The 128292-nt window shown below is 39.1% G+C and overlaps 4 protein-coding genes, 7 non-coding genes and 1 pseudogene across 11 annotated transcripts; 6 read left to right on the forward strand and 6 right to left on the reverse strand.

Moving 5' to 3' along the window:
• Positions 1 to 215, forward strand: part of LOC145139948 (inositol-tetrakisphosphate 1-kinase 1 pseudogene) — a 570-nt pseudogene extending 355 nt beyond the window's left edge.
• A 40640-nt stretch (positions 216 to 40855) lies between these two features.
• On the forward strand, positions 40856 to 42623 carry WIH2 (proline-rich family protein). Its single transcript, XM_079074398.1, has 3 exons — positions 40856 to 41000; positions 41121 to 41298; positions 42379 to 42623. The coding sequence occupies exons 1-3, from the start codon at positions 40949 to 40951 to the stop codon at positions 42422 to 42424; spliced, it is 276 nt and encodes a 91-aa protein (XP_078930524.1). The 5' UTR covers positions 40856 to 40948; the 3' UTR covers positions 42425 to 42623.
• A 5992-nt stretch (positions 42624 to 48615) lies between these two features.
• Positions 48616 to 48705, reverse strand: LOC145141499 (small nucleolar RNA snoR114). The gene has a single exon (XR_013722707.1). It is a non-coding gene; the product is annotated as a small nucleolar RNA snoR114 (small nucleolar RNA).
• Positions 48706 to 48711: 6 nt separating this feature from the next.
• TRNAG-GCC (transfer RNA glycine (anticodon GCC)) lies at positions 48712 to 48782 on the reverse strand. Its single transcript has one exon. It is a non-coding gene; the product is annotated as a tRNA-Gly (tRNA).
• A 3562-nt stretch (positions 48783 to 52344) lies between these two features.
• TRNAG-GCC (transfer RNA glycine (anticodon GCC)) lies at positions 52345 to 52415 on the reverse strand. The gene has a single exon. It is a non-coding gene; the product is annotated as a tRNA-Gly (tRNA).
• An 861-nt stretch (positions 52416 to 53276) lies between these two features.
• TRNAG-GCC (transfer RNA glycine (anticodon GCC)) lies at positions 53277 to 53347 on the reverse strand. The gene has a single exon. It is a non-coding gene; the product is annotated as a tRNA-Gly (tRNA).
• An 8909-nt stretch (positions 53348 to 62256) lies between these two features.
• On the reverse strand, positions 62257 to 63255 carry LOC145139949 (uncharacterized). The gene has a single exon (XM_079073597.1). The coding sequence runs from the start codon at positions 63253 to 63255 to the stop codon at positions 62257 to 62259; it is 999 nt and encodes a 332-aa protein (XP_078929723.1).
• Positions 63256 to 83320: 20065 nt separating this feature from the next.
• EMB2758 (Tetratricopeptide repeat (TPR)-like superfamily protein) lies at positions 83321 to 86636 on the forward strand. The gene is made up of 3 exons (XM_079072436.1): positions 83321 to 83465; positions 83809 to 83919; positions 84034 to 86636. The coding sequence occupies exons 2-3, from the start codon at positions 83894 to 83896 to the stop codon at positions 86462 to 86464; spliced, it is 2457 nt and encodes an 818-aa protein (XP_078928562.1). The 5' UTR covers positions 83321 to 83465; positions 83809 to 83893; the 3' UTR covers positions 86465 to 86636.
• A 383-nt stretch (positions 86637 to 87019) lies between these two features.
• TRNAG-GCC (transfer RNA glycine (anticodon GCC)) lies at positions 87020 to 87090 on the forward strand. Its single transcript has one exon. It is a non-coding gene; the product is annotated as a tRNA-Gly (tRNA).
• Positions 87091 to 88616: 1526 nt separating this feature from the next.
• On the forward strand, positions 88617 to 88687 carry TRNAG-GCC (transfer RNA glycine (anticodon GCC)). The gene has a single exon. It is a non-coding gene; the product is annotated as a tRNA-Gly (tRNA).
• Positions 88688 to 88694: 7 nt separating this feature from the next.
• On the forward strand, positions 88695 to 88786 carry LOC145141498 (small nucleolar RNA snoR114). The gene has a single exon (XR_013722706.1). It is a non-coding gene; the product is annotated as a small nucleolar RNA snoR114 (small nucleolar RNA).
• A 15384-nt stretch (positions 88787 to 104170) lies between these two features.
• LOC145139951 (uncharacterized) lies at positions 104171 to 104956 on the reverse strand. The gene has a single exon (XM_079073598.1). It carries the CDS (start codon positions 104954 to 104956, stop codon positions 104171 to 104173), a length of 786 nt encoding a protein of 261 aa, XP_078929724.1.
• Between the last annotated feature and the right edge of the window lie 23336 nt (positions 104957 to 128292).

The raw sequence follows: 128292 nt of genomic DNA on the forward strand, positions 1-128292 counted from the left end.
AGCGGTTACACAACCGGATTTCGATCCTCGAAGTGGTTTCAAAAATTGAGACAGTTGAGGTGAAAGACGGTGAGTCAACTTCCTTTGGGACACCAAAGCAGACAGTGATATACGATTCGGAGAAGCTGAAAGACATGGCGTGTTGGGGCGACGGATTGAAGTTTTCGGTGACTGCAAAACCCTTGGTTACCGGACAGAAGTATGAAATCGCATAAAATATCTTTGGTTTTCAGTAAGGAGTGTTTGGATAAGCTGAAACCCCCTATTGTATTGCAGGAGTTTGTGAACCACGACGGTGTGATCTTCAAAGTGTATGTGGTCGTAGAGTATGTCCAATGCATGAAGCGGAAGTCCTTGGCAGACATTACTGAAGAAAACTTGAGGGAGTTTACATGCTTTTTCATTTTATTGAACTGATAGCAATTATGAAGCGGTAACTCATTTTTTATTTTTGATTTTCGATTTTTGATATCATATGTTTTTCCGATATTCTTTTTCCAAAGTTATTACTGGTTTTTCTAGAAATTCATCTGGTTTTTATGTTCTTATTGAACAATTCTGGAATTAGGTTGGGCTATGGATATTTGGAGGAATGTTGATATTCTCTATTCTTTCTTTCTAGAAAAAACCCATCGCTAGTAAGAAACCTGTTCCAGTTCGTCGACCCATTACTAGGTCTGTAACAGTAACAAACCTTATTTCTTGATTTTATGGATACATTGTGAACGAAAATACTCATTCTTCCTAGTTTTGACTACACTTTGAGCGACTTTGAGCCCTATTTGATTTGTTTTATCTTGATAGAATTCTTCTTTTGGATTCATATTTCACTGTTGTTGTCTTGCATGGATCCACCATTGCTCAATGGCGTAAAGCTGGCTACCAAAATGAACCTGAACACAAGGTACTATTTTCCTTTTTTCTTTTTTCTTTTTTTTAAAAAGGGTATATGAAACATCCGAAAAATATGGACCAAAAATTTCGTTTTAAAACTTATAACAAAACCATAAATCATCCATCACCATAAAGAAAATCAAGAATCATGTATCTCAAAACATCATGTCAAATACTGTATCAAAATCATGTGAGAAAAATATCAAAGTCTAAACAATACAAGGCTAAAACCGTGGTGTGTGCCATGTGATCATCCCAAGCCCTTCCCCTTGCTAGTGGAAGTACCTAAAACCAAAACTGGAAATTGTAAGCACAAAGCCTAGTGAGTCTCCCCAACTACCATATACCATACACATAACATATAAGCATATCTTGGGCCCCGCCCCTACTACATCGATTCAAGCTCGGCATCAGCTTTCCCGGCATCGAACCCTATTCGGCATCGGTCCTCGCCCGACATCGAGCAAATCTCGGAATACATAAGTGCATAACAATATTACGCAAAAACCTAAGCACATTATCACTTAAACATTCATTGGGCCCCGCACAGCATCGGACCGTAATCCGGCAACATAACATTCCTTGGGACCGCCCCGGCATCGGACCGAAGTCCGGAAACATAAAATACAAACACATGCAAGAATCACAAATAAATCAAGCATACAAGCATTCCTTGGGACCGCCCCGGCATCGGATCGAAATCCGGAAAAGCATATAAACCTACATCGGGCCCCGCCCGGCATCAGACCATAGTCTGGAACTACTACTATCTAAACGGGCCGGCCTTGGTGCCTTAGACCCGTTCCTACTGGAGGAAACTCACCTTGAATGCCAGCTGTGAAATCTCGTGTGACGAATCCCTGACGGTTGCTCCAATGACTCCCCGGCTATCAATTTCACAATAACACTTAATCAAAATCTGCTAATCCTTCTTAGGGTAAAATGACCATTTTACCCATGGTCAAAGTCAACGTCCTGGTCAAAGTCAAAGTCAAGGTCAACTCCCAGTCAACCCAACTCGTCGAGTTATCTCCCAACTAGGAGAGTTCATGAACTACTCAGACTCGTGGTCAACCGAGTCAACTCGTCAAGTCCCTTCCCAGACTCGTCGAGTTCTTCCTGACATACTATCGGGTGTTGGATCCTGAAAGTGAACCTCTAGCAATCCTAAGTACTCATTTCGAAGTGTGTACGTTCCGAAGTGGGAGAGTGGTCCGCAATCTGTCCGGACCAGGTAAGAAGATGTGAAGACTGAAGGCATTCCGGAATGAATCTCATTTCCGGAATGGATGATGATCCGGAGTGACGTTGTTTTGTCTTTTGTGCATTTATTATATTTGTCTTTGTATTGATGTAACGTTTCATAGGACTTAGTCCGTAGTTGTATTTGGACAATCAGAATGTCAGAATCATTTCTTTTGTCCAGTCCTATGTAAGCACTTTAGTTAATTCGTTGTAACCTTCACTCCTATTTATAGGAGCATTCAACACAAGTCAACAACGGATCTTTCACTCACTTTTGGCATTTTCCCTCAGTTTATTCAAAACATTCTTCTTGTTCTTCATTTATTAGCTTTAACTTGATCATTTACTCTCATTCTTCATTTAATGACTTGATCATTTGTTGAATATATTATCTAAGACTTGACTGGTCTTTCCAGGCTTGACTTGAACACTTATTAGCAATCAGACATTGATCTTAAGCATTCACTCAAGGTTTGAGTTTTCAAACCTTGTCCATGCGCAACAATCTTGTTCTCATAATTGGTATCAGATCTTGAGTGGTTGTCCTTTGAATCCATAAGATCAGATTATAATTGGTTTGAAATCACCTTGGTGTTTCAACCATTTCTGTGATAAGGATAAAAGTTCTTCTATATACCACTTTAGCTTGAAGATATCTTAACTTCAATGGCTGCTTCTAATCCTCAGCAAATGATTTCAACACAAATCGCAAATAGTGTGGGTGGCCCTACTCGTGCCCCATTACTAGTTGTGGAAGAATATGATCACTAGAAAGTTAGAATGGAAAGATTTTTACTGGCCAAAGAAAAGGTGAAGAAATCTAGAGATCCGTTAAAGAAGGTCCTCATGTTACTGTAAGAACAGTTGTAAGAGATGCAGCTGCTCGGCTCATGCAAGAAGATGAAGCTCGCCCAGCTCCTTTAACTGCAGATGATATCGAGAAGCTGCATGTTGATCAAGTTGCTTTCTCAGAAATGGTGTTTGGTGTTCCTCCTTCACTCTTTGAGCACATCAAACTATGCAAATCAGCCAAAGAGATTTGGGACACTCTTCAAGACCTGATTGAAGGTTCGGAAAATATAAAAGACAAGCGCCTCGCCTCAGTTGTAAACGACTTTGACACCTTCACCACCACTCCAGGTGAATCAGTGGCCTCAGCCTCCAACCGATACCTAATCGTTGTCAACAACATGACTGCTCATGGGATTTTCCGAACTCCTTTGGAGTACAATCTCAAATTCATAAACAGTCTTGGCAAAGGATGGGGAAATGTAAAATCTTGTCTTCAAAGCAATGGCTCCTTGAAAAAGTTGAAGCTCTATCAACTTTTTGATGAACTTCAAGGACATGAGTCCAATGTTCCTCAAACCATAAGGGAACTTTCCGGAGGACCTCTTGCCCTTATCAGTTCTTTTGAATCAACCATTCCGAACTCATCTGCTTCGGATCCCTTCAAACCCGTTGTTCCATTGGTTCAAACATCCGCACCTACCTTACTCACACAAATCTATCATGTTGATGATTCCGAAGCCATGGATTCAGAACTCCGTTTCCAACAGGAGTTCGCTCTACTCTCAATGAAGTACAAACATCCTTTCAATTCTTCTTACAAACCATACCAAAACCGATTCCATGCTCCTCACCAGAACAATCCTCAACCATACTCAGCTCCGGAATCTAAACCAACTTCGGAAAATCCTCCTGCATACAAACCGAACCTCTCTAAACCAAACTCTACTTCGGAACCTCCTCAGAGTTCCAAATCGGACAAACCAAAAATTGTGTGTCATAAGTGTGGACATGCAAACCATTTTGCTAAAGATTGCCTGGCTGATGCTCCACAAAAACCAAAAGTCAAGGATTCTGCCTACTACATCCGAAGAGAACAAGAGATGGCTGAAAGTGAAAAAGCCTTTGTTACAACGGTTTCAAGAGATGTTGAAGGATATTGGTCATCCGGGGATGATGATGATATGGTAACTGGAAGGAACATGTGTCTGATGGTAAGACAAATGATTGAATGTGATGAAGGGTATTGGTCTTCTGGTTCAGATGATGAAGATGAGGTTGTTGAACCTCACTATTGCTACATGGCAACCAATGATCCACCCGGTCGAAGCATGGTTCAGCAGGTAAAATCTATGATCTCTGATAATAATTTTGATTTGTCTCTTTGTGAACTTTATCTGACCCAAATCCAAACAGATACGAACACCATTTATAAAGCCTATGAGTCTGCCATAGAAGCTCGTGAGAAGAAGGATTGTGAACTAAGTCGTCTTAGGTTACATTTTGAGGATAAGAAATTGAAAATCGAGTCTTTAGAGCATGAGCTTGTAATGTCAAACGATGAATGTATCATTTTGAAAGATAAATGTGAAATCACCTATTCTGAACGAAATGTTGTAATTGCTGATAACAAATGTCTCAATGCAAAGATAGATGCTTTGCATAACTCTGTAGACATGCTTGAAGTGGACATCCGGATGACTAATAATTTTCGTCATCCATGGTCTAAACCACCTGGTCTCGGAAGCGAGTTTCTGAAACTAATTATTAGTCCCTTGAAGGAATTGCAAAATTTGACATTCATGGGAGAGGTTCCGAACATTAAACTTTCGGACACCCCTGTTTCTTCCTTGTCACCACTTCCGGAGACTACTGACCATTTTGAGTCCCTAATTCCTGAGTTCAAACCAATAGTTGTCAAGTATCCTGATTCCACGTCTCTTCCGCCTCTGCTAAACCTGGACCTAAATCGGACCACGGAATATCATTATAGTCTTCCAAATTGCGTAGATTATGTTCCTAGAAGTAATCATACAAACAACTGTGTAATTGAAGAAATTCCTTCCCTGACAACTGAAACTGATACCTCTGAGTTTGTATGGGCATCCTTAGATGATAAAGTTGAAGTCTCAAGCTATGTGTCCTCTGATTCCTACGAATCTGATTCCTTAGTAGTCTCAAAAGCTAAATTGGTTCCCATTACTCCTGAATTTAGGAATCCATCCGAAGGACAAACCTCAAAATCCTCGTCTCATCCTAAGAGAAAACCCAATGTTGTATAGGAAGGATATTGTAGATCCCAAAGTAGAAGCTCGAAATGCACATAAAAAGGAAGTTAAGACTAGACAAAATTCCAGGTTTATTGCAAACTCCAAACCAAGGTTATCTCAGAATTCTTATTCATCAACCCTTAGTCAAAACTCCTTTGTTCCCACTAAGATCCTCAAAAGACCTTCTGAATCTCCTAGTCGTGTAGAACATAAGAAAATAGACAGTTCTACTCAGCCTAAGTCTCGTGTCAATGCTACAACAGTCCAAAACACTTCTCATCGGACTGTTTCATCTGTTTTCATTGCAATATGATGGCATAATTTTTAAACCCAAACTTTCAAAAACCAATGTGTCATCAAACAAATCCATAAATGCAAGGAAAACAACTATTTCAAAATCTTCAAAGAAAAATCTTGTGTGGAAAGTCAAAACTCCTGTTAATGAAACACAAATTCCGGTGGTGACAAATGTTACCAACACTCCGGATGTCAAAGGTCCGAAGAAGCTAGTTCGAAACCTTCAAGTCATTGAATATGACTACTGGATAGATGAAAAGACATTAGCCTTCTGTCTGTTTCCAAAAATTCAAAGAATACCATCCAGAAACACAAAGTTGTTCCTAAGTCACAATCAAAGTCCAAAGCGCGTGCGTACGTCCCAAAGTCTAATTCGGAGCCTAAAAACTCCATTACTCACTAATTCTGCAGGCACTTTGTGCTTCGGAGCAAGAAACAATATGGTTACGTGACGGGGCAGAAAGATCTTCTGCGAGATCTAAAGCTTTCTCCAAATGCTGGTTACGTGACGTATGGCAACAACTCCAACTCTCAGATTCGTGGTTATGGGACTCTCACCAATGGAAACTTCTCTATTTCACATGTGGCGTATGTAGTTGATTTAAAACATAAGTTGATAAGTGTTGCTCAGCTCACGCATTCAAATCGACGTGTGGAATTTTGCAAAAAGTACAGCTATGTAATGACTGAAGACCGGAAAGAGTATTTAATCAAGTCGCTTTGCAACAAGAACATGTACCCGCTCGACATCAACATGATTATTGGCAAACCGCAACTCTGCCTTCTCTCCAAAGTTGTTCCTGACGTCATTTGGTTATGGCACCGAAGGTTCGCTCATCTAAACTTTCGGTACATGAATGATCTTGTATCCGGCGAAATGGTGAGAGGTTTACCTCTTCTCAAATTCTAAAATGATCATTTGTGTGCTGCTTGTGAGTGTGGTAAGCAATCGAAGAAAGGTCATCCTGTTATCATCGAAAAGTCCATTTCGGAACCATTGGAGCTTCTAAACATTGATCTTTGTGGACCATCCACTGTAGAAAGTCTTCATCATAAGAAATACATTCTTGTGATTGTTGATGATTTTACAAGGTTCACTTAGGTCTTCTTCCTAAGGCTGAAATCCGAAACAGCCTCAGAGTTCATCAACTTTATCAAAGGAATAGAAGTTCTTATCAAACTCCCAGTCAGGAGAATCCGAAGTGATAATAGATCGGAATTCGTTAATTCCACCATTGAGAAATTTCTCATAGAAAAAGGAATCGACCACAACTTCTCAGCTCCCTATACTCCACAACAAAATGGTGTAGTCGAAAGACGCAATAGAACTCTCGTTGAATCTGCTCGATCCATGCTGAACTTCGCAAATCTACCACTCTATCTTTGGGCTGAAGCTGTATCCACTGCCTGCTTCACTCAAAATCGGAGTATCATCAATCAACGCCTCAACATGACACCGTACGAAGCAATGAATGGTCGGAAGCCAACAATCTCGTTCTTGCATGTCTTTGGATGCAGATGCTTCATCAAGAACAACCATGATCAGCTTACCAAGTTCCAACCTAAAGCTGATAAAGCCATCTTCCTTGGGTACTCTTCAAAATCGAAAGCTTACAGAGTTCTTAACCGGAGAACTCGTGTTCTGGAAGAAAGTTTTGACGTTACTTTCGATGACAACTTCGTTCGGAATTCTGGCCCAACTCACATTACAACTCACATTATGGAGTCTGATGCTCCTCCGCCGGGATGTTTGAACCCCCAAACAATTCTTGAAGTTGATTTTGAAACTCTCTTTGGTCCTTCCGAAACAGCTCTTGATTCGAAATCTCGATCAAGACCAAATCTCATTCCAATCCTTACTTCGGAAGCTCAAGTCTCATAAAATGTCTCCGGTCCAATCCCAAGCCTCCATCCATTTGATTCCGAACCGTTTCAACCTTCTCAGGTTGAGGGGGAGAATGATGCTTATCCCTCTCTTGAATCAAATGTGGATGGCTTCTAAGATGCAGCTGCTGATTTCGATGACTCCAATCCTCTCAACATTGATGAAAATGAAAACTTCTTTGAGTTCCCTTCTGATGATGATGTCAACCTCTCTGGTTCAGAAGTTTAGGGGGAGCATCATCCCAATATTCAAATCATTCAGGGGGAGAAAATCAATTCCACTGTTGATATCGGATCGACGGTTGCACAAGAACTCCCACGATTACATGTTTGGACAAAGGATCATCCTTCGAACCAAGTAATCAGAAACCCCAATGCTGGTGTACAGACTCGTTCTGCTACAAACATCCAAAATGAATGCCATTTTTCATCATTTATATCCATGGTTGAACCCAAATCCATCAAGGAAGCATTGGAGCATGCTGACTGGATTACAGCCATGCAAAAAGAACTGGCAGAATTTGACCGAAATGAAGTTTGGACTCTCGTGCCTCCACCTCAGAATCATCCCATTGTCAGTACGAGATGGGTATTTCGCAAAAAACTATATGACTCAGGAGTGATCATTAGAAATAAAGCAAGGCTGCTGGCAAAAGGATTTACATAGATCGAAGGGCTCGACTACGATGAGACCTTTGCTCCTGTTGCACGTCTTGAAGCCATCAGAATCTTTCTTGCTTATGATGCTCATAAAGGCTTCAAAGTTTACCAAATGGATGTAAAGAGTGCCTTTCTTAACGGTGAACTTGACACTAAAGTATACCTTCAACAGCCCCCCGGCTTTATTTATCTCTCCTTTCTGAATTACTGTTATATACTCCGGAAGGTTGTCTACGGACTCAAGCAAGCTCCTCGGGCATGGTACGAGACCCTCACTGATTTTCTCAAACGCTCCGGTTTTCAAAGAAGAATTCTAGATCCTACTTTATTCCGAAGATCAAATGGAAAACATCTCATGCTGGTACAAATTTATGTGGACGACATCATTTTTGGATCTACCGATTCATCTATGGTTGCTGACTTTGCTAAACTGATGATCAATCGATTCCAAATGAGCATGAATCGGGAGTTAAGCTTCTTTCTTTTCCTTCAAGTCAAACAGACTAACAGAGGAATCTTCATTCACCAAGAGAAGTACATTTCGGAACTCCTCAAGAAATACTCAATGGACACCTGTGCCTCTGCCAAGGTACCAATGGGCTTCATACATAAGATCTTTGCCGACCCTTCAGGTGTTCCTGTTGATGAAAAGAAGTACCACAGAATGATTGGATCTCTACTCTATCTCACAGCAAGTCGTCTGGATATCATGTTTTCTACATGCCTATGTTCCAGATTTCAAGTCAACCCAAAGATGTCTCATCTTTAGGCTGTGAAACAGATTTTCTGATACCTCAAAGGTACAAAGAGTCTCGGAATCTGGTATCCAGCAAATGAGAGCTTCCTTCTTCAAGCATATTCAGATTTGAACTACGGTGGTCTTCAGCTTGATAGAAAAATCACTTCAGGTGGCTGTCAATTCTTAGGTGGTCGGTTGGTCAGTTGGTCATCCAAGAAATAAAACTGCATTGCACTCTCTATAGCCGAAGCAGAATACATTGTTGCTGCCAGCTGTACATCTCAGGTTCTGTGGATGAAATCTCAACTCTTGGATTATGGTTACCACTTTCAGCGTATTCCTATCTATTGTGATTCTCAAAGTGCCATTGCGATTTCCCACAATCCAATTCAGCAGTCAATGACCAAGCACATTGATATAAGGTACCATTTCATAAAATATCATGTACTCATAGGTAACATTGAACTGATTTTTATTCCATTTGACGATGAGATTGCTGATTTCTTTACCAAGGCATTAGACGAAACCAAATTCAATGCTTTTCTGAACAAGATGGGTATGATGATACCAGATCCTCGGTTCTTTCTTGAGACTTGTTCTCTTTGATAGACGTATTTGAAAGAAATCTAGTTCCGATCTCAAAAAAAAATTCATCTCGGAATACATAGGATCATTTTACTTGTCTTTATTTCTGACCTTCACTTGAGTTTTTAAGCTGTGCAGTTCATCCTGATTGTTTGCTATTTAAAGTCCACATTGTCATAGTGCTCGAATTCTCATCTCGGAATATACTTCATAATTGCATCCCGGAATTCCACTTCGGAAAGGTATCACATTCTGCAATCTGGAATTTCAAAATTCACACACTCCGGAAAGTATCTCATTCCGGAATGTCTTGCAAATCTTGCTCCGGAATTTTTTCTAAAAACTCACTCCGGAAGGCTTTCACAATCATGTTCCGGAAACTTTTTCAAATTCACTCCGGAATTTCTCGAAAAACACCATTCCGGAATTTCTGCTCCGGAATTATCAACCTTGTCAAAATCAAACTGAATTTCTGTTCCGAAATCACACACCTTTTCCGAAATAACTCTAAATTTTTGACTCCATAATCAAAACTCTCTCCGGATTATTTTCGCATTCCAGACCTCTTTTCAAAACAAGTATATTCCGGAACACAACTCTTTACCCTCCGGATCATACTTTGTCCGAAACAGCTCATCCGGAACTCCAAAGGATAATAAGGTGAAACGTTTTTCTCAACGGTTACTCTCTAGGAAGATCCTTATCCTATCTTCCTCGATTTTCGTGACATGATTGCACGCCCCCATAAAAGTAGCCATCGAATCGCCGGTTGGGTTTTCCATTCTTAGCCACAAACAACCTCACCTTTCACCTCCCAGGTCAACTCAGCCCCCTAAAACCTCTCTATCATTTAATGCGACCCGTTTCTCCTTCGGATCTTCATCATTACAGTCACTGACCCGACCCACTACCTTACCTATAAATACCTTTCAAAACCCCCTTTTACCACTTTACGCGCCCAATACCTTCAAACCCTTGATTTCTCTCTGTGTTCTTGGTGTTCCTCGAGCATTCATCCTCCTGCAACAATGACGTCTCCACAGAAACCCATTCAAACTGCCTCAACCCCAAAGAAGTCTATTGCAAGAAAGAAATCATCCAAAGGTTCCAAGGGTTCATCATCATCTGCCGATCCAGAACCTTTTCTGAGAGACACCACTCAACTCTTTTCCCTAAATCCACTGGATTATGATGAATCAATCAGGGTAATGATCGAGTTTATTGCAAATCACCCTATCTCCATTCCCCTCACCAAAATCCCTGAACCACCACTACCACTTCACCATCTTCATCGTGCTTTTACCAGTGATGGTGCTCTAGAAACTACAATCATCGGTGACAGAACAGTTCTCATCTACAAATCGACCTTCCTTAAGGCGATTGGTGTAAAAGCAAACCCAAGAGGTTTTAAAGTCGAAGAACCAACAACTGAAGAGTTTCAGACGTTTTTGAATTACATCAGGTACACTCAAGATTACAAGGCTAAGGATTTCAAGAAATCTGCTGTCTCCGGACTCTGGACCGTGCTAATGCACCTCATCATCAGAGGGCTGTCCGAAAAGCATGGAGGAACTGATACTGGCTCAACGTCGTCTTCAACATCTACTCCGGACGCGACAATGCCGTGGATCTTCCGGAAGTCTTATGGCAAGATTTTTGCAATTTTGCAATCAAGAGGAAGGACAACGAGATTTCGAGCCCTAGGTTCTGGGCACTGACGCTTCAACAAATCTTCAAGGAACTTTCCGAACCACTTCCGGTTACCACAATTCCTCTGGAGGTATGTGTCTCATTCAAAGTTGTTAAGGCTTATAGGATTCCGGACCAATCCTCTTTTGGTCTGGTCAGACGACTTCCGGACCACATGTTGGCCCTTTTTCCTTCTGATTCCACTTTTCTTAAACAACAATTAGAGACTTTGGTTGTGTTCGACCCAACACAACCTGCCCCAGTCTTAGTTGAGCCCATTTCAGAAGAGGCCAATCCTACTACGTCCGGACCTAAGGTTAAGAAACCAGCCAAGCGAAAGGCTTCTCCCACCAAGTCAAAGCCTACAAAGAGAACCAAAGTCAGCTCTTCCTCTCCAAAGGAAGATGCTCATGACATCCAGGCTGACTCTGGCCGTCCGAACACCCCTCCTGCCCACCCATATGAGGTACTCCTCGATGTTTCAAAATCACATACACACACTCACGGTGAGTCTCCACATAATCCACCCTCACCTTCCCAAAAAGGTGATGCCGGTGTTGACCATTGTTCCTTGCAGCCCCTGGAACACACCCACGAGTCACTTTTGATATCCCTTTCGATTCTCACACAAGCACACACTCCGGAACCCCTGTTCCGGACCCTAAGGTTTCCAGAGCTGGAGCAGTCTCTCCAACTCCGGAAGCCTCAACTGGTCTGATACCCGGAAGGCGTACAGGACGACCAGGTGATAATGATCCCCAACGGGAAGATTTTGTTAACAGGGGCGCATCTAAACGTCCGGATCTCACCAGAGCTCAATTGGAGTCAACTCTTATCTCCATGAGGAACAGGGCCATCCAAAGCAATATGCCTTATGTTCCTCCCACTGACGCCGATGCTGTCAACGAACTTACTTCCGAACTACCGCCCATTACCACTCATCAAAACATCTTCCAAACTGATCCCGATGAAGAAGTCTCCAAAGAAGTCATGTTGGATGATGAAGCAAAAACTGTTCCGCACACAAATCTCATGACTTCACTCCATTTTCAATCAAAGGCATCCGTATCCAAGTCTGTCTATGACTTCGAATCCTCCTCCTCAACCACTCCGTATGGAGGTTCAAACTCCAAATTGCAAGAAGATGATGTTGCAACCAAGTTGGGTCCTTCCACCAATCCTTCTTCACGCCAAGCTCCTCCGTAACACTCAGATTCTGATTCGGAATCATCAGCTGGTGACTATATTTACCCCTTCGCTCTCCTCGAGATTCAGACCAATGTCTCGGACACTATGAAGAAAGTGTCATCTATTGAAACTTCCGTTACAGAGCTCAACACGAAAATGGATCAAAAACTCTCCGGACTTGACTCCAAACTTGATGCCATTCTTCAGTCAATATCCCAGCAGTCTGGACCATCTATTGTTGAAAGAGAAGCCCAACTGGATCAGTTAATCTCCCTCCGGATCAAGCACACAATGGAGGAAGTTGACACCAAATATGACATTTTGGTTAATCACTACCTCAACACCATTACCTCCATGCTCAAGGTTCATGATGATTTAGTGTCTGCTACCAACGACCTGATTAAGCAGACCCACATTCGTCATGAAAAACAAATCCAGTGAATGGAGAAGGAGATCAAAAAGAAGGATGAAATGAACATGATCATTCAGCAAGTCCTCATCAAGATTCTTCGCTCCACTTGGAATATCATTGATGTTCTGAATCGGAAGTTTGATGAAATGTTAGCCATTCTAAGGCATCTGTTTGATCACCTGGTTGCACAAGCTCCTACGTCCGAAGCCTACGATACCCTCACTTTTCCACTCAACACAGGCCTTCATAAGGTCTTCACAAAATTTGATGATCTCCAAAACACTTTGGTACTTGCACCGGTTCCAAAGACCACCGATGCAAGAGGGGGAGAAGGCCCAACTAAACCTTGGAAACCCGCCCCGGAATTTATGCTCAGAGATGAAGACCTAGATTCCGAAGAAGAAGCTCAAGTCGTCTCTGGTATGCTAGGGAACTCCGGAAAAGAAGAAGGAAGTGAAGATGAAGACGAATATATTCCGGATAAAGCTCCTAAGGGAGTTCTTAGTCTTCAAGCTCCCAAGTTGACCATTCCGAAGGAAATGACAGAAGAACAAAAGAGAATATGTTCTGCTGTTTCTTGGCCATCCTCTCTTCCTGATGCTCTCCGAATGGATATTCAAATGGCTAAGGCAAAATCCTTTCTAACCGCTCAAGCCTTCTGAGCCACTCCTTCCATGAAGCCTCCCATTCCGGACCCAAAATTTGCTCCAATCGACCAGGGCTCTCCTCTCCGGATCCCTGATGAAATTCCGGAAGAACCTCTTCCAAATCCCACTCTGGAATTTACGATTGATGAAAACATGAAGCTTGTTATATCTGCACTTCAGAAAGACAAAGGGAAGAAACCTATGACTGCCGAACAACAAGCCTTTCACTCCATACCTCCTCTCAAGTGAAAACATGGATGGTCTCAAGAGGAAATCAACCAGGCACTAGAGGACAACATCCGGATCGAAGCTCTAAAGGATAATCCTGATCCGATGCGTGGCATCTCTCCTCTTTGCCGTGAAGGCATTCTTCAGGCTCAAGAAATCATTATGTGCCTCTACTACGACGTTCCCACCAATGACTCCGAACAGCTGGATCTTCCTCTCTCTCCCTACAGCAAATTCTACACCAAATATGCTCCTCTTCACCCAACAGACAATCCGGAAGTGATTATCCAGACTGAGCGAGAAAGGCTTAAAACTTTCTACTCTAAGCACGCTCAACCTCTCAATGAAGTATGGACAAGGAAGAGGATTACCAAAGTTCAGGGTTTTGGAAGAAAAATTTTGGTGAAATTTGAAGTCAGTTGTCCTCTATTCTGTTTTCACCTCCTCCAGAACAAGCCAACACCGCGGACTCTTACTGATGTTGATTTTCCTTCTATGAATCCTAATGACATCCTCACCTTAGCTGCTTACTTCAGAGAAAATCAGAAGGATGACATCAGTATGGGAGCTTACCATGAAACTCTGAGCTTTCTGAAAGATTATGTTGCTGAGTTTTGCCGATGTGATTATGAGCTTGCACACCTATACGGAACGGAACAATTCATTCCCAAAATCGACTTTGTTCTTCCGGAAGCCGAAATTCTTGCAGATGGTCCTATTGAAGAACCGGTTCTAGGGTTTGTCTACACAACCAGAAAGACAAACAAGAAGGACTTCTTTCGAGTACTTGACAAACATCTCGTTCCGACCAAAGCTCTGAAGAAGGTCATATCCCGAGCGTCCAAGTCTGATGCTCCGGAACAGGTCAAGGCAAAGTTTGTAAGTCAATTAGCTTGGTACATTGCAGTCCGAGAGTGGTTGTTCAGAGCCTACACCTTCATCAACGAAGAAATGAACTAAGTTTGCTGGATTTCTAACTTCACTTAGGGGGAGATTGTTGGAACCTAAAAGTGAACCTCTAGCAATCCTAAGTACTCATTCCGAAGTGGGAGAGTGGTCCGGAATCTGTCCGGAACAGGTAAGAAGATGTGAAGACTGAAGGCATTCCGAAATGAATCTTATTTCCGGAATGGATGCTGATCCGGAGTGACGTTGTTTTGTCTTTTGTGCATTTATTATATTTATCTTTGTATTGATGTAACGTTTCATAGGACTTAGTCTGTAGTTGTATTTGGACAATCAGAATGTCAGAATCATTTCTTTTGTCCAGTCCTATGTAATCACTTTAGTTAGTTCGTTGTAACCTTCACTCCTATTTATAGGATCATTCAATACAAGTCAACAACGGATCTTTCACTCATTTTTGGCATTTTCTCTCATTTTATTCAAAACATTCTTCTTGTTCTTCATTTATTAGCTTTACCTTGATCATTTACTCTCATTCTTCATTTAATGACTTGATCATTTGTTGAATATATTATCTAAGACTTGACTGGTCTTTCCAGGCTTGACTTGAACACTTATTAGCAAGCAGACATTGACCTTAAGCATTCACTCAAGGTTTGAGTTTTTAAACCTTGTCCCTGCACATCAATCGTGTTCTCACATCGGGACAACCCGGATTCAACACGTCGAGTCCCTTATTGGACTCACCGAGTTCCCCTGTCAGTTTGGGCTATCTTCAGGGATTAAGCCCCTACACTTCAGATCCAAGCTTCATACTTCACACTAACCCTAAAAATGTCCTTTTAAGGGTAAATTTTCTGACTTTACCCGTTAATACCCCTTCTTAAAGGGTTTAGCTCAAACCCTAGTTCCTTGGGAGCTAGAACTTGGTCCTTAGCCACCCATTCACCAAACCAAGGCTTACAACTTCAGATCTACTCTCTTAACACTACTTGAACACGTAAATTTTCACCCTTTTTCCACATGCATGGCCTTTTCGGGCATAAAAGGCCATAATATCATCTAAAGGCTTGCATGTGGCTCCAAAGGCATAAAGTTTGCACCTTTATGCCATAACAACCCTTAATGGTTCCAGATCTGAAAGTAACATCGACTTGGAACGTCCAAGTCTCATAAATAAAGCTTGTTGGACAAAAAATCCATAAAAGTGACCATAAGGAGATCTAAGAAACTACAAGACAAGTTTTAGGCTTGATTACCAGAAAATGATGAGGATGGGACGAAATCTTTGGATCTACTATCTTCTCCTTGAACCTTCTAGCTCCTTCTTCTTCTTCTAGCTTCAAGAGCACACAAAATCACTCAAAAAATGCTCACACACTCACAAAATGCTCTAGGGTTTCGTGGATTAGGGTTTGGGACTTGGAGGTTGGAAATGAGGCTAAGGGGTGGGGATTAAGATGCTTAAATAGGGTGCAAAACCCCGAAATTAGGGTTTCATTCTGGCCGATCTACTCGCCGAGTTGAGGGCTCTCGACTCGTCGAGTAGACAGCTTAAACCCCGCGCATAATCTGAACTCTACTCGACGAGTTAGGGCCACCAACTCGTCGAGTCCTTCTCATAAAATGAATAAATAAATATTTAATGCATACCAGGGATCTGGGCGTTACAATTCTCCTCCACTTGTCTTAGACTTCGTCCTCGAAGTCTGTTGCATATGAAAACAACTCTGGGTAGTGCTCCCTCATCTCCTCCTCGGGCTCCCAAGTCCACTCTGAACCCTTGCGGTGCTGCCACTGCACCTTCACTAGCTGAACAACCTTGTTCCTCAATGTTTTTGTCTTGCGATCCAGGATCGCCACCCGTCTCTCAATGTAGTTCAGGCTGTTGTCAACCTGAATGTCCTCTAAGGGCACAATCGCTGAATCATCCACTAAACACTTCCGTAATTGGTAAACATGGAAAGTGATGTGGATCTGACTGAGCTCTGCCGGTAGATCCAACCGATAAGCCACCCTGCCCACCCGGGCTATAACCCTGAAGGTACCAATGTACCTGGGGCCCAACTTGCCCAGTTCCCGGAACCGAGTGACACCCTTCAAAGGTGAAACCTTCAGGAGGACCATGTCACCCACCTGAAACTCTAAATCTGAATGCCTCTTGTCGGCGTAGCTCTTCTGCCGACTCTGAGCAGTCTCGAGCCTGGTCCGGACCTGCTGGATCCGCTCTATAGTCTTGATTACTACCTCAGTACTCCCCATGACTCTCTGACCGACCTCACCCCAATATATTAGGGTCCTACACTTCCTCCCGTATAGCATCTCGAAGGGAGGTCGGTCTATGATGGCGTGGTAACTGTTGTTATATGAAAATTCCGTTATCGGAAGATACGTATCCCAACTGCCACCAAAATCCAAAACACATGCGTGTAGCATGTCCTCGAGAGTCTGTATCGTCCTCTCGCTCTGTCCGTCTATCTGAGGGTGGAAAGCGGTGCTTAAGTGGAGACGAGTACCCATCTCCTCATGAAACCGCTTCCAAAATCTGGAAGTGAAACGGACATCTCGGTCTGACACCACCGAGACAGGCACTCCATGTCGTGCCACTATCTCACGCATGTATATCTCGGACAGTTTCTCGGCCGATATGCTCTCCTGGATAGGGATAAAATGAGCGCTCTTGGTTAACCTATCCACGATGACCCATATCGAATCTACTCCACATGCGGTCCTGGGAAGCTTGGTAATGAAATCCATGGTGATATCCTCCCATTTCCACACGGGAATGTCCAACGGCTGTTTCTTGCCGTGGGGACGCTGATGTTCGGCCTTGACCTTCCTGCAGGTCAAACACCGCTCTACGTACCAAGCAACGTCCCGCTTCATGCAGGGCCACCAGTAATCAGGACGAAGATCCCGGTACATTTTTGTCGCCCCAGGATGGATAGAGAACCTCGACTTATGCGCCTCATCCATCAGAACCTGCCATACTCCGCCCCAGTACGGAACCCAGACCTTCCCATGCAGGGTCAACAACCCTCGGTTATCATAATCAAACGAAGCCACCCGGTCTACAATCCTCTCACACTTCTGGTGCTCTTCTTTCAGGCCCTCAACCTGCGCCTCTCTAATCTGCTCCAACACTGGAGTGATCACTGTCATCCTCAAACATATATCTCTAATCGGAGTCGCCACCTCCTTGCGGCTCAGGGCATCGGCCACCATATTGGCCTTGCCCGGGTGGTAAAGGATCTCACAGTCATAATCCTTCACCACATCTAACCACCGACGCTTCCTCATGTTCAGATTCAGCTGATCCATGAGGTACCTCAAACTCTTGTGGTCCGTGTAAATGGTACAACGGACCCCATAGAGGTAATGCCACTAAATCTTGAGGGAGAACACTACAACCCCCAACTCTAAATCATGTGTCAGATAGTTAGCCTCGTGAGGCTACTGCTGCCTTGACGCGTAGGCTATCAAATGACCCATCTGCATCAAAACCGCACCCATGCCCGTCATTGACGCGTCATAATAAACTACGAAGTCATCAACTCGCAAGGGTAGAGTCAAAATCGGTGCCTCGCATAACCGCTATCTGAGAGTCTCGAAGGCTGCCTGCTGCTCAGGCCCCCAGCGAAATGTCACCGACTTCTTGGTCAGCCGGGTCAAAGGAACAGCAATCTTGGAGAAATCCTGGATGAATCTCCTATAATAACCCGCTAGACCAAGAAAACTTCGAATCTCAGTTGGAGATCTCGGAACCTCCCACTCCATCATGGTCTCTATCTTGGCCGGATCGACCAGAATACCCTTCTGGTTGACGAGATGCCTAAGGAACTGCACCTCGTGCAACCTGAATTCACACTTGGAGAACTTCACGAAAAGTCTCTCCCTCCCCAGTGTCTCCAGCACATCCCTCAGGTGCTCCTCATGCTACCCTTGAGTCTTGGAGTAGACCAAGATATCATCAATGAAAACGATCACAGACCGATCCAGCATCGGTCTGCACACTCGGTTCATGAGGTCCATGAACGCGGCTGGAGCGTTGGTGAGCCCAAACGGCATCACCACGAACTCACAGTGCCCATAGCGAGTCCTAAAAGCTGTCTTCTGGACATCCTCATCCCTGACTCGCATCTGGTGATAACCCGATCGCAGATCAATCTTGGAGAACCAAGATGCACCATGTAGCTGGTCAAACAAATCATCAATCCTCGGGAGGGAGCAACGGTTCTTCACCGTTACCTTATTCAGCTCCCGGTAGTCTATGTACATCCGATGCGAACCATCCTTTTTCTTCACAAAAAGGATCGGTGCTCCCATGGTGAACTACTCGGTCTGATAAATCCCTTGTCTAGCAGCTCTTGCAGCTGCGTAGACAACTCCTGCATCTCGAGAGGAGCCAACTGATATGGTGCCCTGGCTATCGGAGCCGCAACGGGGACTAAGTCGATCCTGAACTCAACCTGCCTCTCCGGAGGTATCCCAGGAAAATCCTCCAGGAATACATCTGAGTACTCTCGCACTACCGGTATATCCTCCACTGTTGCCTTACCCTTATCCCGGGTATCCATCACATAAGCGACATAACCTGCACAACCCTGCTGAAGGTAACGCCTCGCCCTCGCTGCTGAACATAAAACCACTCCGCGATGTGGCCTCTCGCCCTGAATCACTAACCCTCCCCTACTGGGAGTCCGAACCCTCACTAGCTGTTGCTCGCAATCGATCACTGCCCCATTAGAGCTCAGCCAATCCATACCCACTATAATCTTATTCCCTCGCAGGAGAATAGGGACCAGGTCTACTGAAAACTGCTCATCGAAAAACTGTAGTGTACAACCTCTGTGAACCCTCGCAACCCTAACAGTCTTATCATCTGCTATCTCCACATCAAGTGGGCAATCCAGCTCCCCCGGAGCTCCTACGAATCGCTTGCTGAGCGCGAGCGACACAAAAGATCGGGTTGCACTCGAAGCAAACAGTACCAAGGCTGATATACCGTTCACTAAGAACGATCCTATAACAAATACATAAACATAAATAATAATCATAACAAGATAGAAAGACAATGAGAGAATACATACCCGTCACAACATCGGGAGCCGCACGTTCCTCCTCAGCAGTAAGCTGAAAAGCCCTGCTCCTCCCCGTCGGTGCCTCTGCCCGGTCCTGATGGCCATTTGCAATCCTCAATGTCGCAGGAGCGGGTGCCGCCACTTGTCGTGCTGCTGCCAGACTCAGACACTGGGCCTCCTATTGGCCCCTCTGATTGCACTGGAAGCAAATCAGATCTGAAACTGATATGGTGGTGGTGGTAGCTGTACAATCCCTACTCATATGACCAGTTCATCCGCACTTGAAGTAGCCCAAACTCCCCGTCCTGCACGCCCCCTCGTGCATCTTGCCGCACTTGCCACACCGGCTGCGGCCCTGCTGGCTCCTCGATCTGTGATCTGATACCTTGGGCTTCTTGTCCGAACTGCCTGTCTGAACCCCATCTGGTTTCCTATTCCTCTCCATCTCCAAATCCAACTCCCTCTCTCGAGCCCTAGCAATCATGTCCTCCAGCGTCTTGCAGCTGGAGTGGCTCACAAACTGGCGGATATCACTCCGCAACATCTCATGATATCGGGCCTTCTTCATCTCCTCGTCTGCCACATACTGTGGAACAAGAAGGGCCATCTCCCTAAACTTGGCGGTGATCTCCGCCACAGTCTCTGTCGTCTACTCAAGATCCCGGAACTCCCTCGCTAGCTGTTGCACCTCAATCTGAACCTGGCCGAGAAATCACTCCAGGTCATAGCATCTAGAAATGTATCATTCCCAATGGCTCGTCCGACCTCCTCCCACCAATCGCGTGCCCGGTCCTTCAGAAGACAGGATGCAAGTCGGACCTTGTCCCCCTCAGGACATCTGCTCGTATGGAATGCGTTGGCGACATCAGCCAACCATCTGCTGCTAGCAATGGAGTCCTGAGCCCCATGATATTCGTGAGCTCCACAAGCCCTGAACTCCCGGAATATCTGTGTGTGCGACCCCATCATGGCCGCCAACTCGGTGCGGAAAGCGCTCAGCTTCTCATCCAGAAGCTCCAGAATACCCTCCTTGACCGAACCAAAGATCACGGGAGTCTGCTCTAAAATGTTGCGCATGTTCTCAGAAGAAATAAACTCCCTCGTCTTCTCATCCATCTGCTCGGTTCCAAAGCCTGAGCCTGATCCCTCACCAGTGCCTGAAGTGCCAATCGGCCTAGTGCGTAGCGTCACCATACTGAAAATACACCATAATAAACATCATTATACTCATCATATCTCGAGGGATCTAACATACTACAAGTTTCCAGGATTCATCTCAGCCTTCCTTGATTCAAGTACGGATCCTCTGCTTTCAGTAGTACGGGCCAATACTACCATCCACATTTATCCGTACTTTCCTCAAGAAATGCCTCGACTCCACCAAGTCCCTTCTACTTCTACTGCTGATCTCATGCTAAACTCATCATAGGCTTGCCCTAGGGTAATCACCAACCCACTCTCCGATGTCAGCTGCATAAGAAGTCCCTGTTATCTCCCCCTAACTAGCTCGTGAATACTATTACATATCACTAAGACTAGAAAATTCTTCGAATGAGAGATCCTACCCTACAACGGTTGGACTCAAACAAGAGCGACGCAATAGAGCTAGACCTAACCTTCTGAAATTATTTAGCCCTCGCAATATGTAACTAAACATATTCATTTACTAGTTAGTAAAAGATAACTAGAACTCCTAAAAGCACAAAACAAGCAGCATTCACATTCAGGCCATCACTGTCTAATCTGTACTAGCATGCGGTTCATAAAGCTGAGATACATATAACAGGCACATAAGGCATCCTTCCTAGATCCTTATTCCTAATCTAGCATGCAATTCTCATAAATTTGATTCACATATAATAGGCACATATGGCATCCTTCCTAGATCCTTAGTCCTAATCTAGCATGCAATTCTTATAAAGTTGATTCACATATAATAGGAATATAAGGCATCCTTCCTAGATCCTTAGTCCTAATATAGCATGCAGTTCTCATAAACATATCATAACATAAACATGTATGGGTAATTTGGGAGTACTTACTTGAGCTCGGCTGATTGCATGCACCACACCCTTTTTCTATTTTCAAAGTTATTTTCTCTTTTAAAAAAATTCTTTCGTAAAAATGATTTTCTTTTGAAAATTTTCATACCATGTCCTTAGTTTGAGTTCAGACACACCCGAGAGTGTGCCCGAATCCCTCAAACCAAGGCTTTGATACCAACTTGAAACATCCCAAAAATATGGACCAAAAATTTCGTTTTAAAACTTATAACAAAACCATAAAACATCCATCACCATAAAGAAAATCAAGAATCATGTATCTCAAACATCATGTCAAATACTATATCAAAATCATGTGAGAAAAATATCAGAGTCTAAACAATCCCAGGCTAAAACTGTGGTGTGTGCCATGCGATCATCCCGAGTCCTTCCCCTTGCTAGTGGAAGTATCTGAAACCAAAACTGAAAACTGTAAACACGAAGCCTAGTGAGTCTCCCCAACTACCACATACTATACACATAACATATAAGCATATCTTGGGCCCCACCCCTGCTACATCGAGTCAAGCTCGGCATCGACTTTCCCGGCATCGGGTTGCGCCCGACATCGAACCCTATTCGGCATCGGGCCCCGCCCAGCATCGAGCCTCGCCCGGTATCGAGCAAATCTCATAATACATAAGAGCATAACAATATTACGCAAAAACCCAAGCATATAACATTATCACTTAAACATTCCTCGGGCCTCGCCCGACATCGGACCGTAATCCGGCAACATACTAACATTCATCGGGACCACCCCGGCATCGGACCGAAGTCCGGAAACATACAATACAAACACATGCAAGAATCACAAAGACATTAAGCATACAAGCATTCCTCGGGACCGCCCCGGCATCGGATCGAAATCCAGAAAAGCATATAAACCTACATCGGGCCCCGCCCGACATCAGACCATAGTCCGGAACTACTACTATCTAAACGGGCCGGCCTTGGTGCCTTAGACCCGTTCCTACTGGAGGAAACTCACCTCGAATGCTAGTTGTGAAATCTCGTGTGAGGAATCCTTGACGGTTGCTCCAATGACTCCCCGACTATCAATTTCACAATAACACTTAATCAGAATCTGCTAATCCTTCTTAGGGTAAAATGACCATTTTACCCCTGGTCAAAGTCAAAGTCAAGGTCAACTCCTAGGCAACCCAACACTTAATCAAAATCTGCTAATCCTTCTTAGGGTAAAATGACCATTTTACCCATGGTCAAAGTCAACGTCCTGGTCAAAGTCAAAGTCAAGGTCAACTCCCAGTCAACCCAACTCGTCGAGTTATCTCCCAACTAGGAGAGTTCATGAACTACTCAGACTCGTGGTCAACCGAGTCAACTCGCCAGGTCCCTTCCCAGACTCGTCGAGTTCTTCCTGACATACTATCGGGACAACCCGGGTTCAACTCGTCGAGTCCCTTATTGGACTCGCCGAGTTCCCCTGTCTGTTTGGGCTATCTTAAGGGATTAAGCCCCTACCATTCAGATCCAAGCTTCATACTTCACAATAACCCTGAAAATGTCCTTTTAAGGGTAAAGTTTCTGACTTTACCCCTTAATACCCATTCTTAAAGGGTTTAGCTCAAACCCTAGTTCCTTGGGACCTAGAACTTGGTCCTTAGCCACCCATTCACCAAACTAAGGCTTACAACTTCAGATCTACTCTCCTAACACTACTTGAACACGTAAAGTTTCAACCTTATTCCACATGCATGGCCTTTTGGGGCATAAAAGGCCATAATATCATCCTAAAGGCTTGCATGGGGCTCCAAAGGCATAAAGTTTGCACCTTTATGCCATATCAGCCTTTAATGGTTCCAGATCTAAAAGTAACATCGACTTGGGACGTCCAAGTCTCATAAATAAAGCTTCTTGGACAAAAACTCCATAAAAGTGACCATAAGGAGATCTAAGAAACTACAAGACAAGTTTTAGGCTTGATTACCAGAAAATGATGAGGATGGGACGAAATCTCTGGATCTACTATCTTTTCCTTGAACCTTCTAGCTCCTTCTTCTTCTTCCTGATTCAAGACCTCACAAAATCACTCACAAAATGCTCACACACTCACAAAATGCTCTAGGGTTTCGTGGATTAGGGTTTGGGACTTGGAGGCTGGAAATGAGGCTAAGGGGTGGGGATTAAGATGCTTAAATAGGGTGCAAAACCATGAAATTAGGGTTTCATTCTGGCCGATCTACTCGCCGAGTTGAGGGCTCTCGACTGGTCGAGTAGACAGCTTAAATCCCACACATAATCTGACCTCTACTCGACGAGTTAGGGCCACCAACTCGTCGAGTCTTTCTCATAAAATGAATAAATAAATATTTAATGCATACCAGGGATCTGGGCGTTACAGTATACAAGTTATTTTTGTATAATTGTAATTGTAGGTTTTTGCTCAGTTGTTGCAAGCTCCACTTGATGATGTTGATGCTATTGTAAAGGAAAGATTTCCAGTACCCCGTTTAGTCATTTGTGATCAACATGGATCTCAGGTCATAATCTCTCAACTAATTTATTATTATTAAATTTTTAAAAGTTGTTTTTATATAATTGGGAATTAATTTTATACAAGCTCGTTTCTTTGTGGTTAAAATGAGCTTGAATGGATAGATGCACTAGAATAACTAAAAACAATTCCATTAACGGAAACTCTGAAAAAACTGGAATTAATCTATGTCGATCTAGAGGATGATTACAGGTTAATGATCATAACAGGCTATCGGAAGAAATTTCGGTGAAGTCACTCTGGCTCATTGGCCTAATGAATCAGGATTAATAACTGTTGAGGAAGCTTCTTTTGAGGTTTTTAAGTATCTTGAAAAGATTTGGGGGACACTATCTTCCTCAGGTAATAAGTCATGCTTCATTAAGTCCATTAAGTAAAAAAGAAACAATAACTTTATTGTATTTTCTTGAATGTTGTCAAATTTATCAGAATTGAAGCGAGTGGCATTCATTCCAGCTGCTAATGGGACCCGTTTAGTGACTTCAAGTTCTCTTTTTTCCCGTTTGACAATAAACCTTTCACCATTTGCATTTGAACTTCCTTCACATTACCTCCCATTCGTGAAGATTCTAAAAGAACTTGGACTTCAAGACACGTTATCAATCTCTTGTGCAATGGATCTTCTTTCAGATCTTAAAAAATGTTGTAGATATCAATGTCTAAATCCAAATGAACTCGGTGTAGTGATGGAAATACTGCATTTCCTCTGTAATGAAACCATAGAGCTCCAAAAATCAGATAGATCTAAATGGGAATCAGAGTTGATTGTCCCTGATGATGGCTGCAGACTTGTTCATGCAAATTCATGCGTTTACATCGATCCATACGGGTCCCGGTATGTGAAGTATATCGATTCTTCAAGGCTTAGATTCGTTCACCATGATGTTTCAGGAAATATGTGTTTAACATTCAGCATTCGAAAGCTTTCATATGTTGTTGTTGAGGTACTAAAGTACTAAAACTCTAAAACCAATCAAACTTTATCTTTTTTCTCTATTTTTTTTTTGTTTCTATATAAGTATGGTTTATTTATTTTCCAGGAGCTTGATCAAGTTGAAAACTTGCATACCCTTGAAGAAATCGGGTCCATTTCATTGGCATCCATCAGGATAAAGCTGTTAAGCACATCATTTCAGGTTGCCATATTAAGTGTTCTCAACAGTACAGCTTCCACTTACAAAACTCCAGATTTGCAGACTTTACATCAATCACTCGAATCCATTGCTAAAAAACTACAATTCGTTCAATCCATCTACATACGTTTTTGGCTCCTTACAAAATCCCAAGACATCACACGTTCATCAAAAGATTCCATAAAACCATAATGGGAATCCGGATTCGGATCTAGATCCAGTCATCGATCACTTTACTATGTTGACCGGTCAAACACCCGGTTACTAATCAAGGAACCACCAAGTTACATTCCAGTCCTTGACCTTGTTTCGATTGTCGTGAGCCATGTTTTAAGGTCTCCCGGTGCTGCTGCCGATCACTTCCTTGTTTCTCTCTCCAGAAGGTTTCGAAACCGCACTTGTGAACATCCTTAAACTTTCGTCCGATGTAAGGGTGACAGGTTGCGTTGGTGGGTTTCTTGGGCGGGAGATACTTCCACAAGATTCAATGCAAGTGCAGCCGCACCCATTAAGACCTTTTTACAAAGGGGAGATAGTGGCGTGGAGGAGTCAAAATTGAGAAAAGTTGAAGTATGGGAAGATTTCAGAAGATGTAAGGCCTTCAGCAGGACAAGCACTTTATATATTCAATCTTGAAATGTCTCCAGGGAAATTGGAAGTTGTTCTTTCTTCACATGTCTTCTCTTTCATAAGTTTATCAATCAGGAACAATAATAATAATATGATCCCTGAAGACAATAGTAACAATGTGGTTGATACTACGCATGTTGAGAAACCAGAGAGTTCTAGTTCGAGGAATCAGGTTTGTGAAATTAGTTTGTTACCCAAGTTATAACTAAAAACAATTCCATTAACGTATTACTGTCGACATATATGAATTACATGTGATTCACATGTAAATCACATATGAATTACATGTGATTCACATGTAAATCATAAGTGAATCACATATGAATTACATGTGATTCACATGTAATCACATATAAATTACGTGTGATTCACATGTAAATCACAAGTGAATCACATATGAATTACACGTGATTCACATGTAAATCACATATAAATTACACGTTACTCGCATATAAATCACAAGTGAATCACATATGAATTACACGTGATTCACATGTAAATCACAAGTGAATCATATATAAATCACAAGTGAATATCACATTATATAATCACGCATGAATCACATCTGAATTACATGTAATTCACATATAAATCACAAGTGAATATCACATATGAATCTTATATGATATGTACATATGCATTTTGTGAGTGTTCTTTCATTAATTAATTTTTTTTTAATTTTCTTGTAGGTTTGGAAGAATTTTTGGAAAATATTGAAGACATGAAAAATAATAAATTGTAGAAAATATGATAATCTTGACACGAAGAAATGAAACACTTTTATAGCATTTTTGTTTTTTATATTTTACCTTGTATCGAATAAAATATTTGTACTATTTCTGTTGATAGACTAGTAAATAAAAATGTGTTTTTTATGATTTACTTATGAATATTATAGTATAAGAAAAATGCATATATTCACCTGAAATATTGACTTTTTTGATTAAAAATTATAGTTTTTTTTTAAATATTCTAGTTTTTTAAATTTGTACTGATTTTCTAAAAATTTACTAATTTGAAAAAAAAACCGATTTAAAAAAAATTGTTTTTAAAAAAAAAAATCAGGTTTTCCAAAAAAATAAAAAATCTGCATTTTTTTAATTTAGAAATTATTGTTTTTATAAAAGAAATTCGAATTTGATTTATTATTTTAAGTTTTAGATCTTTTTATTAATATTTCAAATAACACAAAAAATTAAACATTAAATGAAATTGATAAGATGACGATCATGCCCTTAATGAGTTAATTTTGATCTAGCTCTCCACCTTTAGTTCTCGGGAAATTATGAGTTCTCAACGGGTCTCACTCATATATATATATATATATATATATATATATATATATATATATATATATATATATATATATATATATATATATATACAAACAAATTTGTAAAAATGATCATTGTAGTATGTCAAAAATTACCACATTGGTCCAAAAAAGTTTTGAACAAGCACTATCGGTCCAAAACTTTGATTTTGTTGTGAGTTTGGTCCAATTTATTTTGAATTTTTTAAAATGACGATTTTTCCTTTTGTATTTTTATTTCTTTTATTTCTTTTATTTAACTTAATATTTTTCTAAATTAAAAAAAAAAAAAAAGAATCAACCCCACCTCTATCTATTTCTAACCCACCCACCCCCATTCCCACTCTTAAAAACTTCATATATATATATATATATATATATATATATATATATCTGTGTGTGTGTGTCGGACCACCATTAGCAGTCGGACCACCGTTGTCGTTGGACCACCAACATCATAGACAACCACCATCGTCAGACTACCACCATCGCCAGACAACCACCCTTTGTCGGTTTACCACCGAAGACATCCCTACCCAACCACCACCCACTGCTAGGATCTGTTCGTCAACAGTGGAGCCAACCCTTCGGAACCCGTTGGACCTTCGTCCTTCTCGTTGGAGCTCTTCATCCTCGTCGAAACTCCACCTTTCGCATCACATACCTAAAATCCATATCGATGAAGATGAGAGCACATCGTAGAGGTGGGTTTGTTGGGTTTGCAGATTTGAGAGAGATGGAGAGAAAGGTTTGCAAATCTGAGAGAGATAGAGAGATAGATAGAGAGAGAGAGAAGGGGGTGATCTGAGAACACAGTGCTTTTTCACCGGAGCTAAGGTTTCTGGCGTTGGCTTCCTATGTTGGAGGTGGAGATCTGGTAAGAAAGGATTTACGACGAATCTTCACGGCATCGACAAAGTTAACGATTTCAGATCCGGCGACGACAATAACATTCTAGATCTTTGAAAACCCTAGTAGCGACATATGGTTTTTTGTAACACTGCAAAAATCACAAGAAATTTAAAATTTTCAAAACCAACCATGAATCAATATTGTTTACAAAAAGTCTCATTGTTTCAAAAGCATTATTTCAAATCAGAGTTTTCCAAAGACTCGGAGACATAAAACAGGAAGTTGTGTACAATCACGCGTTTGCCTTCCCACGATCCTCTAAAGTACCTGGAACGATAAACTAAAATTGTAAGTCAAAGCTTAGTGAGTTCCCCCAAAGTACCAGCACACCATACAACAAACAAGCATACAATATGAGCAGCCAGCCTGTCTGGACCGCCTCGCAGGGCCTACATCCTATCTGGACCGCTCTACGAGCCTTCGGCACGACTGGACTGCCTCGTAGGGCCTACAGCCTATCCGGACCGCTCCACAGGCCACCGGCCTGACTGGACCGCCTCGTAGGACCAACAGCCTATTCGGTCGTCCTCAGGTGTCTTGGCCTATGGCACAAAGCAGGACTACCTCAACCCAACACAACATGTCGACATATGCAACAAATAAACATAAACACAGATCCAACAAATACAGATAATCACACAGATCTACTGAACAGCTACAACTATCATATCATTATCCTGAGCAGGATAAATAATCTAGTGGGCTAGCATTGGTGCCTTCGACCCATGGGTACAGTAAAGAAAACTCACCTCTCAGTCTGAATGCAAGCTGAGTAAATCTTAGTCCCGAAAATCGACTCAACGATCACCTAACCAAAACCAAGGACCTGATCTCAATTAATCATCTCAAAATACCTAAAATACCCCTAGGTCAACTTGGTCAAAACTCTAGTCAAAGGTCAAGGTCAACGAGTCAACTCGGTCCACTCAGCTGAGTACGTGGGGCGTACTCAGCTCCTACGCTAGGCGTACTCTGGATTTGACCGGAGTTGAACGTTTGACCCCATACGCGCGGCGTATGCTGGGTTACGCACGACGTACACACATATTACTTTTTCCTCAATAAGAGCTTAATGCATTAAGCTCTCACGTCCCAATTTCAAATCTAAGGCCAAAATACCACTAAGAGTCATAAAGTTTCCAACTTTATGACGAGTTGGCCTTTAGCATGGATGATTTATTTCCATAATTACCTTCTAGATTATGGGCGTTACACATAACCTCTCTCGGTACTTCATCTGTTAAACTCAAAAGTATGGTATTGTGTGCCATTGTTATAATATCCACCTTATTTTCAGCTGCCATATCTTTAGGCAGGTTCGCTTCTCCTTTTAATGTAACTACACAACCTTGTTGAACCAAGAGTGCCTTCATATTCACCTTCCACAAAGTGAAGTCATTTTAACCATTGAATTTATCCAAATCAAACTTATGGGTTGACATCTTCAATCAACAAAACATAAAACTGCAACTTTGATACCACTTGTTAGGAAGTAAAACCGATAAAACACGAAACCACAAGCACACAAAGAAACAATATTTACATGGTTCAGTCAAGGTGACCTATGTCTATGGGCAAAATGAGAGAATTCTTTATTCACGAGTTCTTAAACAGAGGTCATAAGTACAATTTCATAGAGATACACCCACTCACTAGAATTCAAGATACAAACAAATGACTAGCAAGCAGTAACGACCCAAAAATCAAGGGTAAAAATTTCATTATTAGTATAGCCAAAATATTGATACCATTTATTTCAAACATTTCAAAACATCATTAAGTAAAACATTTATAAGAGTTCATCCCAAAATCATTCATTGCAGAAATCATAGGTGTGTGCACTGCGATCAAAATGGGCCCTTCTTTTCCAAATCGATGATACCTAAAACCAAAACTGTAAACCGTAAGCACAGAGCTTAGTGAGTTCCCCAGATAATACCCCACACAATCCACATAACCACATAATCCATACTAGCTATAACAGCTGCATAAACCATATCAATCACATAAGCCATATCAGTCACATAACCATATCATATAAACATATAAGGATGTCGTGGGCTCCCCCTAGGGTCTTACTCCTTGATGCCATGGGCTCCCCATATGGTCTTACACCTAAGTGTCATAGGCTCTCCCATGGTCTTTAATAGGAAAGCCATGGGCTCCCCACATGGTCTTACATCCAAGTCTCATGGGCTCCCCCCATGGTCTTGACCTGAAAAGCCATGGGCTCCCCCACATGGTCTTACATCCAAGTGCCATGGGCTCCCCCTATGGTCTTTAATATGAAATCCATGGGCTCTCCACATGGTCTTATATCCAAGTGCCATGGGATCCCCCCATGGTCTTCCATGCAAGTATCACAAAGACAAGTAGCATACCACATACCACATAGTCAAATAGCATACCACATAATCACTAGCATACCGCATATACATGCATACAGACATATCAGTAGTGAATCTACAATAAACACTACAGCTAACTGAATGGGAAGGCCTTGGTGCCTTAGACCCATCAGTATGGTGAGGAGACTCACCTCACACTGCTGAAGTCCCGCGGATAAATCCCTGACTGTTGGTGACTGATCCTCGTACTGTCAATCATCAAGACAAAACCCAATTAACCATTTGGGTTTCAATACATAACCATAAATCCACACTTGGGGTAAATGGACCATTTTACCCCTAACCCAGCTTGGTTCAAAACCAAGGCCCAAACTCACACTCTGAAGGCCCAAAGGCCCAATAATCAACCAAGGCCCAACATATGGCCCAATTTTTTAAATTGGGCCCAAACCTCTACATGGGTTTATCTTAAGGCCCAACCATTTATTATAGTCCAAACACTTCGCATTCTGATGGCCCAATAGCTCATAATCATCAAGGCCTAATTATGGCCCACTTATGACCCAATTTTCCAAATTGGGCCCAAGCTTTTCCAATGGGCCTTATCCTAAATCCCAATAATTTCTTAGTCCATAAACATGTTCCCCATTGGCCTACGAAGGCCCACAGCAACTCAGTCCAAGAAATGGCCCAATCATGAACCCAAACCCAATTAGGGTTTTTCACATAAAATGACGATTAGGGTTAAGTGTTTCTTACTTAACCCATTAAGGACTTAATCCATTAAGTTTATCAATCTACTAGGCCATTCATACGATTTAGTCGGACATATATAAAAATTCCAATCTAACAGTCCAAATGCAGGTCCTGGCTATTCCAAATCTCACATTTCCAAAATTAGGGTTTTCCAAACCCTAATTGGGGTTTCCAACCCAATAGCATTCAATTTTGTCGATTTGTGAAGTTTTGGGTCAAATTAGGGCTACATTAGGTCCATTAGGGTTAGACAAGTTGGGCACCACCCACTACCACCTCGGGTAGTGGTGGTCAACGGCGGCTCACGACGGCGGCCACCACCTTGTGGTGGTGGTGGTGGTTATGATTCTAAATAAAAGCACATCAAAACATCTCAAAAGCAGTCCAATCATACACAAGAGCACACAGCCAGCCACAGTGGCGGCTGGTGGCGGCAGCATGGCGGCGTGAGGTGGCAGTCACCACCTCATGGTGGTGGTGACGGGTCTTTTGGCCAAAATTCATAAATACAACATCATACTCACAAAACCCATGAAATACACTCACACACACAAAAAACGCACACAGCCACCTCCCCCACGGTGGGTACCGGCGACAAAATATGTGACAGAAACGGTAGCCACCATGGCTGGCGGCCATGGTGGTTCTTCTTGGTTACCGGCCAACAAACACACGTACATACAGCTTGCAAACGGAAACACCATCGCGAACAAGATATGTAACAGAAAACACGCACCCACCTCCTCCACTCCGGGGTAACAGACGCAACCGGAGCACAACAACAGGTGGCCGCTTGGAGTTATGGTGGCGACGGAACATGGGCAGGGGCATAGCAACCGAGGAACGGAGAAGATACTATGATTGTGAACGAAAACAGCGGCGTAAAGGACATCTGCTTGCGGTTCTCTCTGTCGTCGGTGATGGGGAAATGATGGCTCGATGATGAAACACCAGGACAGAAAGGGCGTCGGCTGAAGACGACGGTCGTTCGGAGCTTGACTGACCGGAATAACAAGAGGGAGTTGGAGCTGACAGCGGCAGCTAGAGGTAGGGGAAGGAAGGTGGCGGCTGAATGAAAAAATAGGGTTAGGGTTTTGGGAGTGATAAGGTGGTGATGGGTATAAGTCCCGTCCATTTTAATACTTAGTTCATAATTACACTTCCAGCCCCTCCCTCCAAATACTTTTCAACTTAAATCCATTATTTACCAAATAACCCTCATCTTTAATAATTCATTACAATTCAAGTCCAATAATTACCAAACGTACCCTGACTTCTGAAACCCTTTTCAAATTAAATCCAGAACTTACACTTTTAACCCCTAAAATCCAAAATTATATCATTTGGCTCCCCGAAACCAACACCCTGCTATTTATTATTTGATTTTGGCTACAATAATATAAAATAATAATAATAATTACTTCTCTGGGTTTCGGGTTTATTATTTATTTAATTGATTTTATTTAATTTCAAACGGAGTGTTACAACTCTCCCCCACTTAAAATTAGATTCTGTCCTCGAAATCATTCCTTATTACTCCGGACACGCCAGATAACTTGAGCAACACGGCTGCAACCACAAATATTCCTTAGCCTTTCCAAGGCAACCAGAAACAACCCTCGCATGGTTCTAAAATCCGAAGATGAACGAATTCCTTGCATCATGATCGCTTCTACTCCTTCTGAAATCTGTATTCTCGAGATGGTTTGTCTCCCTGACAGATGCCCATATTGAATCAAAGCTGAATCCATCCCATAAATTTCCCAATTGACTACTCAGCTTCTGGTATTAGGGATTTCCTGTTAGAAACAGAAACACTGACCAACTATCTCTGCAGATCACTACACTTGACAGTAGGCTCAGATAATCCTTCGAGTAGAAGATCCATCCCTACAACAGTTAGACTCAGACTATTCTGAGATTATTCAACCCAACTGCGAACAACTTAGCGTATACCTCGAATACGAGCACTCCACGCACGGTTCCCAAGTCACCGAACCCACTTCGACTCATATTGCTACCACTTGCTTCTTTTCGAAAGCAGCCGAGACCTCTCTGATCTCACCTTATATGTCAACTACTCGAACATCAATTAATAACCGATTGCTGGGCCAAAAACACACGCAACAGTCCCATGCGACCTCCGAAGGATACATCATCTAACAATAGTTGTCCTATCTATATCGCCACTCATGACTCCTTCAATCCATTTGATCCATCCGATCATGATAGGCTGACAACTTGTTGCCACTGAATCCGACGCAAAAAGGTGAATGCTACCAGAATAACTGTAGTCTTACATCATACTCGGTCTCCTTCGACCTACCGTTTCCTGATTCAATTATGTTGTGACCTACTCACAACCTTGCGATCTGGCCCACCCTGGCCTAAGTCATCTGAACAAATCCGTGAATGCCACGGCTACCCTGTAGTCTTTCTGCACTTCCCACACTATTTGGTCGCTTGTGAATGCTACGGCTCCCCCGTAGTCATACAACACTTTCTACACTATCTGACTACTAGTGAATGCTACGGCTCCCCCGTATTCTTACAACACTTTCACCCTATTGACTACTAGTGAATGTTACGGCTCCCCCGTAGTCTTACAACACTTTCACCCTACTGACCATTAGTGAATGTTACGGCTCCCCCGTAGTCTTACAACACTTTCACCCTACTGACCATTAGTGAATGGTACGGCTCCCCCGTAGTCTTACAACACTTTCATCCTAATTGACCATTAGTGAATGCTATAGCTCCCCCGTAGTCTTACAACACTTTCATCCTAACACAATCGCATCCCAATGCCTTACCCCTAATCTATCAATTCGAAACGCATACAGAGTCGAGCACGCACTCGACCGAACACCCGAGCTGAACTCAATTCATGACTGGAGTCCCAAACCGCTTCCCCAAATTCTGCTATCAAGCCCCAAGAAGAGGCGATTCACATGTTGGGGAGTTTTACCGAACTCCAAACTCACACAACCCTCAAACCAAATAGCCACTTGGGCCGCCATTTTCCTTGATGGGGATGAGAAACTCATCCCGGTCTCATACCTGCCCCTGTCCTGAATGCCTGTGTGATTCTCCCCCACTTAGATTCGACTAAGTCTTCGCAATACATGAGATTTAAGGATTCTCAATCCTTCTTACTCTTTAATAACCAAACTGCTAACAACCTGCTGCTTACCCGTGCTAGTGTTCTTTTACTGGCCCAAACCCCAAAAGACCACACAACTCCTAAAGATTAGACGAACACTTCCTGAATCCTAGCGAAACTAATAATCTCAGACGCCTTGAAATGATGCCACACATATATCTTGAATTCCAAATAACTGTTGCCCAGACCAAAGCCTCCACAGTAGACCACTTCCCCTGGAACTTCCAAAAGCCGACCCAAGCACAATGGCTGAGTCACCAATCCTGACTGTAGACCTTCCACATCATGTCCCTGAACCGATCTCGACCATAGACACGGATAACATTGAACGCTCCAAACCATCAAAGAGGGAACGACCTTTCGCTAACCACCCCGTAAATCACGGTATGCAAATTTCATATGACCTCACTTGAAGATATAACCCAAACACAAACAGGGAAGCAAACTCAGAGCTACACTTATCCAAACCCTTGGAACGAAAAATTTCATCATGCAGTTTCCCATAATTAATGCACTGAATCCGGCCCTGTTGGCCTCTCAAAAGTTCACCCGAACTCTTGGATCTCTTCCCGAGACCCTTCAATATATGCACCTGATCTGGTCCCCTCTTCCCGATGTGCTCCAAATCAGTCTCCCGCTCTCGGCTCTAGAAATCATATCATTCAGGGTCTCGCACCCTGACACACTCACCAGCTCAATTGTCCACGGCTAAACTGCAGTAGCTGAAGCAACCTCTTCCCTAAACCGGGCTACAAACTACTCCCAAGACATAGTTTCCAATCTTGAAAGTGCAATAAATCGCACAATCAATCCCTGCCGCCTAATACAAGAGATCCAAGGCGAACTCTAAACCCTGGCAGTCCTTCCACTAACAGGCTCACCACCGGAGCCAGGACCAAACCCTGGTCCTTCCTCATGTGTGCTCATCCTCATCTGGCAAAGCAGCCATCCTCACTATCGGAGCATAACCAAGAACTCTCCTTCCCATAAGCTTCTTAGATTCTCCAAGACTCTCACCGATTCGAGTATGGATCCTGTCATTTCAGTAGTACGGGCCCATCCTACCTTCCACACCTATCCATACTTTCCTCAGCAATCCTCCCGAATCCTCTAAGTCACCTAGTCCACTGGTGCACCAAATATCCGCTAAAAAACACAATACCCACCAAGGCAACTCCTAGGTTCCCAACCTCACCGAACCGCCCCACTAACTCACTGGAGCATATCCTAGGCTTTCCTAGGTTCCCAACCTCGCCTTGCCATCAGCTACTGAAGAATTCCCCATGATGCCAGCCATCCACCTCCTGAATATCGTCATATTCACTTAGTAGCTGACTCCCATCATTCAAGAGTTCCATAAAGCACAAAGCAAGCAACATTCGTGCAGTAGCACTCCGATCCAAAGAACTATCATAGAACATTCACCCCACATACCACAACTCATGCTATCGACATCCATCCATCCTCATTGTCAGCTGCCTTATGCATGAAAATTATACACAAAACAGGATTTAATAGACTGTCGAATAATAGACTCTACCCTAGGATGACAACCAGACAAGGAACGGGAAATAAGGCCAAATCAATTATTATAAGGCTATAAGATCCTAACCATATATAATTTTAAAAGCATACACTTAGCAGTTACTAATACCAATAGCCATTTTCATTCTAGCATGACATACAGTATCTCCAAGGCTACTGTCATCACATGTTAGGCCAATCTATCGCTGACTACTCAGCACTAGCATGCAAGTCTACTAGCTCATACAACATATAAAGGCATCTTTCCTAGCCCTAACTAGCATGCGATTCTCAGATTTATAAATCAAGTCATAACAATTAACATATATGGGTATTCTGGGGAAACTTACATGAGCTCGGCCGATTGCATGCACCACACCCTTTCTTGTCTTAAAAAACTTTTTGCTTGAAAACATTTTTTTCTTTTTGAAAACTTTACAGATCCTCAGTTTGAGTTCAGACACACCCGAAAGTATGTCCGAATCCCTCAAACCAAGGCTCTGATACCAACTTGTAACGACCCAAAAATCAAGGGTAAAAATTTCATTTTTAATATAGCCAAAACATTGATACCATTTATTTCAAACATTTCAAAACATCATTAAGTAAAACATTTATCAGAGTTCATCCCAAAATCATTCATTGCGGAAATCATAGGTGTGTGCACTGCGATCAATCCGAGCCCTTCTTTTCCAAATCGATGATACCTGAAACCAAAACTGTAAACCGTAAGCAAAAGCGTAGTGAGTTCCCCAGAGCATACCCCATACAATCCACATAACCACATAATCCATACTAGCTATAACAGCTGCATAAACCATATCAATCACATAAGCCATATCAGTCACATAACCATATCATATAAACATATAAGGATGTCATGGGCTCCTCCTAGGGTCTTAGTCTATGATGCCATGGGCTCCCCACATGGTCTTACACCTAAGTGTCATAGGCTCTCCCATGGTCTTTAATAGGAAAGCCATGGGCTCCCCACATGGTCTTACATCCAAGTCTCATGGGCTCCCCCACATGGTCTTACATCCAAGTGCCATGGGATTACCCATGGTCTTTAATAAGAAAGCCATGGGCTCTCCACATGGTCTTACATCCAAGTGTCATGGGCTCCCCCATGGTCTTCCATGCAAGTATCACAAAGACAACTAGCATACCACATAACACATAGTCAAATAGCATACCACATAATCATTAGCATACCACATATACATTCATACAGACATATCAGCAGTGAATCTACAATAAACACTACAACTAACTGAATGGGCCGGCCTTGGTGCCTTAGACCCATTGGTATGGTGAGGAGACTCACCTCACACTGCTGAAGTCCCGCGGATAAATCCCTGACTGCTGGCTGGCCGATCCTCGTAATGTCAATCATCAAGACAAACCCCAATTAACCATTTGGGTTTCAATACATAACCATAAATCCACACTTAGGGTAAATGGACCATTTTACCCCTAACCCAACTTGGTTAAAAACCAAGGCCCAAACTCACACTTTGAAGGCCAAATAATCAACCAAGGCCCAACATATGGCCCAATTTTCCAAATTGGGCCCAAACCTCTACATGGGCTTATCTTAAGGCCCAACCATTTATTCTAGTCCAAACACTTTGCATTCTGATGGCCCAATAGCTCATAATCATCAAGGCCCAATTATGGCCCACTTATGGCCCAATTTTCTAAATTGGGCCCAAGCCTTTCCAATGGGCCTTATCCTAAAGCTCAATAATTTCTTAGTCCATAAACAGGTTCCCCATTGGCCCACGAAGGCTCACAACAACTCAGTCCAAGAAATGGCCCAATCATGAACCCAAACCCAATTAGGGTTTTTCACATAAAATGACGATTAGGGTTTAGTGTTTCTTACTTAACCCATTAAGGACTTAATCCATTAAGTCTATCAATCTACTAGGCCATTCATACGATTTAGTCGGACATAATTAAAAATTCCAATCTAACAGTCCAAATGCGGGTCCCGACAATTCCAAATCTCACATTTCCAAAATTAGGGTTTTCCAAACCCTAATTAGGGTTTCCAACCCAATAGCATTCCAATTAGTCCATTTGTGAAGTTTTGGTCAAATTAGGGCTTCATTGGGTCCATTAGGGTTAGACAAGTTGGGCACCACCCACTACCACCTCGGGTAGTCGTTGTCAACGGCGGCTCACGGCGGCGACCACCACATAAAAGCACATCAAAACATCTCAAAAGCATTCCAATCATACACAAGAGCACACGACCACCCACAGTGGCGGTTGGTGGTGGCAGCATGGCGGCGTAAGGTGGCAGCCACCACCTCACGGTGGTGGTGACGGGTCTTCCGGCCAAAATTCTTACATACAACATCATACTCACAAAACCTATACAATACACTCACACACACACACAAAACACGCACACAGCCACCTCCCCCACGGTGGGTGCCGACGGCAAAAGACGTGACAGAAACGGCAGCCACCATGGCTGGCGGCCATGGTGGTTCTTCTTGGTTACCAACCAACAAACACACGCACATACAGCTTGCAAACGGAAACACCATCGCGAACACGATATGTAACAGAAAACACGCACCACCTCCTCCACTCCGGGGTGACATACGCGACCGGAGGACAGCAACAGGTGGCCGCTTGGAGCTATGGTGGCGATGGAAAATGGGCAGGGGCGTAGCAACCGAGGAACGGAGAAGATACTATGATTGTGAACGACAGCACCGACGTAAAGGACATCTGCTCACGGTTCTCTCTGCCGTCGGCGACGGGGCAATGATGGCTTGATGACGAAACACCACAACGGCAAGGGGGTCGACTGAAGACGACGGTCGTTCGAAGCTTGACTGACCGGAATAACGAGAGGGAGTTGTAGCTGACAGCGGCGACTAGAGGTAGGTGAAGGAAGGTGGCGGCTGAATGAAAAATAGGGTTAGGGTTTTGGGAGTGATAAGGTGGTGACGAGTATAAGTCCCGTCCATTTTAAGACTTAGTTCATAATTACACTTCCAGCCCCTCCCTCCAAATTCTTTTCAACTTAAATCCATTATTTACCAAATAACCCCCATCTTTAATAATTCATTACAATTCAAGTCCAATAATTACCAAACGCACCCTGACTTCTGAAACCCTTTTCAAATTAAATCCATAACTTACACTTTTAACTCCCAAAATCCAAAATTATATCCTTTGCCTCCCCGAAACTAACACCCGCTAATTATTATTTGATTTTGGCTACAATAAAATAAAATAATAATAAAAATTACTTCTCGGGGTTCCAGGTTTATTATTTATTTAATTGATTTTATTTAATTTCAAACAGAGTGTTACACAAGCATCCCTATTTATAGACTAGGGATCAAACCTAAAACCCTAATGGGCCAAGCCCATAAATCCATAGGCCCATGAAAGGTGTCAGCTAATCACAATCCGCCATATCACTACTTTTAGAACCTTCATCCTTGAGATACATTGCATGAGCATAAACTATACACATAATGAAGCATCATAAACCAAGATGGCTCATCTAGAATGACCATAACACATCCTTCATCATGATGGCACACTCTCCGCTAAAATCATGCATCATGCCATTTAGGGCATCTACTTCGAGTACGTTCAATCTTCGAAACATCCTTGGACTACCTTGAGCACCCTAGTATACTTCACAACATAAGTGACACATCAAGAGGTACAATGACACACCTTGAACATGAGTGGCACATCAAGCCACCTAATGGCACATCATGATGCACAAGTGGAGCATTATGGTCATTAGTGGTGCAACCTTGCTTCAACAACACATCAATACTTAAGACAACACCAAGACATACTAGAGTGGCGCACCTTGTACCAAGGCGGCACATCTAGAACATAAATGACACATCTTATTCCAAAGATGGTACACCATGCTTGTGAGTGTCACATCTTGTCCAAAGATGGCACATCCACCTTCCAAGTGGTGCATCCATGCTCCATTCCCTTCTCAGATGCTACATTCACTACTCAGGTGCTCCAGTATGATCCTTGATGCTCACACATTCATCTAAATGCTCAATTGAAACCAAATGCTCCATGAGAATGCTCCAAATGCTCTAGTAACATTTAACAAGTTCTCTCATGGTCATCCAAATGACAAGACATTATCTCCCGATTTACTGCTAAGGTCAAGTATCACAGTGTGGCAAACATAGTTGCAAAAACTTGTTGGTTACATAATCTTCTTTGTAAGTTGGATGTTTTTCGGATCAGGAAACAATTGTCTAATGTGATAATGTTAATATTGTTTACATTTCTTCTAATCTAGTTCAACATCAATGAACCAAACATACCAAGATGGACATCTCGTTCGAGATTAGGTTGCCTTGGGTCAAATTCAAGTTCTTCATGTACTTTTCATTTTTTATTATGTTGATATCTTCACCAATGGACTTCACTCATGTCTATTTGATGAGTTTCATTCCAGTTTAAATGCATGGATAAAACATCTCAATCCCGATAATACTGAGAGAATGGTATTCTAGTGTATACATGGACTCCACCATTAACCATATATAGAAAGAAGAATTTAAAAACAAAACCCTAAAGATAGTATCCGAAATCGAAATGAATGGAATATCTTTGCCAATACGCACACATGGTCTAAACCTTTTCCTTTGATTTTTGTTTGAATGAAGTCTTCCACCATTCAAAAAAAAATGTTTTATAAAATCATTCCACCAATTAATTTATTTGTTTCCTATCATGAGTCTTGTAATTGCGCAACTCAAAGCATATTTTGTTGACTACCACTTTGAATTCCTCCCAAAGTTAAGATAATTTTCATTTAAACTCCCCATATGTTACGGATTATCCTAAAGTAAAAGCCCTCCCATCCATTCACGCGCTTTAAAGTTTTTAACTGCGGTTCCACATCGGCACCCCACTCACCACCGCCAATGCGTGACGTACACGCACAAACACACATCAACACCATACGGCATACGCCTCCATCTTCTTTATAAACCTTTTTCCCCTTTTTCGACTTTATAAAAACCACAATTCCCCCATAAACTCCCACTCAAAGAACCTCCAAGAACATCACAATCATGAGTTATTACAATCAAGGCCAGCCCCCAGTTGGCGCTCCTCCTCCACAAGGTTCGTTTTTCGTTCAATTTGGTTTTCATTTTGGTTTCTGATACGATCTTCTTCTTGGGAGGATTTTGGGAATTGGGTTTTTTGAATAGTGAATTAAGGAATAGTGTTTGATTCTTGTAGGATATCCACCAGAAGGGTACCCGAAAGATGCTTACCCACCAGCAGGTTACCCGCCACAGGGATACCCTCCGCAAGGGTATCCGCAACAAGGATATCCACCGCAGTATGCGCCGCAGTACGGTGCTCCGCCTCCTCAGCAGCAGCAGCAGCAACAAAGTACCGGTTTCATGGAAGGATGGTAATTACAAATTCCCCTCTTTTCTCTATCTCCTTTTATGCATGCAATTGTCAATTCTGATCGAGTAAAGATCGGATCTAGATTGCTTGATTTCAGTTTTCTTTTGTGTTAAGTAATTGAGTCAGATGGATTGTTAACCTGTGATATTGACCGGTGGAGAAGACTTCTGACTTCACATCGGGATTTCTAAAATCCTGTGTATGTTTTTCAGGGGTATTTTGGTCATTTTCTCTAGTTCATACTCTGTGGAAATTTGATCTTGGGTTTTATAGCTGATTTTATTTACAGATCTTGATTCTTTGGCATCAAATTGTTCCTAGAAATTCGGTGCAATTTTTTAAAACAAAAAATGGAGAAGGGCGAAAAAAAAATTCTTGTAGACTTCTTGTTCTTGTCAAACTTAAAATAATGAAACATTCTTTTTTCCCTTTTTGATGCAAAAAAAAAGACCCAATGTACTTTATGTTATTGTCAAACTTTTGAAGGGTAAAATAGTCTTTTTCTGCATTCGATAATTATCAAATCCTTAATTTGCAATGATCACCAATCTAACTTGTGGTGCCAAACAAGAATTATTTGCTTACAATTTTATTATTATTATTTTTTTATTTTGAATGAGAATATATCCTTATCTTGTGACCTTAAAATGCTTCACAAAATACTTTTGTTTTCTTATTTCAAAAAAGCTGAATTTAATAGAAAAACCATGTGCTGTTTTTTCATATGGTGGTGGTATTTGAACATGACTCGTGTACGTTTTTGCTAAATTGAATGCTTTTTATAGAAATTGTTGATTGATACGTAGTTTGTATTGTGACATCACTTGCATTCATGTGGAGGTTGTAGTCATATTCTTTGTGTGGACCACAACAATGTTGTTCACATAGTCTGCCCCACTATTTAGGAGGGACCGACACCGGGACAGACAGTTTATGTTCCAGTCTAATACATGTCAAACACACAAAACAATTTATTTTGTTTTATTTTGTCCTGTGCAATCGATGTCATGATTTTGAAAATTTTTGATAAGTCAAAATGTTGACCTTTTTTTTTTTTTGTTAATGGTGTTTTTTTTTTCAGTTTGGCTGCCTTGTGTTGCTGCTGTTTGCTGGATGCATGCTTTTGAATGATATATGGATTAGTAGATGGTGAACAAGTTACCAAGATTTCATTTGGGAAAAATCAAGAATGTGACTTTGTCACCAAATTTGGACATTTCTTTTATCTTTTTGCATATGGTTTTGGATTTGAAAATGAACTGACAATGTACCTAGTATTTCCTTTCTGCACATCTTTTAATGAATCTGGAGTTTCTGTTTTTGTGATTTGTTGGTTGTTGCAACTTTTAGTAAATGTTTTTAAATAGAATTGTTTATATGAAAAACGTATATAATCAAAATTATAAATAAAAACCTTTATAATTGCAACTTTTAGACCTTTCACAAAATTCAATACTTATTGTTGCATTCTAATTTGTTAAAAAAAAGTTCTATTATTATTATTTGTCAAGTTAAAACTAAGAAAACACATTGTTTAGAAGGTTTTTAGGATCTATGAAAGTTGACCAAGGAATAGTACAACTAATGTGAAATCTAATAGTTTCTTTTGGTCAATATTATTTTATGGTGGTTAGGGACTACTAGTGAAGGTTCTTTTAAATTCAGTTGCCAACTCCATCGGTAATTATTTAATTTTTGGCGATATTGACGTTATTGACCATTCTTTTATAGTAGCTTGAAGAATATAGCGATCTTTTTCCCATTGGTTAGCTCATCCAAAAAAATTTAGACTAGCATCATAGGTCCAAACTTTTCATTTTGTTGCGAGTTCGGTCCAAAAATTTTGAAACATTTTATAATGACGGATTTGTCCTTTATTATTTTATTTTATATTTTTCTTTTATTACAGTAATTAGAAAACATTTAAAAATAAAACAAAAATAAAATACTCTCTCTCTCTCTCTCTCTCTCTCTCGTCCAACCAAAACCAGATCTGAGATATGTTTCTTCTCCGCCTCTTTGCCTCATCTCTCCAACCGTAGTCTTCAGTCACAAGCTCAGGTCTCCGATGTCCTCAGACGAGAACGGATCTACGCAGGTGAAGTCTGAAAACTTTCTTCAGATCTATCGATCTGAAAACCCTCCTCCTCTTCATATCTAAAAACTCATCCCACAGTGGTAGCTCGATATTCAGAGATGAAGCTAGAAGAAGAAGGAAACAGAGGGTATCAACAGATCGAGGAAGGTCGAAAAAAGAAGCGGTTACATAGATTGTGTTCAAGCATCGATGTAAGGTGTTACCCAGATCCGTTCGTCGTGAGATTTTCGTCTGAAACCCTAAACGACGTCTAAAACCCTAGAAACTAGAAGGATGACGGCTGAAACCCTAATTTGTGAAGCTCCTCGAATCATCTCTCTGTAACAGTGACTTACAAAGAATCAGAATAGATCAGATGACGAAGGAATAGTGGTTGGAGGAGGCGCTTACGAACGATGCGATGTTTATTGGGGTTTTCAGATCGGACCTACTGAAGGCTGAAGCCACGTTCGACGACGATCAGGTTTTGCACATCTTCTCCGCCCTAGAGCCGTTCTCCATCTCCCTCTTTTCTCTTCTTCTTGCCAGACGACCACCATAGCAAAAGAAGGTGCATCTACGCTGAAACAAGGGTTTCTTGGAGGAAGAAGATGACATCCACAAATAGGTTTACAAAGATTGTTCTTGATTTTGAGGTTACAAATAAGGAAAATGTAATGTTTGAGTTTTCTGGAAAAAATATGTTTGGATTCATCAGATAGTGGTGGCAGTTCTTAAGTTTTAATTTAAAATTATGAATCTGGAATTATATGAGTGTTTTGGTATTAAGATATGGAAAAATTATGTTGTTATGGTGTTGGTGGTGACCGGAGGTGGCACTGGCGGTTGCTGGTGACCAACGATGGTGGTAGCGGTGGTGGTGGTGACTGACAGTGGTGGTGGTGGTGATAGCATAACTGGTAGTGGGATGAGAAAGAGTAGGGGGAGGGTGGGGTAGGGATAGGGGTAATATTTTCTTTTTTGTTTTATTTTTAATTACGAAAATTCTAAAATGTTTTCAAATAAATAAAAAAACAATTAAAAAGTAAAAAATAAGGGCAAAATCGTCATTAATAAAAATTTCAAAGTAAATTGGACCAAACTCGCAACAAAATAAAAACTTTAGACCTGTAGTGCTAGTCCAAACCTTTTTGGACCAAAGTGGCAATTTTGAGCTTTCACAAAATCCAATAATACTTATTGTTGCATTCTAATTTGTTAAAAAAAGTTCTATTATTATTATTTGTCAAGTTAAAACTAAGAAAAACACATCGTTTAGAAGGTTGTTAGGATCTAATGAAAGTTCACCAAGGAATAGTACAACTAATGTGAAATCTGATAGTTTCTTTTGCTCAATATTATTTTATGGTGGTTAGGGACTACTAGTGAAGGTTCTTTTAAATTCAGTTGCCAACTCCATCAATAATTATTTAATTTTTGGCGATATTGACGTTATTGACCATTCTTTTATAGTAGCTTGAAGAATATAGCGATCTTTTTCCCATTGGTTAGCCCATCATCTTCTTCGGTTGTTCCACAATCTTGCTTTTTAAATGTAGGGGATTGAGTTTTATTTCCTTTATTGCATCTCTATATGTAACACGAATAATTAGTTTGAAATTCATAAACAAGTTAATAAATCATATATATATATATATATATATATATATATATATATATATATATATATATATATATATCGAATAACTAGTTTGAAAGTCATAAACAAGTTCAGATTTTATTGCATCTCTATATGTAACACGAATAATTAGTTTGAAATTCATAAACAAGTTTATAAATCATATACAAATATATATGTAGCATGAATAACTAGTTTGAAAGTCATAAACAAGTTCAGATTTTATACACAAGTTGGGAACTCAACCCAGAAAAATAAAGATTTACGAACTAGCTATTTTCGAACCATATATGGATTTTTGGTCATTATGAAAGAAGTCTTTTTTTATGATCATTGGGGACAAACAGACAATATCTCTAATTTTAATGTTAGTGATTGTACTTTGATACTATTCTTTTAATAAAGAACAAAACCATGCCTTTTAAACAATATTTTACAAATAAAAAACAAACTAATTGGTCCTTGACACCAATATGAACCATATATTTCAACCTAAATCCACCGGGACATCTTCTTCAATCCTTTTCATTAGCATTAATCCAACCGTATTCACCCTTTCCTATTTAATTACCCACAATTGCATGTATATTTGAAAACAAAACATAATACCCAAAGTTACCCGAATCAATTTCCAATAATTTATCCGAAACTACCTTCCCAAATTGGTATTTCTATAAATCCTACACACACCAAGAAGTGCACCCCAAATAGAAGCATCAGGTTTTAAAGGGCATCCATTTTGTAAGATCATACGTTTTTTTTTCTTCTAATTCTCTTGCCCTACCTAGCAAATCTACATACTACCTGTAATGCTTCCTTTTTCGACCCGACACATCTAATCTTTTCATCAAAATCATGTGAAGTATAAGGCAACATTGCTGGAACAAGTTTTGAGAGAAGTTGATGCACATCCAGCAATCAATGGGGATGGTTATATTGTCAACATGTAGTCCAAAAGGTGCTACATACAATGATACAAATCTTTTTGGTATTAAATGTGTTCATCAGATAACAATTTCAGGAACTTATCCACAAGGAAATAAAAATTAACAAATCTTTTTGGTATTAAAGGAGTGTAATAACTTCATCTTTGTAACTTTGTATAGCAATTATATGTTCTATTCCCAGCAAAAAAAATGGAAGAATAAAAGCATAAGAGCTCAGATAGGCCTATTATAATGTCTTCACTTGAAGATCAGACAAGACTGAGAGACCCCTCAACCAGGAAGGCATGAAACATCATAGCTCTTGAAATGAACCAGCCGGGAATCGAACCCGGGTCTTTACCGTGGCAGGGTACTATTCTACCACTAGACCACTGGTGCTTTTGTGTTAAATCTATCATCTGATTTACAAGTAGTTTAAAGCTTGAAAATGATTTACAACTATTTTTCTTTTCAAAATGCAAGTATAAACAACACAAATCCACAACCATGTGAATTTAATCCGCCTACATTAACACGGTGAACATACACACATCAACAAGTTACACATTATGGTATTTGCACACTTCAAAGTGTATTACTATATATTTCTCACAATTTACCCTTATGAATTTCGGTCTACTTTTTCTTTTTTAAAATGTAAGCAAAAGCAATAAAGTCACTTTCATGTTTTCTTTCTTTGTAATGCAAATCATGAATATATTTCCATGGCTCATTAGTTTCAATATAAATTCAAAATATAAATAATCGGACGAAAAACATACCTTTTGACATATAGATGGAAATTTACTCCTAAATAGTTAAACAACGAATTTGTATTTTCATTTTACTACATCACACCTTATCTAATCTTTCAATATAAATTTGAAATATAAACAATCAACATATATTTCTTTCATAGAATAATACTACAACTTGACTTATCTCAAAAACACATCTAGCAAAATTGTTTAATATTTGTATAAAACTGATATACTTTTGTATGGAAGCTTATTTACGAAAAAAAATCCATTCATTATATATATAATCATGATATGTGCGTATTGTAAGCAATGTAATGTTCGTTACTCTTGATCAAAGAATAGATATAAAATTTCAAAATGCATAATGCTTAAAGTATATAAAATTAATTCTTGTCCGTGCCTCCATGACCAACTACAAACCGATTTCAACCCCAGCAGATTTGGTTTTTAAAACCCCACGTTATACCGCAGTTTTGCTGGAGCACTTCAATATCTCACGTTTACTCGCACGGACATTACCTATGCAGTTCAACAAATCTATCTCATTTCACAGCTCTAAAACGCATCTTATGCTACATGCGCGACACTTCAAATCATGGTATTCAGATATTCAATTCTCCATCTCGCGATATTATTGCTTACTTTGATGTTGATCGGGTTGATTGCCCATTCACCAGACGCTCCACTTCCGGTTATTGTGTTTTTCTAGGACACAACCTCCTCTCCTGGCCATCCAAACGTCAGCATACTGTATCCCGCTCCAGTGTCGAGGCTGAATATCGCGGAGTCGCTAATGCTGTTGCGGAAACTTGTTGGATCGACAATCTTCTTCTTGAGCTACACTATTCTCCACACCGTGCTACTATTGTGTATTGTGATAATGTGAGTGTGGTGTTTATGTCTGCTAACCCGGTTCAACATCAACGGACTAAACATGTTGAGATTGATCTTCACTTTGTTCGAAACAAGATTGCTACCGGCCATGTTCGTGTTCTTTTATGTTCCTTCTAAATCTCAATATACGGATATATTCACCAAAAGTCTTCCATCTTCTTTATTTTTGGATTTCCGGTCCAGTTTGAATGTCCGTCTAGCTACTCCCGCTCCAACTGCGGGGGTTGTTAATAGTCATAGGCTTTATGTTGTGATATATGTTGTATTTTAGTATTTAGTGTAGCCCAATAATTCTAGGTCTTTTTGATGCATAAGCCCTTGAATTGTATTCTCAGTATATATATTCGATTATGAATGCAGTAAAGTTTTATGGGGAAAATATTTACGCTTACAGCTCATGCATATCCAAGAGCCAATGGGCTGGTTATATATATGGTCAACATGGAGTCCAAAACAGCGATACAATTAAAATGTGTTTTAACTGATGACAAGTTCAAGAACTTGCCCATAGGAGAATTTGTTGACTGTTAAAGAATCGTTTTGTTATCAAATGAGTGCCCAAAGAAGCATAGTTCATAATTAAGTACCAAATGTGTTGTGTTCTATACTTCTATTCCGTGCAAATTAAATAAAAAAAAGAGCTCAGTAAGGCCAACAATGTCTTCAGATTCATAGCAGACAAATTGATGGACCCTCCACCAGAAAGGCATAAATAATCATTGATAAAGAAATCCTCCAGCTGGGAATCGAACCCTGGTCTATACTACTATTATTCAGAAGTACCACTAAACCACTAGTGCTTTTGTGTTCCTCATTATCAACTACGAAATATATTTATTTAACAATAGAGAGTCAATGGCTGCTGAAAACTGCCATCTTTTTTTATCAATTTCGCTTTGTTTGAAGTATGTAACCATCATAAAAATAAAAAATAAAAAATAAACAAATTTGAGCACAAAGAAGTATGGTTCATTAGCAGAAAATATGTCTGCACTCAGCAGCCCAAAAAGCAAAAGAAAAAGAGCTCAGTAAGGCCTATTAATGTCTTCACTTGAAGATCAGACAAGACTGATGGACCCCTCCACCAGAAAGGCAAGAAACATCACAGCTCTTGAAATGCACCAGCCGGGAATCGAACCCGGGTCTGTACCGTGGCAGGGTACTATTCTACCACTAGACCACTGGTGCTTTTGTGCTTTCGTTTATCAACTAAAATATATGTTGATCAGAAGAACCCAGAGTGGTGGCTTATTTCAATATAAATTCGAAATATAAATATTCAACACGTTTTTCATTCACAAAATGATAGTATAATACTATCACTTGACTTATCTCACAAACACATCTAGCAAAATTGTTTAATACTTGTATAAAAATGATATGTTTTTCTATGCATGGAAGATTATTAACCAAAAAGAAAAAAAATTAAGTCCATTCAATACATATAATCACGATATGTGCATAATGTAAGCAATGCAATGTTTGTTACTCTTGTTCAAAGAATAAATATAAAACTTCAAAATGCATAACGCTTTCATTATATAAAGGCATAATTCATGGGACTTTATGAAGTTGTTATGGTTTCTTCCACATGAAATATAACTCAATAAGTAAGCTAATTCTTTAACCTTTTTAGTGTTTTTTTTCAATGTATGTTTATCACCGTGTTGTGTTTTAGTAGTTGGAAGAGGCTTTGAGGATATATTACAATGAAGATCAAAAGATGGTGTTATTCAATTTCAAGGAGTACATTTTCCCTACAAAATATGTATGTTTTTGCTGTTTTAACTGTAATTGGCAATGATTTTTATTTTTACATATAATAGCAATGTACTTATAATTTCTATTGGTTATAACAGTTTTGACTTTTGACATAGATAAATGTGTTCAATAAATAACAATTTTAGGAAGTTGGCCATATGAAAATTTCTTAAAGGTTCTTTTTGGTATTAAATGCGTGTAATAAGTTCATATTTGTATAGCAAATTGTGCCCAAAGAGGCATGTCTCATAAGTACCAAATATGTTTTTGTTCTATGCTTCTATTCCCAGCAAAAATAAAAAAGAGCTCAGTAACGTTGTACATAAGTCTTTATATTTATGATCTTTCTCTAATATCCCGAGAAACTTTGAAGTTTGAAAATGATTTAACATCCACTTTTTCTTCTCAGAATGCAATTATGCAAGCAAATGAAACACAAATCCACAGTCATGTTTCATTTCTTTTCAATTCAACCAAGCTACATTAATAAGGTAAACATGAACACATCAACAAAGGATACATTATGGGATTTGCACTTCTAATCACATTGCCATTTTCCACTGCTTGAAAAAAAGGAGCTCAGTTAGAACCTATATATCATCATTTAAGATAAAACAACGCCGATGGACCCTCCACCAGAAAGGAATTTTTCATCATAGCTCCCATGAAATGCACCAGCCGGGAATCGAACCCGGGTATGTACCGGGAATCCATTGATTATATATATATAATCACGATAGGTGCATAATGTAAGCAATGTAATGTTCGTTACTCTTGATCAAAGAATAGATATAATGCATAATGCTTAAAGTATATAAAGGCATAATCCATGGGACTTTTTTTATAGTTTCTTCCACGTAAACTACAAGTACAGTTCTTAGTTTATGGCAATTGGCAAACTTATTTTGTGAAATCATGGGTTTTACTTGTTTCTTATGTTTATCCCTTTAATAGATATAACAAATTCGTTGCATGTCGTAGATGTCTTCACTAGAGAGTAGAGAACATAAATATTGGATATTTAGATTCATCAACTATCTTAAAGGTATGTTTTGAGCTTGCTGAAATGAAATTGATGTTATTAGTTTGTCTTTCTTAGCTACTATTTGTCATTTTCGCCTCGTTCCCGAGTTTAACAAAAGAAAAGAAGAAAAAAGAAAAGAAAGTCATGAGAGAAAAGAAGAGAAAGGAAAAGAAAACAAAATTTTCTTTTGTGTTCCCGAGTCGGAGAGAAGTGGAAGGAAAATAAATCATTTTGTTCTTTCTTTCCAAATCCTCCCAAATCGGAAGGAAAGTTAGGAGGGAAAGTGATCCTCCCATTTCTCTCCACTTCCTTCCACTTCCCTCCTTTAATGAAACTCGGAAACACTAATTTTTTTTATTTTCTTTCCATTTCCACCAATTTCCTTTCCTTTCTCTCGTTAAATTCAACTCGGAAACGGGGTGTTTGTGAACACACATCAGCAGAAGTAAGAGAAAGGAAAAGAAATAGAAATAAAAAACAAGAGCTCAGTAAGGACCTATATATGTCATCACGTAGGATAAGACAAAGCTGATGGACCCTCCATCATAAAGGAATAAGACATCATAGCTCAGAAATGCACCAGACAAGAATCCAACCCGGGTCTGTAATGTGGCCAGGGTACTATTCTACCACTAGATGACTAGTGCCTTTGAGTTGGTTATCGTCAAGAGTGAAACCTATCACTCAAAATGACCATATTATATATATATATATATATATATATATATATATATATATATATAAGCAAAAGAAGTGAGTACAACCGTTGGTTAAGAAAAAGAAAGAAGAAAGAATTGAGAAGCAAAAGGAAATCAAACGGCTACGTGATTTCCTTTGAGTAGCCGTTTGATTTCCTTTTGTTTCTCAATTCTTTCTTCTTTCTTTTTCTTAACCAACGGTTGTACTCACTTCTTTTGCTTTTACTAATGTCAGATCAAAACCAACTAAGTCTTTATCAAATTACAACTCTTACATAATATAATATAAGTTCTAAAATAAACATTTTCCTAAAAATAACAAATTTGCTTCTGGTAATAAAAGATTCTTACATTTACATTTTCTACCCTAAAATAATTTTGATTAAACACATTTTATCCTTTGTAATTTTAAACTTAAATTATTGGTAATTTTAAGTTATATTTTTGGTTCCTTACATAATTGTTTTTATAGTTTTCATTTTTACTAATATTATGTTTTTATTTAAAGGTTAGTTAATACGTTTAAAATACATTTTTTAATTTTATTTTGTATGCCTCATCCATACATAATTGTTTGCTTTTAAACCTTATTTTATATTTTTATGATTCACTTTGAAAAGAAGTTCTCCGCCGCAATACGCAGAAATTTCTCCGAAAAACCTTATCCATATTGAATTGCGTTTTTAACATACTAGGTTTCCGCAGCATCGCGCGGACGGTCCAAACCTAGTTTGCAGAAAATTAACATCATTTTCAACAGTAAATAGAGTAATACCAATTTCCCTCTTCTGGATTCCAAATAAAAATCAAATAAAAGTTGAATGTTGATTTGGCCACAATTCAAATCAAACAAACGAAAAGATTTTAAAACGCAAAAACTTTGAAGAGAGATAAAATACAAAGAATTGAATGATCAAACATGTCCATGTACAGTACAATTTCACAATCGTTACAACCAATCTTTCATATATTTTATAAAATAATACGCTTTTCTAATTCTTTGTCCCCCCAAACAAATATACAAGACACTTGTAATGCTTCATACGTCATGGTCATGTAGATAATAAAGGGTTCTTTTTCTTATTAAGTGTGATAAGTTCATCTTTGCCTATGGTTCACAAGTACCAAATATGTTTCTGTTACTTCGATTTCCAGCCAAAAAAACGAAAAACAGAGCTCAGTAAGGCCTAGACGTCTTCACTTGAAGATCAGATAAATTGATGGACCCCTCCACCAGAAAGGCAAGAAACATCACAGCTCTTGAAAATGCACCAGCCGGGAATCGAACCCGGGTCTGTACCGTGGCAGGGTACTATTCTACCACTAGACCACTGGTGCTCCTGTGTCTTTCATCCTCATCTATGAAATGTATCACCCAAAACAACCATATTTACAGAAATTAAAAATTCGCCACTTATGGATGCCAAATAGAAGTTGATTGTTTGTTCGACCAGAGACAAAACAGAAAGAATTGGATAATCCAACATGCCCATGTACAGTTTATTTAACCATGAATAAAATTAATTATAACAAGTTCACAATCTTTACAACCAATCTTTCATGTTTTACACCTTATGATATCAACTTTAAGTAACAAGTACTACTAATGATCTTCAATGTCTTTTCAGCTCATAACAACCCAGATCCACAAAAAGTTCAATCAACACCAAAATTAACAATAATCACCACAAGAACATGCACCATCCTTAAAGTTATGAAAGCGATCAGAATCCCTAATAGTCCCATACACAATCTCTCACTATGACTCATAAGAATACGATCTTTTTCATCATCTTCAACATCTTGTAACACAAAATTATCATCCAGAACATAACCAAGAATCTTAATTTTTGTAATTAAATCAGAGTAATTTCTAGTTCTTTTGCTCGCCAAAGCAAGTATACAAAACACATGTAATACTTCATGCCTCATGGTTGCAATAAAATGTGATCAATAGATAACAATTTCAGGAAGTTGGTCACAACGGTTCTTTTTGGTATTTTAAATGCGTGTAATAAATTCATCTTTGTATAGAAAATTGTGCCCAAAGAAGCATATGTTTCATAAGAACCAAATATGTCAGCCAAAAAAAAAAAAATCAAAGAGCTCAGAAAAGCCTAGAATGTCTTCAGTTAAAGATCAGACAAGACTGATGAACCCCTCAACCAAAAAGGCGTGAAACATTACAGCACTTGAAAATGCACCAGCCGGGAATCGAACCCGGGTCTGTACCGTGGCAGGGTACTATTCTACCACTAGACCACTGGTGCTATTGTGTTTTCATATCATCCGTCTACTGTGATTCATTTTTAGAAAAAGGATAGTTTTTTTCCATTTGATCTTTGATATGAAAGCAAAAACAACACAATTCCACAGCAATGTTTTCTTTCTTTTAAAAGCAAGCAAATTACATTAACGGCGTGTTTTTAGTTTTTCATCGAAGTTGCATAGATAAAATACTGTATAAATAAATGACATATGTCTAAAGAAAAGAAAGTGTTGTATGGATAAACAAAGTGTTGCAATGTGTAGAATAAGTTGAATTTTAAAGAAAATAAATTAGCCATGACTTTAATAGGTTTAGACTAAGATCAATTTTCAGTTCTTCACCCAAATTGCAAGTTGAATGGCTAAAGTTCACTTGACTGTGCTTCATCATGCAACCTAATCCACGGATTCTGCAATGTTATTCCCATTATGATTGTCATTAGCCTTTACCTGAGAATGTTGGAATTTGAATCCTAATCGTATTAGGATAGTCGTTAGAGACATACATATCTTTTTTTTTTTTTTTTTTTTTTAAATTACTTGGTCCTTATCCTTCTTTCTAGTTTAGTATTCTACCACTACACCAAAAATGCTTTTGTATTTGACATCGTCAACTATAAAAAACTTAAACCCAAAACAACCATATTAGCAGAAAATTACCATCAATTCAATTTTAAATTGTAAGCGAGAATGCAACTTAGCACCGATCGAGGAGCTACTCTTTTTTCCATCAAATGTTGTATAGGTGAAGTGCTATTGAATAAAGACACTTTATTTTCAAGACTAAATAGAGATAGACTAATACCCATTTCTCCCTTCTGGATGCCAAATAAAAAAAGATTGTTTATTTGTCCACAATTTAAATCAAACACACAAAAAAAAAATAAAGAATCCAACATTCCCATATACACATTTTAATTGATCATAATAGGATGTCAAGCCGCAAGCTTAAACTAATAATGAGAGATGAAACAATACATTGGCACCTACACTAAACATAAAAATAAAAGGAAATAATAAAACTATACATATACTTTGAACAAAGAAAACAACCAGGTAAATGCCCGATACTACAAAATAAATTTAATCACAACCGGTTCACAATCTTTAAAACTCTAAGTGATAAGTACTATTTATGATCTTCAGGTGCACAGCGATAAGCTAAAACTCTAAGATAAAAGCCTAGTTCATATTGAAATTACCAGTAATCACCACAAGAACATACACCATCCTTAAATTTATGACATTCGTTAGGATACCTATCACCTAACAATAATCTCCCTTTCAGTGATTCTCGATATAAACTTAGTAGCACTATGACAACCCACATAAACCCACAAATTCTTAAAGATTCTTATATCCTCCAAGGTCGCGTTTCAATAATCTCATACTCAATCGCTAATCTCTCACTATGACTCATAAGAAAATGCTCATTTTCATCCTCTCAACATCTTGTAACACATAAGAAAATGCTCATTTTCATTTTCATGTTTTACACCTTATGATATCAACTTTAAGTAACAAGTACTACTAATGATCTTCAATATCTTTTCAGCTCATAACAGCCCAGAACCACAAGAAGTTCAATCAACACCAAAATTACCAATAATCACCACAAGAACATGCACCATCCTTAAAGTTATGAAAGCCATAATCCCATACACAATCCCCAATCTTTCACTATGACTCATAAGAATATGATCTTTTTCATCATCTTCAACATCTTGTAACACAAAATTATCATCCGGAACATAACCAAGAATCTTAATTTTTCTCATTAAATCAGAGAAAATTTTGTCGTTCTTGTAACACAAAACTATGACCCATTTCCCCTTTCCAATAATTTATCTAAAACGACCTCACCCAAATCGGGATCCCCATAAATCTTACACACAAGTCTGGATAGATTGGTTTGATCCGATCGTGAATCCAAATTGATTTCAGTTTTCAAAACTTGAGTCCGAATTGTCCATGCTAAATTCAAATCCGATCCGAACCAATCAAATTAAAATTCGGTTTTCAAGAGACGTGACATTTAAAAATATGTACATAACATGAATATTAGTGAACTTAAAAAAAAAAGAAACTGTTTGGTTGAGAATTAAAATTTATGAATAACTATTAAAAAAAATGTATTATAATCTAATATTTTATAGATAAAAAACTTTTGAAAAATATACAATGACGTATTTTATTGGATAATACTTTATAATCTATTTAAAAATATAATTTAGCAAATTAACTAATAACTAAAAGATGTATATTTGAAACAAATATATGTACATAAATAAATATTAAACCATTATTCGGTTTTTTTGGACTACTTGGTTTTAATTTTATAAACCGTAACCAATCTGATATCCAAAATAGTAATTCGGTTTTGCTAAAAACCGATCCGAAAATCCGAACCAAATAGTCCAATCTAAATTGTCAGATTAGACAATTTGGTTTTATCCGAATAATGAACAGCCCTACCCACTGATGCATCGGATTTTAAAAGGCGTAGATTTTATAAGATTTGCCTGACCAAGCAAGTATCCAAAACACATCTCATGCTTCATACCTCATGGTTGCAGTAAAATGTGATCAATAGATAACAATTTCAGGAAGTTGGTCACAACGGTTCTTTTTGGCATTAAGTGAGTGTAATAAGTTCATCTTTGTATAAAAAATTGCCCCCAAAGAAGCATGTTTCATAAGAACCAAATATGTCAGCCCAAAAAAAGAAAAACAAAAAGCTCAGAAAGGCCTAGAATGTCTTCACCTAAAGATCAGACGATACTGATGTACCCCTCCCTCCACCAGGAAGGCAAGAAACATCACAACTCTTCAAGTGCACCCAGCAGCCGGGAATCGAACCCGGCTCTGTACCATGGCAGGGTACTATTCTACCACTAGACCACTGGTGCTATTGTGTTTTCTCTATCAATCGTCAACTATAATTCATTTTTAGAAAAAGGTTAGTTTTTCCCTTTTATCTTTGATATGAAAGCAAAAATAACACAAATCCACAGCAATGTTTTCTTTCTTTTAAAAGCAAGCAAACTACATTAACAACCTGTTTTTAGTTTTTCATCGAAGCTGTATATATAAAATACTGTATAAATAATTGTATTAGGATAATCTTTAGAGATATACATATCTATTTTTTTTTAATTATGTAGTCCTTAATTTAGTATATAAACAGATGAAATCAGTTTTTTGATTTTTAAGAAATACAAAATTCGTTTCTTGGTTTCTCTCTATCAAATTTTACATGGTATTAGAGAGCTAACCCGAAACCTAGCCGAAATTATCTAAACCATGACCAGAGCTGATGTTGCTTCGTCTTCAACAAAGACGACCATTGATATCACGTCTCCTTACTTCCTTACATCCGCTAATCATCTTGGCCAAAATTTTGTTGGAGAAAGCTTACTCCATGACGATAACTACAATGATTGGCAGAATGAGATGACCAACGCATTGTTCGTTAAAAACAAGATTGGTTTCGTTGATGGCACCACTCTTATGTCGGGAGAAAATTATGTCGATTTAATGAATTGGAAAAGATGTAATGTGATGGTACCAGGTTGGTTGTATGAATTTTAAAGAAAAGGAATTAGCCATGACTTTAATTGGTTTAGACTAAGACCAATTTTCAAATTTTCACCCAAAATGCAAGTTGAATTTCTAAAGTTCACTTGACTCTGCTTCATCATGCAACCTAATGTGCTTCATCATGCAACCTAATCTGCAATGTTATTCCCATTATGATTGTCATTAGCCTTTATGTGAGAATGTTGGAATTTGAATCCTGATTGTATTAGGATAGTTTTTAGAGATATACATATCTTTTTTTTAATTACTCAGTCCTTATCCTTCTTTCTAGTTTAGTATATAAACAGATGATCAGTTTTTTGATTTTTAAGAAATACAAAATTTGTTTCCTCCTTTCTTCTCTATCAAGTTTTACATGGTATCTGAGGTAACCTAGAAACCTTAGCCGAAATTATCTAAACCATGACTGGAGCTGATGATGGTTCGTCTTGGACAAAGACGACCATTGATATCATATCTCCTTGCTTCCTTACACTCGCTGATCGTCCAGGGCAAAAATTTGTTAGAGAGAACTTACTCCATGACGGTAACTGCAGTGACTGGCAAAACAAGATGACTGCATTATTCACTAAAAACAATATTGGTTTTGTTGATAACGTCATTCCTATGCCGGGAGAAAATTATTTCAATTTAATGAATTGGAAAAGATGTAATGTGATGGTATGTGGGTGGTTGGTGAGTTCAATGGAGAAATAGATCAAAGCAGTATTAAGTATGTTGTTACGGCTCGTGACATATGACAGGACCTCCAAGAACGATTTGGAAAAGAAAATGCACCCCAGTCATACTTGAGAAGAACAGTTACCACCATACGGCAGGGAGACATGACCATATCTGCATATTACACAAAACTTAGGAGTGTGTGGGATTAAATTCAATCCATTGGTCCTACACCCTCCTGTAGTTATTGTCAAGGGTTGCAAGTGCAATATCACCAAGGAGTTCACGAAAATTCGAGAAAATGAAAGGCCATATGACTTCCTAATGGGACTGAATGAGTACAATGTTGTTAATAGACAAATTGTGAACTCCGACCCCTTACCATATCTTGGTATTGCATATCACTTAGTCAGCCAAGATGAACAATAGATAATTGTTGGAATGGCTGGGTATTCAGGTGGCGAGGCTTCTACTTTCTAACCTCTGAAAACCAGCCTCTAAACCTTATGGAAAAGGTAACTCACAGACTCCGAACAAGAAAAAGAATTTGTCGGTGCACAAATTGTCAAAAGTGTCGGCCACATTGTTGATGGCTGCTTTGAACTTATTCGTTACCCATAGTTGTGTAATCCTTAACAAACAAAATCCCAAAGCAACAAACTGAAGGCTTCACCAAGGGTCACCGTTGTCGTGACTGACAATACCATCACTTTAGGGATAACAAAATAAGAATATGAAGTTTTCATCAAGAAGCTACGTGCCAATCAAAATTCAGCGAAAACAGTAAAAGAGTTGCCCCTACCACCAACATGAATGTAAAGTTACTAAAACCCATGTGATATGGCCTTATTAAATATATATATTTTAGGTCATTATCTTAATATATTGGATTAAAAAGTTATATATATATATATATATATATATATATATATATATATATATATATATATATATATATATATATATATGATAATTAATATGCTTGAAAATGTTTAATTACAGCTAAAATGGGAGCTGAGATGCAAAAGGAGGAGAACGGAGCTGAAAAAGACAAAAATGATGTTGTTGGAAAGCTTAACCCCTCGTTGCTGTTTTGACCATATCTCATGACTCGTAACACTGATTGACGAGATTCAAAAATTTCCATAAACTAGACAAAATTTCAGACGACTTTCGTGTTTATGCCAAATTCTGAATCCCGATTTCCACACCATGGCAAAGACATTTAAACGGCGTGGAAAATCAAAACATTTCGTGCACTCGAAGATTTCATCTCCCACAACGTGGTAAGACCTTTTTGTAACATTCATAAAATTTCAACAAAATTTAAACTTTTCAAACCAATCAAAATCATAATTGTTTACATTATAGTTTTAAAAAAACATGTTCATCATCAGAGTTATTCCCAAAATCACAAAACATAACATGAGGAGGTGCACGATCATGTCTTCGCCTTTCCGCGATCCTCTGAGGTACCTGAAACATAATCCAAAACTGTAAGCCCAAAGCTTAGCGAGTTTCCCCCAAAGTACCCACACAACACAAAACCAGAATAATACAATAAACAACATGCATACAGAGCCTTCAGTCTGATTGGAACACCCACCGGCCTGCAGTCTATCTGGTACGCTTACAGAACCTTCAGCATGACTGGTGTAACAACCCAATTTTTCAAAAGAAAATTTTCATTTTTAAATAGTAAAAACACTTTTCCATAAACCATGAAACCTTAATACAATTGTTTTCAAATTCATATCCATAACAATATTATTTCCAAACATCAGAGTGTCCCATAAAAAAACGCTTGAGAGAGTGCACGCCGCATCATCAAGCCTTGCCCTACCCCTTGGGCTCAGATGTACCTGAAACAAATCCACAAACTGTAAGCTAATGCTTAGTGAGTCGCCCAGAACATACCCCACACACAATCCACATAACACATATCATATTAGCTATAAAAGCTACATATATCACATAAGGCATGCAAACTAACATATAAAGATGCCGTGGGCTCCTCCCACGGTCTTATACCTTCATGTCATGGGCTTCCCCCATGGTATTTGCCTAGGAGTGTCATGGGCTCCCCCACATGGTCTTATATCCAACTGTCATAGGCTCCCCCCGGGGTCTTCCATGCAATAACATAATAATCAACTAGCATATCACATCACAGAAGTATCTATCATACTACATAACTCATATTTAAACATATAAGGATGTCGTGGGCTTCCCCCCGCGGTCTTATACCTTCATGTCATGGGCTCCCCCCATGGTCTTTTCCTAGGAATGCCATGGGCTCCCCCACATGGTCTTATATCCGACTGCCATGGGCTCCCCCGGGGTCTTCCATGTAAATAACATATAATCACTAGCATACCACTTAGCATATAGATAACTATCATACCACATATCTCTACTTCAGTTAGTGTACCACATATCATAAAATGGGCCGGCCTTGGTGCCTTAGACCCATTGGTATAGTGAGAAGACTCACCTCTTGAATGCTGAACTGACAAGCTAAGATCAAATATCCCTCCTGCTGCTCCAACTCAACTGCCTATAATCATCATGTAATTAACTTGTCACGATCCTGGAACACCATAAATACCCTCAAAGTCAACCTTGGTCAACCCTGGTCAAAGTCAAGGTCAACAGTCCATGTTGACCTCAACTCGTCGAGTGCATCCAGCAACTCATCGAGTTACCCGAGTAACTCTTCAACTCGCCGAGTCACCTATGTAACTCGTCGAGTTCCTCAATGTCCAGAAGACCAAAAACCCATGCAGACTGAAAACTCTAATCTGTCACCGAAATCACCCTGACTCTCAAAAACGGGTAAACCCTACCCGACTCGTCGAGTCAGCTAAGGGACTCTACGAGTTCCTTCAGTCTCTTTCAAGTTCATCCCTTTTCAGTGGGATCTAAGGTCCCAAACTCCAGATCCAGACTCTCCTAGTGCAGATACCACATAAAGTTGCAAACTTTACGTGCATGCAAGGCCCTTTAAGGCCATAACATCGAAACTAGGCTTCTTACAATGTTTTTGTGCATGGAAAGGGGCTAAGCTAAATAAAAGTGAGAAACTTTATGTCATTGGGGACCTAGAGAGGTCTAGATCTGGAACCATATCCTTGTAATAAGTCCAGATCCGAGTTTGACTCCATTTTGCACCAAAAATGGTCATTTACTTCCAAGAAAAGGGATATAATCAACTAGAGATCAAGGTGATGACTTTATACCTCCAGATGATGGCCAATACAGAGTAGATGTCGGATCTACTGCTTATCTCTTTGCTCCTTCTTCTTCAAGCTCTAAAATCCTTCACAAATACCCCAAAATTGCTCACAAAAGCTCTTTCTCTCACTCAAGAAGGTGCAAGGTCGAACTAGGGTTTTCTCTGGCTAATAGGGTGATAGGGGAGGCCACAAGAGGCGGATTATGTTCTTTAAATAGGGTGAAAACCCTAAAAATTAGGGTTTCTCTTTACATATCCTACTCGTCGAGTCGGGGCCTTCCGACTCGTCGAGTAGCATCCAAATCCCACGTCCCCATAATAGTCTCTACTCGACGAGTTGAAGCACCCCAACTCGCCGAGTCCATGCACAAAACCCTAAAAGATTAGATAAATTGAATAATACCTAGAACAGGTGTTACAACTGGTACACCACTTCAGACATTCAGCCTATCTGGAACATTCTTCAGGCCTTCGGCCTGACTGCTACGCCCCACTGGCCTTCAGTCTATCCGGGACGCCCTGGGTCTGTTGGCCTTCAGCACAAAGCAAGTCCGCCTCAAACCAACCACTCATGCCCCATGTCTATATATATATATATATATATATATATATATATATATATATATATATATATATATATATATATATACTAGTGGGGTACCCGCGCGATGCGGCGACGACTATTGTTCCTTTCGACAAAAAGTTTTTAGGCGCCGATTAGTTGTTGTTAGGTGAAAAGTTATCTCGGTGAGGTGGTGCAATTGTAATCGTATATGATAATAAATGAAAATCATCATGTTTCCTATCTTCCTCCAATATGAGAGTTTTTTCTTTTGTTGTTTATAAATTTTAAAAGGAATCAAAATATGTTTTCTTTTTTACCAATTCATACAACAAATGCTTATAATCATTTAATGTAAAAGACTTGTTATTTTTAATTTTTTCACAAGAATTATGTAAAAAAGATTTCATCACATTCATAATTAAATGAATAGTTAATATTGAGGAATGGTTTTATTTCATTGAATTTTTTCAATTAGTTATATATAGAAAATAAATGTTTTTAAGAACACAAATAAATTGAAAAATATCATTACCATTTTAATATATATCGATAAGGTTTATACAAAATTTGATCTTATATATCACGCAGAACTTCTTGATACACCACATTTGATGTGTAAATTCCTCTCCCCTGAAATTCTTTTGTAGGTTTCACTAAAACCTTTGTATTCTCACAGGATATCCCTCTGGAAAGCGCCACATAAAGTTGCCCATGCGAGAATACGCACCGACTCTGGTAGATAAACACCAACATTTGGAATTGTTTGACCTTGAGCTTTATTGATTGTCATAGCAAAGCTAAGCCGAATTGGAAACTGTTTTCTTTTCAATTTGAATGGAAATATGTCATCATCAGATGGACAAAGAGGGATTCTTGGTAAAAAAAACTTGTTTTCCGGCATGAAGGCCAACCGCTATTTCCGCATCGATCACGTTCATCTGAAAACCTCTGCATATCAATCTTGTGCCATTACATAAACCATTCGAAGGATCAATATTCCTTAATAGTATTATAGGGCATCCAGTTCTGAGTCGATGGTAATGAGGAGGTAAACCACTGATATTTATAGAGTTTAAGAATTCCATCGGATAGAAATTGTTCTTATCATCTTCTGCCTCATCAAAACTATAGTAAATCCTCTCCTCTCCACAAAACCTATCAATCAGTTGATCATTAATTTCATCAACACTTTCATTTTTTGTTGATAGTATCGCCCTGGAAATAATATACTCTGAAGAGCCTCCATTGATGTGCAAAGAAGGAAAGATTGCATTAATCAACTCGTTTTTTGATTTGTCTTGGTCGGTGTAAGGAATGCACATATCATCAGGTATTCGGACAAAACTTTCATCGATGGTTTCTTCATCTCCGTTGCCAACTCGTATCAAAAAATCTGAAAACCATGGATCGGCCAGTGCTCTCATATTCATAGTTAAACGTATTTTTTTAATCAAAGACCAAAGAGGTGACATCCTCAAGCTGGCGTCTACAATCTGTGCTCTAGTACCACGTCTGATTATTGGTAACACCTGCCTAAAATCACCTCCCAATATCATTATCTTTCCACCAAAAGGGAGGCTCACCTTTGTAATGTCTTGCATCGTTCGATCCACCGCCTCTACTGCTTGCCTATTCGCCATTGATGCTTCATCCCATATGATTATTTTGGCCAAACGAAGTAGTTGAGAAACCCCACTTTGCTGATTGATTTTGCACATTGAGTTATTATCAAGATTTATCGGAATCTTAAACCGCGAGTGAGATGTTCTCCCCCCGGGCATATTATTAGATGTAGCACCAGATGAAGCTGTCGCAAGTGCAATATGACCATGGGAACGAACCTTTTTCATCTGAAATTTTTTTCTCATCCGAAGATGAAGACCTTCCCACTACAACAGATCTGAAACCCATGAAGAGAGCTATTACTATTTTTTTTAAAACCAAATACTTCATCAGTTGAACACACACATACACGGTTAAAAGCACACAGTTAATAACACACATGCTATCAAAATATAACATCGACAACACACCTGCCTCCAACATCTCATATCTGACATCAGCATTTGACTTTTCAACTTTGTCATAACCTCAATATTTATATTTTTTTAATCTTTACCTTTATCTTCATCCCTGCTTGATCTGTTAGCAATTCAAATATACAACAGAATACAATCACAAAATCAGTATTTCTTATGTGCGAAATCGAACCTGTAAGGAATGTGATAGAAAAATAAATAAATAAATAAAAATAACGTAATTAAAAATAACATAGGCTGAAATGGTTAGTTCAACAAAAAAAGATGCGATAAACAGAAATATAACCTCTTGAAATTCTAAAACACCAAGAAAAATCGGAGTTTCGTTCATCATGTTCCAGAACTTTGGACCTGAAAAAAACATGGTGCGGTCAACAGTCTTGAGAAGAAAACCAAAAATCAAACAAACTAAAAAAAACCCAACCTTTCTCTACTTCAAGATTATTTGAGCTCTAGCACATGAAATCGAAACCTACACAAAAATCGGTTAACACACATGACATAAGGAAAGAGATTTTGACTACCGATTCGCAGATGGGGTTCCATATTCGTAAGTCGATGGGTGTAACGACAGTCGTGAGGAATGGTGAGGTTTTTGAGCGAGATTTAGGTGGCGTCGTTAATCTTTGGCGGTGATGTAGAGTATAGTGGTGATGTTTACCGGTGTCGGTGTTGTAGAATTATGTGGCTTCAATGGCTTCCAAAAAGAGGAGGAGTTTTAGGGTAAATGTGTAGAACGGCGGAATGATGAGAAGCGATGAAAGATTAGGGTGAGGTGTAAATTAGGGCAACAACGTGCTTCTCTATATTTTTTTCTATGTGTGTTTGAGAACTCTTTATTCTGATTGGTTGACACTGTTTCAAACGGATTACGTGTATAAAAATGATCACCGTTGATTTTAGATCCAAGGGTCCAAAACTGGTTTCCTTGATTTTTAAGACAAATATCTTAAATTTTGAAGGGACCAATGGTATATATATATATATATATATATATATATATATATATATATATATATATATATATATATATATATATATATATATAACAGATAATCATGCAGTTAAGAAGTCAATGACAAACATACAGATCTTACAGATCACTAAACATAGCATCATCATATCGATCGGGATACACATCTAACATATCACTATAATACTCAATCATGCAATAATTAGGATAACCATCCAAAAGGGGTCGGCCTTGGTGCATTCGACCCAAAAGTACAGTGAGGAACACTCACTTCACACTGACGAATTGCACAGAAAACCTCCGGCTGCTGGCCCACTAAAATCTCGAACTATCACAACAAATAAACATCCAATTACCAATTGAATTACCATCCAACCTTAGGGTAAATGGCCACTTTACCCTATCCATAATTGAGCCAAGACCCAGGCCCAAATCTTGATCCAAAAGCCCAAAATTATACTGTAACATCCCAAAATTCAAGACCAAAAATTTCGTTTTTAAATGAGTTATTATAAAACCAACAATATAAAAACATTCATAATATCATTCCACGTTAAAACCAGTACATTAATAATCAAAACATGTCATCGTAAAACAAGATCATAGTATAATCCCAAAGATCTCGTGTGCGGAAAACATAATGTGATGCGCTGCGATCGACGACTCCTTTCCTTTGAAAACAAAGCACCTGAAACCAAAACTGAAAACCGTAAACACGAAGCTTAGTGAGTTCCCCCATCATACCACATACCATACAATCAAATAATGCCTAGCATATCTGGGTGCTAGCCTACCCCTTCAATCTCTTTCAATTGGTAACCTGCCTAGCCTATCAGGGTGTTGGCCTACCCCTTCGGTCTCTTTCAACCGGTAACTGTCTAGCATATCAGGGTGCTGGCCTACCCCTTCGGTCTTGTCGACCGGTATCTGGGGACTACTTCACCCCTACCACTACCACATAATATCCTAGCATATGCATACAATCCTCCTACTGCCTAGCATATCTGGGTGCTAGCCTACCCCTTCGATCCTGTCGACTGGTAACTAGCCTAGCATATCAGCGTGCTGGCCTACCCCTTCGGTCCTGTCGACCGGTATCCGGAGACTATTTCACCCCTATTCCGACCATGTAACATACTACTGCATAACACATAAGTCATATACTGCTTAGCTTACCAGGGTGCTAGCATACCCCTTCGGTCCTTTCGACCGGTACTGGGCCTATCCTACCCCTCCTACCACTATCACATAATATCATAGCATACTAGAACATAAAGCATAACACATAGTGGCATACCATATAATTATCACAAAGACAATCATCTCTACTATACTCTTACTAGTGGGTCGGCATTGGTGCCTTCGACCCACTTCTACTGGAAGGTAACTCACCTTGTACTGTTGAAGTCCACTACAAGTAATCCTTACTGCTGTCCAGGCAACTCCTTGAGCTATCAATACCACAATATCACCCAATTAGCAATTAGGTCCTAAACCATGATTCATAACCCATTTGTATCAACCTATGTGTGTTGCGTGCCCTAAATGAAAACGATCATCATTATTACGTAAATGATATTTGGGTTCACGGGTCAACCCGCCAACCTGCCAACCTTAATCTAACCCATGAACATGAATCTAACTCACAAACCAACAAACCCATATAACTAAACGATTTAGACGAGTCGTGTGTCCGGGTTGATGTTTCTAACCCACCAACATGTGACACACATAATTATATGAGTCATGTATGGGTTAAAGTATTCTGACCCACCGACAAGAACCTGACACGGTTGTCATCCATAGTTAAAGAGTTGGTGACCTCTTAATTGACATAAATGAAAAATGTTTAGTAAGTTTTGAGTTTTTCCACAAATAAAATTAAAATTGGGGTAAAAGTAAAACGATAAATGAAAATATATAACTATTAGGGCTTTTACGTCATTAAGTGACTGTTTGATACCCATCTGACTCGGTTTGGGTCAGATATTTCAGCTTACTCGGTCAGAAATTCTTGTTTGATACATGATGATTCGGTCAGATTGTCTGGCCCAAATGTATGACTCGGTCAGATCGGAAGAACTTGCTGACTCGCCCAAAAGACTATCCTACCCTCTAATTTCTACTTCTTCTAGTGACCTAAAAGAAACATCGCCCAAAATCAGACGCCTCCATCGACAGCTCCCTCCCAATCGCTGCCATCTCCCTTCGGATCTCCACCCTCCTTTAGTCGGATCTTTGTCTTCTTCGGCAGGTAAGTTCTAAAATCATAATTGTTTGTACATAAGCTTTAAAATCAGAAGTTCTTTGTTTATAAGCTCTAAAATCAGAATTGTATTTGCTCTATTGTTATGAAATTCGAATCCTTTTTTTGCTCTAATGTTATGAAATATGTATAAGCTATAAAATAAGAATTTTTTATTGTGTATAATCTATGAAATCAGAAATCTTGTGTTTAGATGTGCTGTTGTTATGAAATCATAATTTTTTTGTGTATTGCTCTAATTTTATGAAATCTGAAATTGTTTATGAATAAGCTATGAAATCAAAATTTTTCTCTGTGTATAATCTATGAAATCTGAAATCTTCTATTTAGATAAGCTATTGTTGTGAAATCAATTTTTTTTTGTTTGTATAAGCTATGAAATCTGAAATTGATTTCATTGGTAGAAAATTGTTTTATGCTATGAAATCAGAATCCAACTGTTATGAAATTCTTTTTTCTATATAATCGTGCTATTTTTATTTAGCACGATGTTGATTTCATTGGTAGATAATTGTTATTTATGTTTTAGGATGTTGCTTTGGAACGAGTGTGAGGATAAAACCTTTCTTGATGCATGTATCCACGAACTAACCACTAATGGTCGTGAGGAATCTGGGCTTAAGGCAAGTTCATGGAAGACAATAAGCGAAAAATTGATAAACGAACACGGTAAAGAGGTTGATCAGAAGCAAATGAGAAACCACTTTGACTACTACAAATCAAAGTATGTTGCTTGGGTGAAACTGAAAAACAAAACCGACAATATATATATATATATATATATATATATATATATATATATATATATATATATATATATAAAATAAATTTAATCTGACCGAAGAACAATGGAAGGAAGAGGGGAAGGTAATATTTTTATAGCAAATACCAGTATGATTATTTTTATAACAAATACTAATATTTATAAAAATTGTAAACAGTTGTACACGTTCGTGTTGTCTTTGAAAATTAAACCCCTGCTGTTCCCTGATCTTTGCACCCAACTATTTGAAGGATCGACCACAACCGGATTTCAAAGTTGGGGGCCATCTTCTACACTCCTTCGTCCTGTAGAAGAGTTTAGTGCCCATGATTTTGATGATGATGTTCCAATGGAAACCTCAACACAACACGTAGGTGCAAGTGAAGAATCTTCGGGATGTTCAAAAAATACGGAAGTTGGTGGAAATAAAAGAGTTGGTGGAAAAAAAGATATGCAAGGGCATTATAAGTTGAAGAAGAGATTGTCGAGCTTGCAAGGTCGTTGGTGGAAAAAAATGAAATAATTGAAAAAAGTGAAATAGATAAGGATGTTGATGCATGTATGGAGAAATTGAACAAAATGGAATGGGGAGAAGAAGATGAAAGACACAAGACTGCTCTTTTGCTATTTGATGAAAGTGTCGATGTTAGGAAAGTTTGGTCACAACTTTCGCCTACTAGTTGTGAGTCGTGGGTGATGGGTGCGGGTAGGAAGTTTGGTTACCTTTGATGATGTTTACTAGTTTTTTGTTGCATGACTTTTTGTTATTTGCATGATTTTTGGGTGCTATGTTTGATGACTTTTTTGGATGTTATGTTTGGATGCTACTTTGGAGGATGTTTACTAGTTTTTTGTTACATGACTTTTGTTACTTTGGATGGTATGTTATTGAATACTGAATATGACTTTTGTTATTTACTAGTTTTTTTGTAATAGGTCAATTATGGTTTCTGATGGTGAAGTTGTAGCTTTTCTTTTACTTGTGTTTTATTGGTTGAGGTCAAACCGGCGTAGGCTAATCATAATTCATAGAATAAGAGATAATGTCACACCCCCGAACCAGGACGACGGAAACGTCCGGGGGCGGTTGACGTCATTGTATAGTATCATAACAATTGAAGATAAATGAAACATAGCAACCAAGCAGCATACATTGAGATTACAAACTTACAGGGTTTACATAATGCATCTATTCATAAGTTACACAAAAATAACAGAAAAGTAAATTCCATAATGCTGCATCACTTGATCTCAAAAGAGTTGAATTACCTGTTACTGGTTCCCTGAGAATACAAGTGATTTTGAAAAACGTCAACATTGAATGTTGGTGAGTTCATAAAAATATTTGTATGAAAAGACTTGTATCTATTTTGAAAAAAAATGGTTTGTATATCTCCAGAAAATCTGATATTTTCTATGAAAATGAGTTGTAAGTTTTACACCAAAAACTGAGAATATATGCATGTACGTCCTTTGTTTCTTTTACTTGTAATTGTAAGATGTACGTTCCCAGAAAATCCAATATTTTCTGATGTATGAAAACTGTAGTCTTAAACCTAAGACCCAAAAATGTATGCAATCGTGTACTGAAAGTGTAGTATACAGTTTTATATTTTAATAAAATCGGTGAAGTGTAAGCTTCCCATAAACCAAGATAGTATTGTTAATCCCTAAGTGAGTTATTATAACCATGCTTGATGTGACTGTTATGCCTGTACGGCGTTCTTCAGGCGTCGGAATAGGTAAGATATTTGTCACCCTAGACTGAACTGTCTAGCTGTAGCGAACAGCTCAGGTGTGGGGTTGTCAATCCCCGTATAGATCTATACACAACTATCTCGCTCTCTCTCCAGGAGACTCTGGTTATAATATAGGACTTAAAATGTACGCTAGGTAGGTACGGTGAAGTGTATGTCTCACTAGAGCATTAACGGATTTACGCGAACTACGACTTCCTTTTATTGTATAACGAAATAATTTAACTATTTAAAAATTTATGATGGTTATTTTATGACACACGTTTTATGAGTTTCATGTCATACGTTTTATGACATGTGTCTTATGACATGTGAAATATATTGTCATCAATCTGATTTGTATACCATTTTGTGTAAACTGTTTATAACACTTTATATAAATAGTCTATAGTGAATATGTTTAGTAGTAATATATGTAGGAAAAATAGCATAATATTCTTGTATTTAACCCTATCAAAAAAATGACGACAATAATCACGACAATTTTTACTAGAAAAGTTTATTTTTAGTAAAAATCACTCAAAAATTTGTAGGGTTGCATATCTCGTATTTTTCCGGTTGAACTTGCGTAACATAAAATAGTTGAATTTCGTCATCTTTACCATATGGTTCACGATTTTTATAAAAAAAATAAACTATATGGTGATTTCAACATTTTATACTTATATAAATTTTACTTTATAAAAGTAGTACATGTAAATATCCAAAGATCAAACATTTTTGGACTTAGATAAACATATGATTTTGTTATACTTCTATATATATACTCATAACCACGATTTAAAAATGATGATTTTAACATATGTCACGATTTTCATGATGTTAACAAATGATATCAACCATATTATACAAGGAATTGTTCTATATTTAACATATAATCATAGTGCATGCAAGTGTCCAAAGGACAAACTCATTTTAACTTATAACAAGCTTGTAAATCATGATTTTTATGTGTATATGCATGAGGTTTTCGATATCATGTGCACAAATCATTCCATAAACAAGTTGGTACATGCAAATATCCATTGGGTAAACGAAACTTGACTTGTATCCCCCCCCCCCCCGAAAAGCATCAAAAACACGAAAACTTGGGGGTATGAAGCTCACCTTGGTTATTTTGTGCGTGGTAAGGGGAGAGTGAAGAAGATTTCGAGCCTAGCTTTGAGCTTGAAAGGCTTCTTGAAGATGTTGGTGTTCTAGAATGCTAGCACACGAATAATGTGTGTGAACATGAGAGTATCATCATAAAGTTTACATAGAAAAGCTAGAAGTTCAAGAAATAGCTTACCAAGAGTCCTAAATTTCAACTTGATGATGTCTATCTTGGAGAGATTGAATGAACTTTTGAGAGAGAGAACAAGAGTTTGTGTAGAGAATAAGTGACAAGAGTGGAGGGACTCTACTCTCGGCCGTGTATAAGAGGGTGAGGGGGTGATCCCCTTTAACTTTACACATTGGTTACATAAGAGCCATGCATGGAAGTATGATGGTTTGTAGGAGGTGTTGCATGGTTGTTTGATGGAAAAGGGAGTGTAAAGGAATGAGGTGTCACTCCATTGTAAATTCAAACCTTTTTTTTGTCTAATCCTAACCGAAACCTTATGGGGGTTTTCGGTTTTTGGTTGGCTAAATCCATGGTTTTTCGGTTTTAGGGTGGCCGAAAACACCCTCCACTCACACTAGGTTTGTATTTTTTAGAGATATGGGTTCTTGTGTTTGACATGGCCCAAATAAAAGAGCTTTCGGCCTAGGGTTATTTGGGTCGAGAACCTCTAAGCAAAGGCCCAACAATTTGTTTTTGGTTCAGCTATTAGATCAAACTTGCGCTTATAATAGGCTATTACAACTTGATTCTTAATGTATGCATATATGTACATATAACATGGCCGTTTTTGAAATTTCAATAGTCTAATGCAACAAGGTTACATAGAGAAGTTGTTTGTACATGAATGAAATCTCGACCCTAAATTTGCTAGTTGTGACATCATCCCCCCATTAGAGGGAATTTCGTCCCGAAATTGGTTTTAGAGCGGCCTTCAAGGACTAGGGAAGAGATGTGGATACTTCTGCTTCATCTGGTCTTCGCGTTCCCATGTGAACTCAGGTCCTCGTTTGGCACTCCATCGAACCTTCACAATGGGAATACGAATTTGCTTTGTTCGTTTCACTTCCCCGTCCATTATTTCAACGGGTTCCTCGACAAAATGAAGGTTTTCATTTACCTCAATTTCATCTAGCGGGACAACGAGGGTTTCGTCAGATAGACATTTCTTGTATATCTTTTACTCCACTGTTATATATGTTAATGGTTCTTTTCATCACTTCAAACATGTTGCTACTATGCGTGAGTTTCATGCTTTTATATTTAGTTTTTTTTTACTATATAATATCTTTAAGATCTTGCAAAAGTAACTTATGTGATTCTTATAATACCTGTTCTTTATTTAGGGTAGTAAGTTTTGTAATCGATGCATGTGTTTTATATATTAATATGATGTTTAATCCTTTGAAATAAATACTTTGTTTTTTTATAGATTTTCATTGCCATGACATCAAAATTTGTTACATTAGTATGTTATTGGGATGGAAAAAATTATGACGGAGAAGAAGGTATAACTTACAACAAGTCTGCGAATAAAGCTTTCAAGGTTCAATGCGGAATACAATTCAATGAACTCATCGATCAAATCCATATTGCTACGTCGATTGATAAGCAAAAAAAGCGCATTAAAGTAATTTGCAGATATCCATCGGTTGTTCGAAAAGTAATGACATATATTCCTCTCTCAATTACGGATGACAATGACGTTGAGATCATGTTTGATGCGTTTAGTCTCCATCAAGAACTAAGTAATATTGATCTATACTTAGAAGTTGAAGTCAATGGCATTAAAAATCACATAGAGATAACACCAAGGTATTGAAAACTAATTTTCTACATTAATTTTCAAAGTGTTGATAAATGTGATAGTAAAATTAAAATTCTAGTCAACTTGACCAGCATTACTATAGTCTAGGGGCCAACTGTAAATAAAGAAAAAGTGGCTTTACACCACATTTAGACGGTACCAACGTAAAGTTTTGAGTTATTTCTTTTTTGTTATCTCACTGTTTCTATACATTCATACACAAGGAATAGATTTGGATCATCTTTGTTCCATCTCTAAACTTCTTGATATCTTCATAATTATTTTTCATTACTTCCACGACAATGCTAAGTTTTACTTTTATTTTTGTTGATTTTTTTTATATTAACTACAGATGTCGAGAAACTTTTTCGATAGAACAAGAAAGGGACACAACTTTATCACAGGCTATGATTCATACTAATGGTGTGTCAGACATGATTCAAAATGAGGACTTCGACATGATTTCACACTTTTCCGTTGTGACCAATGGAATTGATAGTGGATTTGACATGGACAATGAAGACGATGAAATTGGTCAAGAAGATTTATATGATAATGATAATGATAGTGAAGGAGATGCAAATGTAGAGGGAGATGGCATTAAGGCACCAACTGGTTTTACAAGTTTAGAAGGAATAGATGTGGCTAATGTTGACAATTGGATGATGTCACACTCTGAAAATACAAGTGATTTAATTCAAGAGTTAGGAGAAAACTCTTTTAAAAGTAAGGAAGAACTTATCAGAACCATCAAGCTCTACACGATTAGGAAGCACCGACAATATGAGGTTATTGAAACATGTCCAACTATATGGAAGATAAGATGCAAGTTATGTTCACAAACTGGTTGTAAGTGGCAATTGCGTGCATGTAAATGTCAGCGTAGTGGGTATTTTGAGATAACACGATACACAGGTCCACATACTTGTTTTCAAAATATGATTACTCAAGACCACCCAAATCTAGATGCAAGCTTGATAACTCAAGAAACAGAGCACCTTATTAAGGAACAACCATCTATTAGTGTCCCTACTTTGAGAGCCGAAATAATTGATAAATTAGGATACACTCCTTCATACAGGAAGGTTTGGTTAGGAAAGCAGAAGGCGATTGAACGAATATATGGAATCTGGGAGGAATCTTATATTATTTTACCAAAATTTCTTACTACACTCCAATATTTTAATCTTGTAACTATAGTTGAATGGTGCACTGCGAGATCAATTGATGTGGATCAGATGGAGTCCAACCTTTTTTTTGGGCTTTTTCTCCATCTATAAATGGATTTAAGCACTGTCGACCTGTTATTAGCATTGACGCGACAGATTTATATGGCAAGTACAAGGGAAAGATGATGATTGCAATGGGACTTGATGGTAACAATCAAAATTTTCCTCTAGCATTTGCTAATGTTGAGAATGAGTCATATAGTAGTTGGCATTGGCTTCTTAATCATGTCAAGAAGCATGTGGTAAAAGAACGAGAGGGCATTTATTTAATATCTGATCGTCATAGTGGAATACTAAAGGTTGTTAATGAGCGAGGATCTCCCTGGTTGGAGCCATATAGTTTTCACAAGTATTATTTATTTTATTTCGTTAACCACTTTTATGGTACGATTAATTTATAAATGACATTTGAAAATATTTTTACAGGTATTGTTTGCGACATTTCGTCAACAACTTCCATGACAAGTTTCGTAACTCACAATTGAAAGTTTTAGCTTACCGTGCTGGGAGTCAGAACCAAGTTCGTACGTTCAACTCCATTATGGAAGAAATTGGAAAACTAAATGCACAAGCTCGCCAATGGATCGAGGGGCACTCACTTTGTAGATGGACACTTGCACATGATTGTGGAAAGCGTTATGGATTGCTCACTACAAATATGTCAGAGATTTTCAACAGTGTACTTAAAGGTGCTCGTTTTTTTACCAATCACTTCATGTGTCCAACTTACATTCTATAGATTGGTTCACTACTTTGATGTCAGACGTCTTTTAGGATCAACTGCTCAAGCTAAAGGAGATATGTTTACACCCCATGTGCTTGTAAAAAAAGTAATATCAATGTCAAAAGCTATGCACACAACTTGAAATCATTTAACCGAGCAAAAGGAATTTTAGAGGTGGTGACCTAGAAAGGAAAAAATGTGCAAGTTGTTGATTTGGAGAAAAAATCTTGCACATGTGGTAAGTGGGAGGCATACAAATATCCATGTTCTCATGTATTGAGTGCGTGTGCCTATCTTTCTTTAAATAATAGTCAATATATTCAACAATATTACTCAATTGTTAAGTATTCGGCTACTTAGGCATCTGAGTTTTTCCCGGTTCCTCATGAATCATATTGGCCGGAGACAACTATTCAAGGAATGCTTCCAAATTCAGAGTTAAAACGAAAGGAAAAAGGTCGTCCTCGCTCGACAAGACTACAAAATGGAATGGACATTAAAGATGGGAAAAAATAATCTTTGTGGAACTTGTAGGCAACCTGGTCATTATCAGAATACATGTCCTTCCAGAACAAGAAAAAGATTTGCTGATCCATAATTGTGTTTATTCGAGTAGGATTTCTGAATTTTTTTGGTATTTTATTTTAAATTTATCCACTTTATATTAATAATATATATATTGTTGTAAATAATTGGTGGATGACATAATAATTGGTGCATGGTAAATTTGTCAACATTTCTAACTAGTTACAATTATATGTTAGTAAAATTTGTAGTATAAATACCCCTCCATTGTAAAGAATGAAACACACCAAAAAGTTATAAGAGATATAACTTTCATATTCTCTCTAAATATTCTTTCTTCTCAATTAAAGTTCTTATCAAAGTTTACTAGTTTGGTTTGATTTATAGTTACATTAATTACGCTTAATTCATAACACGTTATCAGCACGAAAGCTTTAATCAAGGTTATTAAACAAGTGGAAAATCACATCTATTTTAATCAAGGTATGTATTACTTATTAAAAACACTATTAATTATAAAAACCTCAATAATATTAAAATAATAATAATACTAATGAATTAACGAAACTTATACATTATGGACATTATGGACTACTAACAATTTTTATTTCTTATACTAACATTTCTTTATGTATTCTAATTTTTATACTAACATTTACATTATGCAACTAACTTTTATTTATGCATACTAACATTTATATTATGCTACTAACTTTTATTTATGCATACTAACATTTATATTATGCTACTAACTTTTATTTGTGCATACTAACATTTAAATTATATTTATTTATACATGTCAATGTTTATTTATATTTTAGATACTCTTCATAATTTTATTTAAACATTTACTAATATTTATTTATGTTTCTAATTAGTAAAGTTATGTATTAGTTATAAGTCTTATTACATGATTTATAAAATACATATACATATATACACAACGGGAATATATATGCAACAGTTATAAACAGCAAAAACAACGGCTATATTTTTTTTACCATAAATAAACATCTTTACCCTGCTTATTTTACCCACAACAAATTTTTCTCTCTTGTATCAAATAAATCAATTTCAAGAAATCAAGCTTCAAGATGATTCATCCTTTTGTGATAATCATGACTATAATAGTCATGTTACTTTTCATCCCAATCCTTAACATCGAAGATAATATGGAATTTCATCTACTTTTAGGCTTGTATGCAATGTCAGCTTTACCGCTTCTTTTTTGTGTAATATTTATTGAAATAAATGGATTTTAATTTTAATTTTAATTTTGTTTAAAATTTATAGTTACATTATGTCCAACATTGCAAAGCTCAAGTTTGCAGCACTTGAAGTTAGTGGGAAAACTATGTGCCATGGATGATAGATGTAAAAATGCATCTTGAATCCATGGGTATCTCAAATACTATATATGAATTTAATAATTGCTTGGCACAAGACAAAGTAAAAGCACAAGTTTTCCTTCATAAACATATTGATGAAATGTTGAGATTTGAATATCTTGATGTTACTGATCCAAGTATTCTCTGGAATCTTTTGAAAGAAAGATTTGATCATCAAAAGGAAGTTATACTTCCAAATGCTAGAGATGAATGGAGAACACTAAGGTTTCAAGACTTCAAGAAAGTAAATGAATACAACTCAGCTTTGTTCAGAATATGTTCACAACTCAAGTATTGTTGACAAGAGGTTACTGATGAAGATATGTTGGAGAAAACTTACTCAACATTTCATGCAACAAACATTACTTTGATGCAACAATATCGGATGCAAAAGTTCACAAGGTATTCTGAACTGAATGCATGTCTGCTCGTTGCAGAGCAAAACAATGAACTCTTAATGAAAAACCATGAATCTCGTCCAACGGGATCAGTAGCACTTCCTGAAGCAAATGCTACAAATATTGATGGTCATCGAAACAATACACGTGGACGAGGGCGAGGTCGTGGTCGAGGGCGAGGCCGTGGCTATTTTAATCGAAACCAAAGCCAAAATCAGAACCATAATTCTGGTCGTGGACAAGGTAATAATCGTGGTCGTGGCCAGAAAAGAAATAATTACCAATATTCACAAAGAAACAATGTCCACACACAAGATAAGGCCAAAGTGGCAAGGCATGACACTGGGACATCACAAAAATCTGATGGTTCATGTTATAGATGTGGTAGCACAGGCCATTGGTCAAGGACCTGTCGCACACCTGCACATCTTTGTCAACTTTATCAAGAGTCCATTAAAGGAAAAGGAAAAGGAAAAGAAGCAAACCTCTATGATAATGTTGAATTCACTCCGCTAAATGTTGCTGATTTCTGCAATGACATAGAAGACATAAACTAAAAAAAAAATCTATTATTGTTCTAGTAAAACTGTTTTTCCTTCGTTTGTTTTTCATGTAATGTCTTTCCTACAATAAATGAAATTTCTTTTTAATAATAATTATGATTATGTTTATTCACTTATTATTCCTTTTATATGTGAAGTTTAATATGAGTCCAACTGGAGCACAACACCAAGAAAAGATTGGAGATCTTTGTATAGCAGATAGTGGTAGTACACATACTATTCTGAAATCAAAGAAATATTTTTCAGAATTAGTACCAACAAAAACAGTCATACATACAATATCAGGTCCTGCAGACTTGATAGAGGGAACCGGGAAATCCCATTTTATATTACCAAATGGTACAAGCTTTTGTATAGAAAATGCCTTATTTTCTCCAAAGTCTAATAGAAACTTATTAAGTTTCAATGACATATATTTCAAAGGATATGACACAAAAACTGTGACCATTGAAAATAAGAAATATATGTATATTATAGACACAAACCATGTGCTTGAAAAACTACCAACACTTGATTCAGGTCTGTATTATACATATATACATATGATTGAATCAAATATGGTAGTCGAAGGAAAACATTGTGATCCTGGGACATTCAGTTTATGGCATGATAGGTTGGGCCACCCAGGATTAACAATGATGCGAAGGATAATTGAGAATACACATGGGCATCCATTGAAGGACCAAAAGTTCCCTCAATCCAATAGCATAAAACCATGTACATCTTGTTCCCTTGGAAAGTTAATTATAAAACACTCTCCAATGAAAGTTGAAAGGGAGTCACCTAGATTTCTAGAAAGAATTCAAGGTGATATATGTGGACCGATTCACCCACCATCTGGACCATTTAGATACTTTATGGTCTTAATAGATGCATCCAGCAAATGGTCTCATGTTTGCCTATTATCAACTCGTAATATGGCATTTGCAAAGTTTCTTGCCCAAATTATTAAATTAAGGGCACATTTCCCTGATTATACTATCAAAAGAGTGAGACTTGATAATGCTGGTGAATTTACTTCACAAGCATTTAATGACTATTGTATGTCTGTAGGAATTGTTGTTAAGCATCCAGTTGCTCATGTACACACACAAAATGGTTTAGCTGAATCACTGATTAAACGTCTCCAGCTAAGAGCTAGACCATTGATAATGAGGACCAACCTTCCTGTTTCTGTTTGGGGCCATGCAATCTTACATGCTGGATCATTGATACGCATGAGACCAAGTTCATATCATGTATATTCTCCACTATAACTTGCTTTCGGTCAAGAGCCAAATATATCCCATTTGAGAATTTTTGGGTGTGCAGTATATGTCCCTATTGCACCACCTCAACGGACAAAAATGGGTCCTCAAAGAAGGTTGGGAATATATGTTGGTTATGAGTCGGTCTCTATTATAAGATATCTTGAACCATTAACAGGTGATGTTTTCACAGCACGCCTAGCAGATTGTCAATTTGATGAGGCAAATTTCCCATCATTAGGTGGAAAAAAGAAGATTCTGGAAAAGGATGTGTCATGGCATGAGCCTACTTTATCATATCTTGACCCTCGCACAAAGCAATGTGACATGGAAGTTCAAAAGATAATGCATTTCCAAGAAATGGCAAATCAATTACCTGATGCATTTACTGACACAAAAAGGGTGACTAAATCATATATACCAGCTGTCAATGTTCCAGCTCGAATTGACATTCCACATGGACAATCTGATGATAAAGTCACTCAAGAGTCTAAAACACGCCTGAAGCGTGGAAGGCCATTTGGTTCTAAGGATAAGAACCCACGAAAAAGAAGAGGAGCAGAAAATGCACTAGATCACGATGAAAGTGTTCCTGGAGAAACACGAATTATTCAAATTCCCCCAGGAAAGGAGGATGATGCATTAAATTATGGTTAGACAAATAGAATATGTGACCAAAATGAAACTAACAATATAAGTGCAATATTTTCTTATTCAGTTGCATGTGATATTATGAATGATGATCCCGAACCACAATCTGTCATTGAATGTCAAAGAAGAAATGATTGGGCTAAATGGAAGGAAGTTATGCAAGTTGAATTAAATTCTCTTAACAAGAGAAAGGTTTTTGGGAACATTATCCTCACACCTGAAGTTGTGAAACCATTAGGATATAGATGGATCTTCGTACGAAAAAGAAATGAGAAAGACGAAATTGTAAGATACAAGGCCAGGCTTGTTGCTCAAGGTTTCTCTCAGAGACCTGGAATTGATTATGAAGAAACTTATTCACCGGTAATGGATGCAACCACTTTCAGATATTTAATCAACTTGGCAGTATCTAAAAATTTAGAGATGCGTCTTATGGATGTTGTTATAGCTTACTTGTATGGATCACTTGATAGTGATATCTATATGAAAATCCCTGAAGGATTTAAAATGCCTGAAGCATTAAGTGCAAAACCCAAAGAAATGTACTCTATAAAATTACAATGATCTTTGTATGGGTTAAAACAATTTGGGCGCATGTGGTACAATCGTTTGAGCGATTATTTGACAAGTAAAGGTTATAAAAATAACACTATTTGTTCATGTGTATTTATTAAGAAAACAACATCTGGATATGTGATCATAGCAGTCTATGTTGATGATCTAAACATCATTGGAACGAATAAAGAAATCCTTGAAGTGATTGAACTTTTAAAGAAAGAGTTTGAAATGAAAGATCTTGGAAAAACCAAATATTGTCTTGGTGTACAGATTGAGCATATGCCTAACGGAATACTCATACATCAATCAAATTACACAGAAAGAGTCTTGAGACGTTTCAATATGGACAATGCTAATCCTTTAAGCACTCCAATGGTTGTTAGATCATTAAATATTGACAAGGATCCATTTCGTCCATGCGAAGAAAATGAAGAAGTCCTTGGTCCAGAAGTACCATACCTTAATGCAATTGGAACTCTTATGTATCTTACCAATTGTACTAGACCTAACATTTCTTTCGCTGTAAACTTGCTAGCAAGATTTAGTTCAGCCCCAACAAAAAGACATTGGAATGGAATCAAACATATTTTTCGATACCTTCGAGGAACTAGTGATTTAGGGTTATTTTATCCTAACAATTCAAAAGAAAGCTTAATTGGTTATGCAGATGCAGGTTATTTGTCTGATCCTCATAAAGCTAGATCTCAAACTGGATACGTATTCATGAATGGAGGTACCGCAATTTCCTGGCGTTCTCAAAAGCAAACACTTGTTGCCACATCCTCAAATCATGCTGAAGTAATTGCACTAAATGAAGCTAGTAGAGAATGTACATGGTTGAGATCAATGACACATCTAGTTTTAACTTCATGTGGACTTGAAAAAGATATAGGTCCAACTTTAATATACGAAGATAACTCAGCATGTGTTACTCAAATGAAAGAAGGATATATCAAGAGCGACAGGACAAAACATATACCTCCAAAGTTTTTCGAGTACACTCAAGAGCTTATAAAGAACCATAAAGTTGAAATCAAATATGTTCAATCCAGTAACAATGCAGCAGACCTTTTTACGAAGGCACTTCCTACTGTAATCTTCAGGAAACATGTCCATGGCATCGGAATGCGACATGTGCATAAAATATAATGTGACAGATGTCTAAATAAGGGGGAGTCAACTATACACTGCACTCTTTTTCCCTTCGCTAAAGTTTTTTCCCACTGGGTTTTCTTTAGCAAGGTTTTTAATGAGGCAGTACGTCAAAGTTGAACGCTAAAATGATGTCATCCAAGGGGGAGTGTTGTAAATAATTGGTGGTGTTGTAAATAATTGGTGGATGACATAATAATTGGTGCATGGTAAATTTGTCAACATTTCTAACTAGTTACAATTATATGTTAGTGAAATTTATAGTATAAATACCTCTCCATTGTAAAGAATGAAACACACCAAAAAGTTATAAGAGATATAACTTTCATATTCTCTATAAATATTCTTTCTTCTCAATTAAAGTTCTTATCAAAGTTTACTAGTTTTGTTTGATTTATAGTTACATTAATTACGCTTAATTCATAACATATATATATATATATATATATATATATATATATATATATATATATATATATATTAATTTAGGTTACATTTACTCGATATGTTTTGAATACATTTCATTTTTTAATATTTATAAAACTTTCACTTTATTATTTTTAACTATTAATTTTAATGTCGTCTCATATCATTTTGTGTCATTATCTATCTCGAAAGCTAAAAAAAAGGTGTTACTTTTTGCACTATGATCTACTAATATAAATAAAGAATAGTGACATGTGGTTGTGGACACAATATAGTGGTTAGCAAACAATGAATTAGTCGAAGACAATTTATTTATTTATTTGTGAAATATAGATTTTCTACACTACGATTTGAGTTTGTTATATTGTATGAAACTAGGTTCCAATCCGTGGAAACCACGAGATAAAAAAGAAAAATAATATTGATAATTAAAAATGGTGATGAAAAATCAAAGATTTATAAGATTTTAATAAATAAATAAGATATAATTAAAAATGTTGTCGGTTAGGTTATTATTATTATTATTATTATTGTTATTATTATTATTATTTGCTAATTTGGTTTAACTAATAGTGTGTTGTCGTTTAGTTTAAAAAGGAACTTATTTTGCTAATTTGCGTTAACTAATAGGTTGTTGCTAGTTTGGATTAAAAAACCGTATGTTGGTATGCTTAAAAATATAAATAAATAAATAAGTTAATTTTTATTTTATATACTTTTTATTAAGAATTGGTAAAAAAGAATTGGAAAATATATCTACCAATATAAATATTGAAAATTTAGCTCCAATCAAATCCAACAACATTTTTAACAAAGAGCATAAACGGAGGTAGCATCAATTGTGGTATGAATTCAAGAATTGGTTGAAAAGATGATGATGAAGCCTCATCAGATTGTTTATAAAGACCTTAAACAACCTCAAAGGAACATAACCTCCTCCAGAAGAATCATTAATCCCATATTCTTGTCCATATTGTGCGTTTTAAATACCTTGTTGCTTGCAATTTTCAAAATATCGGCAAATAAATTGTGCTTTTTACAAAACTCAGAGAATTTTCACAGCTTTCACTTTGTAGTTTTGTAGTGATCAACATGTACTTCGATTAAGTTTTGGCAATGAAATATAGCTTGCAAACAGTAATTCAGAAAACTGATTAGTTAAGTTAAAGTTTGGGTTTAATCAGAACTTAGAATTTAGAACTTGAATAACCGATTTGCTTGCTAAGAACCTGCCAAACCAGATAATTTTTCAGATGAGAAATGCTAAGTACCTTCATGAACCAGAAGTAATCCAAATAAACACAAAGCAATTAAAAAAAGATCGGTACAAAACAAATAAAATATATGTGGAACTCTTGAACCAATACATTGCCCTCGTTGTACATCTTCTTGATTTGATACATATATACTTCATTTTCTTGCTCTGAACCCTAAAAGTAATACCTTAGCACCGATCGACAAAAGATGTCGAACCCAAAAACCTACTGATTAAAACATTCAGTACATGTAGAACACGCAAAAAAAATAAAAAATAAAAAAATAATCCCTTTCGGAAGCGGAATGGATCGATTTGTGGAAGAACAAAATAATTTTCAATTTTAGGGAATGAATCTTGGTGAGTTGGGAGAAATATTGTGACATTACATTCATCATTTATGCAGATCTTGTTAATCAAGACGAAATTTCGGTAAACTGGGAGCTGATTTCTAGGGTTGAAGTTAAAAATCTAACTTGTTTCCGCTTTGTGCAGGAATGAGATTGGACAGATTGAGTATTTGGTAAAAAAAAACTTTGAGCGAGATTATAAATAGGATTATTAATCGGATATATGGTTAGAAGGGCAAATTTGGAACTCTACTTTGAAAACATATGGGTTAAGGAGATGAATGGTGGCAAAAACTAAAAGGTTTCTAGCCCAGCGGTATTGGGTGTTGCCATCCCTCCTAGAGGTTGAGGGTTCAAGTCTCATTGGAGACATAGGTGGTATTAGGAGTAGTGTAGATTTGCTGTTCTAAAAAAAAGGGTAACAAAAATGAATTCTTTTATTAAGATAGAGATATAACTTTTTAAAAATAAAGAAAATAAATATTTTTGTAGAAAATTTAAATTTGGAGAAATATCTATTACAATTAAAAACTAATACTTTGAATGTTATTCGTAATATGAATTTTTTAACGTAAAAGATTAAGAAAAACAACATTTTAAACCCACTATAAAGTAAATCACATTGTTTTGGTAATTAAATTAGAAAGTACAAGGGTTTTGTAAATAAAAATTCAAAATACCATGGTCAAGATAAAAACTCGACCTTTCCCCACTTTCTTTGTCAGAAACTATAAAACGGGCCTAACACTTTATTTCTTCCTTTATTTTCTCCCGGCCTTTTTCCCGCATAACCCAAGAAATCGCGCTGCATCGCCATCCATCTTCTCCGTTCGTCGTTGCATTAATTTTCCATCGCCGACGCCGTCCATCTTTTCGGAGGAAGTCAGGTAAACACCCCCTTTCTCCCACGAAATCTCTGCTGGACCCCATTTTGTATTTAGTTAGGTGTTTCTTTGAGCCGAAAACCAATTTGTCAACATACATGAACCGGTAACTCATAAATCTTAGAATGAAATAACCGGAAAAACTATGAGTTGTTCTAGAAACGGCATATGACAACAAATTAAGTGTTCTACCAGGTACAAGCTATGCTTTCTTTATAAAGATATACCCTTGCTTTGCATTGCATACAAGGTGTTTGACAAAACTCCTGAGTGAGTTTTGTGTGTAATTTTACCTGTCATTCCTCTTTCTGTTACACATTGCTCATTAATTACACAAAACTTACAGGACAATCACTATCCAAAGGCTAAGATTTCTATATCGGTGTTGAAAGAGTTGTATATTCTATATAGTGCCCTCAGCCATTCTTTCGATGCTCAGGCTTCTAATTGGAGGTAGGTAAGACACAAAGACTCTTTATTCTTGTCATACATCATCATCTCATCTTCTCATGTTATTATAATCTTTTGATTTCATTTTTTCCTACTTACAGATCTTATTTTTCTCTACCAGATTTCTGCCAAATCACAAAAGCAACTACTTTCCAAACATTCTTTCTTCTGGGCGATTTCTTCATACCCAAACTTCATCAGATGACAGCTGGACCAATAACAATAATAGAGAGCTTAATATCGACCTTCTATTTCACTCATGCACAAAAACCCACCTTGCAAAACGCCTTCACGCATTACTTATCGTATTGGGAAAAGTCCAAAGTCTCTTCATTTCCACAAGACTTGTCAATCTTTACGCCAATCTTGGTAACATCTCTTTATCTCAACAAACTTTTGATCAAATCCCACAAAAAGATGTTTACACTTGGAACTCCATGATATCTGCATATGTTCACAATGGTGCGCATACTGATGCTATCACTTGTTTATACAAAATGTTGACTTTTGAAGTCAAACCTGATTTTTACACATTCCCCCCTGTGATAAAAGCATGTCGTGATATAAATAATGGAAAAAGGATTCACGCATGGATATCAAAAACAGGGTTGGAATGGGATGTCTTTGTAGCTGCTTCTTTGGTTCATATGTATTGTCGTTTTGGTATCTTTGATGCTGCTTATGGGATATTCACAAATATGCCCTTTCGAGACATGGGTTGTTGGAATGCGATAATTTCAGGGTTTTGTCAAAATGGAAAAGGCAAAAAGGCGTTAGAAATCTTGGATGAGATGAAATTTGAAGGGATTAAATTGGATTCTGTTACAGTTTCAACTGTTCTTCCCATTTGTGCACAAATGGATGATATGTCACAAGGAAGATTAATCCATTTGTATGTCATAAAACACGGACTCGAATCCGATCTTTTTGTTGGAAACGCGTTTATAAATTTCTACGCGAAATTCGGTGAACTTGAAAATTCTCAAAAGTTTTTCGATAATTTGGTGACTCGAGATTTGGTATCATGGAATTCAATTATATCCGCGTACGAGCAAAATGGAAATCCGGATCGCGCACTTTGGTTCTTCCGTGAGATGCAAAAAGACGGATTCGCCCCTGACTTATTGACATTAGTAAGTGTTGCTTCGAGTATCGCGCAGTCTAGGGACACTCGAGGTAGCAAAAGTGTCCATAGTTTTATCCTAAGAAGATTTTGGTTTGTAAAAGATGTTATAATCGGGAACGCGGTGGTTGACATGTACGCGAAATTGGGAAATGTCGAAAACGCCCGTGAACTTTTCGAAAGAATTTTGATTAAAGACGTTGTTTCTTGGAACACGATGATTACGGGGTATGGGCAAAACGGTCTTGCAAGTGACGCCATTGAAGTGTTTCAAAATATGGTGGAAAAAAATTTCGTAACCCCAAATCAAGGAACCTGGGCGAGTATAATTCCGGCTTATGCCCTTATCGGAGCGTTAAAAGAAGGGCAAAAAAGTCATTCGAACGTATTAAAAACCGGATTAATTCTCGACCTTTATATCGGGACATGTTTAATCGATTTCTATGGAAAATGTGGAAAAGTGAAAGACGCGATGTTGTTATTTGATGAAGTCCCTAAAACGAATTCGGTCCCATGGAACGCGGTTATCTCGTGTTTAGGTATCCATGGACACGGTGAAACGTGTTTGAAACTTTTTGAAAATATGATCGAGAGTGGGGCCCACCCGGACGCGATAACTTTCATTTCGTTATTATCCGCTTGCAGTCATTCGGGGTTAATCGAACAAGGCGAGCAGTGTTTCAACGCGATGGAAAAAGATTATGGGATTAAACCGGGGTTGAAGCATTACGGGTGTTATGTCGATATGTTAGGTAGAGCCGGGGAGTTAGAAAAAGCGTATGATTTTATAAAATCTATGCCTTTAACACCCGATGCGTCCGTTTGGGGTGCGCTTTTAGGCGCGTGTAGGATTTACGGGAATACCGATTTGGGAAAGGTGGTTTCGGATAAGTTATTGGAAGTTGATGAGGGAAATGTTGGATATTATGTTTTGTTATCGAATATATACGCGAATGCGGGAAAATGGGAAGGGGTGAATAGGGTTAGGTTAATGGCTAATGAAAAGGGGTTGAAGAAGACGCCCGGGTGGAGTTCGGTTGAAATCGATAAGAGAATGGAAGTTTTTTATACGGGGAATTATTCGCATTCGAAATGTGATGAAATATATAAAGAATTGGAGGATTTGATGATGAAGATTAAGGTTATCGGTTATGTTCCGGATTATAGCTTTGTGTTGCAAGATGTTGAAGAGGATGAAAAGGAGCGGATTCTTATGAGTCATAGTGAGAGATTGGCGATTGCGTATGGGATTATTAGTACGCCACCTAAGACGGTTATTAGAATTTTTAAGAATTTACGAGTGTGTGGGGATTGTCATAATGCTACTAAGTTTATATCGAAAGTTACCGAAAGGGAGATTGTTGTTAGGGATTCTAATCGGTTTCATAATTTTAAAGATGGTGTTTGTTCTTGTGGTGATTATTGGTAGTTTCAGGGTGGATGGGTATCAGTCTGTCTGTCATCTAGTGGGTCATTGTGTATCTGACAAGACATTTAAGATTATAAATAGTATTTATTACTTAAAGTTTGAGATCATAAGGTGTAACATGAAAAGATTGTGAACTTGGTATGATTAATTTTATTTTCTAGTATTGTGCTAATTTAGCCTTTTGTTTTCTTAATTCAAAGTTCAAAGTATAGGTAGTACAGTTTTATTGCTTTCTTTTAATTTTTAATGTATTGTTTCATCTCTCGTCATGGTCAAATAAAACTGTATATGGGATGTTGGATTCTTCAATTCTTTTTGTTTTACCTGTCTTTATATGTATTTAGTTATTTTTGTTTGTTTGATTTGAATTGTGGGCAAATAAAAAAAAGTTCAACATTAATTTGGCATCTACAAGGAGAAAATGGGCATTTATTCTTAGTCTTGAAAAAGAATATTTATTCATATTTGATGGAGATTCTGCAAGACTGCGACTATAAAAGTTGACTTATGGTTGTTTTGAGCTATATTTATTATATTTCGCAAACATAAACAAAAGCACCAGTGGTCTAGTGGTAGAATAGTACCCTGCCACGGTACAGACCCGGGTTCGATTCCCGGCTGGTGCATTACGTGAGCTGTGATGTTTCGTGCCCTTTCTGGTGGATGGTTCCATCAACTTATCTGATCTTCAAGAGAAGATATTCGAGGCGTTACTGAGCTCTTTTTTTTATTCTTCCATTTTTTCTTTGGTGTTAACGAATAGGAAGTCATCATTGCCTCTATTTGTACCTTTATAATAGTTAGTGGGATTAATATACTGATAAAGAATATATTATTTTATAATTATAATATTAAAATATGTTTTTAGTGTAGGTTTTACACAAAAATAGTATAAGATATAGTGTCCATGTTAGAATTGGTCTTGGTGATCCAGATGGGAAGTTTTGAACTCACAAGTCACAACTTTATCAACCGATGAAGAAAACTCAATCAACCACCGAGATAGAAATTAAACTATGCTTACCAAATTTTCATATTTTCCTTGATGACTTGCTACAAAAACATGTATTTTGCAGTTTGTTTTAATTGACAAAGTTTAACGCGTATATGTGTATAGGTTGAAAGTATGATGCCTAAATAAATAATTTCACTTTTTTGGGATTCAAGCATGAGATCTTCAAGTAAAAGAATGTATGGCGTGGAATGCTATTCGGATGACATGACTCTATGTAAGGAGTGTGTGTAGGAATTAAGTTGAACTCAAAAGATAATATAATATCTAAAGTAACTCTTTAACAAAGTATAATGCTTTTAAGAGAAATCATTGGGCATGCATGCCTATAGTTGACCAAGAGGTGTGTTCTCTGACAAGAGGATTATAAATAGGAAGGTACATAAATATGCCATTTGATAGTTGGAATTCACGGAGTGTATATAGTTTTGAAAAGAATAAATATCAAACGAACAAAGTACGATGACCGAATTGTAAAACTTTTGTAAAATACTAAAGCAAGATCCTAGGTACAACAATATATGTTCATTCAATTATTCTTATTAGTCAATAAATCTAGAAATATATTCAATTAAGACGCCATGTAGGAAGTGTATGTTGGGATTATGTCTAGTTTTATTGTTTCCTTTGATATTTCTTTTTAGCATTGGCGTTAATGTAATCTTTCATCCCCCATTGATAGTTTAGGCCTTGCCAATTGCCATCTTATGATGGTCTTTTTTTTTTTTTTTTTTTTTTTTAACGGACCATCTTATTATGATCTAATATTACGTACATTGGTATCTTGTATTTTTTTTTTTTTTTCATCTTGTTTTAAGTTATTCTTTAATTCCTTTTGTTTGTTTGATTTATTCTGTGGCCAAATAAACAATCAGTTTTAATTAACATCTAAAATGGGAAATGGGTATTTATTCTTATTTAATATTGTAAGCAAAGAGTCTTTGTTCATATAACCCTTAATCAATACAACATTTGATGAAAAATAAAAGTAGACACATGGACCATGGACCATCGTTTTGTTTCACTGTTTGGTTGTGTGTTAGCTTGGAATTTAAAGAGAAAATAATTGTAGTTTTAAATGGCCATCATCTGGATTCTTCTATAAAACATATTTTTTAGTTGATAAACCATAACATAAAAGCACCAGTGGTCTAGTAGTAGAATAATACCCTGCCACGGTACAGACCCGGGTTCGATTCCCGGCTGGTGCATTTTCAAGAGCTGTGATGTTTCATGCCTTACTGGTGGAGGGGTCCATCAGTCTTGTCTGATATTTAAGTGAGGACATTATAATAGGCCTATCTGAGCTCTTGTATTTTTATTTTTCCATTGATGAAGTTATTACACTCCTTTAATACCAAAAAGATTCGTTAATTTTTATTTCCTCATGGGCAAGTTCATGAAATTGTTATCTGATGAACACATTTGTATGTAGCACCTTTGGACTACATGCTGACAATATAACCATCCCCATTGATTGCTGGATGTGCATCAACTTCTCTCAAAACTTGTTCCAACAATGTTGCCTTATACTTCACATGATTTTGATGAAAAGATTAGATGTGTCGGATCGAAAAAGGAAGCATTACAGGTAGTATGTAGATTTGCTAGGTAGGGCAAGAGAGTTAGAAGGAAAAAAAATGTATGATTTTACAAAATGGATGCCCTTTAAAACCTGACGCCTCTATTTGGGGTGCACTTCTTGGTGTGTGTAGGATTTATATATAGAAATACCAATTTGGGTAAGGTAGTTTCGGATAAATTATTGGAAATTGATTCGGGTAACTTTGGGTATTATGTTTTGTTTTCAAATATATATGCAATTGTGGGTAATTAAATAGGAAAGGGTGAATACGGTTGGATTAATGCTAATGAAAAGGATTGAAGAAGATGTCCCGGTGGATTTAGGTTGAAATATATAACAAATGGAAGTTTTTTATATCGTAAGTATTCACATCCTCAATGTGATGCAATATATGAAGTGTTGGAGGATTTAATTAATGGCGATTATTGTGTATGTTCCGAATTATACTTATTTGTTACAACTTACAAGATGTTGAGGAGGATGAAAATGAGAGTTTTCTTATGACTCATAGTGAGAGATTAGCGATTGAGTATGAGATTATTGAAACGCCACCTTGGAGGATGTAAGAATCATTAAGAATTTGTGGGTATATGTGGATTGTCATAGTGCTACTAAGTATATATAGATTGTTGGTAATTTTAGTGTCACCATGTCATTTTATGTAACTGGAATTAGCATGTGAGCTATGGGGCTTCTTAATTTGTTTTCTAATATGTGTACGGGTTGGTGCGGAGTGCACGCATGTATAAGATCAAATTAGTAGCCGGTTCGACGACTAGTCAGGGGTCCGGGGGGCAGCGCCCCTGCGTCCGGGGTTTCCAAAGGGGCAGCGCCCCTTTGGCGGGGTCTAGGGGTAGCGCCCCTAGCGGGGTCCAAGGGGCAGCGCCCCAAAAGCTCTCCGAATTTTACATATGGGTACATAGTGGGTTATTCTGATTCTTGAGGGTGATTATGGTAAAACTAACAAAACTTGTTAGTTTTGGTAACCCTAAATCCTCATTAAAATTCGGATTACCCTGACTTGTTTCCAAAGGAACCCATAGCGGCCCAACCCTAATGAAACCCTAATATCGTTTATTATATAAACGACTCTTCTTTTCAGAAGAGGGATACGATCTTAAGCTCTCGTTTTCAATATACTTTCACAGAATCCTCTAGCATATTGGCTTACGATTTCTGTGCCTAGAATCGTGAGTGTCCACTTGGATTATCCTAGGCTGAATTTATTGTAACCCAGACATAGGGTAGAAATATCAGTTCGGAAAGTGATATCACGATCCAAGTTGGTATCCAGATCTCCACCACAAACCCTAAATTTCCCTACATAGATTATTGTTAGATAATAAGTATCCTAATCGATATCATAAATTTAAGGATGGTGTATGTTCTTGTGGTGATTACTGGTAATTTCAGTATGAATTGGGCTTTTATATCAGCCACTTAGCGATTACTAGTAATTTTCACTATGTACCTGATTTACATCTCATATCGAAGATCATAAATAGTACTTATCACTTAAAGTTTTAAAGATTGTGAATCGGTTGTGACTAAATTTATTTTGTAGTATCGGGCTATTTTACCTAGTTGTTTTCTTTGTTCAAAGTTTATGTATAGTTTTATTATTTCCTTTTATTTTTATGTTTAGTGTAGGTGACAATGTATTGTTTCATCTCTCATTATTAGTTTACGCTTGCGGCTTGACATTCTATTATGACCAATTAAATTGTGCATGGGCATGTTGGATTCTTTAGTTTTTTTTTGTGTGTTTGATTTAAATTGTGGACAAATAAACAGTCGGTTTGGTTTTTATTTGGCATCAGAAGGGAGAAACATGTATTACTCTATCTCTATTTAGTCTTGAAAATAAAGTGTCTTTATTCAATAGCACTTTCCCTATACAACATTTGATGAAAAAAAAGTAGGCCATCAGTGTTGTTGCATTCTCGCTTGCAATTTAAAAAGGTTATTTTCTGCTAATATGGTCGTTTTGGGTGTTAGCTTTTACAGTTGACGATAACAAACACAAAAATGAAGGGTCCATTAGCTTTGTCTGATCTCAAATGCTGAGTTATGTTTTTTTTTCTTTCTTTATACCTCAGCTAATCTGTGTACACAAAAATGAAGGCATAGTAGCTAAGAAAAACAAACTAATAACATCAATTTCATTTCAACAAGCTGAAAACTTATTGTTGGGTATTATTGTGTTGCGTCATGGGCTTGTTTTGTATATCCGGATTGGGCCTGTCCATCCGCGATTATCTAGTAGGGTTAGACTATATATAATGCATGCATGTATGCATTAGATACCATCTTGATTATCGTTAATTATCATTTTGTAAACCTAAGCACCTCTACAGTCGAAGTTCTTAATCGAGCTCTTCTGAGGTGTTGAAGTTTTAATCATACGACATATTCAAAGCCATTCTTGTGTTCATAATTACGTTCTTAATTGTTTGTCTGCATAGAATCTATCGATCCTAATAGAACGTTGTTCTAACAATTGGTATCAGAGCAGGAGACTGTGTGATCAATACACATTCCTTCTGTGTTAAGAATTCTTTAGGGTTTCCGCTTTTATCGAATATAAAAGAAGCCGTCTTCTTTCTGTCGACGGTAACTCTGTTTTCTGATAAAACCCTAATCTCAAGTTTACAGGTCTGATTCTAGCGGCTCACCATGTCTCACGAAGATTCTCAGACAAATCCCATCAACATCTCTAACATCATTGGATCCACTACAAGGATTCCCATTCTTTACACTCAAGATTATGAAGTATGGGCGCATCACTTTGAAGATTATGTGGTCGGATCTGAAGATAATGATTATCTCATTTGGGAAGCCATCACGCTTGGGCCGTTTGTTCATTCTGGAACGAACACAACTGTTAAGACCCAAAAAGAGTATAACAAGCTGGTGGCGGACGTAGACAAGATGCCACAAGATGAGAAGGACAAGTTGCTGTGTAATGTGAAGGCTATGAGAATGATCAGATTCGCCTTGCAATCTGACACTTTTCGGTTAGTTGGTTCATGCACGACGGCCAAAGAAATCTGGGATAGGTTGAAAGAACTTTACTCAACCGATGAAGATCTAGAACACTCTATTCAAACCTTGCTGCTCTCAGAATTTGGAGTTTTCGAACAGATCCCAGAAGAAAAACTGATACAAACTTTCGATCGGTTCAATCATCTCCTAAGTAAGATGATCAAACATGGAATAGAAAGAAAGCTGATCGAGCAGAAGGTAACCTTCATGAACGGTCTGAGACCAGAATGGATGGTTGTGGTTTCAACAGTGAAAGCACATGAACAGTTTAAAACTTACTCACTAGCGAAACTGGTGGGAATACTTAAGTCCCATGAGAACGTGGTAACCAAGGAGGCGAAAGTAGTTTCGGGTGTGGGATCATTGGCCCTTGTCTCAAAAGGAAAAAATATTGCAGAAGAAGAAGAGGAGTCGGATATGTCTGAGTGTGACCTTACAAGCCTAAAATATGCTATGATGGTCACTAATCCAAAGAAGTTTGCACGAAGAAAATTTCCTGTCAATAAGAACCGAAACTAGCAGGGAAGTTACAGTTCTGAGAAGGTGAAGGATGAAGCGAAGAATTCTTCTCAAAAAGATGAAGACAAGAAGGAGAGCAAGCTTACAGGAGACTCTGGGTTCGACTGCAATTACTGTCACGACAAGAACCACTTTGCCAAAGATTGCATGCTGAGGAAAATGGCTGAGAAAAGAGATGGTGAAGACGATGAGGCGTACTACATGCGCAAGTTGGAAGAGATCAAGAAAAAGAAGTCCACTAACAGTTCTATGAATGCCTTGATTGTGCAGGAGAATGCAGATGAAGATGAGTTCGGTGGAATTGAAGTTTGGTCAACCGATTCTGAGGATGAAGAGGTGAGAAAGCCAACTCATGGAAGAGCTTATGTAGCAAAGGAAGCAGGTTCGGCTGGAAGATGTTTGATGGTCACAGCAGGTGGATCAACCGAAAGTGCCAGTAAGGAACCGAACCTAATTGAGGACAAGTGCTTTACAGCCAAGCCCGTAAGCGAGAAGATCGACGACTGTGATCGGATGATCAAAAAGGTACAATCCATCCTTGAATCACTAAAAGTTCCAGTAACAAATTATGAAGAAGAATTAAACGAATTAAAATTTAAATTTTCTAACTTAAGTGGAAGTCTCATGCAAACTCGCTTAGCGAATTCTAACCTAACTGACCAACTCAGCAGGGTGTCTTCAAAAAGTGAGGAGAGAAGGATGTGGATTGAGCTAAAGGAGGCGGAGTTAAATAGGGCTAGGGATGAAAGTATTTATTTACAACGAGACAATTTAAAATTTTTGAAACAAAGGAATGTTTTTTGTTTAATTGCAAAGCGCTTATATACTAATATTACTCAATTGCATTTAAATTGTGAAATAGGGAAAAAGATTCATAAAATGATTTTACCCTTCCTTGAATTTAAGGAGGATGAAGTCATTGCTGAATGTGAATCAGTTGTGTCCTCAGAAGAGACATTCATCCATTATAAAATCGGGATGGACAAAATAGAGACCTTCATTGACTCTAAGGAACATAAATGTATGCTCAAAAATCTTTTAGACGAAAATGATAGGTTAAAAATTAAGTCCGAAACCATTCAATCATTCGACTCATCGAACGTTAAATTATTTTCAGAAAATAAAATGAACTTAGAAAATACGTCTGAATTTGATGAGGAAAGTGAGATGAGTGAAATCTCAGTAGAAGATGTAGTTGATTGCTCTGAGTTTATGAAGAGCGAAACCCAGAATGAGAAAACTCTCATATCTGAAAATCCGGTTGAATTCGCTCGCCTGTCGAAAGCCAAGCCACAGAAACTGAAAGAGAAAGCTATGGTTTATCAAAAGGTTCAAATTGTGCCGAATCAGGTCTATGTTGTTACAGGAGTCACTGCAATACAAACAGCAGAATTGAAAATCCTGGTCGACGAAGACAATGCTGAAGGATGCGATGATTACTTCTGGTCAGCCCCTATTGACAATGCAGACGAAACCATAGGCTTATCTGAGCAAACTTCATGGAGGGTTAAAGGAAGATACGTTGTTGAACCCATCAACAAACCCTCGAGTTTCGACAAACCAAGCACAAGTGGAACAAAAGAAATCCCTGAAGAACCAAAGAAAGAACCGATTGTTCCAACTAAGACAACCGAAACTCAAAGGGAGAAGTTAAAGGCCAGCTTCAATATCCACAAATCTCAGAAGGAGTTAGCTGAACAGAAACGCCAAAGAAATCAAAGATACAGGAAAAATCTGAATGAGCGAAAAAGTCATTGGCAATCTCAAAATTCCAACTACGTACCTCCTAAGAAAGAATCAATTGACAAAGGAAAGGAAAAGCTAAAAGGAAAAGAAAGTTTCAGACCAAATTCCTACTATTCCAAATCTCAGAACCGAACATCTACTTTCGGTTCCAAAACTCGCGCGCAGAACCTAACATCTAGTTTCGGTCCAAACGTCAAGGCTAACAACCAAACGTCTACTTTCGGTTTCAACACCGGCACTCAGAACCGAAAGTCAAGTTTCGGTCCCAAGTCTTGTTTCGGTCCTCCCAACTCCCAAAGCAAATCAAATTCAGTGAAGGACGTCAAAGGAAAGGGAAAGCTTGATTCTGATTCTAATTTCAATGATAAGAAAAAGTCAGCTAGCCCTAGGATTCAAAAGAAAACACCAAAACCATCTAACAACACACCATCAAAAACACCAAAAATTACACAAAATAAAACTAAAATCAAGGTGTACACCATCAAAAGAAAAGATCAATCCACTCTAATAAAAAAAACTTATTTGGTTGATATTTCTTCTGCAATTCCTTTTTCTGTGAAAGACTCACCAGGACCCAAGAAACTTTGGGTTCCTAAATCTGCTTGAATTTGCAGGTGATAAGTGACGAGCAGTTCAATGATGAATGGTATATAGACAGTGGTTGCTCGCGTCACATGACAGGAAGGAAGGAAGAGCTGAGGGAGTTTTGGTCCCTAAAGGATGGTGGATCTGTGAAGTATGGCAATAACTCATATGGCACAATCAAAGGTTATGGAATGATAACCAATGGAGACTTCTCGATTCGAAAAGTAGCGTATGTGGAGGGATTGCAGCATAACCTCATCAGTGTGTCACAATTAGTTGTGGGAACAGGTTTGAAGGTTTCATTTGATGATGAGGGCTCAGAAATAATTGAGAAGGAATCTAAAAAGGTATTGTTGAAGTTTGAACGCAAGGGAGAGATGTATCCTTTAAATCTCAACCCAATTCGAGGAAAACCAGCAATATGTCTGCTATCAAAGGCGAACACTGATGAAAGCTGGTTGTGGCATCGACGTCTATCGCACCTGAACTTCAAAGACATTAATAAGTTGGTGCTTGGTGATCATGTTCGAGGCCTTCCTCTTCTCAAATTTGATAAGGAACATCTGTGTGCAGCATGTGAGATGGGCAAACAAAGCAGAAAGAGCCATCCTACTCGGCTCAATACAAAAATTGTTGAAGCTCTTGAACTTCTGCACATCGACTTATGTGGACCTTCGGCTATCGAAAGCTTCGGTGGTAGTAAGTTCATTCTTATCATAGTAGATGATTTTTCACGCTTCACCTGGGTTTACTTTCTTAAACAGAAATCAGATGCAACTCCCAAGCTGAAGACGTTCATCAAGCAAGTGGAATTGCAGCTGCGAAAGCTGGTGAGGAATATCAGAAGCGATAATGGGCTGGAATTCAAGAATAAAGATTTTGAGGATTTTCTGGCTGACAAGGGGATATCTCACAACTTCTCGGCCCCTTATACTCCACAATAGAATGGGATTGTTGAAAGACGAAACCGTTCTTTATGTGAAGCAGCCAGAACCATGCTAAGCTTCGCTTCTCTTCCATTGTACTTCTGGGCTGATGCTGTTGCAACCGCGTGTTACACTTAGAACCGATCCTTGCTCAACAAAAGATTCTCAATCACTCCATATGTGATCTTGAATAATCGAAAGCCTAACGTCAAATTTTTCCACATGTTCGGTTCTAGGTGCTTCATCTTTAATTCAAAAGAGAACCGAAACAAGTTTGATGTCAAAGCAGATGAGGGAATTTTTCTTGGTTATTCACTCAATTCAAAAGCATACAGAGTTTTGAACAAACGCTCCAAACGAATTGAAGAAACATATTACGTAACCTTTGACGATAATTACATGAAGAAAGTTCGAAGGAGCGAAAGTGCCTTAGGAGAAATATTTCCTGAATCAGGACAAGTCTCGGTTCCAATATCCAACTTGTTTGAAGAGTACATTCGGCTATTTGATGAACCAGAGAAAGCAGCACACTCAGAGGCGAAAGCAGCAGACAACAAAATCGACAATCTCAAAAAGATCATAGATGAAGCTGCCAAAGAAATGGAAAGTGAACCTCCTAAAACAACAGGTGGTCAACCCTCCACTGACTCTCCAAACAACGGTTCAATGTTCAAGGGGGAGAGTTCATCAGCACCTAAGACAACTGAAATGTCTTTCGAGGGGGAGAATCCAATTCCATCCCCAACTCATAAAGGTCCAGGCGAGAGGGAGCATACAACTCCAAGCCCACCCAATAACAGTCCAATTGAGGGGGAGAATCCGACTCCCACAGAGGATGTAAACTCTGATCCTGACACAGGTTACACTTCGCCAGTCGAGGGGGAGAAAGAGAATACAACTGACGAAGGTGATCAATCAGAACTTGAAGAGGAAGTAAATGCAGAGTTGGATCCAGCCTATGACCCAAATTATCCTCCTTTAGTGAAATGGACCAAGGATCATCCCAAAGCACAAATCATTGGTGAATCATCTGAGAAAGTTCTCACTCGTTCTCAATTGAAAGCGAAACAAACTGCATTATTCTCTAAAGTTGAATTCTGTATGTTTAATTCGTTTGTCTCCAAAGTCGAACCAAAAATAGTTAATGCTGCACTTGATCATTCTGATTGGGTACAAGCAATGAAAGATGAGCTCCATGAGTTCGAACGCAATCGAGTTTGGAGGCTGATTCCCACACCAAAGGATGCTTCGGTGGTTGGCTTAAAATGGGTCTTCAGGAATAAATTGGACAAAGAGGGGAACGTCATTCGCAACAAGGCTCGGTTGGTGGTGAAAGGATATTGCCAAGAGGAAGGGATAGAATATGAGGAAACCTTCGCTCCTGTAGCAAGGTTGGAATCTGTTAGAATTTTTCTGGCATATGCTGCTCATAAAAACTTCGAAGTTTTCCAAATGGACGTAAAATGCGCTTTCTTGAATGGAGAACTAGAAGAAACAGTGTATGTTGAGCAACCACCCGGGTTCGTGAACGAGAAGTTCCCTCATCATTGCTATGTGCTGGATAAAGCTGTATATGGTTTGAAGCAAGCACCAAGGGCCTGGTATGAAACTTTAACTCGCTTTCTGAAAATGTCGAAATTTAAGCAAGGTTTGGTTGACCCAACCTTCTTCTGAAAGAAAGAAGGCGAACATCTAATGATAGTTCAGATTTATGTCGATGACATCATCTTCGGCTCCACGAATCCTAGCTTAACGGCTGAATTCAGGAAGTTGATGGAGACTAAATTTGAAATGAGCGCAATGGGTCCGATTATTTTTTTCCTTGGTTTGAATATTAGACAGGGACCAGAAGGTATATTTATCAACCAGGAGGCCTACACAAAGAATTTGCTGGCAAAATTTGGTATGACGGGAGATTCGAAAGTGAAGGTTCCTATGGCATTTGGCACTAAGTTAACACCTTCTCTGGAAAAACCTGCTGTTGACATAACACTATATCGACAAATGATAGGTTCCCTTATGTATCTAACAGCTAGTAGACCGGACATTATGTTTTCTGTTTGTTATTGTGCCAGGTTTCAAGCTAATCCAAGAGAACCTCACATGGTGGCAGTGAAAAATATTTTCCGTTACCTGAAGCGAACCTCATCTCTCGGTCTCTGGTACTATGCTAGATATGGATTCTTTATTCAAGCTTTTTCTGATGCTGATCTTGGAGGATGTGGTCTGGACCGAAAGAGCACTACAGGTGGATGCCAATTCCTTGACGGTAAACTTGTTAGCTGGCAGTCCAAGAAGCAAACTTGTGTGTCACTTTCAACAGCCGAAGCTGAGTATATAGCTGCAACATCTTGTACTTCTCAAGTAATTTGGATTCAAAGTCAACTAAGAGATTATGGGCTAAGTATGAAGAAGATTCCTCTCTATTGTGACTCGGAAAGTGCAATAAGAATATGTCACAATCCAGTGCAACACTCAAAGACTAAGCATATTGCACTTAGATATCATTTCATCAAGGACCATGTAAAAGATGGGAACGTGGAAGTACACTTCGTTCGGTCCTGTGATCAACTGGCTGACATATTCACTAAAGCCTTACCTGAAGCGAGTTTCAATAAAATTTTACAAGGCTTGGAAATGATGGAAGCAGAGTCGGTACCAAATCCTCAAATCTCTCACTAAAAATTAGACAAGCGAAATAGAGCGAACGCTCGGTCTATTTCGGTTCCGGATTTTTCGGGAACCGAAATGAACCGAACGCTCGGTCTATTTCGGCTCCATAATTTTCGGGAACCGAAATGAACCGAACGCTCGGTCTATTTCGGCTCTGGAATTTTAAGGAACCGAAATGAACCGAACGCTCGGCTTATTTCGCTTCATTCTTTTAAGATAAGGTTTCGGTTGTACATTTTGTTTTTTTAAGTGTGTTTTGTGCTACTTTATTTTTTTTTTCAGATCCAAAAATATTTGATCTTTCTGTTTTTATTATTTTTCAGAAAATTTCAAAACTCCAAAAATATTTTTTTTTCTAATCGTTTTTTTGGCTTGTTTGTTTTGTTTGTGTGGTGTGTTTGTTTGCTTATTCTTCTAATTAGGTCCCAAGTATACCAGTACAACAGATTTTGGAGCTTAGGCAGGTATGATTCTTTCAATCTGAACTAGTTAAGGGTCCCTAGAAGCATGCTGCTGCATGTTGACCGAAGCCTCTACGACTAAGAGTAAGGCCTTAATGATTCGATCTATACCTATCGTTTCTTCCCAATCAGGCTGTTAAAATCATCTCAAGTCAAGAACTACCTTACTCTTCTCAAAAGAGTTAAGAGTTTTTCTGCTCTGTCATGTCTTTATAGCAGAAGGTACTTTCGGTTCTTTAACCACCCTCCTTACATTCTCCATCAACTTTCGGTTCACCACTGTAACCCTTGAGACTCTCGGTCTTTACCACTGAGGTTTATGGTTGCATAAAATATGTGTTTGTGATCTTAGATACGTACACCACGTACTGAGTGAAACCCAAAAATCAACACCTACAATGAATTGACGATGAATCATTTTATTCAAGATTTTACTTGTTACCTAATGAAATCTCATTTTATTTTTTTTTAGTGGTCTTTTGTGAAATTATCTAACACCAAGGCTTTTCTTCCCTAAAAGATCCAGTTTGTTTTTGTTTTTGAGATTTCTATCACATCTCAGTCACTATAAATTATATCCAACCTACTTGTTCAACAGACCACAATGGTCTCACAAGTACTTCTTCCAACGTTCGGTCTTATGTTAAGAATCAACGTTCGGTTGAAGATAAGCTACCCTTAGCCTATAAATTAAAAGAAGCCTTTCGGTGTTTCTTTACAAACACTCGATCGTATTTTCTCGGGAAACCACACAAGTACTTCAAGTCTCTCTTGACTTTGAAGGAAGTGATTCTTGCCCGGAATCATCTGCTTCATGTCTTTTAATAGACATCACTCACATCCAATACACATTTTGCTTTATTTCATTATCTTTTGTCACCCTATTGCACGGAAATTTTTATTTTCCAACATTCTGGTTGCTGTTGGTTCGATTTTTGTTTACCTTTGGAGCAACAAGGGTTATCCTAACTTTTGAAGCGAAGCTGAATTTCAAACGACAAATTGAGGATAAGCTTTTGGGCGCGTGAATTTGAACGGTCCCTAAACCCACGCGTGCTGACGTATACCTGGGAGAAACCACCCTGTCACATCGTGCTTTTTCAGGCGACGTTTTAGTGATCGCGTCATTATCATGATGATTTTTCTCTCTCCTGGCAATGGTATATAAAGGGCTTCTAATCTTATTTGTCTTTTACCAGCAACAAATTCTCTCAAACTACAAGGTGATTTGAAACTGTTCATCTTCTTTCTTAACTCAATAATGGCGACTTCTTCATCGGCTCACGATCAAACTGCATCGTCCACATTACTCTCGATCAAGCCAAACCAGAACATGATCATTGAACTCAACCCTTTTCTTTACGATTCGTATATGCTACACGTGGTTGAATGTTTGAAGTATTCACCTCTGGTTTTAGCCCTAACACAGGTAGAATCCATCCCAATGTCCCTCCTATCGCAAGTCTACACTACCGCTTCGTATGATAAGAACAAGGAGATGATCTACTTCTAAATCTTCTCTCACAAGGCTTCGATTTCAAAAGGGAGATTTTGTTCGCTATTGCAACTTGCTGTGGATTCGTCTGTGATCTCACCGGACTTCATCGCCACTACTCAACTGTTCTCGATGCTCTACGAGATGGGCTACACTGATGTGCTTACCACGGTTATGAAGGTTAAGAAGTCATGCTTACCGTATCAATGGAATGCATTGCTTACTCTTCTCATCAAGAGTTTGGCAGAGAGGAGTGGTGGGTCTGACGGTACTAGTAAGGGTTTTCTGACTCTTCTATACGGTCTTTACAATGGTATAAATCTCGACTATGGGTCGATTATCTGGTCACAGGTGGTGCAAAGCCTTAACACTTCGACGAGGCACTCTGAAATTTCATGTGGTCGATTCTGGACTCTAATTACACGAAGGGCGATTGATACTTTACAGATTCCGGTTATGACGGATGCCCTAGTCGCGTCTGTGGCTACGTTTCACACCAAGAAAATCATCATTTCTGATCCTACAAAGTTCCCTCACAATGGCTTTATACCTGAGACAATGTACAGGTGTGTCTCAGCCGAGAGTAAGGTCATGGCTGAATATCGCAAGATTCCTCCCAAGGAACCGAGAGTCTTATCTCCTGAACAGCAGGCTGCCTTGGATGCTGTGGAGAAGCCTGGAAACCGAGGAAAAAGGACTTCTACCAAGAAAGGAACAACCGAGGATGATAAGTCTAAGTCTGTTAAGTCTAGGAAGCGAAAGTCTGAGAAAGGGGATTCTTCTAAGCCAAAGAAGATTAAGAAGATGGCGAAGAAATCCAAGAGTCCCTCTCCTTCCATTTCAGAAAATGATGAGGAAGATGAAGAAGAGGAAATTCATCATGAATCACCGAAAGGTAACACCCCTCCCCGATACCCTACTCCAACCGAATCTCTTCATGACAAACTTCCAACACCACCTCTATCACCGAAACAGACAGTTCCTATTTCGGTTGCTCCTATTCCACCACCTACCACATTTCAAACAACGACTTCTACACCACCACCACCAGTTACTTCCTATTTCTACAACTTCAATCCCTCCTCCTATTATTTCCCAATCAGCTTCCACCACTATCCCAGAACCGATAGTACGAGTCAACGTATCTGCTACGGGGCGACTACTGAAACCGAACCTCCAGTTACTTCCAAACCACTTTCACCCTCACCTTCAACCAATTCCGGTGCCACTCTCGGTGGTGCTAACGATGAGTTTGATTCAACATACTATAGTCCCTATCGGCTTCCTACATATGATGATGATGAAGCTCCAGTCACGCGACAACAACTGAAGAGCATTGATGAGAAACTTGATAAATTGCTTGATGACAACAAGTCATACAGTGGTGTTGTGCTCAAAGCTTTCATGGATACTGCTCTTGAGCAATATACTGAGTCAATTGACAAATCCACAAAGGCTGTTAATGAGTCTACTTCTTCTTGCAAGAAGGCCACTGCTGATGTTGCTGATATTGTTCACAGTACTCAGAACTTTCTCGAGTCACTCAAAGGACATGTTGATACTAATGCAGCCAAGGTGAATGCTTCTGTGGATTCCTTATCCAAGTCCCTTCAAGAAGAGCAGACAAAGTTTGAGGCTGTTCGTTCTTCAATACAAGCAGAGAACACTTCACTTATAAGTTCTGTGAATTCTCGGCTTATATCTCTTCACACTGATTTAGCAAAAGAGAGTGCTCTAAAGGAACATCTTGCCCGCCAAGCCTCGACAATTGAAGTTCAGAAGGTGAAGCTCGCTCAAGCTGAAAAGGAAATTTCTTTGTTGAAGACGGAGAGAGTTGTCTTTCGTAGCTGTGCTGGGGATGTCAAGGATATGCTGACCAACATCCTTGGTGCTCATGATCCTATCCTTACTTTGACTATAAGAAATCATCTAACTTCAAAACTTCTTCCCGCCCTTGCATTGTTACACGAGATGAAGGGTGTTTCGAAGAGTTTCCTACCTCCAAAACAAGGGGGAGAAGGTGCTCAATCGAAGGTTACTGTGACAACTGAAACTGAATCTGCCCAACCGAAAGTCAAAGTTACAACCGAACCGAAGGATAATGAAGCTTCGGGTTTTAGTGATAAATAGAAAAAGAAGGGGATTGATGATGACAGTGATGACGAAGTAGAAGAAACTATTGCTGAGGCCCTTAAACAAAAGAAGAGGGACAGAGAGTTGGATGAAACCTTGAGGGTTGCGAGGGAAGCTGAGGAAAGGGAAAGGAGGAACAAGGAAGAAGAAGAAGACTTAAACTGCAAGAAGGCCTTGTTTCCCCTCTGGACAAAAGAGAAACTTATCAATGAGGCAATAGAGTTTCCAAGCGTCTACTGGCTGGAACCTGTCGCTTCGTTTGATTGTGACAATTCTAAGGACTCACAGTTTGACATGCCAATAACACGAAAGGCATTCACGTTTCATTGTTTTGATTCGACTGTTGATGTTCCTTTCCCTCATCCAAAAGTTGATCGAGAGCTTATCGACATTTATCTGAAGTATGGTCAACCACAATACTTGACATGGAGCGCACATAAGATAGTTAGTGTCAAGGTACTAAAACCTTCGCCTGCTGGGAAGTTCATAAATGTTAATTTTAAAATCACACGAGGATCAGCAAACTCGGTGTCGATTATTTCCCTGGCAGACCTTCCGAATTTAAATCCTCATGACTGGATTCTATTGTTTAACATTCTGCTCACCAATCCGAAAGAATATGAGCCGATACTGGATCACTTGAAGAGGATGTTGGCCTCTTACATCCATGAGGTTGCTGCTATGGATCAGGAGATAGCGAAAGTGATGAACAAGAAACCGACTGTCAAGCCAACACCGAAACCAGGAGATGTGAACAAAATGAAGATGAGCCAAATCGATTCTACACATATTACTGTGATGTTCACAAGAGGCGAAGCCAATCGTTTTCTGTTCGCTCTTGTTGATAAACATCTATTTTCAACAGACTGCTTGGAGCACATTATCAATATCATCCATCGGTGCAAGCAGAACTCAGAAGCAGATAAGAAGAACTTCACGGACATGCTTCGGTGGTACATTACGTTTCGTCATCATCTATTGGCCATCATACCGAAGGTGTTCAAGACAATCAAGAAGTCTTCTGCAGCTCAACCGAAGTGAGCTTTCGACTCCATTGACGCAAAGGGGGAGATTGTTGGGTATTATTGTGTTGCGTCATGGGCTTGTTTTGTATATCCAGATTGGGCCTGTCCATCCGTGATTATCTAGTAGGGTTAGACTATATATAATGCATGCATGTATGCATTAGATACCATCTTGATTATCGTTAATTATCGTTTTGTAAACCTAAGCACCTCTACAGTCGAAGTTCTTAATCGAGCTCTTCTGAGGTGTTGAAGTTTTAATCATACGACATATTCAAAGCCATTCTTGTGTTCATAATTATGTTCTTAATTGTTTGCCTGCATAGAATCTATCGATCCTAATAGAACGTTGTTCTAACACTTACATTAAAGATAGTTGTTGAATTTAAATATCCAGTGCTATTTATGTTTTCTAGTGGAGACATCTACAATACATGCCACCCATTTTTTTTTTCGAACAGCTGAATTTTATTAGAAAGAAAGAGAACCGTTAACAAAACATTACATCGGAATAGACAAAATAGGATTTAACATCCAAGAAACACAACTGATACTAATTTTTCTATTACGAAAAACAAACCAATTGTAGGAATAATCAACCAAACTATCGATTAACAAATACCGTTTCGTACTTTGACCGCCAAAAATAACACCGTTCCTGAAGTTCCATAAAAGCCACCACATAGTCATGATAATAGCTTCCAATCCGCTTCTCTTAATCAAAGAAAGGTTCAGAGAACCAATCCAAGTGACAATGTCTTCAATCTGTATAAAAGACGGGCAAGAAATGTCGCACCATTCACCAAGAAATTTCCAAAGATCAACTGCCACGTTACGGTGTATAAACAAGTGGATGTTGTCTTCCATATCAGCATTGCATATGGAACAAATCATTGAGGGGACATCTAACCCTTTGGCGACCAAATTTACACGAGTTGGAAGTCTATTTAACTGACATCGCCAATAGAAGATGTTAGCTTTACGAGGGATATACTTATTCCACCTTGTAGTACAGACTCCATCAGGGAGAGTAGAATCATCAATAACTCTACGTGCTTCGGCAACTGTGAAAACATCAATGCCACCCGAGTCCCAAATCCACTTATCGCTTAAACCCGAGAAAGAGTACTCAAGAATAGTAGATTGTAATTGTTGCAAGTGAGCGAAACTCATACCCCCTTCAATAGGCCTGTTCCAATTCCAAATCCAATTTTGCCCATTCCACCTTTCCGAAATTTTGCAATCTTTATTCGACTCCAACAAAAATAGTCTAAGAAACCGGATCATCAAGGAACATTGACCAATCCAATGATCCTTCCAAAAAAAGTAAAAGCTCCATCCCCAACTCTCCTTTTAAAAGAATTCCTCTGAATTACTCCCGAGTCATGCAACCGATTTATAGTGCCAACTATTTATGCCAAACCCCTATTTGTAAACCCGAGCCATTACTCCAACCAAGACCACCATCTCTACCATGAATCGATTTCAACACATTAACCCATAGAGCTCTATTATCAGTCAAAAACATCCACTTCTATTTAAGAATTAGGGCTTTATTAAACGCATCCAAAGAACCAATATCTAAACCTCCTTTTTGTTTACTAGCCAAGATCGTGTCCCACTTTACCCAATGTAACTTTCGTCTCCTTTCTCAACACCCCAAAAAAAACCGCTCTAACTTTCTCCAGAAAACTATTCACGACTCTAAGCATGCAAAACAAGGACATATAAAAAATACACAAGGATCCTAAAACTGACTTAAAAAGCAAAGAACGACCACCAATAGAAAGTAAACGAAGTTGCCATGAAGCAAGTTTCTTTTTGAACTTCTCAATGATAACCTTCCAACTCGAAATCTAGACATAGTTTCACCAACCGGAAGACCTAGATAAGTGAAAGGAAACTTCGCACTCTTACATCTTGTAATAACAACAAATTGATCGACCTCCAAATGAGAAACACTAACTCCAAACAAGTTTGATTTATGGAGGTTAATCTGAAGCACAGAAACCATATAAAAGCAATGAAGGATAGCCACCAAGTTAATAATATTATCTCTAGACCACTCTCCAAAGAAAATCGCATCATCGGCATAGAATAAATGTGACATAAGAATACTCGCTTCACCAACTTGAATATCGTGAAAGAAACCTGCATCAATCGCGTCTTCAATGGCAACATATAAACCTTCCATAGCTAAAATGAAAAGAAAAGGAGAGAGAGGGTCACCTTGTTTTAAACCTCTTTTTAAGTTAAATTCGTTTGTCGGACTTCCATTAATTAGAACTGAGGACCAACTATTACCCAAACACGCACAAATCAAACCAATCCAAAAATCAGAAAAACCCATAAACTCCATAATCTTAAAAAGAAAATTCCAACAAAGCGAATCATAAGGTTTCTCGAAATCAACTTTAAAAATCATGAATTTCTTTTTCTTCGTCTTACACCAATCTACCACTTCATTCACTCTAAGGGGACCATCCAAAATTTGTCTACCTTTGACAAAAGCGGATTGAACCGCGTTAACCACTGAGTCAACCACTTTCGCCAACCAAAGAGCCAAAAGCTTAGCAATCACCTTATATTGAAGACCAATTAACGTAATGGGTCTGTAATCTTTAATATACAACGGGTTAACAATCTTTGGAATCAAGGTAATAAAAGACGAATTGCATCCAGAAGGGATGTAATTCGAACAGAAAAAGTGATGGACAAACCCGTAATTATCATATTGCAAGATGTCCCAATATATCTTCACAAAAGAAAATGTAAAGTCATCCGGACCGGGGGCCTTATCACTCCCGCAAGCCCAAACCGCTTGACGTACATCGTCAATCAATGGAATCGAATCAAGAAAAGAGACCTGATCGGAATTCAAAGTCTGATACCGAAAATTACGATTTGAAATATCAATACAATGAAAGTGTGTGAATTTGTCTTTATAAAATTGAACAAATTCAGCCTTGACCCTTATAGGATTCGTGACCCAATCATCCTCTACCCTAATACCTTTTATGTTTTTTTTGGTGACTTTCTTTCTCAAAATGCCGTGGTAAAATTTAGAGTTTTCGTCCCCCTCCATGGACCATTTAACTTTAGCCTTCTGAACCAAAACACTAACCTCCGCTTTCTCCATGTCATAAATTCGAGACATGAGATTTTTCCTCTCAATCGGAAGAAGGTTATCACCAAAACCTTGATCCATTAGTTTATCAATTTCACCCAACCTTGAATAAATGATATTTTTCTTGGATTTAACCAATGTTTTAAAAACCGGTTTGAACCGGCCGGTCGAACGGGTTGGACCGGGAATCGGGGAATGGAGCGGTTCAACTATCACCGGTTTTTTGTCTATTTCTGAACCGGATCGAACCGGCCGGTTTTTACAAAAATCCGGTTGAACCGGTTCAATTAAACCGGTTAAATTGAATAAAAACACATGAAATTAAAACATTTTGCATAATAAACTTTTTTAATTTTTTCACATTTATTAAAAATTTTCTGAATAAAAGCACATGATAAATGTTATGAAGTTTTTTGATGTGTTTATATTCATCTAGGACTTTATTTTCTTTTTAATTCACATGGATTGATGTCAAACTTATGGTTATGAGTTAATTTAATGTATTTAGATTGATCTACAACTTGTTTTCATATGTATTTTAATGTTTGAACTTGTGGACATCAAATTCTTGATTTGTGTATGTATGTATGTGTAGGAAAATACGAAAAAAATATGAAAATAATAGAAACCGGTGTACTCAGCGGTAGAACCGGTTAAACCGGTCACCATACCGGTTCAACTAAAAAACCAGTTTTTAAAACATTGGATTTAACAGCCAAGTCCTATGTCCCATGCCATTCTTTGATTTTCACTTTTAAATGCTTGAGTTTATCTTTAAAGTAAATAAATGCATTAGCACTTTTATCTCCTTGAAAGTTAGCCCAAGATTGACGAACAACTTCATCAAAACCTAACGACTTTGAACGGCGATGGCCTGTAATCAACATTTTCACTTTTTAAGATAATTGGTCTGTGATTAGAGATCGATTTTTCCAACGCAAGAGCCATGATATCTGGAAACAACTCTACAACCCTTTCAGTGACCAAGAAACGATCCAATTTACTCATCTTATCACCGCTTCTGGTACAACGGGTAAATTTGAAACCACTCATAGGAATATCAAAAAGATTATTATCAATAATAAAACTATTAAATTGATAAGCAGTAACTTGACAAAACGTAGTACCCCTCCGTTCATCCACGTAACGAAGTGCATTAAAATCTCCCATGATAATGTACTCACCCATATTACAACTCATAAAGGAAGCAATAAAAGACCAAAGATCATGTTTAGCTTGAACACCTTGAGTAGCGTAAACATTGACCATAAAAACTGGAAAATCAAAATTAATTCACTTCCCTTCAACAATCACCAAGTGATCTGTACAATGAATTCTTCTTTTAACAAACACGTTAGGATCCCAAATACACAATAAACCACCTGAATGTCCCCGAGTTTGACTTGAAGCAAAGTCAAACTGATTGTTACCCTAAACCATCCGTATTTTAAATAAATCAACCTTTGTGAGAAAGGTTTCTTGTATACACAAGAAACTTATGCCATGCTTCATACACAACTTATTGATATTTCTCCTTTTCTTCACCGATCCCATTCCATAAATATTAAAAGACAAAATATTCATGGATCTACCTATTTCGCACCCAGACTAGCTAAAAGCTTTTGCATTTCAGTTTTTTTCCCAATCATATCATGACCCAAAGCTTTGGCAATAATTAAATACTTTTCTACACCATCTAATAAAGATTTACCTTCATTTTCCAAAAAAGCAAAGTTCAAAAACTGAGAATTTTGTTTTCTTGAAAAACTAGAAGTCTGTGAAAACGATGAGGCGTAGTCCTTCTCAGACTGTTTCTGTTTCAGTCGAGAAGAAGGGATTGACTCACTATGTTCCTCATTAAATCTTTTCGCACTAAAATCGGGTGGCTCAGAAAACGACATCGAGTCCGAGCCCACCAGATCTTCATTCTTATTTTGGTCAGAATTCTCCTTTTCCTGTTCAACATTGTTTTGATGCAAAGTCTCATTCTATGGAATATTTTGTTGCTGTCTAATCTCCTTCTCCGATTGAGACACCATCGAAGGGATTGACTCCCCCTGTGTTTGAAATTTTTTCTGACCCGTGTTCTTTGGAGGTGATTTAGTAAACTCCACCTCAACATCTTCATCACTGATATCATCATCTTCCACCTCCCGATCACTATTATGTGTTTCTTCATCACTCCCTCCAACCCGAGACCCATCAAGAGAATGTGCATCATCTTCTTTTCTAAATGGTGGTTTCCAAGCAGAAATGTAACATCCCAAATTTCACGTCCAAAAATTTCATTTTTAAATCAATACTTTGGAAAACATTTGTGAATAAACATCGTTTGATCATATCATTTCATAAACATATATCGTGTCTGAAAACCACAACATAAAAACAACCATAATGTCAAAGTACAAAATCCCAGAATAACTCATGGTGCGGAAAACATTGTGCGTGTATGATGTGCCGCTACCGCGCCAGCTCCTTCCCATTCGATGAAGAGGTACCTGAAAACAAAACTATAACTGTAAGCACGAAGCTTAGTGAGCTCCCCCATTGTACCACATACCATACAAACACATAGCATACATACTGCCGGGCAATTCTGGGGTGCCCGACCTACCCGATACGGCCATTCTGGGGTGCCGACCTACCCGTGTCAAGCCATTATGGGGTGCTGACCTACCCATGTCAAGCCATTCTGGGGTGCTGACCTACCCATGTCAAGCCATTATGGGGTGCTGACCTACCCGTTGGTCCTAACAACCGAACTTAGGGCTATTTCCCCTCCTACTACCACTATCACATATAACATATCAGGTAGTAGCAAAACTAGATGATATCACAAAGACAATCACCTAACATACAACTCCTACTGGTGGGCCGACATTGTGGCCGTAGACCCACCGCTATTGGAAGGTAACTCACCTCGTAGTAGCTGCTGATCTGTGCGGGAAAATCCTCTGACTGCTACTGCTGCTGCTCTGGAAACCCTCCGGCTATAATTCCCACAAAACACTTAGTCATACACTGCCAACTACTTTTAGGGTAAAACGACCATTTTACCCCTGACCAAGTCAAAGTCAAAGTCAAAGTTAACTTCCAGTTGACCTGACTCGCCGAGTTGGTTCGCCAACTCGCCGAGTCCCTATCCTTCTATTTGACCTTATACTCGTCTCTACTCGTCCAGTTAGGCGATGACTCGACGAGTTTTCCTTCTAATTGAACATCTACTGAATCTTCATCCGACTCGCCGAGTTGTACGAACAACTCGTCGAGTTCATCTTCAACTGATGAACAGGTCCTGTCCTTGACTCGCCGAGTTGTATTAACAACTCGTCGAGTTCATCTTCAATCTTAAGAAGATTGCCTTGGACTCGCCGAGTCTGTTCATGCACTCGCCGAGTCCCATAAATTCCAGAACCATGGCTTAGTCCAGAACGTTGGGTCACTCCTCGGGACCTCCCTGAAACCCTTCCACACTCAACTGGGTCCTTGACCCAAAACGGAAAAGGGAGTCAAGCCTCGGACTCGCCGAGTCCCAAGAACGACTCGCCGATTCGAGTATGTCCAAGTCTCATTTTCTCGATTTCTGGTGTACAACACTTGCCCAAAAGGTAGATCTAGGCTCCTAGGACCGTTCTAGCACGTAAAGTTACGAACTTTACGTGCATGCATGGGACTTTTGAGCCTAAAGGCCCTAAAATGGCTCCTACAATGCATGGGGCCTTCCTTGAGTGCCAAAAGCCACTCCTTTCTGCCTTGTAACCCCTCCAAGGACCTAGATCTAAAACTTCAACCCCTAACCATGCTTGCAATCATGGTTGGTGACCAAAATGGCTTAGAAAAGCCCTAAAATTTCACAAAATGGGATCTATCAAATGGAAGAGCAAGGTACAGACTTTTTACCTTCAATGAGCTGAAACTGGTGCACAAACTCGGATCCCTTTAGCCTCCTCTTGTTCCTTCAAGCTTTTCCTTCCCTCCTTGGATCACAAAAGCACCAAAGTCACTCCAAATGCCTTAGATTGCTTCAATAACGGATAGGGTTTGCTATGGGGGTCTTCTGTGAGCAAATGGGACGAAGGAGGCCGAGTTAAAGTGTTTAAATAGGGTGCAAACCCTCGGATTAGGGTTTTTGTCCAGACAGGGTCTACTCGCCGAGTCCGGGACCCGACTCGCCGAGTCCATCGCTTAAGTCTCGCGTCCCCTCTCGCTTCTACTCGGCGAGTTGGTCCTCCAACTCGCCGAGTCCAAGGCCAAAAATGCAAAATATTTAAAGAACTACTAAAAAGAATACGTACCAAGAACCAGGTGCTACAAATCTCCCCCACTTATTTTAGACTTCGTCCTCAAAGTCAGCTGCTCGTTCCTGAAACAGCTCGGGGTAATGCTCCATAATCTCGTCCATCGGCTCCCAAGTCCACTCCGACCCCTTCCGGTGCTGCCATTGCACCTTCACGAGTTCCACTCTTTTGTTCCTCAGATCCTTCGACTTCCGGTCAAGGATCGCTACAGGCCGCTCGATGTAATTCAGGCTGTCATCAACCTGAATGTCCTCCAAGGGTACCACTGCTGAGTCGTACACCAGGCACTTACGCAGCTGGGAGACATAGAAGGTGCTGTGGATCTGACTGAGTTCGGCTGGCAGATCTAGCCTGTACGCCACCTTGCCCACCCGGGCTACGACCCTGAACGGTCCAATATACCTTGGGCCCAACTTGCCCCGCTTCCTTAATCGAATGACGCCTTTCCAAGGCGACACTTTCAGGAGAACCATATCCCCGACCTGGAACTCCAGGTCTAATCGACGCTTATCGGCATAACTTTTCTGCCGACTCTGAGCAGTCTGAAGCCTGCTCCGGACCTGCTGAATCTTCTCTGTCGTCTTGAGCACCACTTCGGTGCTACCCATGACCCTTTGGCCAACCTCACCCCAGCATATCAGGGTCCTGCACCTCCTCCCGTATAACATCTCAAAGGGAGGACGATCAATACTCACGTGGTAGCTGTTGTTGTAGGAGAACTCAGCCAATGGAAGGTAGGTATCCCAACTACCTCCGAAGTCTAACACGCATGCTCGCAGCATATCCTCTAGAGTCTGGATGGTCCGCTCGCTCTGACCATCTGTCTGCGGGTGAAAGGCGGTGCTGAAATGCAGACGAGTACCCAACTCGTCGTTGAATTTCTTCCAAAATCTGGAGGTGAACCGAACATCCCTGTCAGAAATCACGGAGACCGGCACCCCTTGACGAGCCACCACCTCTCGAATATAAATATCGGCCAGCTTTTCGGCCGATATGCTCTCCTAGATCGGTATAAAATGGGCACTCTTGGTCAACCGATCCACGATGACCCATATGGAATCCACTCCCCGCGCGGTCCTGGGAAGCTTGGTGAGGAAATCCATAGTAATATCTTCCCACTTCCACAGGGGAATATCCAACGGCTGCATCTTGCCGTGTGGCCTCTGGTGCTCGGCCTTAACCTTCCTGTAGGTCAAGCACCGATCCACATACCATGCTACATCTCGCTTCATGCAGGGCCACCAATAATCAAGACGAAGATCCCTATACATCTTCGTCGCCTCGGGATGAATGGATAATCGGGATTTGTGCGCCTCCTCCATCAGAACCTGGCGCACGCCTCCGAGGTATGGAATCCACACCCTGCGGTGTAATGTCAATAATCTCCTGCTGTCATAGTCGAAGGAGGAAACCTGACCCACTATACGCTCACTCTTCCGATGTTCCTCCTTCATAGCCTCCTGCTGGGCCTCTCGGATCTGCTCTAATAACGGGGTCACTACTGTCATCCGCATGCAGATATCTCTGATCGGTGCCGCCTTGCGGCTAAGCGCATCGGCCACCACGTTGGCCTTCCCCGGGTGGTAGAGGATCTCGCAATCATAATCCTTCACCACGTCCAACCACCGACGCTGCCTCATGTTCAGATTTGGCTGATCCATGAGATACCTCAGGCTCTTGTGGTCCGTGTAAATGGTACAATGAACCCCATAGAGGTAATGACGCCAAATATTGAGGGCGAATACAATGGCCCCCAACTCCAAATCATGTGTCGGGTAATTCGCCTCGTGAGGCTTCAGCTGCCTCGAAGCGTAGGCAATAACGTGCCCTCTCTGCATCAAAACCGCGCCTAAACCCGAAATAGACGCATCGCAGTATACCATAAAATCCTCTACGCCCTCTGGCAGGGCCAAGATCGGCGCCTCGCATAACCTCTGCTTCAGTGTCTCAAACGCTGCCTGCTGTTCAGGCCCCCAACGAAAGACTACGGCCTTCTTCGTAAGCCGAGTCAAGGGCACGACTATCTTGGAGAAATCCTGGATGAATCTCCGATAGTAGCCGGCTAATCCCAGGAAACTCCGAATCTCAGATGGAGACTTCGGAACCTCCCACCACATCATGGCCTCCACCTTGGCCGGGTCGACCAGAATCCCGTTCTGATTGACAAGGTGCCCAAGAAACTGTACCTCGCGCAACCAGAACTCACACTTGGAGAACTTGGCGTACAAGCTCTCTCTCCTCAGAGTATCCAAAACCTCTCGCAAATGCTCCTCATGCTGCTCCTGCGTCTTGGAATAGACCAAGATGTCGTCAATAAATACTATCACAGACCGATCCAGCATCGGTCTACATACGCGGTTCATGAGATCCATGAACGCGGCAGGAGCATTGGTGAGCCCGAAGGGCATCACCACGAACTCGTAATGACCATAGCGAGTCTGAAACGCCGTCTTCTGCACATCCTCCTCTCTGACCCTCATCTGATGGTAACCTGAGCGCAAATCAATCTTGGAAAACCAAGATGCTCCCTGCAGCTGGTCAAAGAGGTCGTCAATCCTCGGGAGTGGGTAACGGTTCTTCACCGTTACCTTGTTCAGCTCCCGGTAGTCTATGCACATACGGTGCGACCCATCCTTCTTCTTGACAAACAGGATCGGGGCTCCCCAAGGTGAACTACTCGGCCTAATAAATCCCTTGTCTAGCAGCTCCTGCAGCTGCGTAGACAACTCCTGCATCTCGGGAGGAGCCAACCGGTACGGCGCCTTGGCAATCGGGGCCGCACCAGGAACCAAACCGATCCTGAACTCCACCTGATGCTCCGGGGGAATCCCAGGAAGCTCCTCCGGGAACACATCTGCGTAGTCTCACACTACCAGAACATCGCTCACTGACGTCTTACCCGCCTCTCGGGTGTCCATGACATATGCGACATATCCTGCGCAACCCTGCTGAAGGTAACGCCTAGCCCTCGCCGCCGAACATAAAGCTGGTCTTCGCTGTGGCCTCTCGCCCTTAATCACCAGCTCTCCCCCACTTGGGGTCCTGATCCGCACCAACTGCTGCGCGCAGTCGATCACCGCCCCATTGGGGCTTAGCCAATCCATACCGATAATCACCTTGTTCCCTCTCAATAGAATAGGAACCAAGTCTACCAAGTAGCGCTCCTCGAATAACCGCAACACACAATCTCGGAATACCGCCGATGCTCGCACCGATCGATCATCAGTAATCTCTACCTCTAAAGGGAAATCCAACATGCCCGAAGGCTCAGGAAACTTCTTGCTAAGCGCAAGAGAGACAAATGATCGGGTAGCACCCGAATCAAACAATACCTGCACTGGGATCCCGTTCACATGGAACGATCCTGTCACCACATCGGGTGCAGCGCGTGCCTCCTCGGAAGTCAACTGAAATGCCCGAATCCTCACCACTGGAGCCTCTGCCTTGCCCTGCCGGCCATTTGTAATCCGCAAGGTCGCTGGAGCTGGAGCCTTCAATGGTGCTGCTGCTGCTGTCAACTGGGGGCAATTGGCCTTGTTGTGGCCCCTCTGGTTGCAGTGGAAACACAACAACTCTGATGTCTGAAAAGTAGGTGCAGGGGCGGTACAATCCCTGCTGAAATGCCCCGTCTTGCCGCATTTGTAGCAGCCCGAAGATCCCATCCTACATGCTCCCTCGTGCGGCTTACCGCATTTCCTGCAGCGGCCCTGTCCTGACTGGCCTTTCGGCCTACCATCTGATCCCTTAGGCTTCTTCCCCGAAGCCCCAGTCACCTGCCCCTCCGCTACCTTCCTCTTCCGGATGTGCTCCAGATCAATCTCCCTCTCCCTTGCCCTGACAATCATGGAATCCAGGGTAGGGCAAGCTGAAAAACTAACATGCTCCCGAATGTCAGATCGCAGCATGTCATGGTAGCGGGTCCTCCTCATGTCCTCATCTCCCGTATACTGGGGCACTAGCAACGCCCTCTCCCGTAACTTGGCGGTGATCTCCGCCACAGTCTCAGTAGTCTGTCTCATATCTAAGAACTCCCTCGCCAACTGCTGGAGCTCCACTGTTGGTGCAAACTCCGCTCTGAACCGAGTCACAAAGTCCGACCATGTCATAGCCTCAACCGCCGAGGCTCCCAGAGAGTCACCAACCGACTCCCACCAATCTCTGGCCCGGTCCCTCAGACATCCTGCTGCAAATCGTACCTTCGACCCCTCAAGGCAGAAGCTAGTCAACTGTGCGGACTCAATGTCTGCAATCCATCGTCTGGCAGCAATGGGGTCCTTCGCCCCAGGGAAATCTGGCGCACCACTGCCCCTGAAGTCCTTAAAGGACAGCATGCGAGATCCTGACTTGCCAGATGCCATGTCACTCCTGAACGCCCTGAGGCGGTTCTCCATCAGCTCAACTATCCCTTCCTCGATCGACCCGAAAATGATGGGGGTCGACTCAAGGATGCCTCTGGTGATCTCTGACGCGATGAACTCGCGTAGCCTCTCATCTACTGGCTCGGAACCAGATCCCGAACCCGATCCCTCTCCTGAACTGCCAACTGCTGGCCTCGGACGTAGTACCACCATTCTGCAATACATACAGGCAACCATTAGTGATACTGATACCTCTAAAGGGATCACATCTACTACAAGTTCCCTGGTCTTGACTTAGCCTTCCTCGATTCAAGTACGGATCCTCTGCTTTCAGTAGTACGGGCCCATACTACCTTCCACATCTATCCGTACTTTCCTCAAGAATCGCCTCGACTCCACCAAGTCCCTTCTACTACTACTGCTGATCTCATGCTAATCTCATCCTAGGCTTGCCCTAGGTAATCACCAACCCACTCTCCGCCATCAGCTGCATAAGAAGTCCCTACTTTCTTCCCCTAACTAGCTTGCGAATACTATTACATATTACTCAGACTAGATAATTCTTCGAATGAGAGGTCCTACCCTACAACGGTTGGACTCAAACAAGAGCTGCGAAATAGAGCTAGACCCAACCTTCTGAAATTATTTAGTCCTTGAAATATGTAACTTAAAATATTCGTTTACTAGTTAGTGAAAGACAACTAGAACTTCTAAAAGCACAAAGCAAGCAGCATTCGGGCATTGAGTACACATAATCAAGTATATACTACTCTGGCTATCATACCGACTAATCTGTAATAGCATGCAGTTCTCAATAAGCTGGTACACATATAACAGGCACATAAGGCATCCTTCCTAGATCCTTAGCCCTAAGTTAGCATGCAGTTCTACTGAAACTGAGACTGGTAATCATATCATAAACTTGTATGGGTACTTTGGGGAATACTTACTTGAGCTCGGCCGGTCGCGCACATCACACACTTCGTTCTTTTCCAAACTCTTTATCTTAACTTTTAGAAAATCATTTTCTTTTGTAAAAATCCCTTTAGTCCCTCGATTTGAGTCCAGACACTCCCGAAGGTGCGTCCGAATCCCTCAAACCAGGGCTCTGATACCAACTTGTAACATCCCAAATTTCACGTCCAAAAATTTCATTTTTAAATCAATACTTTGGAAAACATTTGTGAATAAACATCGTTTGATCATATCATTTCATAAACATATTTCGTGTCTGAAAACCACAACATAAAAACAACCATAATGTCAGAGTACAAAATCCCAGAATAACTCATGGTGCGGAAAACATTGTGCGTGTATGATGTGCCGCTACCGCGCCAGCTTCTTCCCCTTCGATGAATAGGTACCTGAAAACAAAACTGTAACTGTAAGCACGAAGCTTAGTGAGCTCCCCCATTGTACCACATACCATACAAACACATAGCATACATACTGCCGGGCAATTCTGGGGTGCCCGACCTACCCGATACGGCCATTCTGGGGTGCCGACCTACCCGTGCCAAGCCATTCTGGGGTGCTGACCTACCCATGTCAAGCCATTCTGGGGTGCTGACCTACCCGTTGGTCCTAACAACCGAACTTGGGGCTATTTCCCCTCCTACTACCACTATCACATATAACATAGCATGCCAGCATATAACATATCAGGTAGTAGCAAAACTAGATGATATCACAAAGACAATCACCTAACATACAACTCCTACTGGTGGGCCAGCATTGTGGCCGTAGACCCACCGCTACTGGAAGGTAACTCACCTCGTAGTAGCTGCTGATCTGTGCGGGAAAATCATCTGACTGCTACTGCTGCTGCTCCGGAAACCCTCCAACTATAATTCCCACAAAACACTTAGTCATACACTGCCAACTGCTTTTAGGGTAAAACGACCATTTTACCCCTGACCAAGTCAAAGTCAAAGTCAAAGTCAACTTCCAGTTGACCTGAATCACCGAGTTGGTTCGCCAACTCGCCGAGTCCCTATCCTTCTATTTGACCTTATACTCGTCTCTACTCGTCCAGTTAGGCGATGACTCGACGAGTTTTCCTTCTAATTGAACATCTACTGAATCTTCATCCGACTCGCCGAGTTGTATGAATAACTCGTCGAGTTCATCTTCAACTGATGAACATGTCCTGTCCTTGACTCGCCGAGTTGTATGAACAACTCGTCGAGTTCATCTTCAATCTTAAGAAGATTGCCTTGGACTCGCCGAGTCTGTTCATGCACTCGCCGAGTCCCATAAATTCCAGAACCATGGCTTAGTCCAGAATGTTGGGTCACTCCCCGGGACCTCCCTGAAACCCTTCCACACTCAACTGGGTCCTTGACCCAAAACAGAAAAGGGAGTCAAGCCTCGGACTCGCCGAGTCCCAAGAACGACTCGCCGATTCGAGTATGTCCAAGTCTCATTTTCTCGATTTCTGGTGTACAACACTTGCCCAAAAGGTAGATCTAGGCTCCTAGGACCGTTCTAGCACGTAAAGTTACGAACTTTACGTGCATATGGGACTTTTGAGCCTAAAGGCCCTAAAATGGCTCCTACAATGCATGGGGCCTTCCTTGAGTGCCAAAAGCCACTCCTTTCTGCCTTGTAACCCCTCCAAGGACCTAGATCTAAAACTTCAACCCCTAACCATGCTTGCAATCATGGTTGGTGACCAAAATGGCTTAGAAAAGCCCTAAAATTTCACAAAATGGGATCTATCAAATGGAAGAGCAAGGTACAGACTTTTTACCTTCAATGAGCTGAAACTGGTGCACAAACTCGGATCCCTTTAGCCTCCTCTTGTTCCTTCAAGCTTTTCCTTCCCTCCTTGGATCACAAAAGCACCAAAGTCACTCCAAATGCCTTAGATTGCTTCAATAACGGATAGGGTTTGCTATGGGGGTCTTCTGTGAGCAAATGGGACGAAGGAGGCCGAGTTAAAGTGTTTAAATAGGGTGCAAACCCTCGGATTAGGGTTTTTGTCCAGACAGGGTCTACTCGCCGAGTCCGGGACCCGACTCGCCGAGTCCATCGCTTAAGTCTCGCGTCCCCTCTCGCTTCTACTCGGCGAGTTGGTCTTTCAACTCGCCGAGTCCAAGGCCAAAAATGCAAAATATTTAAAGAACTACTAAAAAGAATACGTACCAAGAACCAGGTGCTACAAGAAATTTCTTTAACAGTAATCAAAAAGTCACTATTGTTAACAGCAAATGTGGCTTTCTCCTTAATCTCAGTAAAAGTGTTGGGAATATACCAAACAAGTTAAGCACTTCGAACAAAACGATTAACGATTTTGGTAACACTCGTAGAATAAAAACTACTGAAAAATTGCAAACGAAATTGAACATAATATTTATGGTTCGGTCTAATCTGACCTACATCCACGGGCGAACAAGAGAGATGAGATTTTATTAACACCAAAGAAAATTACAATCATACAAGGCTAAAAACTGCACTTGTAATCTGATCGCTCACTGTAAGGTATCACTCGTATTTTAACTGCCGAAAATAAAATACAACCTTACTATTTCTTTTATGTGTATATATGATCGTTGTGTTGTGCTTTCTGCTATTTCTACTTACAACACACATATATTTATATATATGTTGTGAGCCGTAACAATAATTCACTCTAATGTGAAAGTGAATGCCCACCATTTGACATTTGTAAATTGTCTGCAAAAGGAAGAAAATAGCCTCCTCGAAAATATGCGTAGCTTGAAATAATTCCTATGCATTTAATGTTGTTTTTCTGTAGCCGAAACAAATTTCCTTTTTCACATGAGAGTCGGTTATAGTGAGGTTTACCCAACAATTCAATTCAATTGTTAATTGCCAAGTTAGATTTATGACCCTTTAGCTCTTAGGAACTTGTCAATATGTTCATGACTCCATAAATCTTAACAATCTCCCACTTGGAGGCTTGAACAACTTAGTGTTTCTCTACCATCCAAAACTTTGCAACGTTCCTTAATCACTCACTCACTCTCTCTCTCTCTGTCTCTCTCTCTCTCTGCCATGCCTTTTTCTCAAACTTCTGAAAGGCCAGTTGAAGCCATACAAAGCTTCAACTTTTCAGTGGTAACCACCTTGGTGAACATATCTGCTGGATTCTTTGTTCCAAGGATTTTCTTCAGATTTAGAGTTCCATCATTAATTAATTCTCGAATAAAATGGTACCTCATCTGAATGTGTTTCATTCTACTATGAAACACTGGATTCTTTGCCAAGTAAACTGCACTCTGGTTGTCACAATGCAGTACACAATCCTCCTGTTGCATTCCAAGTTCTGATAGAAAGTTCTTCAACCATTTAAGCTCTTTGGCTGCTTCTGCGATAACCATATACTCTGCTTCTATGGTTGAGAGGTGGACATCCAATCGATTGATGTACCTCCAATCGTGAACACATAACCTGTTGTGCTCTTTCTTGAATCCACACATCCACCCAAATCAGCATCGGCGAACCCTTCTAAGATCACACCCTTTCTTCTGAAACATAGGGTAACCTCAGATGTTCCTTTCAAGTAGCGTAGTAACCACTTTACTCCCTCCCAATGCTCTTTTCCTGGATTTGACATGAACCTGCTCACAACTCCCACTGCATAAGCAATGTCTTGTCTGGTGCATACCATAACATACATCAAGCTACCAACCGCATATGCGTAGGGAACTTTAGTCATCTGTTCCTTGTCTTCTTCCGTCTATGGGGATTGCTTCTTTGAGAGTCTCAACTGACTTCCCAAAGGTGTATTTCTGGCTTTAGCATCTGCCATGATGAACTTTTCTAAAACTTTCTTGATGTACTTAGCTTGTGAAAGTTTTAGTGTATCGATACCTCTGTTCCTGGCTATGCTCATGCCCAATATCTGCTTAGCAGCCCCTTGGTCCTTTATCTTGAACTCTATGTACAACTGCTTCTTAAGCTTGTTGATCTCCTGCATGTCAGACCCATCGATCAACATGTCATCAACATATAATAAAAGGATAATGTATGAGGAGTTGAATTTCTTCAAGTAACAACAATGATCCATTTCACATCTATTGTACCCACTCCTTTGCATGAAGCTATCAAACTTCAAGTACCACTGTCTTGGAGCTTGCTTCAATCCATACAGACTTTTCTTCAGTTTGCACACCAGATTTTCCTTACCAACTGTGGGAAAACCCTCTGGTTGTGTCATGTAGATGTCTTCTTTCAGGTCACCATAGAGAAAAGATGTCTTCACATCTAGCTGCTCAAGATGGAGATCTTCAGAGGCTACAATACCCAAGACCATTCTGATTGTAGTCATCTTTACAAATGGAGAAAATATCTCATTGTAATCAACTCCTCTCTTTTGTTGAAACCCTTTGACTACCACCCTTGCCTTGTATCGTTTGGTGCCATCAATCTCATCTTTGACCCGAAACACCCATTTGTTCTGCAATGCTTTCTTCCCTGCTGGGAGCTTGACCAAGGACCAAGTATGGTTCTTATCAAGTGAGCTCAACTCGTCTTCCATAGCCTTTTTGCACTGTATGGAATCTTTCATCCTTAAGGCCTCTAGATAAGACTTAGGTTCACCATTCTCAGTCAACAACAAGTAATTAGCTGAAGGAGAATACCTGACTGGAGGTCTTCGTACTCTAGTGGATCTACTGATAATAGGAGTTTCGGTTTCTGCATCATCTGCAACCTCATCCTCTAAACTACTATCCACTGTGCTCCCACTATCTCCAGATACATCAGAGCTCCCACTGCTTCCTGAACTTTCACCTATCTCTGGAGTACTAAAAGGTTTTACAACGTCATCATCTGAGATTTCTTCTAACTCAACTTGATCCTTCTTTTCTGGCTGCTTGTTACCAATGGATCTCTTTGCAAGTTCATCCTTGTATAGATCATTCTAGTTGAACACCACATCCCGACTTCTGATAACTTTCTTATTCTTATTATCCCAGAAGCGGTACCCCATGTCGTCCAACCCGTAACCTATAAAGGTGCACTTCCTTGCCTTTGCCTCTAGCTTGTCTCTCTCCGAGTCCTTAACTTTGACATACGAGACACAACCAAATACCTTCAAGTGCTTGAGCGAAATCTCCCGACCTTGCTATTCCTCTTCTGGAATCTTGAACCCTATGGGGACTGAGGGTCCTCTGTTGATTAAATATGCAGCTGTGTTGACCGAATCTGCCCAGAACATCTTGGGTAAACATGCATGTAGTCTCATGCTTTTAGCCCTCTCGTTCAATGTGCGGTTCATCCTCTCTGCTACTCCATTTTGCTGAGGTGTCTCCGGAACCGTCTTCTGCATTCTGATTCCTTGGTCGGCACAATAATCAAGAAATTTTTTGCTATTGTATTCGCCCCCATTGTCTGATCTGAAACACTTGATTTTCAAGTTTGTTTCATTCTCTATATACCTTTCCATTTCTTGAATGTGCTGAAAACTTTAGACTTACGTTTCAAGAAATAAACCCAAACTTTCCTTGTGCAGTCGTCAATGAAAGTAACGTAATATCGGGACCCTCCCACTGAAGAAACTGAAGTGGGGCCATAAACATCTGAATGAACTAACTCCAAATTCATGGACTTGGGCGGATGACCTATCTTTGTGAAAGTAACCTTCTTCTGTTTGCCCAGAATACATGGCTCACAGAAGTCAACTGTCACAGTTTTCAGATCTGGTATTCTTCCTTTGGATGCTAGCATCTTCATTCCTTTCTCACTCATATGTCAAAGTCTTTGGTACCATAGAGTGGATATCCCAACTTCTTCAATAGCATGTACTTAAGCATCAGAAAGTTCCACCATATATAGTGTACCCCGCTTCTGACCTCTAGTAACAACTAAGTTTCCCTTTGTCACTTTCCACTGATGATCACCAAATGTAACATGGTGACCTTCATCATCAAGCTTCCCCACATATATTAACATCCTCTTCAAGTATGGAATGAGCTTGACATTCTTCAAAGTCCACTTCGTACCCAAGGTTGTCTTGAGGACCACATCCCCAACTCCAGTAATATCCAAGCTCTTGTTATCTGCTAATCTGACTTTCCCTTTGTACTGCTTGAAATTATGCATTGCTTCTCTGGAGTGACTAGCATGAAACGACGCACCGGAATCCATGATCTAGGATTCAGTTGAGTTTTCGACACAACAAATGAGCGCATCATCTTCAAAATCTGCTGCCATATTTACTTCCTTCTTGCCTTTGTCTGCCGAAGGCTTTGGGCACTGATTTCTGAAATGACCTTTCTCATTACAGTTCCAACAGGTAATATCTTTCCTGTTCTTCGACTGACCTCTCTTTCTTGACTTCGATCTTCCTCTACCACCACCTCCTCTGTTGGTCTTTCTTCCTCTGCCTTCAGTAGTTAGAAGACTACTGGAAGCTTCTCTGGCACTCCTTCTGTGCACATCCTCACCAAGGATTAAATCGTGAATACCTTCGAATGATAGCTTGGCACCTCCGGCTGAACTGCTAACGGTCGTCACTGTGCCAGACCAACTATCGGGTAACGATGATAATAGTAGCAACGCCATGACTTCATCTTCAAATCCAATATCAACAGATATCAATCTTGATATTATGGATTTGAATTCGTTCACATGGTCTATCACTAAGCTACCCTTCTTCATCTTCAGATTTACAAGTTTCCGGATCAAGAAAACCTTATTTGCTGCTGAAGGTTTTTCGTACATATTAGACAACGCATTTATCAGATTGTAGGTTGTCTTCACATTGACAATATTGTAAGCTACATTCTTTGCAAATGATAACCTTATCACTCCGAGTGCCTGCCGATCTAATAAGTCCTACTCCTCCCGCGTCATCGCTTCGGGTTTGTCTTTGGACAAAGGTTGGTGTAACTTCTTCTGGTAGAGATAATCTTTGATTTGCATTCTCTAGAAACCAAAATCTTGACCATCGAATTTTTCGATCTTAACTTTCCCATCTTCAGCCATAGCTCTGGTACCAGTTTGTTGGGAATATACCAAACAAGTTAAGCACTTCGAACAAAACGATTAACGATTTCGGTAACACTCGCGGAATAAAAACTACTGAAAAATTGCAAACGAAATTGAACACGATATTTAACGTGGTTCGGTCTAATCTGACCTACATCCACGGGCGAACGAGATAGATGAGATTTTATTATCACCAAAGAAAATTACAATCATACAAGGCTAAAAACTGCACTTGTAATCTGATCGCTCACTGTAAGGTATCACTCGTATTTTAACTGTCGAAAATAAAATACAACCTCACTATTTCTTTTATGTGTATATATGATCGTTGTGTTGTGCTCTCTGCTATTTCTACTTACAATATATATATATATATATATATATATATATATATATATATATATATATATATATATATATATATATATATATATATATATATATATGTTGTGAGCCGTAACAATAATTCACTCTAATGTGAAAGTGAATACCCACCATTTGACATTTGTAAATTGTCTGCAAAAGAAGAAAATAGCCTCCTTGAAAATATACGTAGCTTGAAATAATTCTTATGCATTTAATGTTGTTTTTCTAAGCCGAAACAAATTTCCTTTTTCACATGAGAGTAGGTGATAGTGAGGTTTACCCAACAATTCAATTCAATTGTTAATTGCCAAGTTACATTTATGGCCCTTTAGCTCTTAAGAACTTGTCAATATGTTCATGACTCCATAAATCTTAACAAAAAGTATTTGTACGGATACAAACTCTTCTTATACCAATACTACATTCTACATTCTGTGTCCTCATCAACAAATAAAATCCAACCCCAAGAACTTGCTACTTTCTGGAACGCTTTATGAGACCAAGCCACAAGTGGTAAACCTTGAATTTCAATCCATATCAACCGATCATGAATGACAAAGGAATCATCAACTTGTTTAAAAGCTTTGAAAATCCTCTTGAAAGGTTTATGTTCTTGAAACTTTTGGCATCTTTTTCTTGAAGGGAATTCAATCCAAACCCAGAACCCACCAATATAATTAATTTCAATCCCTTGATAACCTTCCTCCTTACAAATTGCATGAAGATTGGCAATGGATACGGCCTCTCTAACTTCTGCTAAGACCACATAACTTGAATCTGGAATCTTAATCAGGTCCTCATCAGATAACATAATGCATTTTTTCACACCATTATAGACATCCCGTTCTGATTTATGATGTTTACCAGACACAATATTTGCATAAGACAATCCCCCCTTTGACTTGCTACCCCATGTATCCATCGTATTCATAGGAATTGCAGTCGGCTTACTTACCTGCATAGGTTTCCCGACTTCTTTCTTTCCAAAACGTGTAATAGAAGCAAAGAGGTGATAATTCCCCAACCAGACCTCACACAAGCGATTTGCCAATTCCTGAACATCTAAAACTTTCAAGAAACGAACAAATCCAAACCGGCGCCCCAATTTTGATAATTTCCGAGCAATGTAGATATCTGCAACAACCCCAAACTCAGCACACAGCTTACGTAAATCCTGAATTTCCATAGAAGGAGGGAAATTGGTAATGTAATAGGACACAACAATGTGATCAACTGAATTTCGATCATGGCGTTGCAGATTTTCCTTCATCGTTTGTTTTCCTGTGTTCTGTGTTCTGATCAAGATTAACTGATTTCCCAAATCTCCACTCCCATTTATCTTCAACCATTGCAAACGATGACAAAATATATTGAAGTATAGATCGTAAAGATAGCTGCGACGTCAGCGTCTGATCCCGTCGTAAGAACTCCGAAATCGCCGGACGTACGAACGTAGGGTTTTCCGTATACATGCCACCCATTTGTCCATATCTATCAAAGGGATAAACATAAGAAACTAGCACAACCCACGAATTCATAAAAACATGTTTTCATACATTTGCAAATGAAGATGGGTATCCTGGCACAAGTTTATAATATACACTACAGTTACAAGATTATATGTATTTATATTTTACAATTTCTTTTAACAACTAATTCACACACCCAATAATTAATCTAATAATCTATTCCTAAGCATTATGCATTTTGAAATTCAAATATATGTACTTTTTGATCAAGAGTAACGAACATTTCATTGTTTCAGCTTACTGCACATATTGTGGTTATATATATTGAATATATTTAATTTTTTTTTTTTCATTTGGTAAAGAAGCTTGAAAGAAAAATATATCAGTTTTATACAAATATTAAATAGTTTTGCTAGAGATGTTTGTGAAATAAGTTAAATGGTAGTATTATTTTATGAAAGAAAAATGTGATGATTAATTATTTATGTTTCAAATTTATATCGAAATAAAAATGTACGTAGAACTTAGAAGTGCAAATCCCATAATGTATCCTTTGTTGATGTGTTCATGGTTAATGTAGCTTGGTTGAATTAAAAAGAAATGAAACATGATTGTTGATTTCTGTTTCTTTTGCTTGTATTCAGGAAAGAAAAAGTAGATGTTAAATCATTTTCAATCTTCAAAGTTTATCTGGATATTAAATCTTAACACAAAGGCACCAGTGGTCTAGTACTAGAATAGTACCCTGCCACGGTACAGACTCGGGTTCGATTCCCGGCTGGTGCATTTTAAAGAACTGTGATGTTACATGCTTTCTTGGTGGAGGGTCCATCAACTTATCTGATCTTCAAGTGAAGACATTGGCCTTACTGAGCTCTCTTTTTTCTTTTTCTTTTTTGGCTGGAAATGGAACAATTTTCTAGGCAAAGATGAACTTATTACACTCATTTAATACTAAAGATTACCCTTAAGAAATTGTCCAGTGGCCAGCTTCGTAAAGTTGTTATTTATTGAACCCATTTAATTACAGCACCATTTAGGACTACATGCTGACCATATAACAATCCCATTGACTGTTGGATATGCATGATCTTCTCTCCTCATATGCCTTTTGATACACTCTAGCAGTGAAGCATGACCATAAAAATTCTTGCATTCTGTATAACTTAAGTTTAACAAAGTCGTCACCAAGCCACTTTAATTTGACAAGTTCATGTATTTAGATTTGTATCCATGACACTATTTTTATGATATTGATGGTTACATATTTTAACCAAGCGACCATGAGGTATGAAGCATTACAGGTGTTCTGTCTGCTTGCTTGGGAGGGCGAAGAACTAGAGAAGTATTATCTTATAAATCTATGCCTTTTAAAACCAGATGCATCAGTTTGGGGTGTGCTTCTAGGTGTGTGTAGGATTTATGGGGATACCGATTTGGGTAAGGTCGTTTCAGATAAATTATTGGAAGGGGAAAATGGGTATATTTACTCTGATTTAATGACAAAAATTAAGATTCTTGGCTATTATAGTTTTATGTTGCAAGATGTTGAAGAGGATGAAAAAGATTGTTTCCTTATGAGTCATAGTCAGAGATTGACGATTGCATATCAGCATATGGGATTATTAGTGAGCCACCTAAGACGGTCATAAGAATTTGTGGGTGTGTGGGGATTGTTATAATGCTACTAAGTTTATAGCGAAAGGGAGATTGTTGTTAGAGATTCTAATACATCGGTTTCATAATTTTAAAGATGGTGTTTATTCTTGTGGTGATTATTGGTAATTTGAGTGTTGATTGGCTTCTTGTGTTGTCGGTACAGAGTTGTGTAATTTGAGTGTTGTTTGGCTTCTTGTGGTGATTATGTTTATGTGAGCCACCTAACGGGTCACTATGTAGTTGAAGAGACATTAAAGATCATTAATAGTACTTGTTACTTAAAGTTGAAATCATAAGGTGTAACATGAAAGATTGGTTGTAATGATTGTGAACTTATTATGATTAATTTTGTTTATGGTCAAATAAACCGTACATGTGCATATTGGATTCTTCAATTTTTTTTTTCTCTCTCCTCAAAGTTTTTTTTTCCATTCTAAAATGTGTTTGTTGTTTGATTTGAATTATGCCAAATAAACAATCAACTTTTTTTTGGCATCCAAAAGGGAGAAATTGGTATTGCTCTATTTAGACTTGATAATTAATGATGGGAATTTTCTGTAATTTGGTTGTTTTGGGTGATAGCTTTCATTGTTGATGATGTCAAACACAAAGCACTAGTGGTCTAGTGATACATTAGTACCCTGCCAGTGAGTGGCAAATCTAAAACCAAAAATCGTGTGGTTCATTATGTAAGTGAAACCGAAAAAAATGAGAGAGCAAAAAATACTACTAACGGGTTGGGTTGTATGTCTTAAAATATTTAAACAAATTTCAGTAGTTATAATAAAATTCTTAAAATTGAGTCGGGCGACGTCTTATATATTGAGATATACTCATAACTATATTGTTATCAATACATTCTAAAGCACTTTTTTCAATATACGACAGTAAACTACCACTCAAAAACTAATTACCCATTTGTTGCGTATATAAGTCTTTATCAACTTCATTGTTGAAAATGCGAATTCCACACTTGTTACAACGGGTAAAATCAATGTAAATTTTAAAAGAAGATACATCGTAGATAATATTACATGCTTCTTTTCTTCAACTTCGGAGTTTTGGGGGTTTTGACTGGATGCGATGCGGCGGTGGAGACCCATCGCGACGTGACCACATCATTTAAGTGGCAGCATGGTCTGGACACAACGGTGGAAACCCTAAATCTCAGGTTGTGGGCCATAAGTGTAATAAATTCTAGGGTTTGATGATTCTCTTAGCCTCCACCCATTTAGAAGAGAAAGCCCTAACCCTAAGTGCCTTGTGTGTGTGTGTGTTCTTGGTGTTTCAAGCCTTAGTGTGCTCTTCCAAGAATAATAAGGTGATATTGTTGCTTGGAGAGTGGTTTTTTACTTTAGATCTTGCATCTCTTGCACCCTCTCGAGCA

The sequence above is a fragment of the Lactuca virosa genome, chromosome 9 (assembly GCF_052849685.1).
Source record: "Lactuca virosa cultivar CGN04683 chromosome 9, Lactuca_virosa_CGN04683_v6, whole genome shotgun sequence".
NCBI classification, from domain to species: Eukaryota; Viridiplantae; Streptophyta; class Magnoliopsida; order Asterales; family Asteraceae; genus Lactuca; species Lactuca virosa.

Bases quoted from the DNA above. Each gene is read 5' to 3' on its own strand.
- WIH2 (XM_079074398.1), top strand. From the start codon at position 40,949: ATGAGTTATTACAATCAAGGCCAGCCCCCAGTTGGCGCTCCTCCTCCA. The intron at 41,001-41,120 runs GTTCGTTTTTCG...TGATTCTTGTAG, and splicing joins TGGCGCTCCTCCTCCACAAG to GATATCCACCAGAAGGGTAC. The intron at 41,299-42,378 runs GTAATTACAAAT...TTTTTTTTTCAG, and splicing joins ACCGGTTTCATGGAAGGATG to TTTGGCTGCCTTGTGTTGCT.
- LOC145139949 (XM_079073597.1), bottom strand. From the start codon at position 63,255: ATGAAAAAGGTTCGTTCCCATGGTCATATTGCACTTGCGACAGCTTCA.
- EMB2758 (XM_079072436.1), top strand. From the start codon at position 83,894: ATGCTCAGGCTTCTAATTGGAGGTAG. The intron at 83,920-84,033 runs GTAAGACACAAA...TTTCTCTACCAG, and splicing joins AGGCTTCTAATTGGAGGTAG to ATTTCTGCCAAATCACAAAA.
- LOC145139951 (XM_079073598.1), bottom strand. From the start codon at position 104,956: ATGATCCGGTTTCTTAGACTATTTTTGTTGGAGTCGAATAAAGATTGC.